The sequence below is a fragment of the Zootoca vivipara genome, chromosome 1 (assembly GCF_963506605.1).
Source record: "Zootoca vivipara chromosome 1, rZooViv1.1, whole genome shotgun sequence".
Classification (NCBI taxonomy): Eukaryota; Metazoa; Chordata; class Lepidosauria; order Squamata; family Lacertidae; genus Zootoca; species Zootoca vivipara.
In genome coordinates, this window is record NC_083276.1 from 121,430,980 (window position 1) to 121,575,158 (window position 144,179).

Consider the following 144,179-nt stretch of genomic DNA (forward strand, 5'->3'; position numbering starts at 1 on the left):
AGCTACGAACAGCTGGAAAAACGGGTATTTCCCAGGGGAAACGGGAGACTTGGCAGCTATGACTATGCCTAGATTCAGGTAGATGTTGGTCTGATGCAGTTGAAATAAAATAAAAAATAAAAATTGTCCAGTAGCACCTTAGTAGAACCAAACTCAGTTGGTCTCTAAGGTGCTACTGGACTTTTTTTTAAAAAATTAAAATTTATTTTAACAATGCCTAGTTGATCTATGAAACTCACTACCACAAGACGTGGTGACAACAAATGATTATAGGATAAGACTATGCTGCTATGAACTCAAAACAAAATTTAAAAAATCCTTCCAGTAGTACCTTAGAGACCAGCAAAGTTTGCAATTGGTATGAGGATTCGTGTTTCAGATATCCAGTATCAGAGAGATATTCTTCTGAATACGTGAGAGGGGAGTGTGCTACTGGATTCATGTTCTGCTTTTGGACTTCCCAGGGGGCTTCCAGTATGATATTGTGGGAAATTGAATGGCCTATGGCCTGATACAATAGGGTTCAGCTTTATGTCCTTATGATTCATTACAAAAAACATATTTTGAAACAAAAGCAAGGGGAACGTATGAGCGAGCCACATTCTAGCCATAAAAATAAATTGCTTCCACCTAAAATTGATGTGAACTTGATGGAGTAGTTAATGTGGTCCAAGGTTTCAGCTGCACTATCTTCTGTTTCAGTGTCTAGGCAACACAGTTCCGGTGAGTATCTAGGTATCTGAAGAATCATAGAATCATAGAGTTGGAAGAGACCACAAGGACCATCCAGTCCAACCCCCTGCCAAGCAGGAAACACCATCAAAGCATTCCTGACAGATGGCTGTCAAGCCTCTGCTTAAAGACCTCCAAAGAAAGAGACTCCACCACACTCCTTGGCAGCAAATTCCACTGCCGAACAGCTCTTACTGTCAGGAAGTTCTTCCTAATGTTTAGGTGGAATCTTCTTTCTTGTAGCTTGAATCCATTGCGCCGTGTCCGCTTCTCTGGAGCAGCAGAAAACAACCTTTCACCCTCTTCTATATGACATCCTTTTATATATTTGAACATGGCTATCATATCACCCCTTAACCTTCTCTTCTCCAGGCTTACATACCCAGCTCCCTAAGCCGTTCCTCATAAGGCATCGTTTCCAAACCTTTGACCATTTTGGTTGCCCTCCTCTGGACATGTTCCAGCTTGTCAGTATCCTTCTTGAACTGTGGTGCCCAGAACTGGACACAGTACTCCAGGTGAGGTCTGACCAGAGCAGAATACAGTGGTACTATTACTTCCCTTGATCTAGATGCTATACTCCTATTGATGCAGCCCAGAACTGCATTGGCTTTTTTAGCTGCTGCATCACACTGTTGAATCATGTGTGCATGCACACATGAAAGCTCATACCAATTACAAACTTAGTTGGTCTCTAAGGTGCTACTGGAAGGAATTTTTCTATTTTATTTTATTTTATTTTTATTTTGTTTCGACGGCAGCCCAACACGGCTACCTACCTAGTGTGTGCAATTGCTGCCCATTAATATATATATATATAATACCCCTGCTCGGTGCAATATGGCTGGTTGTGTGGGTTTGTCGTCTGTGGTGGGCAGAATGTATTAATTCATTTATTTTATCATGCCACTTTTTTTTTTTTACAAAGTAATTCAAAGCAACTTAAATTAAATCAAAATAAAAAACAGCCATAAAAATCTAAAAGCCCAGTTATACAAATAAAAGGGTTTTTTAATTTAAAAAAACACAGCTAAAGGAACAGGCAGTACCCTACTAAAATGGAGTGCCACGATGCCACCATTAAAATTAATGGCCAAACGCCCGGGAAAAGGGGGTGGGGAGACTCTGCTTGCTGCCTAAAGGTGGATAAATATGCTATCAGACAAAGGCATTTTCCATACCAAAAACTAGGCTTAGATCCCAGTTGAAATCAGAATCATAGGGTCATCTAGTTCTACCCCCTTCAATGCAAGAATTTCAACGCACAGTTCCCCACCCAGTTTGAAACCACACCAGACCCTGCTTAGCTTTTGCAAATGTGCAAACAGTTTTTATTGCTGCACCACGCAAGGGTCTGAGAATTCTGTTCCATCCAAAAGTGCCTGGATCTGGCTCACAGCCACCCACTCAAGAACTTGTCCCAGGAAGGGGAGTTTAGTGACCAGTCATTACTGCCTTGGTTGCAACTGAATAGGCTTAATCGTGAGCCAGAATTTGATTTTATGCACCAGGAGTTTATCTGCAGTTGCATTCCACGTCTCTCCCCTCCCCCCCCCATTGTCCTCTGCATATCACGGGCTCTACAAAGCAGGAGAGGGCACTCAATGGTCCAAGCCACTCGTCTACTTCACAAATCACCCAGGGCTTCAACAGGAGCACCAGTCATATTAACCATATATTGTTAAGTCATATTAAGTCATATATTGTGTGGGCAATAAGCTGTAACCCAGGCATCCCCAAACTGTGGCCCTCCAGATGTTTTGGCCTACAACTCCCATGATCCCTAGCTAACAGGACCAGTGGTCAGGAATGATGGGGATTGTAGTCCAAAACATCTGGAGGGCTTAAGTTTGGGGGTGCCTGCTGTAACCCATCACTCTGTCTCGAACACCTCGTTTTTCATTGCAGAGAATAGCAGGACTGCTATTCTCTGCATATCCATTGGTACCCACCAGTCAGCATGTAGTAGAAAAAGAACTGCCCACTCATCCATTCCCATACAGAGGCTGTGAAAGAAGAACTTTTAGGCAGACACTAATCTTGAAGTAAGGGAGAAATGGTTTGGAATTACCTCATGTCACAGCATTAAAGACTTTTGCACGTCTTTAATATCATAAACACATCCCGCAGTGTGCTTCCACTTACTCGGCAGATGATGTAGTACTGCATGTCTTGTCTGATACATGAGTGATAGATTGACAATACACATCCTCGCTTTTCATTACATCACCCTGTTCTCATGAGGCAAGCCACTACAGCATCTTCCTGTTATTTCCTAATGCATGAGGTTTTGTCTCTTATCTTTTCCCCATAGACACATAGATGACAGATAGGTGGATATATCTATCTCCTCTCCTCTCCTCTCCCGCAGAATCATCAGCATGACCTGATGGCTTTACTGTGCCATTTACTGAGGTAAAACCAACTATTCCTTTGTTTACTGGACAGCAGCCTAGATCAACATTCAGACATGAAATTCAATAGAAACTCAATAAGCATTTAGCTGAGACAAGTCCTATTGATTTTAAAGGAGCTAAACGAGAGCGTATATTCCCCTATGTGCAGCTTGCCTTACGTTACGTTCAAATTATGCCCTGGATGTAGCTATTTGTTTCTTAATAGTCTGCTAATTAAAATAATTTTATTGCACTTACCCCAGCCTGATTCTCTGAATTTTTTAAACCAAAGCAAGCCTCACTGAATTAACAGGGACTCTGTGCTCAGAACTTTCATTTATGAACAGAGGAAAGATGCTGAAAATAATATTCTTATGAAAAGTTTACTTTATTTATTCATTGTGAGTAGGGATTGAGAACCTACAACCCTCCAGATGTTGCTGGGTGACAACTCCCACCATCCCTGGTCATTGTCCATGCTGTCTGGGGCATATGGGAGCTGGAGGGCCACAAGATCTGGAGGGCCACATAAACCTAAAAATGAGCATTGAAATGCCAAGAACAGCAAAACATGTTGGAGATATGGAATAGGATATCCCTATTTTCATCAGAAAAATGTTGGAAGCTATGACCTGTCCTCTAGAATAACAGAGAATAAGTCTGATCCATCTGTAGCAGGACTAAGATATTTCAATACCATTATCGTGCATGCTCACAATCTTATCTTCTCCAGGCTAAACATATTCAACTCTTTCAATTGGTCTTCATTAGTCTTGATTTTTTTTAAAAAAAACTCACCATCCTAGTCGCTCAAATTTGTTGATCCCTTGCTTAGTATGTGGTGCTGAACACTAGACCAAGCACTCTAGATGTGGTTTGACTAATGCAGCCTAAGTTTGAATTCGCCTTTTAAGCAAGTCATATCACTGCTGGCTCATGTTCAGCTGATGACCAACAAAGATATCTAGATCCTATTCACACAATCCAGTAGGCACATAAGCTTCCCTAGTTGGCTAGTGAGTTATGTTCTGCTTTTTGAGTCACAAGTTAGGAAATCAAATAATGGAGGGAAATATAATGCATTTTCCCCCTGGCAAACTGAATAGGGTTCAGCAAGACATGATGGAATTGGCTTCTGCTGCCAAAAAAAAAGGTCAAACGCTGTGGGACATCTACTGCCAACTTTGAGTCCACAGAAAGGAAATTGGTAGGTACCCTGCAGCTCATATATGATGACTGTACAATATAAGAAGATGCTCTCCTATACTGCACACCAGAGTAAACCGCTGAAGAATGCAGGCCAAATAAATTCCTATGGGAGCCCATTGTTTTATTACTCTAAAATTACAGTTCTGTTGAAGTCTATCTAAAGTTTGTCCAGAGTTGAAGATTGGTGTGTGTGTTTGTGTCTATTCTACTGTGGTCACATTTTCCTTGAAGAAGAGCCTACGCTTGAAACATATCACAAACTTCTGTAATAAAACACCAAATGCCTGGAGGAATTCATTGTTTTGTGTTTCTTACCCAAACTTCAGGGTTGGGGAACATGAGACCTGCCAGATGTTATTAAACTACAACTCCCAACAGCCCCAGTCACCATAATGAGGAGCTAGGCTGGCGGGGGCTGATGGGCATTGTAGTTCAGTAACATCTGGAGGGCCACACATTCCCTGCTTCTGCCCATAGCAGTGCATATGCTACACATTTTAACCAACCAACACACACACACACACACACACACACACACACACACTTGTATAAAGAAAGATAAAATGATATTCATTAAAGATGGTTCTGGTCTTTTTAAGTATAAAGGATGTATCTGTGAACCTACCTTGGATCATTAGCGCTGAATTAAATATGCCACATTCATTCATTTAATGGAGAAAATGAACTATAGAAAGCCAGTAATTTTGAGTAGATGGGTAGATTTTAGAATCCTTGTTTAAGAGAAAGTACCTTTTAACTTTCAGCCACCTTGTAGAAACATAAATTCCTTTCCTGTTCTTCCTTGCTCTTTTCATGGCATATTTTCATTTGTTGTAAAATGAATGGCAAAGAAGGGGCTTTAATTGTCATTTAATTGCTCATAATTTAACAATAATTTGAACTTCTGATGGTGAAGTCTTTTCTGCACCTTCCATGTGTCCTGTCAAAATGCATTGCCATTAAGTTTTGTGTCTGAGATAACCATGAGACCCACATTTTTTTTGTCAAATCAACAGGAAAAAGAAGTTTATTATTGTTATTGTTATTGTTAATACTCCGCTCATCTGGCTGAGTTTCCCTAGCCATTCTGGGTGGCTTACAGAATATATAAAACATTATAAAGCATCAAACATTAGAACCATGATGCATTGCAAATATCAGAGCATATGTTCTGTTCATAAGGCATAACAAGGCATATAATTGTTTGGTTCTCTGTTTTTTCATTATCAAACAACAAAAATTCTACTGAGCGTGCGAGTACCAAACATGGGAACATGCACAAGTCATGCTCCCAGTATCATTGTTTGTGCTAACTCTCTACTCACTCTGCAAGCAGACCTATGCTGCGTGATGAACCTGTACATGGGAATTCTATTTGAGCATGAGTACAACTCTTGTGCAATTGTGGACATTGGTAAAGAAGGGTCTCCTATCACATGAAGTTTTCTAGTAGAATCACTATGCAGAACTTCCCTGAACAACAACATCTATTGAATTCAGTGGGATCCAAGCTGAGCTAAGAGATAGATCCAAACAAACTTGGATCCCGTTGAATTCAATAGAAGTGGGTCATGGCTTTAAGCTACTGTACTGATTTGATGTGAACAAGGGGTCAACTAACTTAGTCCGAATCCAACCCAATATATTTATCCATACTGTTGTTGTTGTTTAGTCGTTTGGCGTGTCCAACTCTTTGTGACCCCATGGACCATAGCACGCCAGGCATTCCTGTCTTCCACTGCCTCCCGCAATTTGGTCAGACTCATGTTAGTAGCTTCAAGAACACTGTCCAACCATCTCGTCCTCTGTCGTCCCCTTCTTCTTGTGCCCTCAATCTTTCCCAGCATTAGGGTCTTTTCCAGGGAGTCTTCTCTTCTCATGAGGTGGCCAAAGTATTGGAGCCTCAGCTTCAGGATCTAACCTTCCATGCTGGTAAAGGGTAAAGGTAAAGGGACCCCTGACCATTAGGTCCAGTCGTGACCGACTCTGGGGTTGCGTGCTCATCTCACATTATTGGCCGAGGGAGCCGGCGTATAGCTTCCAGGTCATGTGGCCAGCATGCCTAAGCCGCTTCTGGCAAAACCAGAGCAGCACATGGAAACGCTGTTTACCTTCCCGCTGTAGCGGTCCCTATTTATCTACTTGCACTTTGATGTGCTTTCGAACTGCTAGGTGGGCAGGAGCTGGGACCGAGCAACGGGAGCTCACCCCGTCACAGGGATTCGAACCGCCGACCTTCTGATCGGCAAGCCCTAGGCTCAGTGGTTTAACCCACAGCACCACCTGGGTCCCCGTCCACCTGGGTTCCATACTGGAGCACCCCCTAATTTCCTGCCTTATTGTATTTCAAGTCAAACTAAGAAGGATTTAGTGACAGTGATTTTTTAAAGAACACTCACACACAAACCACCTTCTGGTTTCAATAGAGAGCTGAAAAGGCATACACAGCCACACACCAGCAGATTATCAATACATGTAACAATCACGGAGCTCTGATAAATTGTGTGTTTGCTTTCAGCTGAGCCTGACATAGCATTTCCTTTCCTGCTCTTTTCCTTGTGGTGCTTTAATCATTTCTCCATTGTACAAGTAGTGGGCTTCTCCTGGGATCTCCTGGGGCCAAACATTTAAACTTTTGAAGATTTGCTGCTTTAAAATACGTGGCAGCCGCATTACCAGCTAGGCAACTGCCGGAGTCCCTGGTGCTTTCAGACAGCAATCTAACAGGAAAGGCTGTCAATTCCACTAGGCTCCCTCAAAAACACAGGTCAGCTTTTCTCCGGGGCAAATCTTCAACGCTAGCATCCAGCCAAGCCCTTTACAGAGATTCACTTTTGATGCGTAGCCAATTGAGAGTAGAGGTTCCGAGTTCAGTAAAGCTCATTGTAAACATTAGCGGTTTTAGATCCAGAAAGAAAGCAAAAAGTGACAGCAAAATAAATCAAGATATCACCTTTGAAGGCGTACTGGTGGGAGACTACTAACAATGATAACAACCAAACCAAAACAATCATCAACATTTTCTTTACTTGAGAGGGGGAAAGTCACAGCCTTGAAACCTAATTTATCACTAGAAGAACATGCCTCCTCTGGAGGATTGCCCACCCATCCTTCTATTTACAAAAGAATGTGTGGTTGGAGGGCAGGATCATGCCCACTAGCCTTGACCTTGACCTCCATGCAGTCATCTCAAGATGTGACCAGGCTGGTCCATTGGGGCAAATAGGGCACTGTGGTCTTAACCACTGAGCCTCTTGGGCTTGCTGGTCGGCAGTTCAAATCTGCACAATGGGGGGAGATCCCATTGCTCTGTCCCAGCTCCTGCCAACTTAGCAGTCTGAAAGCATGCCAGTGTGAGTAGATAAATAGGTACCACTGCGGCTGGAAGGTAAATGGTGTTTCTATGTGTTCTGGTTTCCGTCCTAGTGTTCCGTTGCACCTGAAGCGGTTTAGTCATGCTGGCCACATGACCCGGAAAGCTGTCTGTCGGCAAACATCAGCTTCATCAGCCTGAAGCGAGATGAGCACTGCACCCATAGTTGCCTTTGACTGGACTTAACTGTCCAGGGGTCCTTTACCTTACCTTTACCTTTTACCTGCCCCATCAACCTTCATGTGCCTTCAGCCTGCTTGCTTGCATTCTTACTTACAACCAGTCCTGGGGTGGCCTTGACTGTCAACTTCCTCCTCCTTAACCTTTAATGTTGCCCTTAAAGAATTCAAAAGGGAGGAGGAGGAGGAGGAGGAGGAGGAGGAGGAGGAGGACAAAACTAGTATTAGTTGGGTTTGCCTGTCATGGGGTATTGCTCTGCTGACTCTTTTGCCTCCCTGCCTTCTACTGTACTAGTCCCAAAAGGTACCGGCCTCCACTGGGTAAGCACTTACTAATGGTATCCTTGGCTGCATCAACAGAAGTATAGAGTCCGGATCTAGCAAAGCAATAGCATCACTTTCTTCTGGCTTGGTCAGACCCCGCTTGGAATACTGTGTCCAGTTCTGGATACTACAATATAAGAAGGATATCAACAAGCTGCAATGCATGCAGTGGAAAGCGGTGAATGCCCTGTGTGAGTATCTGGAGGTGGTTGGAGGATGGATGGCGACTAACAGATTGAGGTTGAATCCTGACAAGACAGAAATACTGTTTTTTTGGGGGGACAGGGGTCGGGTGGGTGTGGGAGACTCCCTGGTCTTGAATGGGGTAACTGTGCCCCTGAAGGACCAGGTGCAGAGCCTGGGGGTCGTTTTGGACTCACAGCTTTCCATGGAGGCGCAGGTCAATTCTGTGTCCAGGGCGGCTGTCTACCAACTCCATCTGGTATGCAGGCTGAGACCCTACCTCCCTGCGGACAGTCTTGCCAGAGTGGTGCATGCTCTGGTTATCTCCCGCTTGGAGTGCTGTATGTGGGGCTACCTTTGAAGGTAACCCAGAAACTGCAGTTAATCCAGAATGTGGCAGCTAGACTGGTGATTATGAGCGGCCGCCCAGACCATATAACACCGGTCCTGAGAGATCTGCATTGGCTCCCAGTATGTTTCTGAGCACAATCCAAAATGTTGGTGCTGAATTTTAAAGCCCTAAACGGCCTTAGTCCTGTATACCTGAAGGAGCATCTCCACCCCCATCATTCAGCCCAGACATTGAGATTCAGCGCCGAGGGCCTTCTGGCGGTTCCCTCATTGGGAGAAGTGAAGTTACAGGGAACCAGACAGAGGGCCTTCTCAGTAGTGGCGTCCGCCCCGTGGAATGCCCTCCCATCAGATGTCAAGGAAATAAGCAGCTATCCTATTTTTAAAAGACATCTGAAGGCAGCCCTGTTTAGGGAAGTTTTTGATATTTAATGCTGTATTGTTTTCAACACTTGATTGGGAGCTGACTAGAGTTGCTGGGGAAAACTCAGCCAGATGAGCGGGGTATAAATAATAAATTATTATTATATATAAGGTGAACCAAGGGTCTGGAAACCAAACCTTATGAAGAACAGTTGAGGGAGTTGTTTAATGCTTGGCCTGGTAAAGAGGAGATATGATAGCCAACTTCAGGTATCTCAAGGGTTGTCACACGGGAGATGGATCAGGCTTGCTTGCTTCTGCTCCAGAGGGACTGAACCAATGGCTTGAACTTACAAGTTACTTCTCATTGTTGGCTCAAGGAGCTGCGGGAAGGGTGCGGCCCTTGAGAGGTGAAGATTTTTTTTGCCACAGAATGCTGACCAGCATGGATGGTGCCGAGAGCCCCATGCCCCCTCTGCTCACCTTTATGGTAAGCGGTCAATGAAAGGCATCGATTGGTTCTTGTTGCCCAAGCAAGCTGGAGGGAGTCTCTTCCTATTCCTTCCTTTTGCGTGATACATTTGCTGATCGAATATTCCCAATTATTTACCTAATCTACTAGCCCTTTGGATAGAAGAACCCGATTCCTTTCCTTCACATGTCATAAATTTGTAGTTGCATCCAATGTTCTATATTTTACCTTGCAGTAGCCACCCAGCATTTTCACCACCAGTGAGTTCATCATCATGCACTTATACCTCCTTGGCAATGAATCTCATTTTATGCTTCCTTTATCATCTCAAAGCATTAAGAAGATTTAATAGTCCATACATACAAATGAACGAACACTGTTAGCACATACTATGCTGCTAATGTTAAGGTGTCAGCATTCTTCTTACTTAAAATTACATTTTTGTCTTGCACCTTTTTTTAATGAAACTATGGTGCCTCATTCCCATATGGTTAAGGTGAGTAGCAGATACAAAGTCCCACCATTATGACTCTCGACATACCATAATTCATTAAAATGGCACCTGTTTAGCCAATAGCTCAACAAGGTCTACAAATGTGCCAAATTTTGAACAGATCTGATACGAGCTATCACAGGTACATCAAGTTTAAAATATACAGAAAACTGACCCCATTTTCTCACATTTTTCTCCAGGCATAGCGTAGATTTATTTCCAACTTTTAGTGAAAACTGCTGAACAGGCTCTTGTCAAGGAGCACATACTTTCTTTGGGATGATTAAGTTCTGAGCAGAGGATCTTCTTCTTCTTCTTCTTCTTCTTCTTCTTCTTCTTCTTCTTCTTCTTCTTCTTCTTCTTCTTCTTCTTCTTCTTCTTCTTCCTTTCCAAGAACTTTTTCAGAACATTTGAGAAGTAGAAAGGCCCCAGTGAATTAAATAGGACATACTTCTGAAGAAGAAGAGTTTGGATTTGATATCCCTCTTTATCACTACCCTAAGGAGTCTCAAAGCGGCTAACATTCTCCTTTTCCTTCCTCTCCCACAACAAACACTCTGTAAGGTGAGTGGGGCTGAGAGACTTCAGAGAAGCGTGACTAGCCCAAGGTCACCCAGCAGCTGCATGTGGAGGAGCGGAGACACGAACCCAGTTCCCCAGATAACGAGTCTACCGCTCTTAACCACTACACCACACTGGCTCTCTTCTGAGGAAACATGATTAGGATTGTGCCGTCACTTCTGACCTTCACGTTATTCTGTGCTGACCAGACAATTGCATACTCTTCTGTGCTCCTTGTAATAAGCTTAATCGTGCAACAACGAGTAAAGCAGTTGCTCCAACGTTTTGCATACATGAAAACATCTAGAAACTTGTTGCTTTATTTGGATGAGGTTTATAAAAAAAGAGATTTTTCCGGCGTGCCCCTGAAAGGATTTTGCTATATTTAAAAACTTTTCCAGTCACACGTTCACAACCAACTTTTGCTCCAACCTGCTTCCTTATGTTGGAGTTGAACAGAAGTTGAACTTGCCAATTGGGGCAAAGCCACAGCAGTAGCTTCCTGGCACGGGGGCAAGACCACCAGCCCTGACATCCTCAACATCTTGTCTTTCCTGGTGAGGGGGGACTTGGACTTTCAAAAAGCTTTTGGTACAGTTACTTACGAAAGACTCCTGAGTAAACTTAGCAGTTGGGGGAATAAGGGGAGTAGCCTGCCAGCAGGTCTGAAACTGGTTAAAGAAAGAAAAGCAGAGTGCTAATCAATAGACAGTTCCCCAAAAGAAGAGCTATAAGAAGTTGGTTCCCCAAAAGATCTGTATTGGGGCAAGTTCTTTTAAACTCGTCACTAAATAATCAGGAGTTGAGATGTGAACAAGTTTGCTAATGACACCATATTATTCAAAGTAGTTAAATAAAAAAGGAACTGAGGCATTTTTTTAAAAAAACCCTATCCAAATAGGGTGAATGGGCATTAAAGTGATAATAATAATAATAATAATAATAATAATAATATATTATTTATACCCCGCCCATCTGGCTGGGTTTCCCCAGCCACTCTGGGCGGCTTCCAACAGAAAAATAAAACACAATAATCTATTAAACATTAAAAGCCTCCCTGAACAGGGCTGCCTTCAGATGTCTTCTAAAAGTCTGGTAGTTGTTTTCCTTTTTGACATCTGTTGGGAGGGCGTTCCACAGGGTAGGCACCACCACCGAGAAGGCCCTCTGCCTAGTTCCCTGCAACTTGGCTTCTCGCAACGAGGGAACCGCCAGAAGGCCCTCAGTGCTGGACCTCAGTGTCTGGGCAGAATGATGGAGGTGGAGACACTCCTTCAGGTATACTGGACCGAGGCCATTTAGGGCTTTAAAGGTAAGCACCAACACTTTGAATTGTGCTCGGAAACGTACTGGGAGCCAATGTAGATCTTTCAAGACTGGTGTTATGTGGTCTCGGCGGCCGCTCCCAGTCACCAGTCTAGCTGCCACATTCTGGATTAGTTGTAGTTTCCAAGTCACCTTCAAGGGTAGCCCCACGTAGAGCGCATAGCAGTAGTCCAAGCGGGAGATAACTAGAGCATGCACCACTCTTGCTAGACAGTCCACAGGCAGGTAGGGTCTCAGCCTGTGTACCAGATAGAGCTGATAGACAGCTGCCCTGGACACAGAATTGACCTGCACCTCCATGGACAGCTGTGAGTCCAAAATGACTCCCAGGCTGCACACCTGGACCTTCAGGGGCACAGTTACCCCATTCAGAACCAGGGAGTCCTCCACACCTGCCTGCCTCCTGTCCCCCATGAACAGTACTTCTGTCTTGTCAGGATTCAAGTGACAAATGCATTTCAACATAAGTCAGTGTAGAATACCCCTCTCCCCCAGTCCTGAAACATATCTACTGATAAGGTTTGAACCGGACCAGGAAATGAATCTTTGGTTCATAAAGGATTGTTGGCTTAAAATATATAATCTATTGGGCAGCAGCAGCTGTGAAAAAGGTGGATTCCATGCTAGGGATTATTAGAAAAAGGATTGAAAATAAAACTGCCACTATCGTAATGCTGTTCTACAAATCTGTGGTGCAGCTAGCCTTGTGATACAGTTATGGTTGCTGCACTTCTAAAAGGATATTGCAGAGCTGGAAAAAAAGTTCAGCAAAAGGCAGTGAAAAGGATCAAGGACTGGAGCATCTCACCTGTGATGAAACGTTACATCATTTAGGACATTTTATTTTATTTTATTTAAAAAAGTGAGCCAGGGGTGTGTGATAGGGGTCTATAAAATAATGTATGGCACGGAGAGAGAGAGAATGTTTTTCTCTCTCCTTTGTAATACTAGAATCATAGCTGTCAAGTCCTCCCTTTTTAAAAGGGAAATTCCCTTATGCTGAATAGGCTTCCTCGCGAGAAAAGGGAAAACTTGACAGCTATGACTAGAACCTGAGCCATCCAATGAAGCTGGATATTGGAAGAATCAGGAGGTTTCAAAAAATGCTAAGGGTATGTAGAGATGGATGAATCATGCCTTCATAAGCAAGGTACCTCCTGATACACATTCAAAGTGCCCAGTATTTCAGATGGCAAGTTATTTTTCCCAAAGCTTCTTTTATAGTCTACAGTAGAACTCTATTGATCCTTGATCACTGCAGATGGTGACAGCAGTCACGAAATTAAAAGACGCCTGCTTCTTGGGAGAAAAGCAATGACAAACCTAGACAGCATCTTAAAAAGCAGAGACATCACCTTGCCAACAAAGGTCTGTATAGTTAAAGCTATGGTTTTCCCAGTAGTGATGTATGGAAGTGAAAGCTGGACCATAAAGAAGGCTGATCGTCGAAGAATTGATGCTTTTGAATTATGGTGCTGGAGGAGACTCTTGAGAGTCCCATGGACTGCAAGAAGATCAAACCTATCCATTCTGAAGGAAATCAGCCCTGAGTGCTCATTGGAAGTACAGATCCTGAAGCTGAGGCTCCAGTACTTTGGCCACCTCATGAGAAGAGAAGACTCCCTGGAAAAGACCCTGATGTTGGGAAAGATGTAGGGCACAAGGAGAAGGGGACGACAGAGGACAAGATGGCTGGACAGTGTTCTTGAAGCTACAAACATGAGTTTGACCAAACTGAGAGGCAAGCCAGCCCCTGTTTGCCAGTAAGCTATATCAGTTAAACATTGCTCATATGTCCCTATGTACCATTTCACCTTTTATTTTACTGCATTCTAACTCCACCCCACCCCCCAATGGTATTTGAGGGGTGGCGAAAGGCAGACATGCTCAGATAACAAAGGACACGGAGGGAGGAAGAAAGAATTAAAATGTGACACCCAAGGGTGGAGCTGAGCAACCAGCAACCAGCTGCAGGGGAAGAAATAGCACTTTGGAAAATGGTGTGGCTAGGAATTACTTACATTTGATGGGAAAAACCAAGGTAAAAAAACATTTTAATTACAAGTATGCCCTGTGACGTTTTAAAACAACATATCTACTATTGTTCTAATAGGGGAAATAACATTAAACAGGTCAGTGTAGATCCAGCCAAAGTCAGGGCCAGAATGAGGATTTTCAAGGTATGAGCAGTAGTGGTATCAGAAGCAGAGACTACTACAGGTACAGAGAGGCCTCTGTCTCTGTTAAGAAGACCAAGTGTGAACCAGCTCTTACTATCATCCGATTGCCCTTCTAGCTGAACAATGATGCAGCTGGATTTGTTTTCACAAAGGATCACAATGCACTGTTTGACAGTCTGATGTTTTGTCTCCATTTAAAGGGTTTTCTTTAATCGGAGCTATTTAAAGTTTGGAAATGAATAATAGGGTATTTATTATTGTTGCACAGTTCACATAGCAACTGTTTTAATATCAGGTCTAACATATATAAAGGGCAGGATAATGGATGATAAGTAGGAGTACATTTGTTATCAGATTTTTGTTTTTTGTTTTGTTTAAAAAGCCACATAACTCAATTCCAAAGAAAAATGGAACGGTATTAAGGTTTCCAGGCCTACCTTTGCAAATGGAAGAATTCACAAGCATACTACAAACAATTTATCAGAGATGTGCAATAATAGGAAACAATGGCAAGAGAAAACTATTACATTTAGAGTGCTGTGTAGAGGTTTATTATATTGATCTTAAAGATTTGGAACAACGTATTTTAAATCCTGATCTGATGTTTTTGTTGTTGTTTCTGCAAATATATTGTAAAGGGTTGCCATTCTTTTTCAAAATCACTATTGTCCTTTTCATGCAGTTTGTCCGTTAACTTTGCTAACTCTGAATAGCTCATCAACTTTTCTTGCCATTGTTCTTTTGATGGTACTGTTCCAGTCTTCCAGTTTTGTGCTATTAAAATTCTTGCTGCTGTGGTAGCATACATAAATGTCCATTTTGTCTTCCAGCAAGTGTGATCATCTTTAGAATGGTCCTGCTTGCGGTCAGGACCTCAACCCAGTCCCCCCCCCCCCAGTTCCTTTTCTCCCAAGAAGCAGGCTTCTTTTAATTTCGTGACTGCTGTCACCACCTGCAGTGATCAAGGAGCCGAAGAAAGTAAAATCTCTCACTGCCTCCATGAACAACGCAGGTGACTAACGTCTCCCTCTTTGTCCGGCAGCGCGAAGCAGGTACTCAGCACACATCGTGCTGCCGCTTTTAAACTCCCACAATCATCCAGCTCAAAATTGATCGGCCAAATAGGCCTGGGGTGATTGTGGTGCCACCCTGGCATGGAGGCTTTTACTCCGACTCTTGAGAGTCCCATGGACTGCAAGAAGGTCAAACCTATCCATTCTGAAGGAAATCAGCCCTGAGTGCTCACTGGAAGGACAGATCGTGAAGCTGAGGCTCCAGTACTTTGGCCACCTCTTGAGAAGAGAAGACTCCCTGGAAAAGACCCTGATGTTGGGAAAGATGGAGGGCACAAGGAAAAGGGGACGACAGAGGACGAGATGGTTGGATAGTGTTCTCGAAGCTACAAACATGAGTTTGACCAAACTGCAGGAGGCAGTGGAAGACAGGAGTGCCTGGCGTGCTCTGGTCCATGGGGTCACGAAGAGTCGGACACGACTAAACGACTAAACAACAAAATAATTTCTACTGTCATTTGTCGTTTAATTTTCACCCTCAGCCCCCCCCTTCCCAGTAGCTTTCCTTTCTCCAATAACCTTAAACTAAAATTCTGTGTCTGTGTGAATTATTTTAATAAGGGGGGCTGGTCTGGGGCCTTGCCACACAACTCTTATCCTAAAATACCTAACGAAAAATCTTCTGGTTTTTTAACAAATGTTATTTTAAACATTTTTTTCCAATTCATTGTATATTATTTCCCAAAATTATTTCCCAAATGGACGGACTTCCTTTCCTCTCCCCAAATGCTCCCAATTCTCTTCTGGGGGTTCCCCAATCTTTTGGAGCATATCGGGGAATGAGGGGCATGCGCGGGTAAGAGTGCATAGGCTTGCAGCAAATCTGCCTTGTTTTAAAAGATTTCTTATTTTAAAAGAACTCACAAAGTTATGTGCTATATCTGCATCCCTACAATGATTGTCTTTAATGCTCTTCATTATGTATTATTGAGTGCCATTGTGTTGTCCTTGCTGTAATTGTTCCACTGCTAATTATGATGCATACCGTGTTTCTCATATTATAAGACACGTCTTATATTTATTTTTTCCTCAAAAAAACACACTATGGCTTATTTTCAAGGGATGTCTTATTTTTCCCCTCCTCCTCCTGCCATGGCCGGCATCGCTGCTGCGCCTATCACTATGTCTTATTTTCGGGGTATGGCTTATATTCCTTGAATGCTTAAAAATCCTGCTATGGCTTATTTTATGGGTATGTCTTAAAATATGAGAAACAGGGTATATTTTCTAACTGACACTAGCAATGTAAAAGTTAGCCAACAATTTTATAATATACAAATAAATGCCATGATTGCAGTAAACGGAAACACATGGACAGGATGTATTTGCAGGGGATAGCCAGCAGAGAACGTTAACTTTTCCGGTGCTACTGAGTTTTCCCTGAAGGTGCCCACCCCGTGCCCACAGCAATGGTTTTCCCAGCTGGAGACTGGCTGCATTAAAAACAAGAGGGGAGATGGAAGGAAAATACAAAGAAGCATTTGCAGGGACTGGAGGGGAAGAGTTAAGCCAGGCTTCCTCAACCTCGGGCCTCCAGATGTTTTTGGCCTACAACTCCCATGATCCCCAGCTAGCAGGACCAGTGGTCAGGGATGATGGGAATTGTAGTCTCAAAACATCTGGAGGGCTGAGGTTGAGGAAGCCTGAGTTAAGCCCTACTTTGTCTTGGTGATTCAACATTGCAAATTCACCCCACCCTCATAGTGGTGCTCTTATGGGAACATGGGGTTTGGAATCCTGTGTTTTCCTAAAAACATGTAGTCAGACTCTTAACTGTTTACAGTTGCTTAACAAATGTATTACTTACCGGTAATCTGTAGAAGCCGCCTCGGTGAGAAGACAGTAAGGTCTGAGGCAAATTTAATTAATTACAGAACATATTGCCTGAAATTTGTACTGAAATATGTTTACAACATGAAGGAATGGAAAATCAATGCCAATATCGAAGGCATGCAAATCACCCAAAAGCACCTTGGGCAATGGAAAAGTCCTCCAGTATCTGGAATAAATATTTTTATTTATAGGTAGTCACATTGTGAATCTATTTCTTCATACATAGAAGCAAAGGTAAGTGGACATCCATGCCTTTTCTTCTCACATCTCAGAATGAACATGCAAGACAGGAAGGGAACTCAAGGCCAAAATTGTATTAATGTCAAAGATCTGCAAGGAATTAAACCAGCAGACAGGGACATGTGGGCCTACCTAACTTGGTGAAAGTGCTAGGAGGGCTTCACACACTTTCACTTAGAACATCCAAACGTTATCTTTTCTTTCCATTTATTTTTTGCCTGTTCACTATAAAAGCATACTCCTCAAAACAATGAGGCAACACTACCGTATCTGAACCACATTATGATATGAAAGCATTCTCTGGGCTAAAGTAAAACAAATAAATATAAAATGAGCATCACAAAATGAGCATTGCAAACACAGTGTAAAAGCAGAACACAATCCATAGCACAGTGGTACCTTGGTTGTCAAACGGCTTGGCTCCCGAACAACGCCGCAAACCTGGAAGTAAGTGTTCCGGTTTGCGAATGTTTTTTTGGAAGTCGAACATCCAACGCGGCTTCTGTGGCTTCCGATTGAGTGCAGGAAGCTCCTGCAGCCAATCGGAAGCCCCGCCTCAGTTTTTGAACGGTTCTGAGAGTCAAACGGACTTCCAGAATGGATTAAGTCCGACAACCAAGGTACCAATGTACAGTGGTACCTTGGGTTACAGATACTTCAGGTTACAGGCGCTTCAGGTTACAGATTCCGCTAACCCAGAAATAGTACCTCGGGTTGAGAACTTTGCTTCAGGATGAGAACAGAAATCGTGTGGCGGCGGGGCAGCGGCAGCGGGAGGCCCCATTAGCTAAAGTGGTACCTCAGGTTAAGGACAGTTTCAGGTTAAGAACTGACCTCCAGAACGAATTAAGTTCTTAACCAGAGGTGCCACTGTAGAGGCAAAGAAAAACCCACCACCCAGAGGAAGCAGAAAATTAAAAACAATTGGATTGTCTAAACAGCTTTTGTCAGAAGGGGCTACTTGAATCACTCCTGTTGAACTTTCCATAGAATCATAGAGTTGGAAGAGACCACAAGGGCCATCCAGTCCAACCCCCTGCCAAGCAGGAAACACCATCAAAGCATTCTTGACATATGCCTGTCAAGCAGTGTCTAACAAATTATACAACTCAATCCATGTATTATTTAAAAATACAGTGGAACCTCGGTTTATGAACACCTCGGTTTATGAATTTTCAGTTTATGAACGCCGCGGACCCATCTGGAACGGATTAATTCATTTTCCATTACTTTCAATGGGAAAGTTCGCTTCAGTTTATGAACGCTTCAGTTTATGAACAGACTTCCAGAACCAATTACACCCATGCTTCAGTTTATGAACGCTTCAGTTTAAGTACTCTGCGGACCCGTCTGGAACGGATTAATCCACTTTCCATTACTTTCAATGGGAAAGTTCGCTTCAGTTTATGAACGCTTCAGTTTAAGTACTCCGCGGACTATCTGGAACAGATTAATCCACTTTCCATTACTTTCAATGGGAAAGTTTGCTTCAGTTTATGAACGCTTCAGTTTATGAACAGACTTCCGGAACCAATTGTGTTCATAAACCGAGGTACCACTGTAAAGGTAATATAAGAATATATCATCTATGAATCAGGCTTGCACTCAAATTAGTATGAACTGGATTGCAGTTTTACATCAGATTCCTATTCCTATTTGCTTGGAAGTAATTCCTATTGGAGATCTATCTCCAAGTAAACATGCATAAAATTGGGTGGTGTATCTGATTCCCTATAACCTCTTCAAACGCCCCACATAAAAAAGGTTAGAAAGGTTTTCTCAGTCAAATGTTTAATGGAAACAGGAGCATGTTGTTACCACATGCACTTGATGCTGTATACACAGTATATACATATACTGCTGATATCTTTTCATTTATTGGTTTTTGGAGACACAATACCAGACTGGATAGCCTTCTGGTCTAACCACATATGGTGGTTCTTATATTACCAAAGGCCAATGGGCATTCTGAAAAAGGCCATGAATGAAAAATCTTGCTTCAACAAAACCTAATAAAGGTTGTGTCAACACACAGCATCCACATTATAATTTGTTACTGGTGTATTCCTCAGTGGATAGGATTTTCTTCCCCAGATGACTGCTGCTATCTGTGAGGACCAAAGAGCAATATATTTTTGTTTGCTGTGTCACAGGTAATGAGAAAGCGAGATAGACTTTTAAATAGGACATCCATCCTGGTATCAGCTGCTACCTCTGTGATCATCTGACCTCAATGATACCAAAAGAGCATCCCTAAAAATAAAGAAATAAATGGATCCTTCATACAGCAAGTTAGCAAGGGCCAGAAATTGCACACTATACGGAGGGGGTGGCGCATTATATTTGTAGATGGATATCAACCCAGCTATTCAGAAATGGTTGAGTATCTTACAGCTGTTGTTATCTGTGTTCAAAGGTAATTTAAAGAAAAAGACCTGGATGATTCACGATAGCAACCATGGGAAGCAGAGCTTGAATTCTGAACGGATGAAAAAAACAATTTAAGAAGTTGCAGAAATTCATCATCAGAGACACTGTGATGAGGGATGGGCAAGAAATCTAGTCTCATTCACAAGCCTTCCCAAACTGCACTTTCCGAAACACTACACAAACCAAAACACCACTAACCTTTGAAATTCGCACTTCTCTGAATTTTGCAAGCAAAAATATTTTGTACAAAAATAATGTACAAAAATGGATGCATTACTTTATTTAATTATGCATGTTTGCAACTCCCCCTTCCTCAGTGAAGAAAGAAATGATGCTATAGAACCAAAATAGGAACAAAAAACGACAAAAAATGAGCTATACACAAACAAAATGTAGCCATTTACCGGTAATTAAGCAAACACATGCAATGTTTGTGTCATGTGACACCCCCCCCCCCAGCTAACCAGGCCTTAGGCCTTCAACTATCTGTGGTCTTTTAGAAGTGGGTAGGATGCTTTTAATGTATTTCTCTGTCCTCTTGGTATTAATGCATCTTTGTTTGTTTGTTTGTTTGTTGCTTTGGGATGTCCTGGGCAATATGAAGTGAAACAACAACAACAACAACAACAACAACGCATTACTGATGAGGAACTTATCACTTATTTATCAAACATGGGCAAATAAAAATGTTTTCACTTGGCACGTGAAACTTGATAATGTGGAAGAAGACAGGCACACCTCTAAAGGGATATTATTTCCGAGTTGGGTTCTACCCAGTGCTATTTTTTAGTTCTGGTGAGTGCTGGCTGAAAAAAGCCCTGGTCCTACCACAGAATAGTCCTTTCCACACGTGTTATCACATGACATTTAATTCCTCCTATAGCCTCCTCTTTCTTCCCCTGAAGCTCACCCCGATATGTCTAAGTCATTGCTGAGTTTTTCTGCCCATCAGTGTTCAGACTACCTTCTTCTTTCTCTAGATAATGCCCTGAACAAGCTCACAACTCTAGTGAGATGTTGGGTCCATCCATGTGCATCTCAGGCTTTTTACTTGTTATGCAAGTGTTAAAATGTTTAGAGAGGGGAGAGAACAAGCTACTGGGTTTCTAGGATTGCACTTGCCTGACCCAGATACAAAATAATGAATTTTCTTTGCAAATGAGAAACTGGGAAAGGGTGATGAGAATTTTTTTTCTCTGTATATATTTATTTTGACACTTCCTATGCCATTCTGCCAGCTCTTCTGCATCACTCATCAAATGTGAAGGATCAAAATAACTTCTTAAAAGGACAGATGGAAATAGAATTTGAAACACTGCTTAAAGGAGAAACAGTTGAACCCATTTAGAATGGACTTCCTTTTTGATCACTTTTTTTTAAAAAAAGAATCTCTCCCAGCTGATTAAACAACAGAGAGAAAACATTTCCCACTGTGCCTACTATACTTGTTTTACTTATAAAATTGACATATAATTTACTTATGATGTTACCCTGGACAACACAGTATCTGCTGACTTTAGTGAATGGCGAAGGATGCGTCACTATTCTCCAGGCATTCTCTAAATTCTTAGACAATTCTAAATTCTTAAACAAACACCCCTCCTCCCACATACAAAGACACATATTAATTTTGTCTACGTGTGGTGATCTGAGGTGAGATCATGGAATCTATGTGACAATGGGGAAAACTGGGCAAAGGAAGGCACATCAAACACAATATGGTGGCGAAATGAAAAGTAGGTAACACAACAAAGCTTTGTGGGATTACGTTACACCTAGGAAACAACCACAATAAATTCTGAAGGGCACATAACTGTAAGAACAATAAGTTGGTAAGAAGAAGTTACAACAGAATCCATAAAATATTATTAGAATTGTGAGGTTCTGAACAGCTGACAAATATCATTACACATGCAAATAGTACATTTCACCAAGGCTTACATAACACCATGTAGCACAAAAATTATTGCTATCGTATGGAAAAATGCTGGTCACCTCTCTGTAGTTTAGGGCCCGTGCAGTGGCACTATCACCTTGGAACTGAGTACGGGTAATAATAATAATAATAATATGTATATGCTGCTCATCTGACTGGGTTGTCCAACAAAATATTAAAAACACAATAAAACCTCAGACATTAAAAACTTCCCTGTACCTTCGTTGCTGAATGCCTTGTAACTCATATGTTTCAGCTCCCAGGCAATCGAAATTCGGAAGTGAGTGTTTCGGTTTTCAAATGATTTTCAGAAGCCAAATGTCTGGCGTGGCTTCTGATTGGCTGCAGGATGCTCCTGCAGCCAACTGGAAGCTGTGCCTTGATTTTCAAACAGTTCCGGGAGTCAAACGGTCTCCCGGAACGCATTCTGTTCTAGAACCATGGGCGTAGGCAGGGGGCAGGGGGGCAATTGCCCCCAGAAGCAAAAGGCTGAAGGGCACAGCATGGCGGCCCCAGGCTCCCACTCCCGGTGTGAAGCTCCAGAGGCACACAGGGAGCATAAGCGGAGGAGCGTGAGCGCGGGGAGCGGAAGCGGAAGAGGCAGCCACAGGCTCGCGTTCCTCGTGCGCCTCTGGAGCTTCGCGCCGGGAGCGGGAGCCTGGGGCCGCCTCCTCGGAAGACCTGGGAGGCGCGGAGGAGGCAGCCACAAGCTCGCATTCCCCGCGCGCCTCTGGAGCTTCGCGCCAGGAGCGGGAGCCTGGGGCCGCCTCCTCGGAAGAGCTGGGAGGCGCGGAGGAGGTAGCCACAGGCTCGCGTTCCCTGCGCGCCTCTGGAGCTTTGCGCCGGGAGCGGGAGCCTGGGGCCGCCTCCTCGGAAGAGCTGGGAGGCGCAGTCCACGTAGCCCCGCCCACATTCCCACTGTGGCCCATCCCCTCCCGCCCCTTGCCCCCGCCCCTTGCCCCCTAATTTTGATCCTGGGTATGCCCCTGCCTAGAACCAAGGTACAACTGTATAGAGCTGCCTTCAGTTGTCTTCTTAAAGTAATATAGTTGATTATCTGTTTAACTTTTGCTGGGAGAACATTCCACAGGGCAGACAAGACTACTATGAAGGTCCTCTGCCAGATTCCCTTTGAAGAGATAGACTTTCCTGAAGGCCTCTCATTTGTAAAAACAGCCATCAGGGCCTTGAAACACTTTTGAGGTTTCATCGTCGTTTGAGTCCAATACCCAACCCAACCTGTAGGTTGGATTACTGAAACCTCTGAAGATGGTTTGGAAACATCATCTGGTGCCAAATTCAGCAGCGAGGTTGCTCACTGGGGCGAGATGGTTTGAGCATATAACGCCAATCTGGGCGCAACTACACTGGGTGCCAATTAGTTTCTGGGTCCAATACAAAGTGCTGGTTTTGATGCATAAAACCTTAAATGGCTCCGGACCACAATACAGTTGTATCTTGGATCCTGAATGCCCTTGAACTCGGACGTTTTGGCTCCCAAACACTGAAACCCGGAAGTGATTGTTCCGGTTTGAGTATGTTCCTTTGGAAAACCCGAACGTCCGACGGGGCTTCCGCGGCTTCCCATTGGCTGCAGGAGCTTCCTTCAGCCAATCAGAAGCCGTGATTTTGTTTTCGAACATTTTTGAATGTCGAACAGACTTCCGGACCGGATTCTGTTCGACTTCCAATGTATGACTGTACCTCAAAGACTGCCTCTCCCCATATGAACCAATGCAAACCTTGCAAACATCATCTGAGGCCCTTCTTCATGTGCCTCCCTCATGAGATGTCTGGAGGATGGCAACACAAGAGTGGATTTTTCCCCCTGTGGTAGCTCATCTGGCACCTTCATTACATATCATTAGGGGCCAGGAAAAACATTTATCTTCTCCCAGGCCTTTGGCTAATTAAACAATCTATGGCCTTTTAAACTGGGGGAAAGTATTGCTTTAGTTTGTTACTATGTCATGCATTTGTGTTTTTTTATATATTTTAAACCACTCTGTGATCCTCAGATGAAGGGTATTATAGAGACTTAATAGACAAGAACGATAATAACCATACATAACACATTTTCATTACAAAAAAGAGAAAAGAACAGGAACTTTTTTTCCTCCACATTTATGACTTTGCAGTAAATGTTTTTCTCATCATGACTTCCATATCTTAATAGAGGCCTTGCTGAGGTTCATTTTTCCCTGGTTATCTTCAGATGAGAGCCTGGGGATCAAAATTAAGATTGTCTGCCTTTGTTTTTCCTTGTTTTACGCACCACTAGGATCAACAAGAATCAAACACGAAAGAAAGATCTAAGCTTTTATAGAGCACAAACCAAGTATGTACTGAGAACTACAGCTGTTAAACCATTCCCACTTATAAAGCCTAACTTAATGTAGTGCTTCTAGGCTGCCAGGAAGATATTGCTCTCAGATACTTACCACCTATGGCTAAAATGCTTCATTTTTATACTCCTATAAAACATTGCCTCCTCCTCCAATATGACAAGCAATAAGAACCTGAGAAGGAAACAAAAATAGACACCTGCGCTGAACCCAACTCATACTGTATTGTGAATCTAGGATACAGTTGTGCTTACTGAAAAATCTATATATATGTATATACTATAGGCTAGGGCCTGTGTGTGTGTGTGTGTGTGTGTGTGTGTGTGTGTGTAAAAAACAGGTAATAACTTTAATTCCCACTGATTTGAGGGGGGAGAGAGAATTTTACAATATAGAAATATGGAGGTTTTCAAAGGTTGTTAGGGGCCGGGTTGCTGCAACCTTTGAAAAACCTCCTCCTAACGACAAAGGGACACGGCAGAGGGACGGTATCCGCAATATATAAAATACTGCTCCAAAATCCCAGAAACCCCCTAGACACAATAAAAAGACAATGGGAAGACAACATAAACTATGAGATTAACCCCACCCAATGGACCAGAATGTGGTCTAAACTCCCCTTTCAATCCATATCAGCAAAAAGGAAAGAACTCATTCTGAAAATCATCTACAGGTGGTACCTAACACCGCGGAAACTAGCGATAATACGCCCAGGAACCTCATCAAAATGCTGGAGAGGATGCACCCTACAGGCACATATTTCCACATGTGGTGGGAGTGCCCCAAAATCCAACTATTCTGGACAACAACCATAAGAGAAATAGGTAAAATAACCCAACAAACGTTAGAATTTACCCCAGAATTGGCCTTGCTAAACATCTTCCAGGACAATAATGCCCACCTGCATCACAAAGAACTCATAACCCACTTACTCTCAGCAACCAGAAGCACCATAACCAGACACTGGAAAGACCTGTCAGGAGTAAGCATGGACCAATGGTACCAAATAGTATGGGAAACAGCCCTACTAGAAAAATTAACCAAAAAGTTGAAACTGACACGGGGACAAATCGAAGACGGCGGCTTCACCCCGGTATGGTTCCCCTTTATCACATACACAGCCCAACAAGACAATGACAAAAATCCACCAGCAGCATACGAATCAATAATGGTTAACCTGACCCAAAACACTCACCCACCCCACTCACCCACAAAACAAAGACCACCACAGCCAACTACAAAGGAACAACCATATCCTAGGCCAACCCCAACATCTCTCACCATCAAAGGAACACAAGTGAACAGCAGAGAACCTACACAAGCGACGCTGACAACCCCCACACACTTATTAAGCAAAATAGAAACATTATCACCCCACCCCACCCCCATCTACTTTCCTTCCCCTCTCCTCACCAATGTCTCAACAAATGAAACTGATTTGTAAAAATGCTAAGAGAGACATTGCACATATCTTTGTAAACCAAGCAAACCCTTAATAAAATTTAAAATAATAATAATAATAATATAGAAATATGGATATTGTTCTCCTTACTTCTGTATGTGCAGTAGAAGAAAAATGAAGAAAATGTATCTTGCTTGGTGATTCATACAAACCACATGCAGACCTGCATGTGATGAACCTTGCTGGATTTCATCAAGTTATCCACACCATAGCAGATATTAGGTCCATTTAGCTTTCATGATGCCAATCATTTCCCCCCAGAAGTGTTAGAGAGACTGAATACTCTAACACTTGAAACCCAGCTCCCTAAGCCTGGAAACGATGCCTTATGAGGCACGGCTTAGGGAGCTGGGTGTGTTTAGCCTGGAGAAGAGAAGGTTAAGGGGACACGGAGCAATGGATTCAAACTTCAAGAAAGAAGATTCCACCTAAACATTAGGAAGAACTTCCTGACAGTAAGAGCTGTTCGGCAGTGGAATTTGCTACCAAGGAGTGTGGTGGAGTCTCCTTCTTTGGAGGTCTTTAAGCAGAGGCTAGACAGGCATATGTCAAGAATGATTTGATGGTGTTTCCTGCTTGGCAGGGGGTTGGACTGGATGGCCCTTGTGGTCTCTTCCAACTCTATGATTCTATGAATACAGATTTCTCCTTCACACAAAGAGGTGATCTGATGTCACCACTGACTTCACTCACCATCTGTTTGGCAGGTATTCCCAGGTATGTACGGAGCAGTATGCGTGTAGCCAACTATTGCAAGTGAGCATTTTTAAATATGGTCTGCTTATTCTTAAAAAAAGGGGGGGGGGGGTGACTAGTAAAAAGGAAATTGAAAGAGAACATTACAATGGTGAAATCTCTCCAGAATGCTTGGGTGAGGGAGGTGGTAGGCAAAACTGCAATAACAGAAGCTGAGCTAGAATACACACACAGAGAGAGACACACACACACATGGCCAAAATTGTGGAAACCTTTTGGGGAAAGTGTATTTCCGAGGTTTGATGGCTCATAACACCACTTTTTGGGGACTAGTAATACCAATATATATATATATATCAATGGAAAGATGAATACAAAGTTTGGGGGGGGGGATAATGCAAGCAAACAAGAAGGGATAAAAGAGAGAAGGAAAATATTATGAGGGACATATCACTAAAAAAGTTAAGACAAACTAAAAAGAAATATAGAACTGCATCAGGATCAGGAAAAGGGTTAGGAAAGCAGTTAGACTTTAAGATGATGAGGAAGCTAAAGCTGTACTAAGGGAGGATAAGGAGATTGCAGAAAAGGTGAATGAATTATTTGCATCTGTCTTCACTGCAGAAGATCTAGGACAGATAGCAATGCCTGAACAGACTTTACAGGAGGGGAGTCCGAAAAAAATGAGGCAAATAGTGATAAGAGGTAATTTTTAATTTGCACATAACAGCCAGGAGCTTAACAAAATCATTGGGTCCAGATTGTATCTACCTGAGAGTTCTTACAGAACCATGATGTGAAATCGCTGATACTCTAACAGAAATATGTAACTTTGTCCCTAAAATCACCCTTAATACCAGAGGGCAGGAAACGAGTCAATGTAACGCCATTAAAAGGAAAGAAAGAAAAGAAAAGAAAGAAATTACAGACTAGTTATCTTAAAGTCACTCTCAGGCAGGTTGGTGAAAAGCACTATTAAAGATAAAGTCATTATGTATATGGAATAACGAACCTTCTTGAAGAAGTATCAAAATGACTTCCAGAAAGGTAAATCCTGTCTCACTAACTTTTTAGAGTTCCTTGAAAGTATCGGCAAACATGTTGGTAGGTGTGATCCAATAAGACATTGTGTGGTTATACTTTCAAAAGCTTTTTGATGATGCCCCTCACCAAAGGCTGTCATAGTTGCTGCACACTCAGTTGATGTTTTCATCAAGCTGTCAGCCACTATCTTTTTCTAGTCAGCCATTGCTCCTCAGAAGCCATCAGTGTGGATACTTGTTTGATGTGTAAAAGTGAATGAATGAATGAATGAATGAATAAAAGCCATCAGTGTACATGCAAAGGCTCTTTTGAACCGCAAATGCCATTTTTTACTGCACTTTCACCCAAACTGGAGAGATTCCTCTGGAGGGCCTCACAATCCCTTTTTGGTTTTTATCACCCTAAATAAATTTGATAGCATCAGCAAACTTTGTCCCCTCACTGATCAGCCCGAACCCCAGGTACTTTATTAACAAGGATAAAAAGCATGCTGTCCAACAAATATCTTGAGAGGACTCCACTCTTTACATCTCTCGATTGTGAGAAAAGCTTAATAATAATAATAATAATAATAATAATAATAATAATAATAATAATAATTTATTTATACCCCGCCCATCTGGCTGGGTTTCCCCAGCCACTCTGGGCGGCTTCCAACAGAAAAATAAAATAAAACAATTAAACATTAAAAGCCTCCCTAAACAGGGCTGCCTTCAGATGTCTTCTAAAAATCTGGTAGCTGTTTTTCTCTTTGACATCTGATGGGAGGGTGTTCCACAGGGCAGGCACCACCACCGAGAAGGCCCTCTGCCTAGTTCCCTGCAACTTGGCTTCTCGCAACAAGGGAATCGTCAGAAGGCCCTCGGTACTGGACCTCAATGTCCGGGCAGAACGATGGGGGTGGAGAGGCTCCTTCAGGTATACTGGACCGAGGCCATTTAGGGCTTTAAATGATTCCTTCTCTTTACTCCCTATTTGTTATCCAGTTACTGATCCACAATAAAACTTGTTCTGTTTACCCAATGGTGGGGAACATTCAGCCTTTGGATCAAAAGTAGGCCCTGCAGTGGTCTTCATTTGACCTTTTCTCAAGAGGCCTTGGAGCAAAAGAACGTAGCTTTGCAGATACACTGGTGGCTTCTGAGGAGCAGTGGCTGTCTAGAAAAAAAGGGATTTTGGTAGGTAGCTTGATGAAAACATCAGTGTGCAGCAACTATGGGGAAAAAGTGAACTCCATGTTAGAAACCAGTGGAAAGTACTGATTTGTAATCAGCAGATTTCCACAATAACGGATACCTGTTCTACATTCCCCTGAGACTAAGTGTGTACACAGATATGCACAGTATTTTGGTTCCTTAACTTGACTGTTACAAACAACATAGCAAAAAATATTATGTCCATGACATAGAGGCTCAGAAGATGATGAAAAGACCCTTTCCTCAGTTTCTCCAAAGGCAATGAGCAAATAACTTCAGAGGAGGCAGGAAGTTGCAATTTCTTCATGTTCAAAGCTGTTACTCACCACCTGCGGGGGCTTTAGCTAAAAATTATCCTCTCTTCCCCACATCTCCCCATCTCCCCACATCTCCCATCAGGAAATGATTCAGGCTCCCCAGGGCCCTAGAGTCCTGTCTTATTTCTTCTTTTTCTGACGGTCGAACATGGCCTCCTGACCAGATAATCAGCTAGAAGATATCCAACAAATGTCTGACACAGCCATTGTGAACAGGTGTGAGTATTTTGTTAATCTGTGTTATCTGGTTCATTTTTGTGTGGACGTGCTTTTTGGAGGAAAGTTCTTGTTATCAGGGTTGTATGCCATAGAAACCACCAGCTGTTAGCAGGCAGGTGGGGGAGATGAGAACTGTGGTCTAACATCTAAGACCCTCTCACCTCTTCATTTCCAGGTATTGATCACACCAAGCTCTCCACACAACGAAGTCCCAACAGAGGCCTGCCCGAAACTTGGAGAAACTTCTTTTGATTGTGTAGAAGTTACAGGAATGGGCCTCTGCAGTCATCAGAATACTAACTGTATATTTCATGAAGGTTCTGAAATTGACTTCAATTAAAAATACATAGAATAAATTAGCCAAGCCAGCTGCAGCAGGAGCAATAAAAACTGCAAAGGAGAAATCTACAACAGCTATGAAACTGGATCTGAGATTTCTATTCACTTGCCCATTTTTAAAGAATGTATCTTCATGATGGTTTTCATTGTTTACATCACTTTAGGATCCCATCTTGGCTCAAAAGTGGAGTATAAAATAAACAAACCCCCCCAAAACCCCAAATGGAATATATGTCTAGAACTCACAAATGGATGAAGGATCTATCTCTGCTTTTCACCAGGCTTTTAATTAATCAGGTCCTGCTTGCTTGGTCTTGGTTTCTAAGGGTGCTCTCCAAGTGTCTGATACGTCCCTGGAATTGCTGTGCAGATATACTAAAAGCTTATTGATCCTCGCGATAGGTGAAGAGTTTGATTGCCAATAGGAATCATCGAAAGCAAAAGAAAGAGAGGGATCAATATCACTTAGCTGTACCAAAAAAAAAAAAAAGTGCTAGAGCTGTTAAATGAGTAACTCAGAACTGAAATTGTAACCACAAATGGTACCTCCTTTCGACCTCTAAGCTGGACCAGCTGAGCAGCCATCCATTTTAGCAGTCCCCCGAGGAGCTGAATAGCAGATTCGGCTTTTTAGAGTTACCCATCTTGTTTTTAATCAGACACAATCTACTATTATCACACAGTGTTTAGTACCCTGCGCTAAAGAACTGCCATTTCTATGACCAGAAAATTTGCATCAGAAAAAAAAATGAAGCCTTCACACATTTGCTTAATTGCAGCATATTATTCTGATTACTTTTTTTTGTGGGTCAAATATGGGTTGTTTCTCCAGGGGCAGGGGGAATGGGAATCACATAGGGAAATAGTTTGAAGAGGAAAGATTGATACAGCTCAAGAAGCCCCATCTGTCAAGCACAATGGTATCATCACTTTGAACAGCTGTAATCTCTAAATTTAACAACCCCATACTAAACACACTTCCTATCCACTGACTCCTTGAATGCTGGAGATGTTCTGATATGCGCACAGAATTTCAATGCACAAAGAGGTTCTCTGTTCATTGTGATAGTCAGGGGCAGCTCTATTCATGTATCCTCTGCTGTTGTGGCACCAGAACCAAGCAGCAATAAAAAAACAGAGTTGGAGACCACAGAGTTACCAGTTACCAAGAAGCCAGAAAGGGTTATTTGACTCTGATGTTGATTGACCAGCAGGCAACTAAGCCCAAGGCTGGTGGGCAGAGCACCCTGGACCAGATCTCCACAGTACCAGGATCCATAGAGCCACAGCTGTGACCCTCACAGGAATCTTTCCCTTGGCCTGCCTCTGAACCTTCCTTGCTAGCCCACCAGCATGAAAACACACCAGGCAGTGTTAGGAATGAGCCAGCTCCAAGCAAAGGTTTGCAGCCAACTGCAGAAAGCAGCCAGGAACAGAGAGGCTTAGATGTTAGTCAGGCAGGGGAGAGCTGGCAGCTGCAGACTTCGGCTCTTCCTGATCTTGACGGGCCGACTGATAAGGCAGTAGCTGAGAGCAGGCAAGAACACAGTCAAAGCTTGCCGGGAGCACAAACAGACACAAACAGGCACACAGATAGTATGTCAGAACAGGAAGAGGTTGGAGCTAAGCCAATAAGTCCGAGGAGTCAGCGAATCGGAGGGCTGCTAGTTTGGAAGCAAAACAAGAGATGCAAAGGGTGATGGTTCAATTTATTCTGTAGACACCAGAAGGAATCTTCAGAAGGGTCGTCTTGAGTGATGATGCCGGAGGCTTTGTTAGAGTCGTCTGGAGCTATCTGTTTGTTTTTGCAATAAATCCTCCTTTTTAATTACCTACGCTTACTGTGCAGCCACAGGAGTCTTCTTGTTAAGAAGATGAGACTTTGGTATTGCCCAGTTTTACCTCAAAAACAATGCTATTCACATGTCCATCTGCCAACCGGCAAAAGTTGATTGAAAGGTAAAGGTAAAGGACCCCTGACAGTTAAGTCCAGTCACAGATGACTCTGGGGTTGTGGCACTCATCTCGCTTTACAGGCCAAGGGAGCTGGCGTTTGTCCGCAGACAGTTTTTTGCAGGTCATGTGGCCAGCATGACGAAGCCACTTCTGGTGCAACAGAACGCCAAAACCAGAGCCATTTACCTTCCCACTGGAGTGGTACCTATTTATCTACTTGCACTTTTTGGTGTGCTTTCGAACTGCTAGGTGGGCAGTAGCTGGGACTGAGCAACGGGAGCTCATCTTGTCATGGGGATTCAAATTGCTGACCTTCTGATCGGCAAGCCCAAGAGGCTCCGTGGTTTAGAAGACAGCACCACCCGTGCCCCTAAAAGTTGATTAAACAAGTCCTAAATATAATCAACTGATGTCCATATATGGGTGAACCAGTCTTATGTACATACCACAATTTGGGAACGATAGTGGTGGGATCAAAAGCAAGAGCAATATGCAGAAGGAGATGTGAAATTCCAGCTTTCCCCACAAAATAGTTTTAAAAGGGAGTTATTGTTTGTGAACAGAAGAAGCCATTATTTGGTTTGGCTCTGTGCTTTTGCATACAGCCCTTTTTCTTAATGTAATAGCTGCAGGAAGCAGAGCAGGGAATAATAATAATCGCTGCCATTTATATCGCTATTTTCATCCTCAAACATCCTTTAGTTCTTTATAGACTTTCCCAGGTGAAGCGAGCATTTGTCTGAAAGGGGAGAAGAAATGGACTAATCAAAATGCAAATGACATATAAGAGGGATGTACAGAAAGTGAGGGAAGTTGGTTCCTGCCTTTTTTTGAAATGGTACCAGATGGCCCAGTACTGGAATAAAGCTGTGTTAATTAAATCACAAAACTATCACTAATTCTCTTATTTGCTAATTCAACCCATTGGTTTTTTTTTTCTTTTTTGGCGCAATACAGCACATTTTAATTAACTCCCGTAAAGCCGATTGTATCAATAATGAATAGGGAAAGGCAAATAATATTATGCTTTGTTGCTCAGAGTACTAGCAAAATGAGGGTGTGCCGGCATTTTTGAACACTGCCACTTCATCATGGCAAGAGGAGGGAGGGAGGAATGTGAAGCAGTCAGAGCTGGAATGCTCTTCGCAAAGATCACATGATTATGTGAACATATCCAAAGGGAGACCCTATGCAAGGAATAGATATCCGTGCAGCTTTTCTGGAGCTAGCTGTGTTCTGTACCTCTCTGACCATCTGTGATCTTGCTGAGAGATCTGGAAAACATTGTAGTCTCCAGGTACGATTTCCCCTTAGATACATTCACAAGGTTCACAAGGTTGAACCAATTGTTCAGTAGAGGTGTTCAGAATGGCAGCTCAAGAACACCTCTCCTTTTAATGTCAAGGAGACATGCATCCATTTCTTCTTTCATATAGGAAGAGGCATACCCAATGCCGGAATTGATGGTGTGTTGTGGGCAGTGCTTTTTTTCTGGGGGTACGCAGGAGTACGGGTACCCCTAAACATGTTGTGTTGCCCCGACCAGCTGACCGATGGACAGACTGACATGACAGCTGTCTCCGCAGCAGCAGCGCGGACTCGAGCTCCGTTATTCTCACCACCGAAGCCCAAGGAGGGGAGTCTGAGGTGATGACCCTCCTCCTCCTCCTCCTCCTCCTCCTCCTCCTCCTCCTCCTCCTCCTCCTGGGCTAGAGCCAGCCGGTGAGCGCTTGCCACTACTCACTCAAGCTGACTCCATTGCCACCATTGCGGGGGGGGGGGCTTCTCATCCTCTCAGCGCCTCCGCCTCGAGTCCAGGGGTTGGGGGGAGGGGGGAGGGGGAGCAGCCAAAATGAGAATACCCCTAAACATCTTTTTAAGAAAAAAAAGCACTGGTTGTAGGAAGCACTTTCAGGTAACAGAGAATGCAGGCACCCTTTTCCCCCAAGGTGGGGCTCAAACCCACAACCCTGAGATCAATAGTCTCCTGCTCTATGAGTGTTTCTGTTACTTTATGTCCTACCTTTCCTCATCCTGTTTCGTCATGGAACTCCGAAGTCCAGGCGCCAGACAGAAAAGTCCTGCAGTTGTTTACACTATCACTATTGCAGAACGGAAGGTGAGTCAAAAAGATTCTGTAAGGGTTCGTTCTGTCTCTTTTCCTCTTGCTTCAACCTCAGACTCACCCCTGTGTTACGTAAACAGATGAGAGCTGGAAGGCCCAAAGTCAATTTGACCTAGGATGGAGTCTGAAACGACCCAGGCAGTAGCTAGAATTTTAACCAATTGAAAAAGCACAAAAAAGAGAGACTCACATCCTAAGGGAATGTTTTCCCCTGTTTAAGTTTAACCTGGCAATTAAGCTTTGTATCTGCATTACAATTACACTCCTCCACTCCCTCAAGGGGGTCTTTAATTAAATGCTTATGAAAATATTACTTTTTCTCTTATTGTTGTGCTACGCTAATCTATAAACTTCTTCATGCAATTTTTCCCCTGCCCTTCAGAAATACATCCTTATGTGTGGTTACAGATCTCTTTAGAAAAGATGCAGCACGGCTTTCTGTGTTTTTGCTTGGAAGTAAATCTCATTATATACAATGTGTAGACAACTACCGGTAGTGTGGTGTAGCAGTTATAGAGTGTTGTGCTACCACCTGAGAGACCAGGGTTCAAATCCCCACTCAGTCATGGAGGCGTGGCGCTGTCCACCATCCTATTTGCACCCCCCTTGCAAATGGGATGGACACAGGGAGGTCTTTAAAACATGGGGTATTTCTGAATGTGTAGTTTGGCCCTTGCTTTAACCTGCCCATATGTCAATCTAGTACACTGGTACCTCTCCTTACGAATAACTCTACTTACAAATGGAGCTCCGTCTGCCATCTTGGATGTGGTTTAGATAGGCTTTTTTTCTACTTACAAATTTTTAGATAGGGTTGCTCCGACTTACAATTTTTTTCGTCTTATGAATGTGCATTCAGAAGGCATTAAATTCATAAGTAGAGGTACCACTGTACCTCTCAAACTAAATCTGTTCCGGAAGTCCGTTCCAAAACCAAAGCATTCCAAAACCAAGGCACGCTTTCCCATAGAAAGTAACGTGAAATGGATCAATCCATTCCAGACTTTTAAAAAGCAATTGAACATTAATTTTACTATCTAACGAGACCGTTGATCCATAAAATGAAAGCAATAAACAATGTACTGCAGTCACACACACAAACAATCATTCAATAGCTGAACTGGGTTCCCCACAACCACAAAAAAGGTGCAAAAACCATAGCTGTCGATTTCTCCCATTTTTTAAGGGAAATTCCATTATGCTGAATAGGCTTCCTCGCGAGAAAAGGGAAAACTTGACAGCTATGGCAAAAACCACAACACAAAATAAATAGCAAAACCAGACAGACCCCAGCGTAACACTCAAAACGGAAGTGTGGTCCTCAAAACGGAAGCGTGGCACTCAAATCGGAAGCATAACACTTAAAACAGAGCACGTTCGGCTTCCGGGAAAAAAAGCTTACAAACCGGAACACTTACTTCCGGGTTTGCAGTGTTTGGTTTCCAGGTTGTTTGAGTACCAAGGCGTTCGAGAACCAAGGTACCACTGTAAATTGGTTCTTACAAGCTTAGCTCTGAGTGTGGCAACTTTTAGGAATGGTATCGTAGATCTCGTATCCTGGGTTGGATAGAAGGAACTCGCTTACTTTTTATTATTGCACAATAAAAAACCCCAGCCATGGAATAAACAGACAATAGCTGTATGTAAAAGCCATAACCAAAAGCTAGTGAGCTACGTCTTCCACTAGCCTGCATGTAGCCATAAACATGTTCTAGTATTAAGGCCTATGGCTGTTGGGCTTTTTATTGTAATGTAAGGAAATCACACATGAAGTCCCGCCCCCTTTTTTTTAAAAAAAAAAACAAACTACTGCCAGCTGCCTCTAGCTGTTCTACTTGGAAAGCGGGATATAATATCCTAGTACCCAAAAGACTGTTATTTCATTTCCCCACTGTTCATAGGCACCCTGACTGATTCTCAGTTGAATAGGTACAGAAATTAGAAACCTAACTAAATTATTTAAATCATATGATTTAAATGTCTGAAACTTCTAGTTTCTCAGAGATTGAAGATCCATAATAGTAATAAGCAATAAATGTGTCTTAATCATAACAAGGGCTACAGTCTCGATTTGACATTTTCTGCTGTCTCTACCATATAATTTGTGCAAGGCATAATTATGTTTTTGGTGCTTTTATCAGAAAACCGATAATATTTTAAGAGTCTCCTGCTAAGGATGGCAGTTGAATGCTGTCAAGTCTGTGGACCCAGAGAATTGTGGGCAACGCCGTAGCTTGTTCTTGAAGAAATCCTGTTTCCATTTATTTGCAAGCTTCTTGGCATCCAGTACTAAAAATACACATTATAATTAACATAATTTCTCAGACTCACTGCTTTTGATTATGTTGTACCCATTTGCATATTAGTCTCTGATCCCGTAAGCCAGAATGTCACCTGTTAAATTAGCTGACTTCTGTATCTTGCCAATCTGATTGTTTTATCCATATACTTGCCTTTGTTTTTCAGTGCAGTTCAAAATGGATACTTCAGAAACTCCGACAAAAGAGTTGAGAACATGTCAAAAATAGATTAAGTGTAAATCTGAATTATTCATTGTACTCATGGCTTCTGTGTCAATGAAAACGGAGTCAACATAATTAATTTCACTTGTCAGAAACAATGGAGTGTAATATATCTGTTAACAGACTTTTTTTTAAAAAAAATGCAGAACTAATATTACAAAGCTCAATATATTTTACCATAAACAACTTCTTATGCTGGCAGTTAGACTAGATGTTCCTTGGGGTCTTTTCAGCTGCACAATTCTGTGATTTTATGCATGCCAAACAGCAATTAAAAGAAGCTTCCACCTTACTTTTCATAGAATTGTCTCCAAAACTTGGGTCTCCAGCTTTTTTTGGACTACAACTCCCATCATCCCTAGCTAACAGGACCAGAGGACAGGGGTGATGGGAATTGTAGTCCAAAAACAGCCGGAGCTTGGGAAACACTGTTCTAGATTCTAGATTCCAACAAAGTCCAGCATTTTAGCTTGGGTAAGATGCAGAAAACATGTTTCTCCTTAGTTTCCGTAGTCAGGGATTTAGCCCATTCTGTTATCTGATGCCATGAGTATAGTGGTAATAAATGTCACAAGAAATATAAAACAATGATTATCCTGAGGTAAATACATAGCAATGGTGCCAAGCTTCTCCCCTGCGCCGCACCTAGCTTTTATTTTTGAAAAGGTGTTTATAAATCATGCATCCTTGCATTCAATATTGGAGGAGCTGAAGATTAGAGCACACTAATTCAGAACAGACTTTTGCTATACATATTTGGGAATATTGAAGGGTCAGATGGGGGGGGGACTTCAATCAGAGATCATGCCTTAGGATGAACAAACTGTCATAAACCCAGGTAACTTTTTCTTAATTAATTGGTTCAGTGATCAAGCTTTAATAAACTCACCTATCTTCTGCAATGATACCCAGTAATTTCTAAATGCTTATCTTTTTTTGCATTTGAATTTACATTGCTAAATGGGATTTGTCAACAGGTTGTGACTCCAATGTTGCTATATTGCTTTGCATTTGCACCCACCCAGCATCGCCTTTGGAAGATATCTGGCGCGTACCCTAGTATTTTAATTCACTGTATTTCAGGAAAGTTAAAATACCAGAAATAACTTTTCAAGAAGAAGCATTAGCTTTTTTGTTTATTGATAAGTCTTGAAATAAAAGAACAAGAGGAAGTCCACTTTTTCAGGATTATATTTGTATGGATGCAGCTGGGTTTAAATACAGGGACATTACCCTATTTTTGGATCTCATGAAGGTGAGTCTAAACAGGGATTGCTTGTGCAAACTGATGCCTAGTCGTGTTATATAGGTCTCTGCCAAATAGGCTTCCATTTAAATTTTTGAACATAAATTAAATATCTGAAGAGGGCTATGTTTCTTAAAAAACGTGTCAGGCTTCAGGGAATTGCCTTCCTCCCCCTGTGGCAGTAGATAAACAAAACAAAGGAATAGGAGTCTTCTTACCAGTTAGAAATTTTATAATCACAGTGAGAGAACAAAGAACCCATCTCCTAGGAATGGCTGTGCTCCCAATTAAGTTCACTACCTGCTCCATCCCTATTACTTTATGTCACATCTACGTCTTGTAATCTGAGTTTGTAACATCTGGGCTTTTTGTTCTGACATTTTCTGAGCTCTTCCTGATTTTGCGGAAGGGAGGTGGATACTATCCAGAGACTGTGAATCTGTTAACTCTCTCTCTTCCAGTGTTTCTTCTCCTAGCTGTTCCCCATCCAGTATTTCCCAGCTTCTGCCTTCTGAACTATGCCCCTCTGCAAACCACTGTTCCAAATCTACACTGTCCTCCTCCTCCTGGGAAGATTCAGGATCAGGAGGGGTGGGGTGGTTCCCACCATTCTTCCTCAGTCCAGCCCTCCTCAGCACAGTCCCTGACAAAATGTTTAATGCAGAAATAGTAATCTTTTCCCAGTCCTCTTAGGAACTGAAGCTTTGGGGGCATTTTCTTTCCTGGTTAAGGCCTCTTTCCCTTATCTTCTTTACTCCAATAGGACCTTTCTCCCCATGGAAAACTAAAGGTATGAGCGGCCTGATCCAGAATGGGCTGAAAGCAGGAGAGCATGACGGAGCTAAAGCCCCCTTTCTTCCACCAAGTTCTTGATCTAGATTGAACCTTCTGTTGTGGCCTTTTTTTGCAATAAAAAACATGCATTCAGTGGCAAACCCAAGATGATAAGCATCTCATGGAGTATGGCCCTAAGAGAGTTGTTGGTCTTTTTGAAAGTATTTTATCAGTTCCCACAAAGCCTCTGAGATATTTAGGCTCTAAAAATCCTTTAATCACAAGAAGGGGGGGCATCTTTTCCAGAATCAATCAGCAGTATTTATATCACTCCTTCCCGCATTTCTGGGAAATAATAAGAAGCCTCTTTGAGTCACCGATAGCTATTGTCTTGTATCTCAAATAAATGGTTACCACCAGCTTTGAAAACAAAAGGGGGGAGGAGCAATTAACTGCTCTAAAATATCTGACCATGATTCCTCCACTGGCATAAGTAGCTAGACTGATTCTATTGCTACAATTTCATTGCATTACTATCTTTAATCCTGACAGATAAAGATCAAATGAATTAAAGGTTCTTCCCATGTCATGGTCTTTTAATTAAACTTTTAAAGATGGTATATATACCCACATTTCAGTGAATTTACAGAGCTCTTAGAAAAGAAAGTGACAGTGGAAGTGGTTCTTTAAACAGTTGCGTGTGTAGACCCTTTAACCACCCCCTAAATAAATTCAGAAAAGACTCAAATTTTTGGTTTAGCTTTTGGCAGAATTTAGGCCACAACTTTATTGATTGCAATCAAGTGAGTGGTTGCATAGGCTCTGGTTTGACTAGCTCCCTGCACCGTTGCAGGTAGTGCTGACCCAGGGCACCAGCATAGGTCAGCCTTGAGTAAAGATGTGGCACAGTGGAAGGCGGGGTCATGGCAGTCCACCAGCCAGATGTCACCCTGGACACTCAGGACACAACCACTCTCAGGGTTGACCAACCAAAGAGTCCCTGGATTCCTTTAACGGAATACCTCTTTGCATAGGGATGGCTAGAGCGTTCTGCCACCCCTATCACCTGAACCAGAGCCTATCCGCAACCTTACAAGTTGTGACGATTTGCTATGCGGCAGGCAAAACCCAAATGGCACCAGCCAATCAGCCAAGTGGGGGGAATTCCTGCCATGCCCCTGTCCCAATGACAGCTGACACACACAAGGTCATGTGTGCAAGCCCTAACTATAGGGAGAGGTGGGCGGGTGTTCCGATGCAATTCCCCCAAAGAGGAAGCTCAGGGACATGTGCATGGGCTCATATAGAAGGTCCCTCGATAGAATTTAGCTGGCATCCCATTGGTCTAATTGCACCCAGCATCGAGGGACCTGCAATAGCCATCCAAATGTTCCCACCCATAACACAGAGTTTGGTTGCCAGGTCACACCGCAACACGTGCGCTCTTGTTAGGGAGGACCTGATTTATAAGATCTTTAATGCAGGAATTCAAACATCTCAGAATCGTATGGCTTCTCTTTAAGAAAGAAATTGGTGGGAAGGATATTTGCCTTTCTTCAGAAAAAGCAACTTGTCCAGTAGTCTCTTGGTCAGCTGGCCTGAAGTAGAGACGAGACATTCAGCTGCCAATTAAATTAGAAAGGATTGTCATGTTTTGCTGCATCCAGTCACAGGTGGAATTGTTCAATGTGCTAAATGAGTGATCAAACAAGGTAGCTTCCTCAGTACAGTCCCTGAGAATTCGCCAGCTTGGGGGACAGTGTCTCCTTTTGATGCCTCTTTTTTTTTTTTAGCCAGCTCAGAGCTGGCTGGAGATAACATTTGTTGTTCTGAGACCCCTCTGCACACTTTCAGGGTGTTTCAGCTGGGAGGACCCTCACAGCTATTCTGAGGCTCAGAGCTTGATCAGAGTTGCCCATGGAGCTACGAATTTACAGAGACACTATTCAAACCTGTCTTCGTCACAGTCAACACTGTTTCCATTCTGCTGTAGCGGGAAGTTTAAGAGCTATTGGATCAAAGCAATGGTTTTGGATTGCAGACTTTTGGATCACAGGTATAAGAGAGAACTCTCACACTTAGATCTCGTGGCCAGGATCCAAAGCACAAGAGGTTTTGTAATTTTAACAGCAACCCTCCCGCCCGCAATGCCACATGTCAAACTGATGAGGGTCCAACTGTTCAAAGGGGGAAAAGGTTAACAATTCTACTAGGATAGCATGAACCAAAGAAAGAACGAGCAAATCTGTCAGTTTTGGTTCCTCTCAATTTCACATTTTTTTCCAATCTTAAGTATACTTCTCCACATTTTCACATCAGCTTGGGGTTTTTTTGTTTTTGTTTTCATGAAGATTCATCCACATTTTACACTAATTTTATCCCAAGATGCAGATGTTAGCATGCAATTTTGCCTAGTATGATGTGTTTTGTATATTTGCACCAGTATATACATCCCATGCATACTTTGACTCAATAAATGCATTTTTGTACACATTACTTGGGTGGGGAATGGCACTGCAAAATTCGGAGATAGCTGTGTTTCAGTCTCATGTTGTTTTGCAAAGAGCAAATCAGGTAGGTTGGCCTTTAAATGCAAATTGGATTGATTCCCCCCCCTCCTATCCCTAAATCTAACCATCTCTTCGGCTCCCAACTATTGGGTTTTACGAGACTTTATGGTCTCCATTCCTAGGCGCACTGAGTAGAGGTTGCATCCAATTGAGCTCAGTGGGACTAATTTCTATGTAAATATGCTTAGTAATCTACAGCACATCTCTTGGTTTCCGGAATTTGCTCAAATAACTCAGGAAGGTGCTCTGAGATTACCATCTCAGTTAACATGATCATGTAAACAAGCTTTGCCTCCAGGATGCAAGAGGAATCAAGATGGAAATGTCTCCAGAGTGGTTATGACATTGGCAGCCCATCTTTTGAGTCACTCCACTGTAGACTGTTCCTTCGATTTGTCCTTGTCATTTATGCTTCCAATCAAAGGGGGAAGGGAATAGCACAGACCTACCCAAATATTTGTCGAAATCTCTGTGCTCTCCTAATATAATCAGATTCCTAATAAAATAAGCACAGGATCCAAGATACCCAATAATAACCGTGCACCTTAAATAATCCTTTTTAGATATGAGGGGGGGGGAATTATATATGTCTGTGCAGTTACATTATCTTCCTATTACATTTTTTTGATATAATGAGTAAATAATCCTTTCATCATTTCCTCTGGATTTGGTTAGTATATAACATGCATCAACTTGCTGAAATGAAATCCATATTGTGCTCCTTATAAAGAACAAAATTGCACAGAACAGGTTTATTAAAAGTCACAGCATACTTTGTGACTTTTAATAAACCTGCTCTGTGCAATTTCGTACTCATATTCCTGGACAAAGTGTAGATTGTTGTTGTTGTTGTTGTTAGGGTTTATTTCTTTGTGTATCTCTTAGGGGAAAAAACCTCACACAGTTGGTTTAAACCCAAAGAGGAAAAGAGCCCCTTGAGTGGGGGAAAATATTGCTAGACCTGCTTATATATTGACACTTCCCACTATGAAAAACTTCAAACTTAACTTTTTCATTTATTCATTTAGTTTTTGCTTTCTCCTTTCTTCCATACTAGTAATAAAAACAATCACTGTGCAGGTCTATTAAATCTGAAGCATCTGTGGTACACTCCTATATGTGTTTAAAGGTAAAGGTACCCCTGACTGTTAGGTCCAATCGCGGATGACTCTGGGGTTGCGCACTCATCTCACTCCATTGAAAGCAACGGAAGCTTGTCAGTATCTGCACACTGCTATCCATTTTGATATGCTTTTAAACAATAGGTATGTCAACCTGTTTCTACACACCTAGCTCCTTGGTTGCCTCAGCTTGCATGTGTTGACTGGGAGATATAGTTCCAGCTGTTGCAGGTTGGGAAGACCAGGTAAGCAAGCCTCCTTGCCTTGGCAAGAGATCAACGTGGTCCCGTGAATGATTGTAGGACCAGTTGTGCTTCGCTCTTGGGGGGGGGGGAGGGAGAGGAGGAGAACCAACATAAGGGAATGGGGTTCAGGAAGTGCAAAAATGTTCACTAACTTCAGCCCCTTCCCTTATCTTCCAAATACCATTTGGTGAAAACCAACCACATTGGCATCTGGTTGGCCACTGTGAGAACAGGATGCTAGACTAGATGGGTCATTGGCTTGATCCTGCAGGCTATTCTTATGTTCTTATTTCTATTATATAGTGTGTGTGTGTGTGTGTGTGTGTGTGTGTGTGTGTGTGAGAGAGAGAGAGAGAGAGAGAGAGAGAGAGAGAGAGAGAGAGAGAGAGAGAGAGAGAGAGAGAGAGAGAGATAGGCAGTTTAACCTTGTAGGTTAAACTGTACCATACTTAATAAAAAATATGACATCCCCTGAAAATAAGCCATAGTGTTTTGTTTTGTTTTGAGGAAAAATAAATATAAGACAGTGTCTTATTTTTGGAGAAATACGGTACTTCAAACTTTCCCCTACCTTGTAGCCATTTGGCTTTAACCCTAACACTTTTGCAAAGAGTTGCAAGTATACGAAATGCTTATGTACCAGTCAGACTCCTCTCTATTATGAGTGCATTTTGTCATGTTTCTGCAAGGCTTGGCACTTCAAACACTTGGTTGTCGTTCGTGTTCTCCCTCCTTTCAGAACATGGCTCCCTTCAGAACTCTTCCTTCCGGGAACATGGCTTCTCCTCTACTCATCCAAACCCGACTATTTTAAATCCCAAGAAACTCATTGTGATTCCTAATCCCCACATGAACCTTACATTTCGGAGAAGCATACACTAGCTATAGCCATTGTTCATCCTGAAATAGTTTGCATAGAAGCACTTTGTTAGCCCTAGAGACAGATTTATTGACTTCAGCTAAACCGGAGACCATTAAAACCCGAAAACATTAATCCTTTTGATTCAGCGGTGACTTTGGAAGGTAACATAAATAGATACCTGAGCAGAAAAGATGATACAGTTTGCAGACTCCTCGAGCACAACAAAGCCCATTGAAAATCATTAAAGCGCTGGCTTTAAAACCCAGAGTGAATTCACTTTTATTTACTCACTTTGTTGTACGCAGGCAGTATAGTTGCCAAAATATTCCGAGATGAATGGGTATGTCGAGGCCCTCCTAAGAAAGGTAAATGAGATCATACAATATTTAGGCACAATATACACAAACCTTCAGAACCGTAGTTGCAGAGCTGCTTTCTAAAATGAACTGTGCAATGTTTTATAATAGGGATGGTGAGAAAGCAGAGGGTTTCCTGGAGGAGAAAAAGCACAGTCATAGACATTTTATTTGTATGCCAGTTTCGGTAGATTTGTACTCAAAAAGGTTTATGAAGAAACACCTTCCCTCAGAAAACAAACTTCAGTCTACATACAAGAACATGATCGTTATAACCTATGGTTGAAATCATATCACTGCAGCGCTAAACACTTAAGCAATTAACAACCCCCTCAACCTTCTCCCATTGCCCATGTAAACCAACTCCTCAAAAGATTCCATCAATGGTGTCTCCAAAAATTTTTACACATCACTTGGGAAAGCAGGTGAACTAATACCAGTGTACTGGAAGAGCAAAGATCACCAGTGTTGAAGCAATGATTCTTCAACATCAACTTCGTTGGACTGCTCATGTTGTGCGGCTGCCTGATGATCGTCTTCCAAAGCAACTCCTCTATTCCGAACTTAAAAATGGAAAGCGTAACGCTGGTGGTCAACAAAAGAGGTTTAAAAACTGTCTCAAGGCAAATCTTTAAAAATGTAGTATAAACACTGAGAAGTGGGAAACACTGGCCTGTGAGCGCTCCAATCGGAGAACAGCCTTTACCAAAGGTGCCATGGGCTGTGAAGACGCTAGAACTCAGAATGAAAGGGAGAAACGCGCTAAGAGGAAGGCATGCTTGGCAAACCCCCATAGCTGCCAAGTTCAGGCCTGAGAAATAAGGGACTGGACCGGAAGTAGCAGACCGGAAGTAGTGCTGCCGCCATTTTGGAACTGGGCAGAGCATGCTCAGAAGCTACTTTTGATGCTGCTCTGCCCTGTTCCAAAATGGCCGCCACACCAGAAGTCACACTGCAGCCATTTTGGAACTGGGCAATGCAGCATCAAAAGTCACTTCTGAGCATGCTCCGCCCAGTTCCAAAATGGCCGCCGCGCCAGAATAAATCGGGGAAAAACAAAAAAAAATCCATTTTTTCGGCTGGGGACAGCTGGAAAAATGGGGGTTTCCCGGGTAATACGGGAGACTTGGCAGCTATGCAAACCCCTCACCATGATCAACTCCTGCCCGGAAAACAATGTCCCCACTGTGGAAGGACATGTGGATCCAGAATTGGCCTCCACACTTACTTACAGACTCACTGTTAAGACCATGTTTATGGAAGGCAATCTTACTTGGCTACGAGTGATAGAAGAAGAAGAAGAAGAAGAAGAAGAAGAAGAAGAAGAAGAAGAAGAAGAAGAAGAAGAAGAAGAAGAAGAAAGAGACCTACTCCAATGGAGCTGACATAAAAACCTCACACATATACCAAGTTGGAAAAATGAAAAAATAGTTTATCACCCACCCTCCCCCCTCTACTCTCCCCCCGCCACCTCTGGATACCATATTGTCTTAAATTGAATGTATACAAAATACTTTATAATCTGAACAATGAAAAGAGAGAGAGAGAGAGAGAGAGAGAGAGAGAGAGAGAGAGAGAGAGATTGCACAATCTTTTGTAATTCATGAAAATCTTATTTTTCATAAATAAATAAATACACAATATATCTTTAAACAATGCATGTGAATAGAAAGTAAATAATATCACAAAGTAATGTTCAAGTTAATGACAAGTTAAGAATGGCTTCTTCACACATTACACTGGTTTGACCCATCTCAACGCCTGTATAAGTGTTTGTGTGAAAGAGCATATACACAGTAATTTGTACAGTTCATCTGCTGTGTACAGAAGGTGGTATTCAACCAAGCACACCCACAGTAATTAATGGATCTAACTTAGCTGAGTAAGACTTAGCTGAGTACCACCCACAGGATGGGCCAGATTCAACTAAACAGTTGTGCTAGTGGGAGTCAGCACACGGCATCCCATTAGTGCAACAAGGTTTCCCCCTGCTTTCCCCCCTCCCGACAATCAGCTCAGGGGAGGTGTGAAAGTTTCCCAGAACAGCACACAAGGAAAAGAAAGGGGAGACTTTTCTGTCTGGCAAAGACGGGATGATCATAATAGTGCAAGGTTGAATTCTTCCCTCTGCACACTAACTGAACTTTATATGTGAATATTTATGAGTGTGTAGGATAATAGGTAATTTAAATGATTTTCAAATTTAACAATGGACATGTAGTATGTTGATAAACAATGGAACCAAGGAAGGGACTAGGAGGAAGTCCATTTGTTTTGTTTTGTTTTGTTTTTGTACTGTTGTTGTTGTTGTTTTGAAAATTAATAAAATCTATATATATAAAAATGTAAAAATCTTGAAATTGACGGCCGCTATGTTCTCCGTAACCGCTTGACCGATCGTCCTGAAATTTTGACACAGCGATCCAGGCCACTCCCCGAGGGTTGTAGGGGACATGAAAAACCTCAAATCACACACCTCGGCAGGATTTGACCCGCTTTTCCACCAAGTCAAACAGTGCCCTCAAGTGGAATTCATCCCACAGTACACCCCCTCCCTTCCTGAGAAATCTAAGCCACACCCACAAACCAAATGACATCATCATCAACCAAGCAACTTAAACCACACAGGCGACCATTAAGGATGAAACCTGCCCTCTCCACAATATCTCACCTCGGCTTTGCAGACTAGGCCGCTTTCCAGACTAGGCCAAGTGGAGGTAAGGGGGGGCAATAGAGGGCAGGGATACGTAATGGGTCAGAACAGGGGGGGGGGAGACACAGGGATGAAACCTGCCCTCTCCACAGGGGGCTCAGGGGGACTCTGAGGCTCAGGGGGATCTGAAGGGGGGCTATTACCCTCCATTTCACAGACTAACACACAGCAACGCGTGCAGGGCCAGCTAGTGTTATATAAAAAAAGAGTGTGTAGCTCACTTGTCAAATGCAATGTGTGAAAAGCCCTAGGGGATTATTTTTTAAAAAAATTTCTTGACGAAAACCAAAGCCAATCTTGATAACCGAGAAGATGGATAGTAACATATTGCATCATCGAATAAGTCCAGTGGATCAATTCAATAATTCCAATGAAGGGCGGTATATAAATCTCATAAATAAATAAAAATAAGAAGATAATAAGATAGGGAAAAAAATAAAAAAATAGAAATGGAGGGATGTAGCCATTCTTATTCTATGAGATGCTTTCAGCCCTTTTAACATCTAGCTGTGCCAACAGATCCTTGAACGAGGGTCTCAGACCTATTGTTGTTGTTTAGTCGTTTAGTCGTGTCTGACTCTTCGTGACCCCATGGACCATAGCACGCCAGGCACTCCTGTCTTGCTCAGACCTATTAGGACAAACTTTTAAACGAAAGAAAGAAGAGTTGTAGACTTGTCTCCGATTTATAGCGTTTAGCAAGAGAACGAGGTTTCTAATTTCCCCTGGATCTATAGGAGTTTGAGTTAATTAGGAGTCAATGATCCACAAAAATCATTTGAGTCCTAACGCCAGATCAGTTGTGTCTTCAGTCTCATCTCTCAGCAGCAGGGCTTGTGAGCTGGCAAAACCATTGTAATGTGTCTATGGGTTCCTATCGATTCCTGGTAACAGGTTATTTCATGTAGGGTTTTTTAAATATTGTTTGTTTGTTTTAGGTAAACATTTCTGAACCTTGTGGGTTGGCATATAATGCCACAGAACAAAATATTAGAGTGACTTAAGGTAGGGAGGCAGTGCAAGACAGGAGTGCCTGGCGTGCTATGGTCCATGGGGTCACGAAGAGTCGGACACGACTAAACGACTAAACAACAACAACAAGGTAGGGATGGGGGAGAAATTTGGATTTTAATTCTAACCTATGTAATTTGCAGCTCCCAAACAAATAAGCAAAGTGAAAAATGTAGCCGCCTTTCAACATTTATAGTTCTCTGAATTTTGCAACTCAGTGCTCAAGTAGAAAATGAAAAGAAGGAAGTGTCCCAAATTTTGCAAATTTGGGAAATGTTAATACAAGAATGTAAATGCACAATATATGCATTTGTGGTAACAGTGAATGCATTTGTGAAAACTACAGAAAGAGAGTACAAAAATTCATCATAATAGAGGGAAATGCTTAGAAAAAATGTGTATAGTTGGAGAACATTAATCCCAAAATGGAAGCTGTATACTTCTGCACCTTTTGACTTCATCACTTTTTGAAAAAAGATATAGGGAAGGGGCAAGGAGAAGGGTGAATGCATTTGTGGGGGGGGGTGCCTCATGACTGTGCAAGGAGGGGAAAGTGAGGAAGAAGATAAGGAGAATAGATACCTTCTGGGCCACCTTAAACATAAAGGTAACAAAGGTAAAGGACCCCTGGATGGTTCAGTCCAGTCAAAAGCGACTATGGGGTTGCGGTGCTCATCTCGCTTTCAGGCCGAGGGAGCTGGCATCTGTCCACAGACAGCTTTCCAGGTCATGTGGCCAGCATGACTAAACCGCTTCTGGTGCAACAGGACACTGTGACAGAAACCAGAGTGCATGGAAACACCATTTACCTTCCCGCCACAGCGGTGCCTATTTATCTACTTGCATGGGTGTGCTTTCGAACTGCTAGGTTGGCAGGAACTGGGACAGAGCAACGGAAGCTCACCCTCATCATGGGGATTCGAACCTCCAACCTTCCGATTCGCGAGCCCAAGGAGCTCAGTGGTTTAGACAACAATGCCACCCGCGTCCCGCCTTAAACATAACCTGGAGCCTGTACTGTTGAGCAGCTTCAATTCTGACATGGCCCTGGTGTCTCAGAGCAGAAGCTTGTCCCTGTTACCAGGGGCCGGAGAGAGGACTAGGGATGGGCAGGCTGGAATATATTTCCTGTGAACGTCTCAAGGGAGGAAAGGAGAAGTTTCATGTTGAGGGTTCAGTCCTCGCTGCCCGTGGATTCCTTACCACACATAACAGATCAGTGGCCAGGTAGGTTGCAGCAGCTCAGCACAAGATGCCGGGCCCTCTGTGTTTACCAGGTCCAGTACAGATGGTGCAGCTGTGTTCCCCTCTCAGTGGTCCTGGCCACATTCTCTATCGTGTGATGAACTGGTGCCTTACCCTACAGCTCAGTGATAGAACATATGCCTTACATACTGTCTGAAAGTTCTTGGTTCAATCTCCAGCAACTATGGTTAGGCAGGTGATGGGAAAGTCCTCTCCCTGAGACTCTAGCGGGTTGCTTCCAGTAGGAGGAGGTCATGGCTGTCTGGTGGAAAAGCAGAAGTCAGCATTTTCACTGCTAATTAAAATCAAGTAAAAAAAGGTGAATGACCCCTGGACAGTTAAGTCCAGTCAAAGGATACTATGGGGTTGTGGCGCTCATCTCGCTTTCAGGCCGAGGGAACCGGCATTTGTCCACAGACAGCTTCCGGGTCATGTGGCCAACGTGACTAAACCACTTCTGGTGCAACAGGACACTGTGACAGAAACCAGAGTGCATGGAAACACCATTTACCTTCCTGCCACAGCGGTGCCTATTTATCTACTTGCATGGGTGTGCTTTCGAACTGCTAGGTTGGCAGGAACTGGGACAGAGCAACGGAAGTTCACCCTCATCATAGGGATTCGAACCACCAACCTTCCGATCGGCGAGCCTAAGAGGCCCAGTGGTTTAGACATCAACGCCACCCAAATCAATGCTGTAGTCTTTGCTTTTGAACAGCTAGGTTGGCTCCAAAACAATATTTAGGGTGTGATACTGAGAAATGAAGCCTTTTAAATTTCCATTGGTTTCAGCTGGAGATAATCTGAACACACGTTTTATTATTGCACTTATATAACGGGAATGAAAGGTGCTTAACAGTACAAATAGTGTCTACTTGCTCAATAGTTTGCAATAGTCAGAGCAGTTGTGATAGTCAGTGAACTTCCTATTTATTTAATAATAATAATAATAATAATAATAATAATAATAATAATAATTTATTATTTATACCCCGCCCATCTGGCCGGGTTCTCCCAGCCACTCTGGGCGGCTTCCAACAAAACACCAAAATACAGAAATCCATCAAACATTAAAAGCTTTCCTAATTTATTATTTTAAGAAAAAGAAAGTTCAAAAATATGCAACCTTTAATGTTGCCGGAGCACGGGGGAAAGAAATATAAGAGCATAACTTTCCTATTGCAGTGTGTGTGTGTGTGTGTGTGTGTGTGTGTGTGTGTGTGTGATTTGGGTTGGTTTGATTTCTGCATGATTTAAAAACAAACCAAAAACAAAACACACAATATGAATCCAAATTAAAATGATGTAAATAGAAGTTAATGAACTCTATTGCCCAAGTTATTAGAACTTTCTGCATGAAAACATTTAATCCAATCTACCCATATTTAGCACTGCCGGCAGCACTGTTGCATGCAGTTCAATAGTTCAGATTTTCCCCGTTTCCTAATTGCTTGCAGCAGACCTTAAAAAAGCATTTATGTTTCGGGATACAGCTAAATGGAATAAATTACCTGCAATCACTTCAAATGCAAACAGAAAAGTGATTATTGTATGCTGGGGCAGAGGGCGTTTCTCCCCCTTTGAGGAGCATGAGGAAGAATTAAAAAGTGTAGTTAACGAAGAAGTGAAACAAACCTCTCTGATCTAAGCATTAGGAAATCCAGGCATATTCAGCTTAACTTAATTGTTACATTTAAGGGGGGGAAATGTCAGACTGACATTTCTATTCATTTATCTTGACAGCAACTAATTCACTGAACGGTGGCAGTCTAAATAATTCATAAATAATAAAGTGTGTTCATAATTTTGTTTTGTATAGTAACACGGAGTATTTGCACACCTGCAGAGAATGACAGGAGGATGCTTCCTACATTAAGTTCTCAACCAAGTGTTTAACTAGGTTGAAACAGGCATATGCTGAATTTTAGAATTCTCTCTCCCACAACTGGATGGTGTATGCGGAGTGCTTGAACTATAGAAGCCGCAGAACACTTGAACCATAGAAATGTTGAGTACTGATGATGGTTATGCCCTCCTAGCCCCAATCCCTCCCTTTCTCCTTGACTTATTTTAGCTCAGTAGGTTTCTGTGAGGCAGGCTTGAATACACCCAACAGGAAAGGGAACAGCCAGCAGTAATTGCTGGCATCCGTCTGTTTTGAGGGACAATGGAAGAGTCCATCATTGGGGGGGGGGGTTAAAGTCAAACCATTGGAGAGTTACAGCGCCTGCTGTGGCTGTAGAGACCAATATTGCAAAGACATGTTTTATTGCAGCTGGGGCAGATGAAGATGTCCTGTTTTGCTTATGGCGTTTCTTCTCTCTGCTCTCCTCCCAGCAGACATCTCTCCTCTGGTTGCTGCTGTGGATACATAACCTGGCTGTCTCCATCCACTTCGGCCAGCAATCAAACACTTCAATAAATCAGATTTTGTGTGTGGCTACTGGCTTCTCTGTCTCTACAACTGGATTAATGCTTGTGGAAGGGGAGGGGAATTCCACTTATAACTTGTGCTACTGCATCAGTGTCATAAAAGCCCAAAGCTAAGCTTCCCAAGGGAGAGGCCTCAGGAGTCATCTAGAAAAGAATACAATCCTAACTAAGCTTACTGTGCCCCTTACTGTCCAGACACCCAAATAACAGTAGCTCTTGAAAAAGAGAGCAAAGGGATTTTTCACTTAGCAAACAAGTGGCAAATGAGTCCAAGGAGATGAGCGAAGTTACTTTAGAACCTGAATGGTCAAACAGGGATGTGGGAGGCAAAAAACGCAGAGGGAAATCTCAAGGGTGATTGAAATGCACTGGGACTATTTTTATACACATCTGCCGAGAGGATCATTGGCAGTGTCCCATCCCCCCTCCCCCCGGTCTCCTAGGAAGCATTCTGCAACAAGCAATCACAGTTTAAGAAGCCATAATGGCTTCAACAAACTGATGCTATGAACTTGGACTCCGGACACAGCGGGAATTTTCAGGAGTGCTCTTTTGCTCACTCCCCCTTCAGTGTGACCCCTCCCTCCTGCTTCCCTCCTTACTGTTGAAAAATCACAGGAAAGGAGGAGATGTGTGTTGTAGACACTTTTCTGCAGCCCCCAAAGTCCTGAAAACCCAAGGCACGATCTCTATCCTCATGTTTTGGGCATCTAGTTCAAGTTCACAGCTTTAACCTCCATTGCAAATGTTCTTGTTCAGAACTCAGACTCTGTGTTTCTAAAGCCCACTTTGGGTTTCTGGGTACATAGTGTACAGCCCTCCCAAGATTTCACCATAGCAGAATGCATGTGGGGGACTGATTCCATGTTTGAATACTTACTGTATCAAAAATTCCAGTGTTACCAATGGATAGTTATAAAGTTGGAAGGAAAACTGATCGCCTAGCTATCATTCGGATAGGCAGGATTTCTTTGTGACCTGGGAAAGTATCCAATTGCATTTCCTTAAGCTTAATTCTGAAATGAAACAGCCCCAGAAGGCCACCTGGGTAGCTCAATTGGTTAGAGCATGATTCTGATAATTTCAAGATTGCAGGTTTGATCCCCCTAAGGGACAGCTCAGGGTCCCTTCCAAATCTATGAGTCTATGATTCTATGACTATTGAAAATACTTACATGGCCTGACCAATGAGCTGTTCCTGAACTTGTTCAAAGAGATTGTGTGCTAGTGGCATTATAGAGTTCAATCACATGGTGTATCTTAGTTGTATCTATGACTTAAAGGTAGGTAAAGGACTCCTGGACTGTTAAGTCCAGTCAAAGGCGACTATGGGGTTGCGGCACTCATCCAGCTTTCAGGGAACCAGAGTTTGCCCACAGACAGCTTCCAGGGTCATGTGGTCAGCATGAGTAAACCGCTTCTGGTGCAACGGAACACCGTAACGGAAGCCAGAGTGCACGGAAACACCATTGGGACGTGGGTGGTGCTGTGGTATAAACCACTGAGGCTTTTGGGCTTCCCGATCAGAAGGTAGGCGGTTCAAATCCCCACGACAGGGTGAGCTCCTGTTGCTCTGTCCCAGCTCCTGCCAACCTAGCAGTTCAAAAGCACGTCAAAGTGCAAGTAGATAAATAGGTACTGCTGCGGTGGGAAGGTAAACAGCATTTCCTTGCGCTCTGGTTTCCATCACGGTGTCCCTTTCCACCAGAAGCGGTTTAGTCATGCTGGCCACATGACCCAGAAAACTGTCTGTGGACAAACGCTGTCTCCCTTGGCCTGAAAGCGAGATGAGTGCCACAACCCCAGAGTCACCTTTGACTGGATTGAACCATCTAGGGGTCATTTACCGTTACCTTTTTGAATTCGACTTACGAATTTAATCTGTTCCAAACGGACCTTCGTAAGTTGACAAAACGTAAGTAGAAGCCAATGGGGGGGGGAATTCGGAAGTCAAAAAAATCCTATCTAAACCGCATCCAAAATGGTGGACGGAACTCTCTTCGTACGTCGAGTCATTCGTACTTAGTTGTATCTAGGTAGAGTCAGCCAGTTTCCTTTGGGTGTTCTGGTCCTGTTGCAGATAGACAGTCAAGCATATCTTCCTGACTGGCGTGTTATCTAAACCTTCCATGACAGGAGGGCTGTCTTATCTCCATGGGCACTTTTATTTCAGACAGTTTTATGACACAAGGAGTCTCAATTATTCAAAGATACTGATTTTTTATGACACCATCTCCAATATAAAGTTCATTATTCCTCCCGATACAAGTATATGAACACCGTGAACATTGTATCTGTTTTTTGTCACCCACAGGCCGTTATGTAACAATGTGACATCTCTGATAGCACCGGACATGTCGAATCGTTATAATGATGCCCCAAAGTGAACAACTCACATTCACGGTGGGAATATATCCTCTGCAAAATGGATTGGAATAATGATCTGGTTTCTAAAGAGAAGTGCAACATGCTTCCAAGCAGGTTACTCTCTGGGCAAAATGTTACTGGTGTGTGTAAAATTCTTCTCAACATTTGTGACAGAGTTGTCCAGAAGTTAAAACAATATGGTGATCACTGATGATAAGGTTTAGGTCTCACGCAGAGAGGCCTTTCTTAGCCCTTTTGTATTCACAGACTATGCAGCTTAGTGGCAAAGTACAAGCTTTGTGTGTAGACCAGGGATGGAGAACCAGCAGCCTCCCACTGCCAGGGACTGGGCAGAAGAGGAGGAATAGTGGAGACCGCTTCCCCATCCTGACCCTTCCAGGGAGGAGGAAGAGGACGACAGTATAGATTTACAACAGGGGGTTGAGGGAGGTCACAGCTCAGAGGCAGATGAGGGGAAAAGCTGGAAAATAATGGGAGAGGAGGAGGCAGGACCAGATTGGCAGCTGGATGACACTGTGTCTTTACAGGTAGGTAGCCGTGTTGGTCTGGGTCGAAGCAAAATAAAAAAATTCCTTCAGTAGCACCTTAAAGACCAACTAAGTTTTTATTTTGGTATGAGCTTTCGTGTGCATGCACACTTCTTCAGAGAACTTCTGGTATCTGAAGAAGTGTGCATGCACACGAAAGCTCATACCAAAATAAAAACTTAGTTGGTCTTTAAGGTGCTACTGAAGGGATTTTTTTTATTTTACTGTGTCTTTAGAAAGCATTTCAGACCCCTCCATCTCCCAGAACCCGGCGAGCCTTAAAAGTGGGAGAGCAAAGAGCTTGAAGACAGAGGGCACTTAGCGTCACCTGTAGAGGAGGTGATGATGACAACAAATGAGGAAGTGGGAGAGACGGGGGAGTGGAGATTCACTCGGGACAATGCCATTATCCATGAGGCTGAGTTCTATAGCCTCTCTCTGTAAAGTTTGAAATAAAAGAGGACGGTAAGAAACTTTCCCTTGTCTTTATACTTTCCTGGGCAACCAGCCAGGAGTCACTGACAGCCTGACACAATGGGACTCAGTCCCACAGTAGTTGGTTAGGACCACAAATTCGGATGGCTTTAAGAGAGAATTGGACAAATTTATGGAGTATAAGGCTGTTCTTGGTCAGCCACTGTGAGAACAGGATGCTGGACAAGTTGAGCCATGGACCCAATCCAGCAAGTTCTTATTATGTTCTTATGTTCTTAAATACTAGTAATTATTGAGATCTGTGTGTTGGGAAATCATGGGAGAGCCAGAGCAACACCTGGCTGACACAGTGTCTTTAGAAAGCATTCCAGACCCACCATCTCCCAGAACCCGGTGAGTCTTAGAAGTAGGAGAGCAGAAAGCTCCAAGACAGAGGCACTTAGTGGAACCCACAAAGGAGATGAGGAGGAGGAGGAGGAGGATGAATGAGGAAGTGGGAGAGATGGGGGTGGGGTGGAGATTCACTTGGGACAGTGCCATTATTCAAGAGACTGGGCTCTATAGCCTCTCTGTGTAAAGATTGAAATAAAAAGAAACTGTAAGAAACTTTCCTTGTCTTTATAATTTCCTGGGCAACCACCCAGGAGCTGCTGACAGCGTCCTGACACCCACATGTTATTGGACTCCAGTTGCCATCACCCCTACTCATTGGACTGAAGCTCAATGTTTCTGTGTAGATAACAAAAGTTTTGATAATGGAGTGTGTGAAAGACAGCAAGAACAGCTGCGCCAAATTAATTAGCCTTCAGAAACCAAGATATTCCCATGACTGCTGGTTCAGCTTCTCTTGCATCAACCGGGCACCTTTGCAGTGTTGGAAACAGAAAGTTGTGTTGAGGGGAGAATCATCTCAATTATTGTTATTCATTTGCATTGCAGCTAAATATATGAGCCCGATTCCAGCTTTGCTTGCAGGAAACGAGTAGAGGAGGACAACTTGCAGCCTTGTATAGAGATACAACCATGAGGTCGCAGCTTCCAGAGAGCCAAATCAGTCCTAGAGCCTACATGAAATGAAGGACATCCTGGACGCTGCATTGAATAGGGTTATGAGGCTCAAATCCCCTACTACTGCTAAAGGTCATTAGGGAGGGGCCTGGTGGTTGTTCCAGAGAGAGGGGCCAACCCAAAAAGACCTTACTCCTTTTTACCTTTGGTCTTACATACTTCAGAAGGTGGGGCAGTGCCTCTGAGGGTGATCTTTATTTTTATTTTTTCTGTTGCTCATAGTTCAAATCCTGCTTGTGTATTCATCATATAATACAATTTCCTTAAATATTCCGAAAAAGGCTTCAATTCTTCCACAAACCTTCGCCATTAGGTTCTCTTATTTTGGTTGTTTCCTTTGCCAGTCCCATCATTTATCCATTCTTCTTTAGTGAGAACTTCTGGTTTATTCCATTTTTGTGCGTAAAGAATCCTAGCAACCTAGATTCTCCTTAAAGAATACCTGCAAAACTGTAAACCTGAACATAGCTGCCAAGTTCTCCCTTTTTTTAAGGGAAATTCCATTATGCTGAATAGGCTTCCTCACGAGAAAAGGGAAAACTTGGCAGCTATGAACCTGAACCTCGTGTCTACTCAGATCTAAGCCTCGTTGACTTCATTAGGACTGACTCCCAGATAAATGAGTCTAGATTTGCAAACAAAACACTTCTAAGGGTCACAATAATCGGTGAATACACAATCCCTCAAAATATGCTCATGAAACCCCATTCCCAAAGCTCAGAGTTGAGACACAATAAAAAAGGAGCCACACAAAATTCTACATATGTGCCTCTTTCAATAACTCTCCTCATGTCAAAAGCTGACCAGGTACTCTTATAATGAAATGATGGCTTCAGCTAAGAAAGCACCTATACTTTTGTCGTATAGACGACAGTATTTCAGCAGAGAAATCTTTTTTATATACAGTTGCATTTCTAAGTCAAGCTGCAGCTTGTGACATTCTGCCTTCTGTGCAACCCTTTCAAGCACATAAACTACCTAAGATTTTCCAGCAGGGCACTTTGCAAGTTTTTATATCCAGGCCACCAGCATTCCTTGCTTTTTCTTTTTTTTCTTTTTTTTTGCTGTTGTTGTTTCTTGTTTACATAGGGAAGAATGTTATTGCTCAGTGTTTCCGGGAAGAAGGATAACCCTTGCATTTCTAGACCGGGATGCTCATTCAAACAAAACCGCTCAGCGAGAAGGAGAAGAAACAGCAGATGAATATGTCAAGCAGAACGCAGGCTGCATATATCTGGTATGGCTGAACAGTGATAGTACCAGCAAGGGACCATCTACAGATGAACAAAAAGGTCACAAATCTACCCAAAATGTCAAAAGAAATTGGGAGTGTGAAGATAGTCGAGATATACTGGCACTTTGGAGATGGAAAGCAGATTCATTGTGAATATCATAAATTACAGTTAGATTAAGTACTAGTCCTTTATCAGAAAGAAACACAAAGTTGCTCTTTTTTTCTTATTGTTCCATGCCGTAAGAAATAGTTGAATGGTTGCCTTACAGCAGCTTTGATCTGTGTGCGGATGCGAGGGAGCATCACAATGAAAACCTGCCCTTCAACTGTCTCTTGGGCCCTACCAAACTGGCTGGATGCATCTTTCAATGAGAGGGATCTGCATCTCTGTCAGGGGCTATCAGTTCTGATGCACATCTGGAGTTGCATCCAGGTCTCTCTGTCCAACTACTTTGGGAATAGGAATGATAGATGAAAGCCAGCAAGGGAAATCAAATCATGTACGCAGCTTCACTGTGCATTGCTCACTTTAAGCTTATTTCACCTGGGTGCATGGCCCTGGGTAACAGGCTGGCTAGGCTGCCTTGCTGATTGTCACAGCTAGCATGGACCATGTCAGGAATGAGCCAGCACCAAGCAAAGGTTTGCAGCCAACTGCAGAAAGCAGCCAGGAACAGAAAGGCTTAGATGTTAGTCAGGCAGGGGAGAGCTGGCAGCTGCAGACTTTGGCTCTTCCTGATCTTGACGCACCGACTGATAAGGCAGTAGCTGAGAATGGGCTGGAACACAGCCAAAGTTTGCAGGAAGCACAAATAGGCACAAATAGACTCAGCCTCTCAGAATAGAAAGGACTCAGCCTCTCAGAACAGAACCCACTAAGTCCGACGAGTCGGCGAATGGGAGGGCTGCTAGATAGGAAGCAAAACAAGAGCTACCTTTTTGTTTTTGCAATAAATCCTCCTTTTTAATTACCTATGCTTACTGTGTTATTAAGCTGGGAACCTGGACTCCTGACACACCATGTGGGTTGAAAGGGGAAAGAGGGAGTACTTTGGCTATCATGAATAAGACAGTAAGATCAGATGAAACACCCATGCAGATCAGTGTCTTGGTTACCACACAGGAAGCTGCCTTATACCAAGTTGTGACCATCTAGTTCAGTATTGCCCAAACTGAATTTACAGGACAATTTACCAGCTCCACCCATAGGTGTCTGGGATTGGATCTTGGACCTTTGCATGCACAACTGATGCTCTGCCACTGAGCCTGTCTAAAAAAGAAGCCGATCAGATGCTATGGGAAAGCAGCATTCTTCCCACTTGCAAATCATGTGATGGAGGCTTCCTCAAGCCAATCCTGCCAGGTTGGTTGGTGGGAGAAGCACCTGGCTGGCTCACCATCACCTGAGCTTGAGCAGTGACAAAGCCAGCCTCTCCCCCACATAATGTTAAGCATGTGTGAGCAAGGATGAGACAGTAATATGGAGACTAGCTTTGGTCTTTGAACCAGGGTGGCTCAGTATACATGTCTGTGCATGTTCATTTAAATGTGTGCTTTCTCTCAAAACAAGTACGTTAATTTGCATTGCCTCAAGAAATGCATATTATATGCATGTTTTGATAGGTTTGAACTGGCAAAAGAGTGGTACAACTTTAAGAGAATCTGAAATCCTATTGATAGATGTGTTCTGATGTGCACCTTAGTAAAGGCAAAGGCAAAGAGATAGAGATGTGGGTGCTGCTGTGGTCTAAACCACTGAGCCTCTTGGGCCTGTTGATCTTAAATAGGTGGTTCGAATCCCCATGACGGGGTGAGCTCCCGTTGCTCTGTCCCAGCTCCTGCCAACCTAGCAGCTCGAAAGCATGCCAGTGCAAGTAGATAAATAGGTACCGCTGTGGCAGGAAGGTAAACGGAGTTCCGGCACACTCTGGCACTTGTCACAATGTCCCATTGTGCCAGAAGCAGTTTAGTCATGCTGGCCACATGACCCAGAAAAGCTGTCTGTGGACAAACGCCGGCTCCCTCAGCCTAAAAGCGAGATGAGCGCCGCAACCCCATAGTCACCTTTGACTGGACTTAAGCATCCAGGAGCCCTTTACCTTTACCTTACCTTAGTTCCAGATAGGGTTGCCAGACTCAATGGAGGACAGGACTTCTGTGCCTTTAATTGCCCTGCTCTCTTTTGAGTCTGGAAACCTTAAAGAGAAACCAGCAGACCCTTTGCTTGGAAATTAAACAAAGGGTCTGCTGGTTTCCAGACTCAAAAGAGAGCAGGGCAGTTTCCAGACTCAAAAGAGAGCAAGGCAATTAAAGGCACAGAAGTCCTGTCCTCTATTGAGTCTGGCAACCCAAGTTCCAGAGGTTTTGAATGGTGTTGCTGTGGATTTAATTTGTGACTTCCTTTATGCAGATCATTTCCTCTTCTAGAAAGCTGTGGTCTTAGCATATGGCCTGAATTGGAGAACCAAGAGCAGGAAATTACTTCCTAAACTGGAGCTATGGTATTGTGGAGGGTTGGGCTGTTGTTTTTTGCATTGGCAAGACCTGTAGCTCAGGCTGTCCTGATCTCAGCAATTTGACTTTTAAAGTATCTCAGGACTGGAACATTCTGGTTATAGATTCTCTTAATCCATTCAGACCTTTGCAAAAGTCAACTGCATGCATCTAAATATTTTCAAGCACCGCTCAGTACCTTTATCACACTCTCAGTGAAGGTCTGAATGCCTCCCACCCAGCTTGTGTTAAGCGCCAGGGATTTGACAATTCAAAAACCTCCAGGAAATCTTTTTCATTTGCATCCAGCTTGCCCATGAACATCAGCATTGCTGGTCTTATTCAGGTTAGTCCCACTGGCTGGAAAAAAAAAATCTCATTTCATTTCTTTTCCTTTCTAATTTTTATCCTACGAGTTTTGACAGATGGCAAGCAATCTTATCTACTTGCTTTTCCTTATTTCCATTTCTGCGAGTCTCTAAATCCTCAGGGTCTGATTCCATATCGGCTTGACATGTAGCTCTTCCATTAAAATCTTCTACTAGCTGAAAAAAACATTGTAGGCTAATGATTTCTTTCAGTTTGTGATGCACCCATCTGCATACAAGGCAAATCACTGAATCTCATGTCACCTCATTTGGGAGCAACTTTTTTTTCTTAACCCAAACAAATGTTCAATAGTAGTTCCCAAAATTAATCCTCAGTGCTGAGGGGTTGTAGTTTCAAATAAACCTGGGCGAAAAGTAGTGGCTGTTTTCAGAAAAGCAGGGGCTTTTTGCAACCTGAGGTGAAACAGGAATTACTGCTTCCTGTCCCCTCCACCGCCATACCACTCTCGATCGCCATGTTTGAGTTTTTGATGGGAATTGGGGCACTGCTCCAAGTGTTGCCAATCAGCTTCCCCCAGGGGTGAGCGGAGAGCCGATCGGCAACTTGGCACACAGGAACACCTTGGCTCTCATCAAACTTGGTAGGAGCCAAGGTGCTCCTCCAAGTATTGTTGCTTGGCTTCTCCCTGGGGATGAAGAAGATAAGCGGCAATGCACCAGAACACCTCCTTCCCACAGGTGGTGGAAGTGGTGGAGTGGGCACAACATCACTTCTTGCTGGATCTCTCAGTGGCCTTTGATACAATTGACCATAACATCCTTCTGGACTGTCTAGAGGGGTTGGGAGCTGGGGGGGACTGTCATACAATGGTTCCACTCCTTCCTCCTGGGCCGTGTTCAGAAAGTGGTGGTGGGGGATGAGCGCTCAGACCCCTGGGCTCCCACTTGTGGGGTGCCTCAGGGTTCTGTCCTCTCCCCCATGCTTTTTAACATCTATATGAAGCCGCTGGGAGAGATCATCAGGGGGTTTGGGCTGGGTGTTCATCAGTATGTGGATGACACCCAACTCTATCTTTCTTTTAAATCAGAACTACTGAAGGCAGTGAATGTCCTGTGTGAGTGTCTGGAGGCAGTTGGAGGATGGATGGCGGCTAACAGCTTGAGGTTGAATCCTGACAAGACAGAAGTACTGTTTTGGGGGGACAGGGGGTGGGCGGGGGGGGGACTCCCTGGTCCTGAATGGGATAACTGCCCTTGAAGGACCAGGTGCACAGCCTGGGAGTCATTTTGGACTCACAGCTGTCCATGGAAGCACAGGTTAATTCTGTGTCCAGGGCGGCTGTCTACCAGCTCCATCTGGTATGCAGGCTGAGACCCTACCTGCCCACAGACTGTCTCACCAGAGTGGTGCATGCTCTAGTTATCTCCCGCTTGGACTACTGCAATGCGCTCTACGTGGGGCTACCTTTGAAGGTGACCCAGAAACTACAACTAATCCAGAATGCAGCAGCCAGACTGGTGACTAAGAGACCTTCATTGGCTCCCAGTACGTTTCCGAGCACAATTCGAAGTTTTGGTGCTGACCTTTAAAGCCCTAAATGGCCTCGGTCCTATATACCTGAAGGAGTGTCTCCACGCCCATCGTTCAGCCCGGACACTGAGATCCAGCGCCGAAGGCCTTCTGGCGGTTCCCTCACTGCGAAAAGCAAAGCTGCAGGGAACCAGGCAGAGGGCCTTCTCGGTAGTGGCGCCCGCCCTGTGGAATGCCCTTCCATCGGAGGTCAAGGAGATAAACAACTACCTGACATTTAGAAAACACCTAAAGGCAGCCCTGTTTAGGGAAGTTTTTAATCTGTGATGTTTTAATGTATTTTGGTATTTGCTGGAAGCCACCCAGAGTGGTTGGGGAAACCCAGTCAGATGGGCGGGGTATAATAATAATAATAATAATAATAATAATAATAATAATAATAATTGCAATTCTGCCACCTGAGATGGGCACTGCAACCTGCCTTGTGGGTGAGGCTGCTCTGTAAAAATCACTGGACATTGGTTGTTGGTTTTGTCCCAGAATAGGAGTGTGTGTGTGTTACACGTATGGCCAGAGCTTATATTTCTACAATGTGTAACCGGAAAGTTCAGGGAATGGTCACAGAAACCAGACAGCGAGAAATATTCAAACATACAGTTGGCATTGCAAACCCACAAAATGCTTACAATTGTGTACGGAGATGAAGCTGTAACTCAAAAGACAGTGTATGAGTGGTTTAAGCATTTCCATGAAGGGCAGCAAACCATCGAAGATGACCCTCAGTGTGGCAGACCATCAACGAGCAGAACGGCGGCAAATGTTGAGAGAGTTTGTGAGTTATTGATGCGGGATCGACGTCTGCCCATCCGAATGATGGCAAAAGATTGGCATATTCCGCGTGAAATTGTTACACCTAGTAACAATCCAATCAAAGACAAAAAAACGTAAAAAAGCCATAACTTTCAAATAAGCATCTTATATCAAATAAAGCAATGTTCAATATTAGAATATGATAGTAAACAGCAAATTAAATACCAGCAAATAACAATTAAACAGTTTACACTCAACAATTACAATATAGAATGACTAAACCATAATCAATACAGATAAGAGCCAGTCACAATACATAGAATACAACAAAACATACGAAACCATGTAAAAGGATCAAACTGAAAAACAGAACACACAACACAACACACAACACACACACACACAACACATACACACACACTCCCTGAACTCCTCTTCCTAGCCGCCACTACTGTTCTTAATGTCAGGGGTAGAATCTAGACACATATAAAAATGCTGTGAAAGTGTGTGTGTGTGTGTGTTTGCCATAAGCTCACCATCGCCATCTAATGTCTTATTTGTATAATGCACTTAAAACACACTTGAAACGTTATATTTGCAGCTGTGTAGCTAAGTCCATGATCTGAGAAAGGTTCCAAGAGCTGGAGGGTGGGGCAAGGCAGGTGGGGAAAGCAGTAGGAACAATGACTTCAGTTATTAAAGTTTGGGGAAAGAGTTCTAAAAGTTTTGGTCACTTCCATCTAGGATGGCGTATATATGGAAGATGTTACTTGGAAGTAAAGGAGCACAGGATAACTATATATCTATAATCATATGCAGTAACAAACGGGACCTATTAAAAGTCATTTCCTTTTTTCCTGTAGTGAAGCCTGTATTTTGTTTTGGTGTTAACATTACCCAGAGCTGGCAATTACTGCCTCTGAGAATGTTACCTGCATTGGCAAATTGTCTTAAACATGGTGATGGATGACAAAGGGAGAGGAAAAAATTGGAAGTGTCATATTCCCACAATCATGTGTCGGGTAAATCATTTTCAATGTAACTGCAAGTCTGTCATGAGTGATCACAGGAGCAACTGATGAGACTTCCTGTACCGGTAGCAGCAATGACTAACAGGGCCAGGTTGCCATATAAATAACCAGCTATGACAATGAGCTTTCACCTCTGACAACTGGCACTAAACTTTAAGTGGGGACTATAATGAGGCATTCCTTTTGAGGATTTAGAAAGCAGAGGGGGTTGGGGAGTGACAGTCTCAGAGACTTGTCAGCTGCAGGGAATAAGCTACTTGGCAGAAAAGAAACTCTACAGCTTAACTCCCCATCAGTCAGATGATGCTTCAAAACTCAGTATCAAAAAAAGGGGAGAGAAAGGGTTTAGAGTAAATTAACTTGCTTCCAAATGCTCTCTTCTCTTACAAGGGTACCAACTACATAGGATAACAAAGCTGTCTGGCAATTGGGCTTTGGGATAAAATCAATGTTGTCAATTACCAGTGTCCAGTGTTTTAATTCGTGTGGGGGAAAAAAAATCTATTCCTCGTGTTCCATTGTATTTTTATATAATATTTGTTTGTGTGTTTTGTTTTGTTTTTATATATATTAAAAAGTGTGTCTTCTGGACAGTACTATTTTTCTAGAAAAAGACATGCTGGGAATCGTTTTGTTTTCTTTAAATGGCAATGCTGCCCACCTGAGAGGAGTTCCAGTGAGTTCCGACTGAAAAAGGTCCCACTTCTGGACATTTCCATGGTAATCTATGTGAAGTAATTTATTTGTCTTTGTACATTATAATTCTGTCATAACGTGCAGGGAGGGGGGGAATCAATAAAGGTTTTAATCAGAATATCATATTTCCAAAGGGATGGTGGACTTGAGTGTGCAGGTTCCCCTAAGCCTACTAACAACAATGGAGAGAGAGAGAGAGAGAGAGAGAGAGAGAGAGAGAGAGAGAGAGAGAGAGAGAGAGAGAGAGAGAGAGAAGGAATTTCAAAGTTCAAACTTTGGAACAAATGAACCTCAGGGCAGTAGAAATGCACCAGTCTACCATCTTTCATGGTTCTGTCAAGGAGTAATTGTAACTGGCAGGGCCGGATTTAGGTCTGATGAGGCCCTAAACTACTGAAGGTAATGGGGTCCTTTATATGTCCAGCTCTCCTTTGTCAACAACAAATCGTCACTGTTTTTTTGTGTTGAATATATGCTATATGGTAATTTATGGACCTGATAGGTATCTAAAGTCATTTGCACATGCAGAATGTAGGCACCCTATATATAGAAATGAGCAAACCAGTGAGATTTTAGGGAGCAGGCTAGCAGGCAGGGCCCATGACTTACATCATAGGAGCCTACACAACACAAAACACTGTTGCTGTATGTAGGTTTTATTTTATTTGTTTTTTATCTTATATTTTGGAAATGTACATCCAGTGTTTTTTTTTCCTTTAAATTTTTTGGGGGGCCCCAAGAGAGTGGGGCCCTAAGCTTGTTTAGCTTATACGTAAATCCAGCACCGGTAACTGGTAGGGAGGGGAATGGAGAGGTATGGAGGGGAATTGAGTGATTGTTTCCTCAGCGCATCCACCTTTTGTGGAAAAGAGAATTTCAAAAACCAGATGGGGGGGGGGTCAGGAGTATGGGCAGGAGCCAGGCTCTGGGGCCTGTAGTGCTTTGCAGGACTGGGGCCTTCCTCAGCTTGTTCTGGAGAAGCAAGGCCTGGCCGCTCAGGTGAAGCTCAGCATTTCGCTTCAGCTCTTTGCCACAGCAACGCGATCCCTGCCTTGTTACATCCGGCCTCTTGCTCCTTGTTCCTCAGCCCTTGGAGCTCTGCCTCGCCTTGCTCCTCGACCTTCCGACCTTTGCCTCACCTTGCTCCTCGACCCGTGGACTTTCGCCCTTGTGACACCCTGTTCCCCGGCCTTCGATTCCTCAACCCGTGCAGTTCCTGCAGCTTGACCTTCAACCCCGCACCACCTGGACTTTCGTTCCAGCTTCCTCACCGCCATCTTGCCCCCGCCCTGACATCCCTAGTCGGGTCTGCGACCTCCTGCAGACCAGACCGTGACAGGGGGGGTGGCGAGGGATTGCTTCCCCTCAACTCGAAATTCTGTCCTGCTACTGTGCAGTCAACAAGGCTTTAAAAGTTTTGGGTCTTCTTCCTCTGGTTCCTCCCCATTCCAATAACATTGCTTTGTAAAAGTGCAAATAAGGACATAAGCATGGGGGGAGTGGAATCCAAGGAGTCGTTAAATTAAGAAGTCAAGGCACAAGACAAATGGTTGGGACATTTCAGCTGTGGGAGACTGATTAAATAAATCCATCTGCATCTTTGTTCCAGCGGACTTTGATTTGTCCTGCTTAAGTTTTTCAAATGGTGTCTGCTCTGTTCTCAGAACTCTCATTGGTGGACTATAATTGCCTTCCCAGCTTTGAACATGACTGCTGTGTGCCAAGAGACAGAGCATCCATAACTGGTTTATATAAAAGCATCACCAGTGACAATTCTGTAAACTGGCAGGGTTGCCCCAACGCTGCTTGCAAAGGGCAAGCCAACAAGATGCCGAATGGCACATAGAAATTTTGCAGGATGCTTTTGAAGTGAGCGTTATCATCCATTACCACTGATATGCTGGGTGGTGGGTGGAGATTCACCTTTAATTCCCTGAAGAGCAATTGAACTGAAAAGTAATATCTGAAGAGGCCAGAGATTGCATGTGTGGTTCATTGGAAATATTTGACAAGTGAGCAGAATGATAAGGTAGGAAAGAACCACACCAGGAATGATTTCCTTTGAAACTACAGGCTTTCCACTTTTGGACAAAACAGCTCATTGTGCAGTGAAACCTTTCCTGAATTGCGTATTTGAATAATGCCCCCAAAAGGGGGTGGAAAGTCCTAGCTATAGAATATTAGCATGCCAGGGAGAAGTCCAGGATAGAACTATGATGCATTACATTTTAATTCTGCTCATCTGCCAATAAACTTGAGTCAGGGAGCTTCCAAATTCAAGTTAATTGAGCATTCATCCTGATTTGTTTGCAGGGCGATATAGACAATGCTGATTATTTAAGTGGGATCATTCTGAGTTGCTTGAAGGGAAGTTAGATGGTGTTTCAACAAAGCAAGTGTTATCCCACCCTTTCCAGCACATTTTACTCTCTTTTTGCCTCATCACAAAAAGTCTGATCTTTTGAGGAAGCACATTTGTTGCCCAAGACAGTGGCGGAGCTTCATGCTCCAGCACCGGGGGGGGGGGGGCGGAGAACAGGTGGGGGCGGGGCTGGCACACATCCTGGGGGTGGGGCATGCCACCCGCAGGGGCATGGCATGCTGCCCATAGGGGCATGGCGCCCAGCGCAGGCAGGGCAACCGTGTTGGCACCTCACTGGGATTGTGCTGCCGGGGGTGGTGTGTTCCCCCCTGTGCTCCTCTTCCTCCGCCAGTGGTCCAAGACATCCCAATCTGCTCTAATTCCACAACCTGAATTTGCTAGTATGTAACTGAATCCCACCTGAAAATAGCTAAAGTTTGTAGGCCACAGAGTAAATGTTTCTGTATTCTAGAGATCTGAGGTGGTGGCAATATCAATTCCATCCTCTGTTCATCACAACCAGCACTGTGTCTATTCTGCTACAGTTCGGCTTCCACTAAAACCTGCATGATTTACCTTGCTATCCGCTATGGCTGGAGCAAACATAATTAGCTATGCAGATAATTTCAATGCCATTCAAAGAAAGGGAAATGTTGAAAACAATGGAGAAAATATAATTTGCATATACAATATCAAATACCACTTGAATAGGCATGTTTGATTTTCATTCATAACTTAGACAAACATGTGAATTGCGGGAATTTTCCTATCCAATTATTACTTGAATTCTCTGACATCCCTACCCACCTCTAGGCAAACATTATACCTTAACATCAATCCTATGAGACAGTTTTTGGCCATGATGATGCTGTGGACTTCATGGCTGAATGCCGTAACCCCCCTCCCCACATCCAAGACAGATATCCTATTCAGGGGCGTCTCACCCATAGAGGCTCATGGCACAGGGCGCCAAGTTCTGGAGGGCGCCAGGGAAGAGGCGGAGGCTGCACATGGCACCTCCCGGCATCAGCTCACTGCCCTTATCCGCCTCTGCCATGCCGCGCCAAAGCAGCGCCACGCTCGGAGCCTCCACCTGCCATGGCCACCACAGCACAGAGCGGACAGCTGAGCCAGGAGCCACCACGGCCATCCTCTGTCTCTTCCCCACCGGAGGAGTTGTCCTCCAGACGCTGCCCGCCTCCTCCATTCCCACAAAGCTGGGCGCGTTGCCAGCAGTGCCGCCCTCCCTAAAAAATGTTGGCAACTCTGGGAAACTGGGGCGGGGGGGGGGGGGCGCCGGAGGGATCTTTGCACCACGGTGCCAGATATGCTTAAGACGGCCCTGATACTATTCAACAAACCACACTACCTTTCTCTCTGATATCTAGATCTGAATCGAAGATCTGCAACCAGCTAGCATTAGCAATAAAGTCATACCTCAGTTTAAGTACGCTTCAGTTTGAGTACTTTCAGTTTAAGCACTCCACGGACCCATCTGGAACGGATTAATCCACTTTCCATAACTTTCAATGGGAAAGTTCGCTTCAGGTTAAGTACGCTTCAGGTTAAGTACGGACTTCCAGAACAAATTACACTCATATTTCGGGTTAAGTACGCTTCAGGTTGAGTACTCCACGGACCCATCGGGAATGGATTAATCCACTTTCCATTACTTTCAATGGGAAAGTTTGCTTCAGGTTAAGTACGCTTCAGTTTAAGTACTCCACGGACCGCCTGGAATAGATTAATCCACTTTCCATTACTTTCAGTGGGAAAGTTCAGGTTAAGTACGCTTCAGGAGCAGACTCTGGAGAGTCCCATGGACTGCAAGAAGATCAAACCTATCCATTCTGAAGGAAATCAGCCCTGGGTGCCCACTGGAAGGACAGATCGTGAAGCTGAGGCTCCAATACTTTGGCCACCTCATGAGAAGAGAAGACTCCCTGGAAAAGACCCTGATGCTGGGAAAGATGGAGGGCACAAGGAGAAGGGGACGGCAGAGGACGAGATGGTTGGACAGTGTTCTCGAAGCTACGAACATGAGTTTGACCAAATTGCGGGAGGCAGTGCAAGACAGGAGTGCCTGGCGTGCTCTGGTCCATGGGGTCACGAAGAGTCAGACACAACTAAACGACTAAACAACAACAACCACTGCATATTCATATCATTGTAAAAAAACAACCACAATAGCAGCTGGCAAGGTAAAGGTAAGGCGAATTCACATTGGTTCATGTTGGTGGATTGTATGCAGAGCCGGCCTGCACTGCAACTGTCCCGCTACTTCCATCACTGAGATGGAGGCATCTCAGCACATGACATTGCCACTTATCTTCTCCACCCCCAGGTGAAGAAGCTGAGCAAACAGCAACACTTTGAGGAGCACCCCAGCTCCTGCCAAGTTCTGTGAGAGCCAGGTTGCAGCGGCTTAAGTGGGGTGTGGCAGGCCAGGGGGTGGCAATTCCCATTTTGGCTCAGGCGGTGAGATGGGACAGGCTGCCCCCGATTGCTTGTGACAGTGTAGTGGAACTCATAGATTTTATAGGTCAATCAACTACACATTCAGAGCTCCACACAGCTGCTTGCTACTGGTATGTGTTGGGCCTCGGAATTACGGCTAAGAAAGCTTTGGACATGCCAGTGCTTGTCTTAATTAACAGCTTTCCCCGTGCAACTGCATATTTCTTTCTGGTTGTCATTTTAAATTTGGAACATCATTCACCACCAGAGTTTCCTTCTTCTCTCTTCTCTGCTACAGATCACATCTTTCAACATATGTAATGTACTATAACATAACATCAAGTAGGAACAGTCATAAGATGTACACACTGACGGGAGCTTTTCTTTCTCTGTACAGAAGCACCCCTTAAATACCAATTAAAAGCTCTTTATGTCTCGGTTAATGTAGCGTTCCAGTAAAGTATAATTTTGTTATGGTTTACAATAATAGAACTTTGAAATTATGAAGAACTGGGAAGATGCCTTTTCATAACTGAATGGATATTATGCTGCTTTTTAAGAACTCTCAATGAAGTTCTCCCATTTATTTTGCAAAGTTATCATGATCAAAAGTGATGAGAGAGAGAGAGAGAGAGAGAGAGAGAGAGAGAGAGAGAGAGAGAGAGAGAACCAGGTTATGTGAATTATAGGATGTCCAGATGATCTTAGACTTCTTCTTGAGGAAGAATTACCTGTTTAATAGAAAAGAAGCAGCTCTCTCCTCCATCCCCCAAGTCATGAGGAGGGAGACTTCATTACAAGTTAGAAGCACCAAGGTTTTAGCTAGTTGTGTGTAGTTACATATCCATTACATACAATACACTGTTACTTCCCATTCAATCCAGGGCCATTATTTGAAAAATACAGCTTAATATCCAGGGAATGTAGACTGACAAAAATTGTTTAATGTGAGACACACCCTCCCCCCCCCCCCAAAAAAAGCAACAAACAGTTGTACGGAGGCAGTCCTGAGGCATAATAATTCCAAGCTGGGCAGGACAGAGGCCTGTTTTGGTAGTCTCCTGGAAAAAAAAATGGGTTCATTCATCTGAGATAAAAGGACATCCATTAATTACATGTAGTGGTACCTTGGTTTGCAACCGCTTTGGATTACATCCACATCAAACCCAGAAGTGTGTGTCCCTTGTTTGGATTACAACCCTTTTTTTATTATTACAGCCCATGGGGGGGGGGTGTCTCATTGGCGAAAATGCACCTTGGGATACAACCTGTTTTGGTTATACAACTGGACCACAGGAATGGATTATGGTTGTAAACCAAGGTACCACTGTAATGTTGTCCTAAGTAGGATTACCATAATAAAGGACAAAAGTGGTAAGGACCTAACAGAAGCCGAAGACATCAAGAAGAGGTGGCAAGAATACACAGAGGACCTATACTAGAAAAATATGGAGGTCTTGTACACCCCAGGTGGTGTGGTTGCTGACCTTGAGCCAGACATCCTGGAGAGTGAAGTCAAACGGGCCTTAGAAAGCACTGCTAATAACAAGGCCAGTGGAAATGACAATATTCCAGCTGAACTATTTAAAATTTTAAAAGATGATGCTGTTAAGGTGCTACACTCAATATGCCAGCAAGTTTGGAAAACTCAGCAGTGGCCAGAGGATTGGAGAAGATCAGTCTACATCCCAATCCCAAAGAAGGGCAGTGCCAAAGAATGCTCCAACTACCTCACAATTGCGCTCATTTCACACACTAGCAAGGTTATGCTTAAAATTCTACAAGGCAGGCTTAAGCAGTATGTGGACCGAGAACTCCCAGAAGTGCAAGCTGGATTTTGAAGGGACAGAGGAACCAGAGACCCAATTGCAAACATGCGCTGGATTATGGAGAAAGCTAGAGAGTTCCAGAAAAACATCTACTTCTGCTTCATTGACTACGCAAAAGCATTTGACTGTGTCGACCACAGCAAACTATGGAAAGTTCTTAAAGAAATGGGAGTGCCTGATCACCTCATCTGTCTCCTGAGAAATCTTTATGTGGGACAAGAAGCTACAGTTAGAACTGGATATGGAATAACTGATTGGCTCAAAATTGGGAAAAGAGTACGACAAGGCTGTATATGCACTGCTCTGGTTTTGCAGAAGTGGCTTAGTCATGTTGGCCACATGACCCAGAAAAACTATCTGCAGACAAATGCCAGCTCCCTTGGCTAGTAAAGCGAGATGAGCGCTGCAATCCCATAGTCGTTCGCCACTGGACTTAACTGTTAGGGGTCCTTTAACTTTACCTTCCTTTAAAAAGGGAAAATATTCAGGCATAATCAGTAAGCTTTTTGTATTGATTTCTACATTAGTTGAACTTTTAAAGGTCACTTCTAATAATATTTATAAGGTTTTAAAATTGGATAGTTAAGTGTATAAGATTCTGTGGACGTGTATAAATAAGTAAAAAAAATGGAACTAGAAGGGGGAGTTGGAGGGAAGTCAATTAGGATGTATGATTTTATTGTGATGGTTATTTTAATTGGTTTTATATCATAAAATTAAGAAATTGTATCAAAAAATAGTTGGGCCCTTACTTCTAAGTAAATGAAATTACATAAGAACAGGCTATAAAAGGGAAAAGGGAATGGCTATAAGAGCATTAGATTTTGCTTTGGCTAGAAAACATAAATGTTGGGAGCAGTGAGTGATAGCAGCACCATCAGTAGCAGATTCATTGCAAACAACAAAAAGCTCGTGAGCTAACAACTCCCACAGTTCACATGTTAAAGACATTAACCCAGGTGGCAAACTATAAACTCAGTAATCACTTTCACATGTTACGTTACAATAAGTTTAAAAGTCAACAACTTTCATTGACTTCTTAAATGGTTCGCAGGCTGTACAGAAACAAAAATATAGCTCAGGAAAAGCAATCTTCCCCTTTTCTCTGCATTCCACCACCCTACCCTTCCCGCAACATAACAATTTAACATGTGTCAATGTCCGTATGAATGAGCCACACATTTTCAGGTTGCCTCCACCACACAAATGAAACAATAGGCACTTTCCGTAAGTTTTGTGCGAAAATTCGAGGAAGGATTTGCTGCACTGAAACTTGTTGAACTAGTTACTTCCTCCTGTGGGCCGTGATTCAGTGATGGTGGCCAAAAGATCTCCCACAACCTAAGGCCTGATTTAGCTCAACTCGAATGAGGCTTGAAGAATAAACAATCGCTGGTGGGTAGGGGTTCTTAAACCAACAGAGCATTTAATCGCTGATCCCAAAGGGAACTGAAGGCAAACCAAAGGTTAACAGATGGAAAAATTCTGAACTTAATCTCACACTGGATAAACTCGGAGCACAGCATTAGAAAGCAATGTCTTGCTTCACCAGATTCTTCATCAATGTTCTAAAATCCACTTTTAAGATCAAAATATTAAAATACTAGAAACACTAAAGTTTGGTGTTTGTTTTTTTTAAAAAATATATTTATACTTTTCAAATTTATACATTTCATTAATTTTACAATCATTTTAACATTTCAAGGTTTGACTTCCTTCCCCTTTTTTTCTGCAGTTCCTTAAATTATTTTTCTTATATCTTCTGCATATCCAAATTCATTTAATTTGATCATTTAATTATCTACTTTAAATATAGGCTCTTATGAAACTGTGCCGCTCTGGGCTCCGTGCTTGGCCTCCTCCCAATGATGCAACATTGTCTGCACATTATGCGCATGACATCACACATTTGTGATGTGCACCAGCCCCCTCAATCTTAGGCACAAGATGGCGCCTCTGGCCATTATCCCAGCATAACCAAAAACACACCTGGATAAAGCAGCAGCGTTTTTAAATATTTCAGTTTCAATTCTGGTTTGCCACATGTTGGCCATATAAGCAGCTATAATGACAACTCCCAAGAACCCACTAATATTGCATATGGTTTTTGTCCGATATGAGCATAAAATTTTGCCATGCCCTGCTCTTCAGCTCCATAAAATCTTCTTTTATGATAAAGAAAACAGGATGACACCCGCTGGTTGCCATCCTGCGACCAGTTGCACAAGCACAAATTAAGCCTTTTCAGTGGGGACCTGAATATACAAGCTGAGCATATAATTACATTTTAAAACAGCAGGTTTCCCCAGACTGCTTCTAAGCTTGAGACTGTCTTGAAAAACCAATCCTTTTATTTTCTTTGCGTATGTTAAATTGAGCATCGCTAGGACCATCTCATCTTTTGCTAGCAGATATGTTAATCATAAGATAATCCACTGGAAGTTTATATATTGAGGCCGATGCAATCCATAGCATTAAGACAAAGCTCTACAGTCACTGATTTCTATTTCTTCCTTTCTAATCATACAAGATTAATAAAGAATTGGGAGACTGAATTAACTACGTGGTGCACATAGCCAGTTTTGCAGGCCAGAAAAGAAAGGTTGGTGAAATAATACAAAATGCTTGGCTGCTACATTTGCTTTCTTTTATACTTAAGGAATCGTGTTTTTCCTTTACCCTGGGAAAAACACGGGGGCAGATTCTGTCCTGCTAGAATAACAAGACTGTTGAAGTTGTAGGGTTGCCACACAGACTGAAGAAACTTCGTCACGCAGCAATAGAGAAAAGGAAAGTAAATTTTATTGTTTGCTGACAGCAAGCAAGGGCTCAGAGGATATTTCCTAATGCCAAGTCCAGAACAATGGGTGTCTCAAACATTTATACCATTGGGCAGACATACATTATAGAACAATAAATCAGATTGGCTCATTTAGAACAAATAACTACCAATCGGTGAAGGCAAGGCCCATTCCGTTTACCATTTGTGAATTTCATCTCCTCCTTCTTAGAAGAGCTCATCCCCCACCATATTTGGGACATCCGGGATTACCCCGTATTGGAAGAGCTCATCCCAACCTTATTTGGGAACATCTGGGGTTACTGTGACCCCCTAAGTTACCTCTGTCCCGGACATTCTATAACCAGGTGGCTTTATGTAAACACTAGTGTCATTCAGCCCATTAAGTAAACAGGCACTAGAACATCTGTGAGAGGAGTGGCGGGGCCGCGGCCTTCCCTCCCTCTCTGCGCTCGGCTGCGGGGCGCGCCAGGAACACAAGTAAACAAAGTCGCTCTCCTGTCGTGCCCCGTGGCCGAGTGCAGAGAGGAAGGGAAGGCCGCGGCCCCGCCGCTCCTCTCACGGGCTCCTCCTCCGCTGCTCCGCCTCCTCCGCTGCCGCGGTCCATGCCTAGGCAGGGGAGGGGGGAAGGTAGGGGCGGCCAGGGCCCTCTTTCCTTCCTGCCCTCCCCCTGGGCTCGAGCCCCCTCCTTGTCTGCCGCCGCTGCCTGAGGAACGCGAGGGAAACGGTAGGCAGAGGGGTGGGGGGGAGCGCACGTGTGTGTGTGCGTCCAGTCTCTGCGTCCAATCCCTGTGTCCATGGGGCACATGCGCAGTAGCACGGACACAGGGACTGGACGCAGATATGGATGCATATTATTATATAGGATAGGCAATGATGACTGTCATAGGGACAGTATCTTAGTAGGGCAAAGGGAGACAGAATATAGGATTTTTCAGAAAGGAAAATGGCTTATATTCCTGAAGTTATTGTTGTGACGTGGGGTTTGTGATTTCAGCTCTCTTGACAAAACATGCTGGAGACAGTTCTCTAGTAACAGCTCTTTATTAAAGTGAACAAGACTGAAGACTGAGGAGAGGAAAGCTACATTTATAGGGACAGGGGACTAGCTAGGAAGGGATACATTTTGGAGGGAACAATATCACGCAATCACAGTGCTGCCTTTTGGAGGAAACCAATAAGACAGAGGATCCAAATACAGCAGCTTAAATGAACCAATAGTAGCTGTACCCTCTGGGACCAAAAGGCAGTTACTTTATCCTAATGCAAATACAGACAATAATAATACAGATATAAAATCCTTTGACTCAATACACAACACCCCTCCCTCCCTAGTGAGCACAGCAGACGTAATCCCTCAGGTACTGTGGGGTCCTACAACTTCTACCTGATCTCCTGACAACAGGTGTTGCAGGTTCTGGATTGGGTGTTACCTGTGGTGGAGGGGCTGCTATAGGGGTTTCATCAGGAACAGAGGGAGTCCCAGACATCTCAGGGTCCCCGACCTGTACCTCGTCATCATGAGGACTAGCAGACCCTGGTTCATTTGCTGAAGCCCCTGGTGACTGCACCTCTGGACCATTTTCACTCTGGTCTCGCAGCTGTGCGTCATTAGCCAGGGATGAATTATCTGACTCCTCCCTGCTGAGCGCCCGGCGCCTCAGCTGATCTATATGTCTCTTCCAAACTTGCCCATTTTCCAAGGTCACATAATAGGACACAGGTCCACTAGCCCGGGTGATCACACCAGCCACCCACCGCGGACCTCGTGAATAGTTCCTCACCCAGACCAGATCTTCAGGGGCGAGATACCTTGTTGTGTCAGTCTCAGCCTGGGGGGTTGCTCTTGAATTACGGTTTGGCATTTTATCTGGGTGGACATAATCCAGCACCGTTACCAGTCTTCTACCTAAGAGCAGCTCGGCTGGCGACTTGCCCGTCGCAGTACACGGCGTCGCATGCTGCAAAAATAACATTCGCGCAATGCGAGCCGACCAGTTACCCTCCATTAAGCGTGCAATGGATTCTTTGGCTGTTCTTACCATGCGCTCAGCCTGCCCATTGGAGGATGGGTGAAAGGGCGCAGATGTGACCCCTCTTATAAAGTTATCAGCCAAGAATGCCCTGAATTCTTGGGATACAAAAGCTGCCCCATTATCTGATACAATGGTCTCAGGTAACCCGTGGGTAGCAAACAGCTGCCTCAACACCTTGATTACGGCAGCTGATGCCATGCTAGGGACCATCGCCACTTCTAACCATTTGGAATATGCATCAACGATAACCAAAAAGACCTTCCCTTGGAATGGCCCAGCAAAATCTATGTGCAGCCGGCTCCAGGGAGTCCTGGACTGCTCCCACCAGTGGACTGGTGCTCTGGCCACTTCTGGCCGCACCTCTTGGCATGCCTTGCATGTTCGTACCCATTGTTCTATGTTCTGGTCCATTCCAGGCCACCACACATAACATCGGGCTAGCGACTTCATCCTGACCATTCCCGGGTGTCCCATGTGAAGCGTCTCAAGAACCCTGTTTCTCAGTGGTGCTGGGATTATCACCCTATCTCCCCATAGGAGACAACCCTTATGCATGGACAATTCGTGCTGCCTTGTCGCATAAGGCCTGAATTTTTCTTCATGCGGACCACCTGGCCACCCCCTCCCCACCCAAGTGAGCACACGGGAGAGAACAGCATCTTTCCTAGTTTTCTCAGCTATATCCGTAGCTGTTACAGGAGCCCCCGGAAGTGTTTCTAGCATCATAATGTGCTCCGCCGGAGCAGGATCCTCATTGCTCCCGCCAGGAAGGGGCAATCGACTCAGCGCATCAGCATGGCACAACTGTTTCCCCGGCACATGGGTCAAGGTGTACTGGAACCCATTCAGGAATATTGACCAACGCAACATTCTGGGGGAGAGAATTTGTGGAGTTTGTTTGTTTGGGTTGAACAACCCTAACAGTGGTTTGTGGTCCGTTTCAATGGAGAAGTGGCGACCGTACAAATAATCATAGAACCTTTTGATTCCGGACACAATAGCCAGCGCCTCTTTATCAATTTGAGCATAGTTGCGCTCTGTGGGCGACAACGTACGGGAATAGAAAGAGATGGGCTTTTCCGACCCATCCGGTTCCCTATGACTCAGCACAGCCCCCAGACCGTATTGAGAGGCATCACATGCCAGGACCAGCGGCTTTGACTCATCATAATGAGCAAGGACGCTCCCGCTACTCAGCATTCCTCGCAAGGAGTCAAAAGCCTTCTGCTGCTCCCGCCCCCATCGCCACACAATCTTTTTCTGCAATAGTCTATGTAATGGTTCAGCTACCGAAGCTTTCTGGGGTAAGAACGAATGATAAAAGTTAATAAGTCCCAGGAATGACTGCAACTCCGTCTTGTTCTGTGGTCGTGGTGCCTCGATGATGGCCTTAATCTTAGCATCTGTGGGGTGGATGCCTGATGCATCAATTTTAAACCCCAAGAAATCCACAGTTGGCACCCCAAAACTGCATTTTTCTTTTTTCATTTGCAACCCCACCTCCTTGAACTTGAGCAACACTGCACGGACACGCGCAACCAGTTCCTGTGGGTCATTTCCAGCAATCAAAACATCATCAAAAAATGGCAAGACCCCCGGCAGACCTCTTAACAGGCGTTCCATGAGCCCTTGAAAAATCCCTGGGGCCACACAAACTCCGAACTGTAATCTGTTAACTCTGAACGCCCCTTTATGTGTGACAATAGTCTGTGCTTCCGCTGATTGTGGGGTTACTGGCAGCTGTTGGTAAGCTTGTGCCAGGTCAATTTTGGCGAACACCTTGCCCCCAGCCAGTTTAGCCAACAGATGTGATACGACTGGAATGGGGTATGAGTTTCCCCTGAGTGCCTTATTGATAGTACATTTGTAATCTGCACATATCCTGACTTCCCCATTTGCTTTAAGGGGTGTGACGATTGGAGTTTCCCACTTAGCAGAGTCCACGGGTGAGAGAACTCCCTGCTTGACCAATTTATCCAGCTCTGCCTCGATCTTGGGTTGCAGTGCAAATGGCACTCGCCTTGGTTTGAGTCGGATTGGGGCCACACCGGGGTCCAACTCGAAGTCAACTGGGGGCCCTTTATAACAACCCAGTTTTCCATTAAAGAGACCAGCAAATTCCTTGCATAATGCCTCACTCATCTCAGGGCAGGTTTGGATTGAATTAAGCCCTGAGATACTCAGTCCCAGGGCGGGGAACCAGTCAGTGCCCAGGAGACTGGGGCGACTGCCCTTCGCAATCACCAGTTTGAGTACAGCCTGTTTGTCCCGGAACTGTACTCTCACGGCACACATTCCCATAACATGGATGCGGCCTGCTGAGTACGACTGCAAGGTTGCCGGGAAGGGCTCCAGAGGGGGCAACTTACCCCTGGGGAAGAATGTCTTCGCGGTCTGGTCCGACACGATGGTGAATGCAGATCCGGAGTCCACCTCCATGTCGCACTGCTGACCCTCAATCTTCACCTTGACGTGTGCCTTGCCTTGCGCTGGAAACTGCACGGCCCTCCCGTTGATCTCCGTTACGTAGTGGCAGTCCTTTAGAAAACGAGTTGCTGTGGGCGGTCTGCGATGCTCCAGTCTAGGTGCTCCTGTTGCTCCCGACACCGCCGATCTACAGACCCTGGCGATGTGACCCGTCTTTCCGCACGTCCGGCACATAGCATCCCTGAAACGACAACTCTTCCGCTCATGGTTTCCGCCACAACCTGGGCAATTGCCTCGGCGATCTTTGTGCACTGTGCAGGCCTGACGCACCAACTCGACCCCACGGACTGGGCTCTGGCTCGGAGTAGCCTCTAGCTCGTCCATGGCATGCGCAACTTCTATCTGTGGCTTAGTGGCCTTGCGACTGGCAACAAGCTCCTCTCTTTCATAATTCTCCGTGGCGGTGGCCTCTTTCAAGGCTGAAGCAAGGGTAACCTCTTCTTTAGCCACGATGCGTCTTCTGGCTTTCTTGCTGCTCAGACCACCAATAAACCGATCCAGGAGAGTCTCTTCCAGATTTTGGAAGCCGCAGTGCTGAGCGAGCTTCCGGAGTTCAGCCAGAAATGTGGATACAGACTCCCCAGCATGCTGCTGCCTCTTATGGAACTCCATCCGCCGGGCCATCTTGGTCTCAGTAGGCGCCAAGTGGCTTGTTAGGCAGGCAAGAATATCTTTGAGAGATGTCTCACTCAGCTTCGCTGGAGCAAGTAATGCCTTGGCCAGCTTGAAGGTCTCGGGCCCACAGTAGCTCAGGAATGTGGCCCTTCTTTTGCTGGCATCGGTGATCCCTTGAGCCACTGCAAAGAACTCGAAGCGTTCGACGTAGTCTTCCCAGGTGTGGGGCTCTGATGGCTGGAAGGGCTCCAATACCCTTGGACTCTCCATTGTCCTAGCGGGCAGGGTCGTCTTCTCAGCTGGCCAGTGAGTCTTGTTCTCAGCTGCAATCCGGACTCTGAGGCAGGGTTGTGTTTAACCGCTCCTCAGCATTCCGGATCCCATCCTCGTCGCCAGTTGTTGTGACGTGGGGTTTGTGATTTCAGCTCTCTTGACAAAACATGCTGGAGACAGTTCTCTAGTAACAGCTCTTTATTAAAGTGAACAAGACTGAAGACTGAGGAGAGGAAAGCTACATTTATAGGGACAGGGGACTAGCTAGGAAGGGATACATTTTGGAGGGAACAATATCACGCAATCACAGTGCTGCCTTTTGGAGGAAACCAATAAGACAGAGGATCCAAATACAGCAGCTTAAATGAACCAATAGTAGCTGTACCCTCTGGGACCAAAAGGCAGTTACTTTATCCTAATGCAAATACAGACAATAATAATACAGATATAAAATCCTTTGACTCAATACACAACAGTTATATACATGAGTAGTATATGCCCATTTCATGTACCCGTGGCCTATGCCCAGTCACTTCATAGTCAGAGTAGCAAAAACGCAGCTAAGAAGCTCATATCGTATACAGTCGAATGGAAGTCGAACATCTCAGCTCTTTCTGCCTTTGAAGCAAAATTCAATAGCCACCCGTTTTCACCCTCTCTCCACAACAAGCTGAAATGTGTTACGTTTTAAAAGTAGGGAAGGAGAGAAAGCGAGTCAGGTGAGGCTCAGCAGATCATCCCCAGCTCTTAGCAAGCCATCAGTTTAATGAAGGATTGTCTCCCAGAAGTTCTAACAATATTTATGCATGTTGCAGCCTCAGATGTTACTATTCAAATTGCTATGGGGCGGGTTCAACAAATGGGTTGTTGAGCGTGCAAGTATCACTTGCATGAAAACCGCCCATAGCACGGGGAAGATGTTGTCAAAAGACCCCAAAAGATGAGATCCAACTCCTTTTAAATGGGGATGCAGATGCAGCCTGGCAAACGCTGGCCTCTGATCAGTTGTGGGTATAGCTTCTTTCTACCTCTGGCTCTTTTTATCAGTTTCATTTGTAAGCTTCCTTTTTCTGTGTACTGCATGGTCCTATCTGATGGCATGATATATATTGATTTACTTTTAAGCCTGAATAGCCTTTTCCACTGTGAATGGTGCCTGGAGGTAAACAGAAAATATCCACCGGTTGTCTGGTTAAGAAAACAGGAAAGACATGTAATGAGATTTGGGGGAAGAAATAAAAACCGTGTGCACTGCTTTTGAAAATGTTTTTTTAAATGCTAATCCATATCCCTTTCTTTTATAACTTAATATATTTCCCTTTTTACCTATCAAGCCCAGCTCCTACCCCATTTGAACATTTTACAACTATGAATACTCATGAGTAAGAACAGGGCCAGATTTAGGTTTCATGAGGCCCTAAGCTACTGAAGGTAATGGGGCCCTTTATATGTCCAGCTGTCCTTTGTCAACAACAAATTGTCACTGTTTTTTGTGTGTGTTGAATATATGCTATATCAGTGTTTCTCAACCAGTGTGCCTCCAGATGTTTTGGGACTACAACTCCCATCATTCCTGACCACTGGTCTTGCTAGCTAGGGATGATGGGAGTTGTAGTCCCAAAACATCTGGAGGCACACTGGTTGAGAAACACTGTGCTATATGGTAATTTATGGACCTGATAGGTATCTAAAGCCATTTGCACATAACAAAATATGTATTTTATCAAAGTAATTGTTGAACTGAAATACGATTAAGAAGTATATTAATAGTGATTTTTTTGGGGGGGGGGGGCAAGAGAGTGGGGCCGCTAAGCTATAGCTTGTTTAGCTTATATGTAAATCCGGCACTGAGTAAGACTGAGATAAATGGGCTTGAATTTCTTGTTCTTATTTCAGATGTCAGTGCAAAGGCATAGTTCTCACTGAGGAGGTAAAACTATGTTTCCAGACTGTACTACTTCAGATATCCTCCATACAAAATATTTTCATGGAAGCTTTTTCATAATAACAGGAGAGGGCCTTCTCAGTAGTGGCGCCCGCCCTGTGGAACGCCCTCCCACCAGATAATAAGGAAATAAACAACTGTCTGATTTTTAGAAGGCATCTGAAGGCAACCCTGTTCAGGGAAGTTTTGAATGTTTCTTATTTTATTGTGTTTTTAGTATTCTGTTGGGAGCTGTCCAGACTGGCTGGGGAAACCCAGCCAAATGGGCGGGGTATAAATAATAATATTTATTTATTTATTTATTTATTAAAACTAAATTTGAATTACAAATCAATCCAATACAAATCAATACAAATCATAAATTTCTGAAATGAAAAATATATCCGAATGATGTTATATAACATTATTAATCCCACCACCTCCCCTCCACCCTTTACACCACCCTTCCCTCCACCCCTGCTAGATTTCCTTATTTTTAACTGAACATATATTTCGTTCCTTGCATTCCTTGCATCATCATCATCATCATCATCATCATCATCATTCTACAATATAATAAAAAAACAAACTCATTTAAATGAAAAGAAAGAAAGAAAGGAAATGCAAAGTCCTCTCTCAAAGGTAGCCCTTTATTCTTGTCTCACACAGTAAGAGGTGGACCCTCCCAGCTCTCACCTGGGAGCATCCCTTTCAAATTCCAGCCTCCCACCTTGAGAGCATTTCCCTTCTTTGCCTCTCGCACAGGGTCCTTCATCAACCACCCATCAACTTCATGAGTATATACTCCAAATAGTGACCCTAATCCTAATAGTGATCTTCACTTTTGCCATTGCTTCCATGCTCAACAAGGCCAGGTGAAACGCAGGTAGAAGTGTTTCCACCCCCCATCGTTCAGCCCAGACACTGAGGTCCAGCTCTGAGGGCCTTCTAGCGGTTCCCTCACTGCGAGAGGTGAGGTTACAGGGAACCTGGCACAGGGCCTTTTCGGTGGTGGCGCCTGCCCTATGGAATGCCCTCCCATCAGATAATAAGGAAATAAATAACTATCTGACTTTTAGAAGACATCTGAAGGCAGCCCTGTTTAGGGGAGTTTTTAATGTTTGATGTTTTATCCTGTTTTTAATATTCTGTTGGGAGCCACCAGTTGGAAGCCAGATGGGTGGGGTATAAATAAATAAATTGTTGTTGTTGTTGTTAGCAAATAATAATAATGAAAGGCAGCGTGAGGCCCAGCCATGAACTCTGAACAGGACAAGAGTCCAATCTGAATCACTGACCATCTGCATCGAAACATTTTGCAAAATGTCAAATAATTCAGTTTACAACCACCTGCAAATGTCTGTCTCACTTTTGTTCTCCTTTGGTGGGGGCTAGATGGCTCTCTCAGTACTGTACAGTATTCTTTATGTGTGATTCCATTGTAGAGGCTTGCAAGACTGAATAGCTTGCGGGCTCACGCCCCGCTTTCAAGCAATAAGGAATTCAATACTTTCAAAAGGAAACTCCGCTATAACTGGAGCAAGCCATTGTGTTTTTCCTCTCCATCATTTTTATGGAAAAATGTATTTTCTACACAATGGGCAATTTATAGATTCAGTGAGCACATTCCAGATTTGAGTCTGGGGTCTGTTAACTAAAGAAAAGCATGAGCAGAAGAAAGATTGAGAGTGCTATAAAAAGGAGGAGGAGGCATGTCTGAGGGATATAAATGGAATATATATATATGGATCCGAGCCGAAAACAAGTATGGGGAACAAATCAGTCTTCAGAAAGTGGGGGCAGGGAAATTATACACACACACACACACACACACACACACACACGTGTGTGTGTGTGTGTGTGTGTGTGTAATTGCTCCAACTGAGAAGCAGCTACGAAGCTTGCAGCTGGAGATGTTATGTCCTATTAATTATATCTTTCGCAAGAGCAGCTGTAAAGTGGGAGGCATCTTTTAATTTCTGCAGATATTGCTGATATTAACACCCACAAAAATCCTTAGGGCTATATTTATAAGTTATTAATAATTGAAACGATGCTTTCAGCTGTTTTGAAATTTGTACGGATGAAGTGAAAAATTGCTGGTGATTTTTCCTCATCGTTTATAATACTAATGTGTAGCCTGTACGCCCTTCCTCATTCAGCCCCTCCCAATACATCTAGTTGGTTTCTCCCCCCCCCCCAAAAAAAGCAACAGTAACATTAATAACAACAGCAATAACAATCCCCCCCAATGAAATATATATCCCACCCGTCTAGTGTCTATACACCAGTTAGGGTAGCCAAGCATCAAAGGCAACCATAAAATGCAATAACATTCCAAAATCACCCCCAAAGGTAAATATATATACAGTGGAACCTCGGTTTATGAACACCTCGGGTTATGAATTTTCAGTTTACGAATGCCGCGGACCCATCTGGAACGGATTAATCCACTTTCCATTACTTTCAATGGGAAAGTTCGCTTCAGTTTATGAACGCTTCAGTTTAAGTACTCCGCGGACCGTCTGGAACAGATTAATCCACTTTCCATTACTTTCAATGGGAAAGTTCACTTCAGTTTATGAACACTTCAGTTTAAGTACTCCGCGGACCGTCTGGGACAGATTAATCCACTTTCCATTACTTTCGATGGGAAAGTTCGCTTCAGGTTAAGTACGCTAAACTGAAGTGAAATCACAATGGTTTGCATGTGGATAATTCACTGCATGTTTTAGGGTGTTGGCATGACATGGAACAAGCTGTAAGAATTTCACTGGCTTCATTTCAAACATTTGTATATAGCATTTAAAATGCAAGCCCAAAGCATATTATGAACTCAAGGTATTTGTTCTTTTAAGATATCTAATGGCACATGCTTAAGAAGGCAAAAAAAAAAAAATTGCAATAAGTGCATCTAATGACATTGCTGAATAAAGATTTAAAATCAAGTAATAATGTCCTTCATTCTCCAGTAAATTGAACTGGCTAAAATATTGCCAAAATATTCCTTTTTCTAACCCATTTAAATCGAAAAGATTCTGTAATTATCAAATTGCTTAGAAATTGACCAATTTAGTACTTAAGCGTGATTTTCATTTGTAAACGTCTTTTCTTTCCTAAGACAATTTTAGAAAGATAACATAACTCTGCCATTTAAAATGGCACAGGACCCATGGTAAGTTAAAGCATATGATAAAAGGGAAACATTGTTCTAAACAAAACAGTCTTTGAGGCATGGATAAGGTATCCCTGGTCCTCCAGATGTTGTCGAACGCCAATATTCATCAGACCAAGCCAACATGGCTGATGGCCAAGGATGATTGGAGCTAGAGTCAAACAGCATGTTGGGGGGGGGCACAGGTTCCCCATCCCTGTTTTATGATGGTGGTTGTATATCAAATTGCAGCCATTTAAAATAGTCTGTGATGACCTGGCTACTATAATGTTAAACATTCCACTTGTGACATGTTTTGTAAATCAGGTTCAGGGAGAATACAAGTTTGCAAAGAACACAGCCGATCCCACGGCAAGCGTGGGAATGATTGTGGAACATGGATATAAAATTTACTACATGTTATGGCTTAAGAGAAAATTATATGATATACTTTCCCATTGAAGGTAATGGAAAGTGGATTAATCCGTTCCAGACGGGTCCGTGGAGTACTCAACCTGAAGCGTACTTAACCCGAAGTATGAGTGTAATTGGTTCTGGAAGTCTGTACTTAAACTGAAGTGTACTTAACCTGGAGCGAACTTTCCCATTGAAAGTAATGGAAAGTGAATTAATCCGTTCCAGATGGGTCCGCGGTGTTTGTAAACCGAGGTGGTTGTAAACCGAGGTATGACTGTAAAAAACAAACAAATAAAACCTATACAGCAACAGTGGTTTGTGTTGGCTCCACCTGCTAACGTGCTCCTTAAAATATCACTGGTTTGCTCATATATAGGGTGCCTACATTCTGCATGTGCAAATGGCTTTAGATACCTACCGTGTTTCTCATATTTTAAGGCATCCCTAAAAAATAAGGCATGGCAGGATTTTCCAGACCTGGCGAAATATAAGGCATACCCCGAAAATAAGACATGCTGGTATGGTATGGCAGGGCACGCCGCGCCAAGTCCCGACCCAGCGGGACCCAGCAAGGGCAGCAGTGCGCGCTTTGCCGAGCCCCGACTGAGCGGGAGCTGGCAAAGGCAGCAGCCTGCCGCCGGCTTGGAGCTCGAGCCAGCAAAGGCAGCAGCGGCGCTTTGCCGAGCTCCACCGAATCGGGTGAGAATTGCACTCGTACCCCTGCCTTGCAGCCTCCGACCCTTCACCCAGGGCGTTCACACGTGCATCCCCACCCCCGACCCGCGTCCTCGTCTACCGGTACCTGAAAGCTGCGCACGCGGCATTCCAGCACAAAGCCGCCAGCCAGCGTCGGAAGAGGAGAAGGAGGTGCCGCCGAGAAACCCAGAAAGGGGAGGCGCAGCGGGAAGGAGGAGGAGACCGGCGGGGAGGGATCCGGAAAGTTGCGAGCGACTTCCTGCTCCCCCCCCCCAACGGAGCGAAAACCAGCAAAGGCAGCAGCCTTTATGGTATTAGGTCCATAAAAAGCATATATTCAGCACAAAACAGCAACAATATATTGTTGACAAAGGACCGCTGGAGATATAAAGGACCCCATTACCTTCAGTAGATTAGGGCCTCATCAAACCTAAATCCAGCCCTGGGAGAAACGAACAGAATAAGCACAGAGAGGAAGGGGGGTAGGGGTCGTTCTACCTGGCCAGGTTGAAATGGGTACACAGACAGAAGGACTGGGAGAGTGTGATTTTGAATGACACCCTAGAATTTTTAATAGTTCTGTGCCTACTATTAAGGACCAAATTAGGAAAAGGGAGAGTAGGGGCAATTTTGACGGGGGGGGGGAATCTCTGGAGGGTTAAGCAACACTCCCCCTCCCTATTTCAATGCTCAAACTGGCAACCTCCCATGGCTGTTTTTCATGAATGAAGCATGTCTCAAGTTTTGTCCTCAGAGGCAGAATGAAATGAAAGTATACCAGACCAAGCCACTGCATGCCATTTCATAAAGGTAAAGGGACCCCTGACCATTAGCTCCAGTCGTGACCGACTCTGGGGTTGCGCGCTCATCTCGCATTATTGGCCGAGGGAGCCGGCGCATAGCTTCCAGGTCATGTGGCCAGCATGACAAAGCCACTTCTGGCAAACCAGAGCAGCACATGGAAACACCGTTTACCTTCCCGCTGTAGCAGTTCCTATTTATCTACTTGCATTTTGATGTGCTTTCGAACTGCTAGGTTGGAACTGCTAGGTTGCCATTTCATACCTTGGTACAATACACCCAAAACAATCAGATTGTTCGTTCCTGCAATGCTCAAGCTAATCACAAAATCTGGCATTGTACAAAGGTCCATTGGAAGCTATCTAAGCCTTTTCCTCCCTCCGTGATAAAGAAATCAAGGTTTTGTCTCGCTGGAGCTAAAGAAAGGAGGTATGCTTTTTGTTTGCCTTGGTCTCACATGCTATTTTCTGTTTGCTCTGCTGTGCCATCTCCTATCTTCAGAGAGCTACCAGTTGGAGATCTGGAATTCACAGTATTAGCAGGAGATTGAAATGGTTCATTCTATTCTCTCTAGTGGACTCGATAGCTTCAATTGATACACGGCGATAGCCCATCTTTCATACAAAAACAATATAGGTGCTGCACATATGGAAAAGAAAAACACATTGACAAGGCGAATGAACTCCGAAGGCACACTACAGTTCTCGAGATTTGATTTTCTGCAAGCCCAATCATGGGCTTGCTGTGTCAATATATAAAACCCATTGAATTTTGTGCTGCATCAGTTGTGGCCTGCCGCAACCTGTACACAAGGTCTGGGAAGTCAGTTGGGATACCATGGCAGCCTTCCAGAGAAAGTCCCACTAAGTCTCTGAAGGCAAAGGAGGATGGGCAGAAGGCTTGCCTCAATCTTCGTTGAAATGCAAATAAACTAGTTTCCCAAGGCCTTGTTCCTGGGGAAATGTGTTCCTAGTTGACACAACTGCTACAAACGATGTACAAACGATGTACTGTACTTTTTCATGGAATTCTTCCCAAGTCTGTGAATCTCTCTCTCTCTCTCTCTCTCTCTCTCTCTCTCTCTCACACACACACACACACACAGCTCACTTTCATACTATCTAGCTCACTCTAAGTCAGGGGTCCCCAGATTATGGCCCCCAAGGCTCTTTTATTGCGGCCCCCGGGGACCCCCGCTGCCCACTGCCGCTGCCCACTCTTACCGGCGTGGTGCAGCGTGGCTGCCGACTTCCAACCCGGAAAAGCGACGGAAATAGCTTGTGCACACGCGCAAGTGTCATTTCCGGTGTACTTCCGGGTTGGAGGAGGCTTCTGCACATGCGCACTAGCTATTTCCGGCGCTTTCCAGGTCGGGAGTGTGCCAGAAATAGCGTTTGCACATGGGAGCGCACAGCCACACGCTCCCCCACCCCCCGGCCCACCACGCAAACAGCTCCAAGTGATCAAGAAGTTGGAACGTACTCAATATTTGTAAAACTCATTTAACTTTTCTGGTTGCGGCTGTGACACCCTCAAGCTCTGAAATAATATTTCCCCCTAATATTTTATCTCTTAGGAACATAGGACGGAATACTGGACTGGACCAAAGTTCATGTCGCAGAGCCAACAGGCAGAGCAGGTCATTCACTGGTGTGTGTGTGTGTGAGAGAGAGAGAGAGAGAGAGAGAGAGAGAGAGAGAGAGAGAGAGAGACCCAAGACTATCTTGCAGTTAGTTTATTTATTAAGGAAGGCTTATAAAGGCTTATAAAGGCAAACCCCTCAAATGCTGCCGTTGTTTGAACTGGTGTGCCTCTGGCCTTCTGAGTCTGGGCCCTTCTCTCTGTGTTCGTCTGCTATGGCAAGTCCTATCACATGCTCCCACTTTGGGGACTCATTGTTACCACCTTCCTGCGGGGCCCTACCCAGTGATACTTGCTCACGGGATCACTCTTTCATGACAGAAGCAAGTGGGGCCAGAGAGCTGCCAGTAGAGAAGTTGTCAGAGTGCATATGTGGAAGGGCTGTGGGTCCTGATTCATCTCTGTCAGCGCTTGCATCCAAACTGGACACTTCCTCACCCTGCCCTGTGCTGGGTCACCTGCCTGCTTCTGCCTCGTCGCTATCCCTCAACCTCCCTGATTCTAGTACCTCCCAGCTCATCCCCTCCTCTAAGGTGTGACCGGTGTCCCACCACCAGGATCCGAGATCTAAGTCATCTTCTTTTGTGCCTTCCCTGGGGGAGCTCTTTCTCGTCTGACAGTCCATCTTGTTCCCACAGTGGTGAATCAGGTGCCACCTGAAGACAGTAGCCAACTTCTGTGGCTGTTGCACACTGATCACACCAGCAATAGAGTCATTCCAAGCCCCCACGCCCCGGGAACAGTCTCATGGGAGGACTGAGGTCATCACAATACATCAATGGAAGAAGTAAGCTTCTCTGGACCCCTCCTGAGGCCATCCAAGCTCCCTATTGGAAACCAATAGATTACAGCAGCTTCAATTCATTCCATGCGTCTCAACTCTGCATATCACAGCTCATTCCATGGTTTGGATTTCCCCACCTGCCCTCAACACTACCCCACACTTGGATGCCTTCAGTGACCTCCAAAACCTTGCTCATCCACGTGCTGAGCCATCACACCAGACCCTCCAAGTGGCCCAATATTCCAGGGGCAATCCCAGATTTACAGAAGCTGTCCTGGTTTCTGATATGATCCCAGAATGTCCCACTTTTCCTTAGGACTTCCCTATTTCCATCAGAGAAACGTTGGAGCATATGGAGCTATAGAACTCCCAACCCCAAGAGATAAGTAACTATATGACTTGTAGAAGACATGTGAAGGCACCCCTGTAACTAACCCATTAACCAGAGGCCTTGGAAAAGGTGAGAAAGTGGTGATGGAGAGTGGAATGGTCCTGACCTAACTACCAGAGGCCTTGGAAAAGACACCATCTATGCACTAACTCTTACAATTCTACTAGGTCTCTACTTCACAGTACTTCAAGCTACTGAATACAGTCATACCTTGACTTTTGAAGGCTTCAAATTCCGAAGAATCGACTTCCGAAGTCAAAGCCTCCAGAAGTCTTTTCGGCGCATGGGGTTTGCGCATGCAGAGAAGTGCAAAAGCACGCTTCTCACATGCGCTGTAGCGGCGCTTTGACCTACAAAAACCTAGACTTACGAAGAAGACCGCGGAACAGATCATCTTTGTAAGTCGAGGTACCACTGTACAACGAAACCTCATTCACCATCTCAGACAGTTTCTATGGTGCTACCTTTTTTTGTGGCCACGGGATTCCATGGCAATTATGTTTTTATATAGGTTGGAAGCAACCCAGTTGCTGGGGCAACCCAGTCAGATGGCATTGTGGTACAAGAAGAAGAAGAAGAAGAAGAAGAAGAAGAAGAAGAAGAAGAAGAAGAAGAAGAAGAAGAAGAAGAAGAAGAAGGCCCCTATTTTCATTAAATAAATGTTGGGAGGGTATGTCACAAATATATTGTTGCCTGCAGAGCGCCACCATGTGGTTGAACCTTTTATCGCTCTCTTTAAAATGCAGCCTCATCTCATGCACCTGCCTTGCCTCTGGCCCGTCCTGTTAACTAGCAACTAGCAAAGAGACCCACATGCACATAAACTGGATCTCACTACTTGTCATCACTCTGCAAGTACTAGGGCACAAGCGCAGTGCAGCTGCCAAGGTTTCCCTTTCCTCCGTTTCAGTCATCTGCAGCTGGCACGGATGTGGCTGTCCTCATGTGCTGCGGAGAGCAGATGGAACGAATTACATATTTCAACAGCCCTTGACATAGCATCAAACACCTTGGCTTTTAGCTCAGAAAGAGAAGCTCCTGGGACGCCAGGCTTTTATGCTCCCCACCTCTCCGCTGCTTCTTCAGCTCCGGCTTCCGCTTCCAAATAAAAGTCATATGCCATTATTTCCCTTCTTTATAGGCCAATAGAGCAGAGCCATATGCTGTACAGTTGCAAGCCTTGCATAACAAAAGAGTACAACAGCCGCAAAGGGAAGGCAGGCCCTGCATTAGACTCTCAGTTCATCGTAGTGCAACTCTACAGACACGGCTGTGCAGCAATTTTTGTGTGCTTTAAACCCTGGTTTCCACTGGTGCCGGTGGGGTTCTAAATGCAAAATGTAGCTCCTACATTGGCTCCCAGTATGTTTTCGAGCACAATTCAAAGTGTTGGTGTTGACCTTTAAAGCCCTAAACGGCCTCGGTCCAGTATACCTGAAGGAGCGTCTCCACCTCCATCCTTCTGCCCGGACACTGAGGTCCAGCGCCGAGGGCCTTCTGGCGGTTCCCTCGCTACGAGAAGCCAAGTTCAGGCCCGTCCTAGTCATAGAGGCTAGTGGCGCGGAGAACCACAGCACCGGGCGCTGGAGGGCGCTGGAAGGGCGCCAAGTGAGCGCAGGGTTCCGGCGATCTGGCCAGGACTGCGCTCCTTCTCCAAGGACTCTGCGCTGTGCCTCCTTCTGGTTTCCCCAGTGCTGGGTTCCGCTCAGTCGAGCTTCGCCACCAGCGTGCGCACAGCGCCCAAGCAGCCCTTGCTGGTCCTGCAGTGCGCGCGCTGGTGGCGAAGCTTGACTGAGTGGAACCCAGAGCTGGGGAAACGAGAAGGAGGTGCAGCGCGGAGTCCTTGGAGGTGGCCTCCCGCTGCTGCCGCGGTCCGCTTGGCACTCCCGGGCCCTTGGAGAGGCTCTGGAGGGGGGCGCTGGAGGGACCTAGCGCCAGGGTGCTGGATGAGCTTAAGACGGCCCTGGCCAAGTTACAGGGAACCAGACAGAGGGCCTTCTCAGTAGTGGCACCCACCCTGTGGAATGCCCTCCCACCAGAGGTCAAAGAGAACAACAATTACCAGACCTTTAGAAGGCATCTCAAGGCAGCCCTGTTTAGGGAAGCTTTTAATGTTTGATTTCTGTATTTTAATGTTTTGTTGGAAGCTGCCCAGAGTGTCTGGGGGAACCCGGCCAGATGGGTGGGGTATAAATAATAAATTATTATTATTATTATTATTATTATTATTATTATTATTATTATTATTGCTACGCCGAATAAAAACACTCTGTTTTTATTCCAAAGCTGGTCCTTGAATTTTGCTAGTGTTAATTTCTAATATGAAAGGAAAGTAGGGGAGGGAGGAATCCAAACAAAATTGGAGCTCAGCAAAAGGTTTGCATTGGTGAAGGAGAGAGAGAGAGAGAGAGAGAGAGAGAGAGAGAGAGAGAGAGAGAGAGAGAGAGAGAGACTGCACCACTCACTTACCCCATGCCCTCTGCATTGCCGTCTTTTGTTTCCTGCTCATTTTGTGGCCTTTTCAGGAAGCACAGAGATTATAAAAATATAATTATGGATATTACTCAGTGTCTCCAAATCAAATATCCTCCTGACACCCCACAGCTGAGAGACAAAAGGCTTTTCATAAAAGATTCTCCCAGCGCTTCCTGCCAGATGCTCATTTCTTCCACATCCCAAAGGTCTCAAAGAACAAACGGCCACAAAACATCGCTCAGGAGCCAAGGGAAAGAAAGTCTTTCAGGGAAGAGGAACAGAGAAAGCGGCCTTCTTTCTGGCCAGACTATTTGTCCCGCTAGCACAGTCTTGTCTGCTCTGATTGGCAGCGGCTCCCCAGAGTCCCAGGCAGAGAGGCTTGCCACCTGATCTTTTTACCTGGAGATGCCAGGGTTCAAACCTGGGACCTTCTGCATAAAACTGACATTGGCAGGGAAATTCAGATGGCAAACCCAACACCAAACACCCCAATCCGCCCAAAGCCTTGCTGCTATTTTCTCACAGCCTCCATTTTCTATAAAACAATCAGCAGTCAAAAAAAGAAAAGGAAAAAAAAAAGAACATGATGTTGTCTGCGTGCAACCAAATAGTTTTGTTCACTTCTTGGAACTCCGAGCAAATCCATTCTAAGGTTGTCGGGAACATGACATTGAGCTTTTACCTCCCTATCTTTGTTTGTTTGTTAAATTCATATACCGCCCTTCACCTGAAGATCATGGGGAAGTTTACAAATGAGGTTGCAAGTCGAGGAAGTGACGCAGTGACTCGGGGGGAAGTAGGTGGAAACCTTAATTGGGAGCACATTTACTCCGAGAATGGACTCTTTGTTATTTCGCTGTGATCATTAAAATCTCTTTAAAAGGTAAGAGACTCTTTCCACTTTGTTCTGCTTATCCATGGCCAAAGGGAGGGAGGGAGCAACTTCTCTGAAGCCTGGCATCTGCACACACAGCCTATGTCTTACCACTGGGCTAAAGTCCTTTATGAATTACAGTATCTTTGTGTAGTCTCTGGTGCCCTGCCCCTACAAACTTACATGGGTTTATCTGCATAAAACATCACCATTTCTGTCATGTGCAGTATGGATTGATAATAATCCATTGTGCAGTCAGACTCAGGGAAGTCCTTGTGTCAACCGCAGTGTCAACTGTGACCTGTCTGGAATACACGTTTCCCTCCTGAGAAGTCAAGTGAGAATATCCATTTACTTGTTTGCCATTGATCAACAAAGACTACAGCATAGACGTGGGTGGCACTGTGGTCTAAACCACTGAGCCTCTTGGGCTTGCTGATCGGAAGGTCGGCGGTTCGAATCCCCACGATGGGGTGAGCTCCCGTTACTCTGTCCTAGCTCCTGCCAACCTAGCAGTTTGAAAGCATGTCAGTGCAAGTAGATAAATAGGTACCGCTCCAGTGGGAAGGTAAATGGTGTTTCTGTGCACTCTGGTTTCTGTCACGGTGTCCCTTGTGCCAGAAGCAGTTTAGTCATGCTGGCCACATAACCCAGAAAGCTGTCTGTGGACAAACGTCGGCTCCCTTGGTGTGAAAGAAAGATGAGCGCCACAACCCCATAGTCGCCTTTGACTGGACTTAATCCGTCCAGGGGTCCTTTACCTTTTTACAGTTAATAGCACAGAATACTATTAACCTTGAGCAATATATATATACTTTTCCAAAACCCCAACAGAATGGGAATCACTCATCTATTTATTTAAAGCACAAATGCTAACAGTGTGTCTATGTGCCTTTGTGCTTAGCGCTCCCGAAACTTGCTGAGAGTTCAGTACACCTTCATTATGCACAATGCTTTGCAGTTCCTGTCAGGAGTCAAGGAGAAATTTTGCCCGGCTAATGACTGAAGGATCAAACTCTGCGAGTAAAGTGGAGCTTAGCTTTGAAATCCTGCTAAATGCTGAAACAAACAAGCCGTGACTTTTACTTCACTCCTGGCAAGTTTCACAGTCATCTTGGCCCAGAGGGCCCAGAGGGCTGATGAAATGGGCATAGGTCCACACAAGCAAGTAGAGGCTCTCCAGCTTGTTGGAATGTCATTCCCAGTCAACTGTGAGATTTATTTGGGACAGCATGCTCCCCCACAAAAAATACCCCCAAAGTTTGAAACTTCTCCAGATCAGGCCCACTGTTCATTCTGGCCTCTTTTAACTTACCCAGATACAGGGGCGTACCCAGGATCAAAACTAGGGGGGGGGGAAGCCACGGTCATTCAGGTTGTGACATTTCAGCATGGAAAAGGCAAATGAAACCAAAATTTTAAGAAAACTATATATAATTGTAGCAGTGCTTTATTGCGGTTGTTATTACAATTATTTGCTTGAACAATTTTTTTTTATTATTCTAGTTACATGTCTTATACTAATATAATTTTTCTTGGGTTCGAAGAAAACTTGTTCAAAACTTTCGTTTCAATCTAGTCCTGATTTTCCTTGAAGAATTTCCAATGGACGCTCATCAAATGCAACCCAGTCAGTCTGTCCTCTCCCATTGCACTTCTGAGCCAGGTCTTTACCCTTTAAAATTTAATTTTCTACAGAAATTACTTAACTTACCTTTTTGGAACCAGTTTCTTATATCCATTTAGGATATTTACATGTCTTCTAAATGTAAATAAGAAGGTAAAGTAACAGCGGGCAGCTCAGTTTAGCGGCAGGCGGCTCAGTTTAGTGACGCAGAACTCATTCGACCCCTCTAGAAGATTCCCTCTTCTCTCTGCTAGAGCCCGCTAGAGACCTCTCCCTCCCTTGAATCCCAATGGCTGGCTGACATAGATTCCTCTACCAGTCGCTAGGTGGCTCTAGATACTTCTCGGTTTTTACACCATTTCAGTGTGGTAAACAACTGATTATTTGCCATCGCCCTACCTAATTTTGTTTCGTTTCATCACTTTATAACCATTTAATATTTTTTTGCTTCTGGGGGGGCAGCTGCCCCCCTGCCCCTCACTGGGTACGCCTATGCCCAGATATGCTACTTTTAGGCAAGGGTGCCAACTTGAATAAAATTGGGGGGGGGGGAGTAAGTCCTGCCCCACATAATTGATCACAAGATGTGATACATGCCCAGCATTTGAATGGCAATCCCCATCAACCTTTTGGCGGACAGCCCTCTCAAATATTTTATTGGGGGGCGAAGGGACCTTGGGCCCTAGGGGTTGGCTCCTTTTGAGGACTCTTTCCTAGGGATGAGAGGACCTCCCCCTTTCTGTGCCTTTTATTGTTCCATGGGTTCTCTCTGTCCATCCATCCTTCTCCTCCAGGTAAACTCGGGGAATTTCAGAAATTAATTCTGGAATTGAAGCATGCCTACTTTTGCTGGCTCATTTCGGTCTTCTGCATTACCAGCATCAACTGGTCTATACAATGATCAATTGCTGCATTGTATAGTTTTTTTTTTTTTTAAAAGAGATAAAGGTACAGGACCCCTGGACGGTTAAGTCCAGTCAAAGGCAACTATGGGGTTGTGGGGCTCATCTTGCTTTCAGGCCGAGGGAGACGGCATTTGTCCACAGACAGCTTTCTGCGTCATGTGACCAGCATAACTAAACTGCTTCTGGCGCAACAGAACACCGTGACAGAAGCCATTTACCTTCCTGCCACAGCAGTACCTATTTATCTACTTGTGCTGGTGTGCTTTCGAACTGCTAGGTTGGCAGAAGCTGGGACAGAGCAAAGGGAGCTCACAGAGGACAGAGGATGAGATGGTTGGACAGTGTTCTCGAAGCTACCAACATGAGTCTGACCAAACTGCGGGAGACAGTGCAAGACAGGAGTGCCTGGCGTGCTCTGGTCCATGGGGTCACGAAGAGTTGGACACGACTAAACGACTAAACAACAACAATATTACAAATTGCCCTGTGATCCTCAAATGAAGGGCAGCATAGAAATTAAATGAATACATAAACAAGAAAGTAAAAACTCGTTTACCCTGTTTCACTTATCAATTCCGACTCGTCAATAAAATGCCACACAAAAATAATCATGAAATGGACAGTTGTGTCCTGCTTTGCCTACCCTTGGTTCGAGATGCCAATTTTTGAAGGAATAACCCATAGTTCTCAGAAGGAGCAGGTGCTTTTGATGCAAAAAGTCACACTCTCTGGCATCCTCACATTAGGGGGAAGATCCCTGCATAAAACCTTGGAGACTTGCTGGTATTTAAAGGATGCAAAAGCAGTCTAGATAGACCATAGATGGCCTTCCTTCATATTAGGCAGCTTTGTATGTTCATGATTTGCAGTTATGCAGCGGTGACACAGAACAGCTGGAAGCTGTTAACTGTCAAACAAGCTAATTGGTGATAAACACCAAATGATGGAGCAAAGCTGTTTAACAATACCTGTCAGTATTGCTACCAATCACAACCACGGCTACAGCTATACACAATATGAGGAGGAATGGTGAGAAGTGAATGCTTCTGCAATTTCCCACTTCCCAATGGTTCCCTGGGTTGTGGAATTCCTAAATTATCTGATGGAGTTGGTGCAACAGGAATTCTCCTTTCATTGATATTTTTCTTGGTCTAAATTTTGTACAGAGTGCTGTGCATGCCCAGGGCCGTCTCAAGCAGGTCGGGCGCCCTGGTGCCCTGGTGCGGAGATCGCTCCGGCGCCCCTGCCTTGGTGGGCGGACGCAGCGCGCAGCACGGCTTCCACGCGGCTCTGCCGCGCAGCACCCCCCTGCCAGCCCCAGCGCCCTGGTGCCCCGTGCCACCGGGACTACCCCTAGAGCTGGGCCTGTGCATGCCCAATGGATTTTTTTGATTATTTCAGTAAATGTGCACATTTCTAACTCTCTACACAAAGAATGTCTGTGTGCATTTCTTCATCATCACCTGTGGTGCCTATAGTTGTATCTGTTTCACCTTTCAACAATATGTTCATTTTGGTGGAAACTATTTCTTCTGGAACAGACGCAGGTGGCACTGTGGGTTAGAGCCTAGGATTTGCCGATCAGAAAGTCGGCGGTTCGAATCCCTGCGACAGGGTGAGCTCCCGTCCCAGCTCCTGCCAACCTAGCAGTTCGAAAGCACCTCAAAGTGCAAGCAGATAAATAGGTACTGCTCCGTCGGGAAGGTAAACGGCGTTTCCATGTGCTGCTCTGGTTTTCCAGAAGCGGCTTTGTAATGCTGGCCACATCACCTGGAAGCTGTACACCAGCTCCCTTGGCTAATAATGTGAGATGAGCACCGCAACCCCAGAGTCGGTCACGGCTGGACCTAATGGTCAGGAGACCCTTTACCTTTACCTTTATTCCTTCTGAAATTCCCTTTAGCATTTCAGTTTGGCAGGAAAGTACCAAACTGGATGCAGATAGAAGCTCATGTATAGATGGACTGCGTGTGCTCCATATTTTGGGTTTGTTAGCCGCTACAATGTATAATTCTGGGGCTAATCTGCTAAGAGCATTATCCAGTGACTTAAGTACATTTACAGCTCGATGCTGACCACAATTATTCTGCAAACAGAGAGCCCATCTTTTCTGCTTTCCCCAAATTATGTTTCTCAAACTTGGGTCCCCAACCGATTGGCCAGCCACTCCTGAATGTTACTTTATTGGGGCCTGTACACTCACTAGAGTTGTGAAACCTGCCCCCTCATATTCAGTCGATGTGTTAGGGCAGCATTTCTCAAACATGGGTCCCCAACTGTTGTTGGACTATAACTCTCATCATCCCAGATCACTGGCCCTGCTCGCTAGGGGTGATGGGAGTTGTAGTCTAACAACAGCTGGGGACCCATGTTTGAGAAATGTTGACCTAACACATCGACTGAATATGAGGGGGCAGGTTTCACAACTCCTCTAGTGAGGGTACAGGCCCCAATAAAGTAACATTCAGGAGTGGCTGGCCAAACATTTCCAAATAAATGTTTATAAATGTTTATTTCTTTGACATCTGATGGGAGGGCGTTCTACAGGGCCCTCTGCCTCGTCCCCTGTAACTTCCCTTCTCGCAGTGAGGGAACTACCAGAAGGCCCTCAGAGCTGGACCTCAGTGTCTGGGCTGAATGATGTGGGTGGAGACACTCCTTCAGGTATACTGGGCCAAGGCCATATCATGGTAGCTCCACCCCAACCAGGTGCAACAGCTGGAGAAATGATTGAAAATGCTCATCAATACTCTGCTAGAATCATAAAGTCAATGCTAAGGTGTGCCCATATGTAAGGTTCCCATTAACATAGCATTCATATTTTTCCTCTCTGCAGTTTGATGAGCATATTAGGTTTTGCCAAATCCGTTCACCTTGAAAAATGTCCACAGCCTTATTTCCCCCCCACTCCTTTAGTCCCGATGATTAGCAGTTTTGGAAAGTTGGGCATCTAGGGAGACAACACAGACCTTCTAACATCTGTTGCAGAAATGTTGCAGCCTCTTTGACATTTTCATTATGACGGTTGCCGCAGCCAAGGGTTACTGTAAATTGATGATTTAGCCGGATTAGTCGCTAATATGCGGTTTGGTATATATTATTCATGAGAGTGAGTCACAGGCCTAATTAGAGGCATGACATGAAAAGCTTCCCAGCCCACAATCTGGATTCCTCCCCAACATGAAAGATTCGACATGCAAATAAATTTCCACTTACTGCGAATGACCTTTTACATCCAGATCCGGAGTGCTAAGTCAGACATTCCTGGGCTGTTCGTTTCTGAAAGCTGAGGGAGAGAGGGACACAGCGCAGGCACTAAATTTGATTTAACCCTAATAGAAGTCCTTCAGAATTGTAAAGTGTTCCTTTCCTTCCTCCTCGCCCCCCCCCCCGCAAACAATCTATCTATTAAACCCAGTTCCTGTCGACTGGAAGGAAAGCAGTTGACGGGTCTGTCCAAGGCTGAGTGCTTTGTTCATCACCTTTCCAGCTTTAAAAATATATTAAGTTTCAGTAAGAGGGCATCTGGGATCAGTCAATAGAATTCAGCCGAGTGTCTAGTGAATGACCTTGCTCCCAGTAGATATGAGTGACACCATAATATTATGGGCTTGTAAGAAAAGTGACAATTGGAACTATTCCTCAGTGGGCTCAACCGATTTAGCCATTAGAAGATGAGGACAGCTGATGCATTATTTAGCAAAGTGTGCGTACAAACAGGCGCGCGCGCACACACACACACACACGACCAGAGTGACCCTCTTTCTGTGTTCAAAAGAACAAGCTGTTCACTCAAGTCCTATGATGCTTACATTTGTCCTTGTAAAACCTGGTTGTTGGTTTTTTAAGGGGGGGGGGAATGAAAAAGTCTAGAGAATGTTTTCAATTTTCTCAGCTTAATTGATGATTAAACTAATCTTAGTGCTCCATTAGTTAACATTTGGCCAGGAGTACTGTATTAGCAGAATTAGCAACACTAAGTTCAAACAACAGCAGAAGGGAGACTCCATTCAATTAATGATGATGGCAAAATAATAGTAGTGGTCAATATATTTAACGGCGAAGGCATTAGCGAAGTCTCATGTAAGGGGACTGCTTGGTGCATTAGGTTAATGCGCCAGACATTTATTTATTGAGGCGTAGGTCCAAAAGGCAATGCGGTATAGATTCAAAGCGAAACAAGTAGGATAAATATTTGGCTTTATCAAACATTCCTTTGCTCAAGTGGATGGAATGGAAAGCAAAAGGCAGAGTCGTTTTCTGCTCAGAGACATTGAAATTGCAAGGGGTGGGGTGGATCATTGAGTTTCCTAAGGTTTATTACATCCTATGCCCTTTTAAAATGTGTTTTTTGGGGGGGGGGCTATTGGGTTGTTTTTTATTTATTTTTATTATGTATTTTGTGATTTTTTTTAAATCTTGATTTTTATCTGTGATCCGCCCTAACACCTCCAGGTATAGAGCGGTATATAAATTCAATTATTCATCATCATCATCCAATTTAGTACCTAGTTCTTGTGCTCCACATTTCTAGACAATACTGTAAAGGCACTTATTTCATCTGCCACCGTTGTCATGCCTTTCCACCACTGCAATGTGTTCCTAGATATAGTTTTGTAGGTGAAAGCAGTGTTTTGTTTTTTTCTGGGGATACACAGGGGTATGCATATCCCTAAAATTTTTGTGAAACTAAGTTTCATCTTATTGATGAGATGATTTCAATATGAGTAGGAAAATGAGAGTACCCCTAAACATTTTTTTAAAGGGGGAAAAAGCACTGGATGGAAAAATCAGGCTATGAGATCTTCTCAATTTGCTTCCCTCCCTTCTTGATCACCATAAATCTGGTGATGGGAAGGCAGCTGCAGACATTATATGCCCCACAGAGGAACACATACAGGCCTTCCTTTCCTGAGCTGCAACATGGCTACTTGAACAACTCGGCTACTTCTGAGTACAAGTGAATTCAGAAAATGCAAAACACTCCAGACCTTCCCACTTCCTTGTGTCGTTGTTCTTTTGAAGGCAAACATACTTGGTACACTCTGACCATTAAAACATTGTTGATGAAGAATTGTCGAAACAGGGTAATGTCCTGGGATTTTTTCCACTGGAATTTATTTTTATTTGCCTCACTATCATACTGGAATTGAGTCCTATTTGAATTCATCATTACATAAATAAAACCTTTTGAAGACTTACTTGAAATTCATCTTCCTCCTGGCCCGAGTTCTTGCAATTTACTGTTATTCTTTTGAGGTCTTTTCTTTTTTAAAAATGTGGGCATTCAAACTACTCAGAGACATGGTAATAATATGTGCAGAGTTTTTAATACAGCCGTACCTTGGTAGTCGAACGGAATCTGTTCCGGAAGTCTGTTTGACTTCCAAAATGTCTGGAAACCAAATCGTGACTTCTGATTGGCTGCAGGGAGCTCCTGCAGCCAATCGGAAGCCCCATTGGACGTTCCAAATAGCATTTACAAACCGGAACACTCACTTCCAGGTTTGCGACATTCGTGAGCCAAAACGTCCGAGCACCAAGGCATTTGGGATCCAAGGTACAACTGTAATAATAACTATAACAATACCAGTGTTTTAAATAAGAAGATTAAAATTAATAATGCTATTCTTTTTTCCTAATTTCACTTCTCAGATTTTAGAAGGGTGGGGTCCACGCTTAGCATTGTACACTGTGTTGTAAGTTCATTGTTTGTTTTAGAAAAACCCTTTCCCCCTGTGCAAAGGAATTAATCTACGTTCAGTTTACTGTATCGTCAAAACGGCAACTTATGTTTTTAAGCATCCTCACAGGTATTACCCAAGTATTTATGTAAAACAATGTTCCACTCGGGAGCCTTAAAAGGGTACCTGAAGAGACAATAATAAAAAGTGGCATTGAAACGTTTTGTAAAGGGGTAATGGATGTGGCCTCCCATGCATTGAAAACAATGCTAAACATTCATTTTAAAATTCAGCTTACACACACAAACACACACACACACACACACACACACACACACACACAGAGAGAGAGAGAGAGAGAGAGAGAGAGGGAGAGGGAGAGGGAGAGGGAGAAAGAAAGAAACCACAATGCCGCATTAGAAAATTACAAGTAGTTTCAGAGCATAAATAAGGAAGTGGGCAAATTGGGGCTTTGAAATAAGGGTAAGATGGGCATGGGTGATGGAGATGTAAAAATAAAGGTAAAGGACCTGGTAAGTCCGGTCAAAGGCAACTATGGGGTTGCAGTGCTCATCTCGCTTTCAGGCCAAGGGAGCCGGCGTTTGTCCACAGACAGCTTTCCGGGTCAAGGGGCAGGACACTGTGATGGAAACCTGAGTGCATGGAAACACCATTTACCTTCCTGCTACAGAGGTTTCTATTTATCTACTTGCACTGGTGTGCTTTCAAACTGCTGGTTTGGCAGGAGCTGAGACAGGCAGTGGTCTATGGTTTAGACCACAGCGCCACCCGCGTCCCCACAAAAACACATTGTGAAAGGTTGGAGACTAGAGACAATGCAGAAAAATCACAGCCTGAACGATCTCATTGAACATCACGAGCAGTCAGGAATACTGTTAGGACCTGCCTGCACCTGCTGCCTGGGGGTCCTCCATTTCCCCTCAACTGCTGGGCCTGTAGCCTCTACTGGATCTCCAGACCAGGACCTGCCTCCAGCTCCAAATGAAAATGATTTCATTTCAGTGCCTTTATAGTTTCACATCAAAGAACCTATGGGATAAGAGCATTGGAATGGACTGTCCTTGCTTAACATGAACTGAACATAACTGAACAGAAGTGATATTCTTCTTAGCGAAATTGAACAGAAAAAGACTGGAAAAGCATTTGTTTAATAAACATAAGATCAAATCTCTCCTTTTTGGTGTCTTTTTTGTATGTGTGCTGCTATTATTTGTTTCCACATTCTGTCATCTCTATATCTAGCTTTATATCTATACTGTGTCTATATCCTCTATATCTATATCCTCTATCTATCTATCTATCTATCTATCTATCTATCTAATGACTAGTGGACTCAAAAGCTAGAAGCAGCCTCGGTACCTCTTGACTTTTGAGAGAGCTTGTCTACGGTCCTAAAACGTGAGTGTCTGTTGCTGGGGGATGGAGAAGATGAAAAACAATTTGTTGCAGTCAATTCTCATTTCTTCTACAGAAGCATCACCTATCCATTTCACCGTGATCCACCTAGGAAATACCTGCCAAGTCTCCTGCAGAAAAATACGGGATCAGCAGCAGCGGCACCGGAAGTTGCACCGGAAGTTGTCCAGTGGCCATCTTGGGGGTGGCCGCATGTCGGTGGCCATCTTAGGGGTGGCCATGCGGCCACCTCCAAGATGGCCGCCGCCATGTGACCAGCCCTAAGATGGCTGCTGGGCATGCGTAGAAGCTATTTTCGGTGCCAGCAGCGGGCCATTTTCTGGTGCCCATAGACGGGCAAACCGACACCAGAAAAATGGCTGCTGGCAGGAGCAGATTTAAGGGAGATTTACGGGGAAAGAGCTCAAACGGGAGACAGCCGGGAAATGGTAAGGAAAAAATGGGGGTTTCCCGGGGAATACGGGGTACTTGGCAGCTATGACCTAGGAATGATGCTGCTGTGCCAAGTATAGAACAATGCATCCAGCCATTGTCAATAATGTGAGCAGGGGCGGAGGAAGGGGGGTGCAGTGCGTGCAGGCCGCCCCGTGTGTCACCCCTGAAGGGGGTGACAAAATGCCAGGCGCCACTCAACGTGGTGCCTGCAGCACGCCTGAGCCACGTGTCTCTCCTGGGAGTGACACGGTGGCTTGGACACGTGCAGACTCTGCGCTGCCCAAATGGTCCACTTGCTGCCACCCCCCAGCTGTAGGGCGGCTGTAACCCGAGGTACCACTGTCTACAGAAATGAGCAACCCAGTGATATTTCAGGGAGCAGGCTAGCAGGCAGGGCCCATTACTTACATCATAGGAGCCTACACAACACAAAACACTGTTGCTGTATGTAGGTTTTATTCTATTTGTTTTGTATCTTATATTTTCGAAATGTACATCCGGTGGTTTTTTCCTTTAAATTTTTTTGGGATCCCCAAGAGAGTGGGCTGGAGAAAGAAATGGCAAACCACTCCAGTATATTGCCCAGAAAACTTTATGGACATAAAAAAAGGAGAAGCTTTGAGAAGAAAGTGAGTGTTTCCAAGGCATGCTCTGGTTCATGGGGTCACGGAGAGTTGAACACGACTAAGACGACTGAACAACAAAGAGAGTGGGGCCTTAAGTTATAGCTTGTTTAGCTTATACGTAAATCCGGCACTGCATACGAATGGTGTGATGTTGTGCTTAGAGGTTCATTTTTTTAAAAATATATTTTTATTAATTTTCCAATTAAAACCAATTATATCACATTCATTATTTCAAATTATACACATATATATATCAATCAAACCGAATGTTATGCCAAATCGTCTAGAAAGTTTTTTATTTGGGTTCCCATGCTTCAAGAAATTGGGGATTCCTCGCAACCGTCCACTGCCGTCTTTTTTCTAAAGTTCAAATCGTCCTCCAAGTTCATAATAATCCAGATCTTCCCCTTACAGTCACATAGATGTTTTCCACTTTCAACCGATTGTTTCCCAGCTGCTGAGATAAATATCAAACAAGGTTTCACAGATGTTCTTTCTCCTGTGTGGGTTAATCAGTCCAGCCTCCCCATAAATCTTCTTGGTCTGGAGCTCCCTGTTGCGTCGACTCTCAACACGAAGCAGCGCCATCTTAAAAAAACTCAAATCACTTTCGTTTTCTCTCATAGCCATGAAGATTAACGATCTTTATAGAATTTACAGCTTTTCCAGGCAGAAGACCCAAACATCAAACCATAAACTCTTGGTAAATTAATGGATCTCCTTGCCCTATAGCTGAACTTAGCTTCAGGTCGCTGCTCCAATTCAAAGTGCGTCACAGCTCATAAATCCTCCGAACGCGTCCAGGACTCCTTCCATCCGACTAGGGGGGGGGGGGGCTTTTCTCATAGGCAACTCCACATCTTTAAAAAATATGCTCAGTAACAACAGTTTATACAGTTCAACTCACACAGTCTTTTGCTTCTCTTTCACTCCAAACAAGCCAGGACATCGCGTCTGGGAAGGTACGAAGTATGAAGAAAAATTTAAAAAAAACTCAATTCCCTTATCGCTCCGTCCCCATCAATCCTTCTTCCAGATGATATACAGCCTTTGACTCCTCTCCCTCAGCAGCATAAATTTCTCAGCAGTAAACAGCGCTTCTTCCCCTCCTTCTGAAGTATGTCCATAGTTTTAAGCCTAATTATCTTCTTTAACCATGGAAATCCCCGCCATGCAGATTAGCGTCCGGGAGTCCTGGCCCTCGTAAGTGCTTTTCAGCCCAAGCTCCCCCCACTCCATAAACAGTCGGAGTGGGTCTGGGGGCATCGCGGGCCAGCGGCCCCTCTCCGTAACCCCCGGAGAGGGTAGGGGGTTGCCATTTACTCCCCTAGCAACCGCCAAATTCCTTACGAAGGTCAGAGGGATGGAAAACAGGTCCGCCATTCCTGCCGGCGGAAATCGGAACCCGTTGTGCTTAGAGGTTCAGACTCAGACCCGTGAGAGCAGGGTTCAAGTCCCCACTCAGCCATGAAACTCACTGGGCGAGATTGGGCCATTCACTGCCTCTCAGCCTAACCTACCTCACAGGGTTGTTGTGAAGATGAAGAAGTGAGAGCTCCTAGGAGGAAAAGATGGGATATAAATGCAATACAGTGCAATGCAATGCAATAAATGAAATAAACCTAATTCCCTGCTAAATTGCAGGGAGACAAGCTTTCGCCACCCTGGGCTGTTACATGACATTAATTACACTGCTCATCATCATATCAAATTTTAAACAAATGCATCCAATTTCTTGGCTTCACTACTTTTTTTTTTTAATGAGAGAGAGAGAGAGAGAAAAAAAATATGGAGAAATTTTATCTCCATCAGTGATTGCTGTAATGTAAAAAGGCTGTTCATTTCACTCTTCATTTTAATTATCCAGTGTCGTTCAACTTCATTCACTGAAATGAAGGCATAATTTGGGGGAGAGGCAGGGAAGATAGCAAAGCCAAGACGAAGCCGAAATCACCTGTCTAACTTACAAAAAAAGTATTAAAACTAAAAATTAAAAATTTGGGTTGCAAATCATCTTTCAAACGGGCAGGAATAATGTTGATAGATCTTCATTCATCATGCTAGAAGCTTTTCCTGTGCTCTACTCCCGGGGCTGCTGAGCAGTGATCAATATGGTTCTCAGTACTAATTCAGCTAATCGTTAGGAAGTGCCTGTCAGCTGTGAAAACAATCAGTGTCGAGATTTGCGTGATTCAGCCAACTGTAACATTTTATCACCTCTAATAAGGAAAGTGAGTCCCATCTTATATAAAACTTAGAACTGCTGCATATTTAAGTGTTCTGTGGGGGCACGGGGGGGGGGAGAGCGCCAAGTTTTTAAATGACAGATTGTGAGCAAAGATTGTCCAAAGACAATACTGATATTTGTAATTTATATTTATTTAACAGAATTTATAAGGTGCTTATTTGTAGCAAAAACCACAAACCTAACTGATATGAGCTAGATTATCTCAGGATAAAAGATACAGGTAAACATGTTAAGCAAGGAAGCAACCCTCTTGCTCCCAGAAGATTGGACTACATAAAACTTCTTCTTTTTAAAAATAAATTTATAAAGAGAAATACAAAGATTATTGTCAAATATATTTTGTTGTTGTCCGCACTGAAACATTATTCCAGTGGCAAAACAGGGAGAGGAGAGAGAAAAGGAAAAAGGAAAGAGGAAAGAGAGAGAACAGAATAAAAGAAGAATTAAAAGAGATAAAGAGACAAAAAGAGAGAGAGAAAGGGAAAGGTGCAGAGAGGGAGGAGGAGGAGGAGGAGGAGGAGGAGGAGATCACTTTCCAGTTCTTTGTCTGTCTGCTATATAGAAACATCATTCCCTTCATCCACTTCAGAATAACACCCAATAGTCACTTTCTATAAACCATTATCCTCAATCCTCAAATCCAAATGCTGTTATTTCTTTTTCCTTTTCACGCAAAAAGTCTATTAGAGGTTTCCAATCTTTAGTAAATGTTAACAATGACTTTTCTCTGATTAAACATGTCAGTTTCACCAATTTCACCATCTCAGCAAAGTCCATTAATTTTAACAACCACCCCTCCATTGTTGGATTACATCAAATAACAGCACAATCCTCTGCATACCCAGTTTCTCATATTTTAAGACATACCCATAAAATAAGCCATAGCAGGATTTTTAAGCATTCAAGGAATATAAGCCATACTCCGAAAATAAGACATAGTGCTAGGCGCAGCAGCAATGCCGGCCGCGGCAGGAGGAGGAGGAAAAAAATAAGACATCCCTTGAAAATAAGCCATAGTGTGTGTTTTTAAGGGAAAAAAAATATAAGACGTATCTTATAATATGAGAAACACGGTATCTACTGACAGGTAAATAGCCGTGTCAGTATCTACTGAGCAGTAAGACCAGAATGAGCACATTGAGGCTTACTCCCATGTAGGGATGGGAGACAAATATGATTCAGTTCACATTTAAAGATGAAACTCCCTAATCTGCACTTTCTGGAACCATGCAAGAACCAAAACAATTCTCTGAATTTTGCAATACACTTTTCCAACCGAACCACGTTTACCAAAGTCCATATATTAGAGGATGGTGTGTATTAAAATGCATCTATTAGTGATAGTAATATACAAAAAGTGTGCTTATTTGTAGAATTCTGCACAAAAATGCTAATTTTCACGAGGATTTAAAAAGAAAATGCTGCAGAAAGAGGGAGAACTGAATTTAAGATTTTTTTTGGGGGGGGAAGAGAAACTAAGAGTACCAGATTTCCCCATCCCTACTACCCTTGTGTGAAGTGTGTACAACATTGCAGTCCAATTCTGTTTTCGGGTCATTTAACTTAACGCAAGGGTTAAATAACAACAAAAATAAATATTTCCGTTCGCTCTGCACCACATTAAACAATTAACTGATGCACATCCATGATTCTTTGATATTTTAATACCAGTTCCTCTTAAGTCCTCCTGCAAAGACTCTGCCGAGGTACACTTTGTCCCATAGTTTCATCCATATTTAAAGAGCATTTAATTATTTCTGTTGCTAAATGGAGCCAAGACCCTCAAGTGCTGAATTTCATTTAAAAACATTTACTGAAAGTATTAATGAAGGCATCAGTACAGTATCTGTCCAAGGTTGTACTGTGAGCATTTTCTGTAAAACATTTTGGTACTTCAGAGTGGGCGGAAATGGTTTCACTTATCTGATCCCACCCTTCTTGTAAGGAGCTCAAGGAAGCAGTCTGTTCTTTGGTGCAGGCGGAACTTTTATTTGGGCAGACAAGTTGTAAAAAAAGATAAAAAGGTAAAGGACCCCTGGACGGTTGAGTCCAGTCAAAAGTGACTATGGGTTGCGGCGCTCATCTGACTTTCAGGGCAAGGGAGCCGGCGTTTGTCCACAGACAGCTATCCGGATCGTGTGACCAACACGACTAAACCTGCTTGGCAGGGGGTTGGACTGGATGGCCCTTGTGGTCTCTTCCAACTCTATGATTCTATGATTCTACTTCTGGCACAATAGAACACGGAAGCCAGAGTGCACGGAAACGCTGTTTACCTTCCCGCTGCAGCGATACCTATTTATCTACTTGCATTGGCGTGCTTTCGAACTGCTAGGTTGGCAGGAGCTGGGACAGAGCGACGGGCGCTCACTCCATCACGGGGATTCGAACCGCCAACCTTCTGATCAGCAAGCCCAAGAGGCTCGTGGTTTAGACCACAGTGCCACCCGCATCCCTAGAAAAGGTGTAACCTCAACAGGGATCATGAGTTTGATTTGAGAAAGGCTGGGCATAGTGTGTTTCCACCTCATCATCCTAGGATGAAGTTCACTCAGGATCTATATCTTCAAACATTACATCTCCCATGAAAACCAGTGCTTGGATATCCATGAGACAAAACCCACTTATTTGGGTAAGTGTCTTGATGCCCTGGTGTGCCCCCTGTGGGGACTTCAAACTATCCAAACCTGCTCCCTTTGTTTTCTCACAAGCTGCTGCTTGCTCTCAAGCTGAGGAAGAGAGTGTGGCGAGTACAAAAGTTTTGTCGTGGTTGCAACTAGCACAGTGGGAGGCTTGAGCAATTGTCTCCTTGGAGAGGCTCAATTTGCCAGCTTCAGAACCCCTACCAAAGAAGAAAAGAGACTATGATCATCTTGATTATACCAGGCCACATGCAGGGAACGGAACAGAAAACTCCTAGAGCCTTTGCTTTTGTCAAGACACTCCTGGGGGGAAATAAAGTCGCCATCATTACTTGATTTAAACCGTGCAGCTAACCAATCATGGCATGAGAATGCCCCCATTTCTTAAAGGCATATACAACAATGGAACTCTATAGGGCTGTATCCAGAGCTGCAGGGTTATGCTTGTGCAAAGGGACTTCTCCTGACTCTCTTCTCCTCACACGTCTCCAAACCTGCTCTGGAGCACATTTTTGAGATCCGGGGAGGGCAGCAGAGGACGAAAAGAGAGAGGAGGGGGGAAGAAAGGAGTGGGGAGTTTCATTGTGCAATCTAAAGTCTGCAGTAATAAAATAATATTTATTATTATTATTTATGCCCCACCCATCTGGCTGGGTTTCCCCAGCCACTCGGGGGGCTTCCAACAAAATATTAAAAATAGTAAATCGTCAAACATTAAAAACTTCAACGAACAGGGCTTCCTTCAGGTGTCTTCTAAAAGTCAGATACCGGTAGTTGTTTATTTCCTTAACATCTGATGGTAGAGCGTTCTATGGGGCGGCACTACTACCGAGTAGGCCTTCTGTCTGGTTCCCTTTAACTTCGCTTCTCACAGTGAGGGAACCACCAGAAGTGGGCCTCAGAGCTGGGCCTCAGGGTCCAGGCAGAACGATGGGGGTGGAGATGCTCCTTCAGCTATACTGGCAATGGAAGCAGAACAGCCACATTGGATACACTTAAGCCCCTTCCTTTACCAAACTTCCAAAGCTCATGCATGCCATCCCCTTACTCAAACCACCACAAGCTTGCTGTCTTAGTTATTCAGTTCCCCACGTGGGGCCAGTGTACCCCTCCTGCTTGACCTGCCCCACTGCCACAAGTCTAACTCATGTGCCCATGCCACTTCTCCACACCTCTTGTTCAACCCAGCTCACTCGCCTGCTTCCAACCACTGCTCTTCTTGCTTGCCCGCTCTGCCCCTCTTGCTCACTTGCTCTGCCCCATCCAGAGGTGTCTTTGCCATAGGGCCTAGTGGCGCGTTGCGCCAGGGCTCCAGCCTCTGGGGAGCGCTGGCGGGGCGCAACCAGCCACTAAGCCCTATGCGGGTCCCGCCGCCGTGCTGCGCCTCCTTCTCATTTTCTCCGCGCTGTGTGTGCACTGGTGGCGAAGCCTCTCTGGAGGCCGCACTCTCCCCTTCCTGGCCCTGCGGCTCTCCGCACGGTGATGGCTCAGCTGAGGCGGAGCATTGAGGCCTCTCGGCGAGGGGGAGGCGGCGAGCACGGCGGGCCTGTTGTTGGACGTGGCGGAGGACGAGGCACCATGGTCGGGGCCTGGCGGGAAGGCACATCGCGCTCCCCAGAAGGCATCGGTGCCAAGGCAGCCGCTGAGGAAAGTGTGGGCGAGACGGCAGCCGTGCATGTGGGAGGGTGGGGGGGTGGGGGACCCCGGGGGCGCCCTAAGGATCCCAGCACCAGGGCGCAAGGCAAGCTTAAGACGCTACTGGCCCCATCACTCCTCTTGTTTGTCTGGTTCACCCTCTTGCTTGCTCCACCTCTGCAAGCCCCCCACTCACTCACTCTGCCGTCACCCTCACTCTCTCCCTGCCTGTCTCCAATGCTTCATTCACCCTGGAGCATGCACAGTTCTTCACTAGCACAATTACAGACTAGCAGAAATATAGTACAGTGGTACCTCATTTTGCGTAACTTCCAGGTTACGGAATCTTTGGGTTACAGCTGCAGCAAACACAGACGTGTATACTTCTGGGTTTCATCGCTTGCACATGTGCAGAAGCTTTCTGTGCACCACATGTGTGCACAGAAGTGCTCTATCGTGCTGTATGTGTGCCCAGAAACTGCGCCTCTAGTTATGGATTTTTTGGGGTGCGCACAACACCCCAAAACGGATTAAATCCATAACCAGAGATACCACTGTATAGAGAGATCATTCCTCCAATTCATTGGGTGGACCTCAGGTAAGCTGGAGAAGTATGGAACTGGTTTAAGTCTGTAACATAGATATCACCATATGCACTATAAGTCAGGAACCAGTGGAAGTTGCAGCATGCAGGGGCTCTGTATACACAATAGGGTCTCACGGAATTTGGACTGGGCTACTGGAAGGACAGATCCTGAAGCTGAGGCTCCAATACTTTGGCCACGTCATGAGAAGAGAAGACTCCCTGGAAAAGACCCTGATGTTGGGAAAGATGGAGGGCACAAGGAGAAGGGGACGACAGAGGATGAGATGGTTGGACAGTGTTCTTGAAGCTATGAACATGAGTTTGACCAAACTGCGGGAGGCAGTGGAAGACAGGAGTGTCTGGCGTGCTCTGGTCCATGGGGTCATGAAGACCGAGGAAAGTAACTCCCCAACCGAGTCAAGTAACTCCTGCATTTACATGTCCAGAGGTCTCGTTTGTGGAAGAGGGCTGACTTCCTAGTGTATACCGAGAAGGAAATGCCTTCTGTTATACTTAATTATATGATTTAAATATTTTGGGAAGCATATATATTCCCTTACAGATTCCCTTGCCATATTTCAATTTACATTTACTTTCATAATCATCATAATTTTATGTTGATATTTTTATTCTGATTCAGTGGCACACATTTATAACCCCACACATTCATGGGTAATAGATCCTGGCAAGAACTTTTTGGTAAAGCAACACAATCTGTCAATTCAACTGGCAGTAGGTAACATTTCACAGATAATGGGCCAACAGTTAGCAGATTGATGGAGAAAGTCTATTATTTCCCCGCTTGTTGCAAACAAATGTGGTTTGTTTTAGAATCTTTTGCTAACTTCATATGTTCCTCCTTGGCTTCGGCAGTTGTCACAATGCTTCTAAAGTTGGGTGAGATTCTGGTCAAAGTTGCTTTCAACTTCTGGTCCAACTGCTTTCAGACCCTTTGCCACAGCTGTAGTTTGATTCCGTAGAGGAAGCCTATTTATTTGAGGGCTGCGGGGGTCAATCTTCAAGGGAGGAGAACCCTTATGCCTCTATCCTTTGGCATGTGATGGAGATGAAAGCACTCACCGGTGGTTTTGGATGTGCTCCTAGGTGAGAGACTGGAGCAGCTCGAGAGGAATGTGGGATTTACCTGTCTTCCCCATGATAGGTGGAATGCTGGAGAGCTGAGTCTGTGCTGAGAGCATGAATGCAACCCACAAAAACTTATCCAGTATGAATGGCTGGTATTTTGTGATTTTGATATTTTAAGTGCCTAAGAAGTCAGACCACTGGTCTATCTGCCTCAGTGTTAGAGAAAAATTTAATTTCTGATGTTTGATCGTGTTTTTAATATTCTGTTGTGAGCCACCCAGAGTGACTGGGGAAACCCAGCCAGATGGGTGGGGTATAAATAACAAATTATTATTATTATTATTATTATTATTATTATTATTAAGTACACTGAGTAGCAGCAGCTCTCCATGGTATAAAGCATAGTTCTTTTCCAGACCACCACTAGTAGATATGTGGGCTCCTGTAAGTCACAAGCTGACCAGGTTTATCTGATATTTTATGCATCATGAATCATTCACACATGCATGTCATCATTTAACGGCAGTAATCAAGTCATGAGCATGCATGTATGAACCCTCCCTAAGTAAAATGGTGAAAGTACAGGGTCTGTATTTATAAATAATAAATTATTATTATTATTATTATTATTATTATTATTATTATTATTATTATTATTTCTTCCCACATCTCCACCCATTGTATGTATCCTTCACCACATGTGTTTTTTTTTGTGTGTGTGTGTTCTGCAACACCCTCCTCTAGAGTTTCATATTTAGGGAAAAGTGGAGCCACCCAGTTCTGTTCCACATAATTCTGAAGGACTGCGGAATGAAAGCATTCTACAGGGTTGCAGAAGACAAAGTAGTTTACACAATTGGCTGAAGTGATGCAATGGGGAATACCACCCCCTTGCTAGATCAGAGGTGCATTGATAGGTCCAGTGTAAGACTATGCTTGAGCGCAATTTTGAATTCCAATGCATTTCCAGAAAAGGAACCGTTGCTACATTGATTTGGAGACATTTGGGGTGCTAGGCCCCTGATACAGCTTGAGGAGCTGTTCCACATTCCTAGTATTCTTCAGGAATACTTCTGCCCTTGGCAGAAGTTGTAGCTCTGCCCCAGATCCTGGAGTGAGCAGAATTGTCCTTTCTGCTTCATCTTTGATCTCAGGGGATGGAATGTCGCCTATGTGCTTTTCACCTGCCTTGAGTAAGAGGTTTACTTTTGAAAGAAAGGAAAAAAGAGTGCAGGCTATCCCAGCAACATCACCTTTCTCCCTAAGGCTTTAAGCCTGACCTGCAGTTGTACAAGAATATGAATGCAGAGAGAGAGAGAGAGAGAGAGAGAGAGAGAGAGAGAGAGAGAGAGAGAGAGAGAGAGAGAGAGAGAGAGAGAGAGAGAGAGAGAGAGAGCACTTGAAAGGCTTTTTAGCAATTTGGCAATGGATCAACACGTAGCCAGCTTCAAAGGGAAGAGGAGAACCTTCAAACAATAATTTAAAAGCTGTTGAAAATGCCTCCCAAATGATAGCCTCACCTCAAACACATTACCGAAGTGCTACATCTGGTATCAGTCACTTGCCAAAAAGACTTTATGGCTGTGGATGGTCCACTAGGCATCTCACACAGCTGAGGCAGGTTAAAATAAAAGCCCCCAGAAACCAGCTCCCGTGTGACTGACACAAAACACTTCTCCGCCGAGGTTGCCCAATGCAGTAGCTTGGATGGGCTGAACAAGGGGTAGGGGAGAGAAAGAAAATAACTGGCTCTCCCTGTAAAAGTCTCTCCCGCTGCCCCCCCCCCTTGTCAGTTTTTATTGCTGCTGATGTTGGTCCTGTTGCAAAGGTAGCCAAGTTCAGCTGAATTCTGTGAGCATATCTGTCGATCCATCGCTTTTGGAATTGCATTCTGTAGCATCTATTGGGGGGGGCAGAAAATGGAAACTCTTCAGGCTGGGCAAGTTGAATGAGTAAGCATTTGCTTGCATCTGGTCTAGGGAAATGAAGAAACAACCTGGGAATGTGTGATTATTTCTTTATTGTTACATTTAAAAAAACAACCAAACAAGAACATCAAATAATGGAGAAAAGACTATGACTGTACAGTGGGACCTCGACTTACGAGCTCCTCGACATCCGATGTTTTCGACTTACAAGCGGAAAAAGTGGCTGCATGCTTACGATTTTGAACGGAAAACCTGTTCGCGGCTAGATGCGGTTTCCTCGACTTACGAGTTTTTAGATGCGGTTTCCTCGACATGAATTTTTTCGTTTCCAGTGCATTCCTATGGGAAACCGCTTTTCCTATGGGAAACTCGTTACGAAGTTTCCGACCTATTCGGACCGGATTAAATTCGTACGTTGAGGGCTCCACTGTATTCCAATCAGGGTTAGTCTCAGGCTTCATGAGCCTGTGGAAAAATCCTGATGATGGGCCCCCTATCTTCCAAAACCCACCCCCAGCCTGTGTGTGCATAGTCTTATTTCAACCTATGAAAATAGAGAATCTTATAGGTTTCATCTTGGCTGATTTAAAATGGCAGGCAGGTACTGCAGTTGGAATCTGAGCTTGGCTCCCATTCAAAAATAACTCCACCTTCCTCCATTGACTAGCATTCAGGGATTCATCATGGAGGTTGGTGAATGAAAATGTGGCCAGTTCAGACTGGTAGAGAGGCCCTTTCAAGTTCCCGGGGCTCCCAACAAGTGCTCATCTGGTGGCACAGCACCTGGTTCGAATGAAGAGGCCTTACTAAGGTGTACAACGTCAAAGGAACAGACAGCCTATATCCTTAACAGGTGCTCCTTGCCATGAAGGAAGTGAAACAAGTTGTATTAACAGATCCTTGCTCCACATTAGCTATTATTCATGTCCTGCTTCTCTTTCACACAACTGTAGGCAGGCATGGATGGTTTGCATCTGCTTTGGTAAGAATCTAAAGAAAGGGATAAGAGCTGAAAGCATGGTGGTCCCCAAGTTTCTAAACCTAATTATGGTATTTGCCTGCTACAGAAAACCACTCACGCCTGTAATCCTTGCAATACGAAAACCCACAGTTTATTCCCAAGCACCCACAGCAACACTTCTATTATTTTTATTTATGAGTTGGCACACTCCTGCATGTGTGACAGCAACCTTATGAGTGGAGCAAAGCACATAGGTCCTCTTGCCCACTTGATAGGAAATCTTTCCACCCAGTGTCCTCGGTTTGTACTGCATTTGTTAGAAAATGTATTTTACAAAGAATAAATTGTACTAGGAAAAAGAGAACCTATGTCAGGGTTTCCCAAACTTGGGTCTCCAGCTGTTTTTGGACGACAACCCCCACCATCCCTAGATAGTAGGACCAGTGGTCAGGGATGGTGGGTATTGTAGTCCAAAAACAGCTAGAGACCCAAGTTTGGGAAACACTGACCATTGGAATGCAATGTAATGTGACAGCTGAAAATATTGTGACTCCAGTTCAGGTCACAGAAACACTGAATCATTGCTTTCTTAATTGGTTAACTCCCTTTAAAAGTGAGCATGTGTGTGTCTTAGGTAGTTATAGAAGGGGAGGGAGCAGGGCCGTCTTACCCATAGGCACCAGGGGTTCGGGGCACCCGGGTGCCGGGCTCTCAGGGGCGCCAGGCCGCGAGTCCGGGGCATGAGAGTTGGGTCAGGGGAAGGCCGCCGCCCCCCCCTCCTCAGGTGCCGGCGATCACAGACAGCCTGCTGCGGCCGACAGCGCCACCTCCACCTCCAACGCTGCCTTGGTCATATCTGGAAAGTGCCAAGTGCCAAGCGGTGTCCCGTAGAGCGCGGCAGAGCCACAAGCGAGCTGCCTCCTCGGCGGGCCTTCCCTGCCTCTCTTTCAGCTTGGGCAGCATCCCTTCACTCCTTCTCCGATGCTGGAAGCGGCAGCAGCAGGCAAACAGCCCTTCCTCATGGTGCCGTGGGTGGCGGAAGGGACAGGCAGGCCAAATGGTCTCCTCCGCTCACCTTTCCCACGCATTTCTCCAATTCAGATCGACTTTGGGACTCAAAGCGCACCGGCTGCAGCTCCCTGGGGAGAGAGAAAGAGAGCAAGCGGCTTTGCCTCTTTTCGCCAACCAGGCGCCCGACAACTCTGGGGAACCTTTCCTTTAAAAAGGTAAACAACTTTGGGGTCCTCCCCACCTAAGAAAAGGCCGACAACTCTGGGCAACTCTGGGTGGAGTTTGAGATTGGCTGGTTGTTTCGCCATTATTTTGGTGAGGACAGACTGATAATAATTTATGGACTGCTTTGAAGGAGTTTTGGAAGCAAGAAGCAAGAAGACCCTCTCATGGGCTCAAGAGAGTGAAATGCATTGCATTGGACTTAGTATATGTGATACTGCTTGTAACAGTTGCCATTCTGCGAGTAAAGATTCATCTTCAAAATCTTGTGGGTGGAATCTACTTCATCACTATGGCTTTGAGGGTGAAACTGCTGTATCACTCTGCATGACTCAGACATATAGCCAACAGGTTCTTCTGTTGGTGTCTGGCTATAGATCACATATCTGCTACATAGCCAGGGCCGTCTTAAGGGTATCCAGCACCGTGGTGCAAAATCCCTCCAGCGCCCCCCCCCGCTTGCTAGGCGCCATTGAAACGGCGGCTAGCAAGCCTGCTGTTGCGAGGGGAAGTGACGGGAACAGTGCACTGAAAGTAGCCCTTTCGGGCGCCGCTCCCGCCCCCCCTCGCCTGGGCGGGCTTGCTAGGCGCCGTTGGAACAGCGGCTAGCAAGCCTGCTGTTACAAGGGGACGTGGCGGGAACAGCGCACCGAAAGGAGCCCTTTCAGGCGCTGCTCCTGCCGCCCCGAACATGAGCAATGTGCAGGGCTGCTGGGCGCCCCAGCCCAGCGCCCCTGATGGGGAGGTGCCCTGGCGCACCGCACCACTAAGCCAAATGGAAAGGACGGCCCTGTATATAGCTTAGTCAACCAAGAACAGACAGAAGAGAAATGTTTTGAAAGATGGAACCTACATGCAATTTCACAGTTTTGTTTTAAAGCTTCTCACAATCCAGCTGCTCAGGTTAAAATCCAAAGCTGCTTCCCCCTGCCCCCCTCTAATAGGGAAGAGAGGAAATACCCATGCTGCTACAAGATTTAATCTCTGCAACAAAAACAAAAAACCCTACACATGCACTATATAAAACCCTACTCAACAGGAAGAAATATTCTTTAGAATATGATAGACAAAAATGGAGTGAAGAGTTAGGGGTACAGGTGACAAATGATATATGGGAGTCAAGTATAAAATCAGCAGAAATAGCCTCTATGGATCTAAGACTAAGACCTATTCAACAGAAAAAAATATTCAGAGTCCACTGCACTCCAGCAAAACTCTACCAGAAGAAAATAACAAGTGCAGACAACTGCTGGAGATGTGGGAGTAAAAATGCGAACTTAGTACATATGTTGATTAACTGCCCGATGATAAGATCATTCTGGTGCGAGTTGACAATATTTATAGCAAGAGTAATAAAAAGAAATGGTTTTTTAGGGGATCTGAATTTAATTCTAAATTATAGTCCGGAAACGTTGGAGATTTCAAGGGGTAAAAAATAATAATAATGGATGTACCGTGCTATATTAGAAGCAAAAAAAAAAACTTGCTTTGATGAATTGGAAGAGCCGCAAAAAGATTCCATTGAGCACATGGATTAATAATATGGACAGATGAGCTACATACAAACAAATTGCATGTCAACGCAAAATAAGAATGGATAAATATGAAGAAATCTGGAACGAATATTTAAGTGATAAGGCGGATAGCGGTGGGAAGTAGGAGAAGGAGAGAGAGGTGGGAAAATATTGTTTAAAAGGTGTAGTCATAGGTATAGCAGTGTATTCAAATCTGAATTGTCAAATTGTGTTATTATTGTTGTTATGGTTTTTGTTGTATGTGTCTTTTGCGGTTGTTGTTTGTATTGAAAAAATGATTAAATAATTTTTTTAAAAAAAATAGGGAAGAGAGGGAGATACTGGTATTTTATTTTTCCTAGAGAAGATAAAATCAATTGTGGGGTAGAATTTTTCATCAGGGAAAGCTCCTGGCTGGCAGCGGGTAGGGAAGGCATAGGACTTGGGGAAATGTGGAAAATTACAGGATTACAATGTGATTATAAATAGAGGGGAAATTGTCAGACAAAATAACCACAAACTACTAAACAGATACTTCTGTACAATATTCCCCACCCTGGGAACTGGAAAGCTGAGTAAGACACTTTTAATGAACTCCTTAGCTTTCCTTCAGATGGTTTCTTCCTACACAGCTTGAAGTAACTGGCTTGCCGGTTGCCTTAAGGCAATGCAGTGCTTCTCAATTTTCCCCTTAGGTTCCTATTTTATGTATTTTAAAAGGATTAACTATCAATGCACATTTGCAAAATGGTCTGAAATTTTATTGCAGAAAGGGGGTCCTGCAATGTTGTTGTTGCTGTTTAATCCGGGTTTGTTTATATTTTTTTGTCTTGGCACAAACTCGTATAAAGTGTCTCCAAAATTACACTGATGGCCCCAAGCCCTTTTATTGCTGGTATCAAATTTCCTATTTTCTTTTTCAGCTAATAAGCTAAGAAACAAATTAGCTTCCTCTTTCTTTCCCGTTTCCAATTTTCTGATTGTCTCAGATCTTCCTGAAAGGCTGACGGGAGCGGAGCCGTTTTGAAAATGCTGCCAGGCGTAATCCTTTTGACTTCGCTCTCCTTTTGATCCAGGGGGTGTCTTGTGAAACTCTCCATTTATTACACGCTTCTGGCATCATATGATAAAGCAGAAGGCACATTGTTAAGCCAGAGAATTGAGCCTCCTACCTCGGACTTTACAAACAGGTGTGAATTTCATAGTGCAGCTATCATACCCATTTTCAATTTTACTAACCACAGTCGGGAGTTAAAATCTGGCCTCAGATGGCACAGTTATTGGGTTCACCTCATAAAACAAACAGCTCTCTCCCTCTGGCCCTGTACACACCACACAGTTAAAGTAGCATTGTGCCACTTTAAAGAGCTATGGTCCCCCCCCTCCCAAAATAATCCTGGGAAATATGTTTATTAAAGGTGCTGAGAGTTGTTATGAATCACAGAATCATAGAGCTGGAAAGGACCACGAGGGTCATCTAGTTCAACCCCCTGCAATGCCCAGTTCTCTCTCTTCCCTTAACCCTTATGTGGCCTTGCCGCTCAGGGATTCCTGCCTGGGAGGAAACTGCATAAGGCTCTGGGAAGGATCCGGATTCCGCCATGGGATCTCGCTAGATTCAGTACTTGACCTGGCTAGGCTCCCATGCTGGGAAAGGGGCACACATAGGGGCCAGATCCTAGGGGTAAACTCCTAAGGGCCCAGCTCCCTTGTGGGGGGTGATGACATATCGGAGGGGTGCTAGGTGGGATAGCTCAGTGGGACAAGAGGCGGAGCTAGCTGCACCGGCACCCATATCAGTGCACATTTTGTGCACCCATGGCGAGCGTCCCAGGGGGCAGTGTGGTGATGTCACCCCCCTCAGGGATGACACTTGGGGCACCCCCACCACACACCCCTTCCTCCACCAGTGCGTGAGATTAAGAGTGTCATGTTCTACCAACTGTGCTATCCTTCATAGAATCATAGAATCATAGAGTTGGAAGAGACCACAAGGGCCATCCAGTCCAACCCCCTGCCAAGCAGGAAACACCATCAAAGCATTCTTGACATATGCCTGTCAAGCCTCTGCTTAAAGACCTCCAAAGAAGGAGACTCCACCACACTCCTTGGTAGCAAATTCCACTGTCGAACAGCTCTTACTGTCAGGAAGCTCTTCCTAATGTTTAGGTGGAATCTTCTTTCTTGTAGTTTGAATCCATTGCTCCGTGTCCACTTCTCTGGAGCAGCAGAAAACAATCTTTCTCCCTCCTCCATATGACATCCTTTCATATATTTGAACATGGCTATCATATCACCCCTTAACCTTCTCTTCTCCTTCATGAGATCCCCACTACAACCAACGCCTCTTCCTAGGGAACTCCGGGAATTGTAGCTGCGAGGGGAAGAGGGGTATCCTAACAACTCTCAGCACCCTTAATGAACTGCAATTCCCAAGATGCTTTGGGGGAAGCCATGACCGTTTAAAGTGGCATACTGTTTTAAATATGTAGCACGGATGGGGCTTCTCTCTCTTTTAGCGTTATGAAGTTTTCATGTTATCCTCGCTAATGGTATTTTCTTCCTGTCTGTCATAACGATTTAAGCTGCGAGACATTCTAAAACCATTCTGCCAGCAACAAGCCAGTTTTTCCCCATCCCTGCCTAGCTTGATTTACTTATATTTACCAGTGGCTTCATCAAAGCATTGATAAATCTTCTAAATGGGCAAAAATGTGCAATAGGCAGAGTTTCGTGTGGATACACAGAAACCGGAGGGCTGCATTTAGTAGGGCACCTCATGCCCTCTACTCAGGAATGACGCAAGCACAAAGAGGAACATGTCTTTGCATCCTGAACCAAGAGTCCGGGTACACAACATAGCCCTTTCTAGCATGGGGGTTTATTTATTTATTTAAATCATTCAGAACCACTTAATATTGGGGGCCGGGGGCGGAGAGGAATCTCTAAGCAGTGTATGACATGGAAACAGTCACCCGTGTCATTGAAACATGAATACAACATGCAGTAAGGCAGGACTATAAAAGCTTGCTGATCGGAAGGTCAGCGGTTCGAATCCCCACGACGGAGTGAGCTCCCGTTGCTCTGTCCCAGCTCCTGCCAACCTAGCATTTTGAAAGCATACCAGTGCAAGGAGATAAATAGGTACCACTGTGGCGGGAAGCTAAACTGCATTTCTGTGCGCTCTGGTTTCCGTCATGCAGTTCCATTCTGCCAGAAGTGGTTTAGTCCTGCTGGCCACATGACCCGGAAAGCCGTCTGTGGACAAACACCAGCTCCCTCAGCCTGAAAGCAAGATAAGTACCGCACCCCATAGTTGCCTTTGACTGGACATAACCATCCAGGGATCATTTACTTGTTACCTTTTTTTAAAAAAAACCAACAACTATAAAAGCATATAAAACCAGGACTTTATAGCATATAAAACCAGGGAATTTATACCAATAAAAACAGGGTCCAATCTTATGTGTCAGGGAAAACCAGGACAACAATAAATAAATGATGCATTTACAATTCTTGTGAGTCAAAAGCTGGTTTTGCTGCAGTATGTGGCAGAGGGACGGGCATTTTTGAACACAATTTGTTTTTGTTTTTTCTTTGACTGATGAGAGAGTAGTCAGGGGGTGAGGGAGTGGGAGTTTTTTTTAGCACAGTAGCTACTTCCCACCTCTCTTTTATTTTAAACTGCATCAACTTGAAAGTGCATTTTATTCCAGAAATTGGCATGCAGTTCATTGTTTCCATTGACTGAACACGTGAGCGTATCATGAAGGGTGTTTGTGCGGGTCGTGGGGAGGAAGCATAGCAAAACTACAGCCCATGGCTCTGAATGAATGCAGCCAGATTACTGCTTGAATGTTTTGTGTTTAGGAAAGACTGAGTAACTAAATAAATATTGAAGCCTAATTGACTTTTTGCAAGTCACTTCAGACTGGATTTTTGCCTTGACAGTCGTCAATGCGACATGGCTGAATAGCTTATTGAGTCTGGAGAAAGCAAGTCACTCACATTCTGGGCAGAGATTACATTTTTCAAGTACTAGGGAAACAGCTGCATTAAAAAAAATAATCCATCAAATGATGCCTGGCAGGGAAAGGATTTATATACATGACAGTAGAAATGGCCACTACTGCTCTCATTTTATTTCTATTGCTAAGAGAAGGCAGGGAGTTCTGTTTTCATGAGGAAACACAGAAATTTTTGAGGATCTAGTTATTCATACTCAACGTAGGTCAAGTGTAAAAATCAGGATGCTGGACTAGAAGGGCCTTTGGCCGGATTTGGCAGAATTCTTATATTCTTATGAATATAAGGCAGTGAGTAGCTTGCCTTACAGCCTTTATCACCTGGGACCATCTGCACCCATAGACCCTCTGAGTGTCCCTATTTTCCAGGGACAGTCCCAGATTTATAGAAGCCGTCCTGATTTCTGATTTGATCCCAGAATGTCCTGCTTTTCCTTAGGACGCCTCTCTATTTTCTTTGGAGAAATGTTGAAGGGTATGAAGTTATGCAACCTCCAAGCCAAGGAGATAAGTAACTATACAACCTTCAGAAGCATACCTGCCAAGTTCCTGCTGGAAAAATAAGGTATCGGCAGACCGGAAGTAGGAAGTAGCGCTGCCGCCATGTTGGAACTGGGTAGAGCAGCACCGGAAGTCGCTTCTGAGCATGCTCCGCCCAGTTCCAAAATGGCTGCCGCGCCAGAAATCGCTTCTGCGCATGTCCAAAGACTCCAGACATGCACAGAAGGAGCCTCCCCCGGCCGGCAAGTAAACTTGGGGGGGGGAATCCATTTTTCCAGCTGGGAACGGCTGGAAAAACGGGGGTTTCCCGGGGAATACAGGAGACTAGGCAGCTATGTTCAGAAGACATCTGCAGGCAGCCCTGTATAGGGAAGTTGTTGGCCCCCCTCCCGAATGTTTAATGTTTTTTTATGTTTTTACTTATGTTGGAAGCCACCCAGAGTGGCTGGGGCAACCCAGTCAGGTGGGCAGGGTATAAATATTAATGTTGTTGTTGTTGTTGTTGTTGTTGTTGTTGTTGTTGTTGTTGTTACGGATTGGATTAGGACACCCCTATTTTTATCAGATAAATATTGGGGGGTATGCAGCCATATTCTTTCAGCCATCTTGCTTTTTATCTATGCCATACATATGCTTATGTCCAGGGGCGTACAGAGGGGGGTTGGAGTGGGCGGGTCACCCAGGGTACCACTCGGGAGGGGGGGTGACAAGATGGCCCACTGCCTCCCCCCAGCTCTAGAGCGGCCAAAGGCACAGTCAGTATGGGCTGCCTCTCACACGGCGACCATACAGGCTGCCACGCATGCGCAGTCTGTACGGGATGCCACACATGTGCAGTCCGTACAAATGTCGTGTGTGCTCCCCCAGGCGGTTCACCCCGCCCCTTGGCGTCCCGCTCCAGGTGCTGGAGAGGGTTTCCCCACCACTGCTTATGTCTTGCATTGGCCCCACCATTGTCCACACATAACTGCATTGTATTGTGACCTGCCAGATACTTGACATGCCCTAGAATCATAGAATCATAGAGTTGGAAGAGACCACAAGGGCCATCCAGTCCAACCCCCTGCCAAGCAGGAAGCACCATCAAAGCATTCCTGACATATGGCCGTCAAGCCTCCGCTTAAAGACCTCCAAAGTAGGAGACTCCACCACACTCCTTGGCAGCAAATTCCACTGCCGAACAGCTCTTACTGTCAGGAAGTTCTTCCTAATGTTTAGGTGGAATCTTCTTTCTTGTAGTTTGAATCCATTGCTCCGTGTCCACTTCTCCGGAGCAGCAGAAAACAACCTTTCTCCCTCCTCTATATGACATCCTTTTATATATTTGAACATGGCTATCATATCACCCCTTAACCTTCTCTTCTCCAGGCTAAACATACCCAGCTCCCTAAGCCGTTCCTCATAAGGCATCGTTTCCTGGCCTTTGACCATTTTGGTTGCCCTCCTCTGGACATGTTCCAGCTTGCCAGTATCCTTCTTTGCCAAAAGTTTCATGCATGGAGTAAAAATAGGAAGGTGTTTATTGAGTCCCCGATGGGCTGAAATACAAGGATTGCTAAACGGCCTTCAGCTTAGTGGGTCGCAAATTCCGCCACGGTTAAAGGAAACTAACTGAAATGTCTCTTTGGCCCTCCCTAGGCTCTATAATGATTAAAGTGTTCTATTCTCTGCTTTGGTTTGCTATACGTTATTCTGGCCTTGCTTTAATCCATCTTGCGATATTCTGCTGTGTTTCTGTTTACCCTGGTTCAAAATGATGTGGTGTTTCTTTTTGAAGTTCACAGGCTTTTTCTGTTTTCTCTTTTGCTCCTTTGGTCCGGAAGCGGTTTCCCTATATTTCATTCAAAAAAGCAGATGCTGTTCCTCACTCAAAGCGACATAAATCATGGCAGAGCTGGCTGGCGACATCGACCCTAGTTCACATCAGATACCCAGTTGGGTTGTTTCTTTTCAAACAAACTTGCCTACGCCGTGTGTGCGCGGATTTGTGCCTTGTTTGCAACAGCTTAATTCCCCAGGCTTGGCAATCCTGCTGAAGAAGATGATACACATCAGAGAGCCCTTTATCTTTTCATGATATACATCTTTGATATGTATTATTAAGGCATATGACAGGGCTAACTGCAGTGTTGTCATGCATATAAAACACATGTCACCAGTCACTGAAAAATGGGCCTGAGGGTATTTAAGGCTGAGTGGGTGGGTAACTTATTTGTAACAGTAATGTGACAACTCCTTTAATCTCGGAAGTGAAAGCCAGTAAATGTTTCCCCACAGCTAATGAAGTATTTCATCTGCCCCCCCCCCAAAAAAGGAAGAGCGTTTGACATATCCCTTGTTTGTCAGAATTATGCTGCATTTCTTCCTAACCCATATGAAAGGTTTCACAAGACACAATGGATTTAAAACTCTCCCTCCCTCCTTCTCTCTCTCTCTCTCTCTCTCTGTCTCTCTCTCCTTCTCCTTCTCTCCCTCCCTCTCTCTCTCTCTCTCTCTCTCTCTCTCTCTCTCTCTCTCTCTCTCTCTCTCTCTCTCTGTGTGTGTGTGTGTGTGTGTGTTTGTGTGTTCGTGTCCCTGTGATCTCTCTTCGGTTTGGGATTTTGTTTTCACTGGGTATCAGTCAGTCTAGTAAACTAATTGTGCAGCTAGGTCAAGTATTTATTTATTTGTTTAATTGGTCTAAATGGATGCAGGACTTCAAGGTCCTGTAATAATACTGTTTTGGATTTGTTTGTTTTTAAATCATTTTTATTAGTTTTACAAATAAAGTAAAGGTAAAGGACCCCTGACAGTTAAGTCCAACCGCAAACAACTCTGGGGCCGCAGCGCTCATCTTGCTTTACTGGCCGAGGGAGCCAGCATTTGTGTGCAGACAGTTTTTCTGGGTCATGTGGCTAGCATGACTAAGACGCCGATTACCTTCCCACCGGAGCAGTACCTATTTATCTACTTCCACTTTGACGTGCTTTCGAACTGCTAGGTTGGCAGGAGAACAGAGAATCGAAAACTATATCCATACAAAGAGATTCCTCCGAATCTCAGGACTTCCCCCCATCCCCTCCATAGGGTCCCATTATAAACATTTAATACTACATATTCTTCCACACTCCAATTTTTATATCAAACCATATTATCCATGGTAATTGTTAAGCCACAAGTGAGATCAAAATCCTGCTAATGTTTCCATCTACTTACAGTGGTCTCCTAAATAACTTATACATTTCCCCCATTCTTTTATAAAGTTTTTATCCTCTTGGTTTCTGAGTTTTCCAGTCAGTTTTGCTATCTCTGCATAGTCCAACAGCTTGGTTTTCTACTCCTCTCTGGTAGGGACTTTGTCTTCTTTCCATCTCTGGACACCTGTAATGATACTGTTAACCCACGATCATATCCCTCTGTTAAAAGAAGAAGAAGAAAATTCTCCTTGCTCTGCATTAGCCTGGTTGTCACCAGCACAGAAGGTAAATAGAGAGGACAGAGGAATTAGTTTGGTCTGCAGTGAGCCAACTCAATCCAGAGGCGTAACGCTGGTTCTCTCCATGACCACTGCCACCAGCCTCCTTCCTTGGGCAGCTCGTAGTGGTTGCTGGAGAGGAGGCAAGGTGGAGGGGAGGCTTCCACAATCGCCAAGGCTCAGCCTTGTGTGACACACCTGCTCTGAGGTACAGGCAGAGAGAAGGGTGGTGGAAATGCTCAGGGGGTGTGGGACAGGACCAAAAGGGGTGGATGGGGTCAGTTGGGGAGAGTAAGAAATGTCTCTATTTTTCATCTGAAGAATGTTGGGGGGTATGGAAGCCATATCCTCACTTCCAGTTGGAATCTTCTATTTAGACTCCAGGGAATAATCGCAGTACCCTTTTTCTTTCTCTTGGGGCGTAACCCAGCAAAAAAGAAGAAGTATTTTTTAAGGCCCGTTGATTTCTGCTGAAGAGAGTGCTTAATTCTCTTCTTGGAATCAATGGGACTTAGCAGAGCTTAGTTTGGGTTAGGTCGCACTCTTTGCGTCATCTTTTTAAAGCACTTTCTTCCAAGCTTAGCTTTGTGATTCTTGAGATTTATTGTCATGACTGGCATTCTGGCTTCTCCAAAGGACTTAGGATATAACAGAACAAACCCCTGTCCTGAAAGAACTCACAACATATAAAAAGAGCAGACAAGGTCTGCAGCACTTCTCTATTTAAAGATAAAGGGACCCCTGACCGTTAGGTCCAGTCGCGAACGACTCTGGGGTTGCGGCGCTTGCGACTGGACCTAACGGGTTTCTGAGGTAAATCAAACCTCCCACTTATCCCTCTAGCCTTTCTTTAAACCCTCTAGCACTTGTGGGTTTTCAAAAATAAAAGAGAGTCCTCTTCCAGCCTAAACGTGACCAGGTACCTATATAGACTTGGGGCTATAAATAAGACTGTTCCTATGTGCGCTCAGATAAGGGTTTCCCTTCACTAGAACCTCCCTTACTGTAAAGCTAGCCTCCTTCCTGAGGTAACTTTATTATCACTCAGAACCTGTCTCCTCCTTTAGCCCCCCCCCCTTTCTTGGTGCACTCTCAGCCACAAACTAACCTTTCTCCTCTAAAAGGCAGTTTTGACAGTTTAAAAGAGTTCCCCACCACCTGGGTTCCTGGGTACCTTAGCTGGAAAATGAAATAGACGATTACTAATGTGACACTTTAAAGATGGATATTTATTGGCTTGAATCTTAATGGTTGCTTTCTGGTAACATTGGTACAAACTTAACTTCACAGATAATGTTCTTGGTAATCAAATAACAGAATACCTATCCACTACTTCATCTACTCTAAATTCTACCTTCTCCACAACCACCCAAGCTCCCACACAAAAAAACCCCAACCGCCAACTCCCATAACTCTTCCCCTTTCCATTTCAAACCCCCATGCAGGCCACGCCTCCCATGGAATGTTGCTGTCAGTTAACCAGGAATCTGGGTTAACCCTTCGATAGGTTGGTTGTGAAACAAAACCATGACATAACAGTTTCAAATTCGTCACATATCTCCCTACCTCCGAGAAATTGCATAGGCACTTACTTACTCCTGTTCAGTAGTGCCGGTGCAATGGATCAGGGTTCCTTCTTATACCCACACCTCTAATCTGTTTTACATAACATTGAAAAATTTCAACAATACATATTGTCAATATACAAAAACAGTCGATACAAACATCTGCTATCAACATTACTTTCTATGACATCTAAGAAAAAGAAATCCTTTTCCCAACTGTCAATAACGATTGAATAAATAAGATCCATCAAGTGAAGTAGAGAAAAGTCTCGAGTTGAACTTTGTTGTTGTACTTTTGCCGACTCTGCATTGGAAATACCTTGCTGTACTTCACTATGCTCCTTTTCCTCCTCCTGCCGCGTCACTCTTCCTTCATTGCGCTGCACTGGCCACGCGCTGAGTAGATCTTCTGTCTCGAACTGGCGACTCTGCAGACAGTTTCAGATGGTACTGATGCCTTCATAGGAGATTTTACAAAAAGTTCCTCTCCTCCATTTTTTTTTTTTTGTATTTACACTTGACGCAGTCCTTGTTTGGATGCTCACGGGACAATCCTGTTCCACTCGAAAAGCACCTGCTTGCACTGCCATGTTTACTCTCCTGTTGCAGTTTGTACTTTGGTACTGGAACATGCCTCTCGGCGCAACAGTCCGGCGCAAGCAAATCTCAAGCCGCTTTCGCTTTCGGGCAATCATCTTCCTGTGGGCCTCGCGCTGTTTCCGAATCCTAGCTGGAACATACTCAGCCTCAGCAGGACCACAAGTTGACGAATGAGGAGCATGTTTGCATATTCGAGCTGCTCCTTTGCCACACTCGGGATTCCCATTCATAATCAGGTATACAACCCCTGATGTCGAACATTGCTGTGCCCTTTGCACCCGGCCACCAGCTTGCCTTTTAGTCTCTGGCCTATAGTGTTGCAGCTCCAGGATGCTAGATACAACCAAAGGATGTACCACACTCTCTTCCTCCTTCCATTCAGGCTGTAATAGTTGTAAAAGTGAACTGGTTTGCATCCTCTCAGTTGTCGTCTCAAAATTCTTCGGCCCACAAATTGTTAAAATCTCTTTCATAGTCTTTAACGTTACAGCATTTCCCGGGTTGGTTATAGTCTCCTTAGAAAAGACCATCCCACTTTGGGAACAACCCTCATCAATAATCTCGAATACATAGGGATCCTCTATATTCCTCTGTGTATCAATCAATTGGTCTTTTTCCCCACATTCTGTTGATGTTATATCCCCTTTATGCTCCTCCAAGAACTGACTGCTGTGTTCTTGAGCAATGGGTAGATCATATCGTGAGGCACTTTCATCAGCAACTGAAGGTGGGTCAAGAGTGGCTGGTGGGTGATTCTCCATCTCCTGAGCTTGCGCTTGGGTAATGACCTTAACCTGTTGTTTTGGCTTGGTTAAGTCATTCCCTTTTACAAATTCTGGGAATCTCTTCCAACTAATGGAGGTACTATCATTAGTAACTGGGTTCTGAGCTAATCTTGCCCTTAATTTCATCTCTTCGAGCCTCATCTTGCGTATTTGTACTTCTTTTTCCATGGCCACTTGCTCCTGCTCTAATTTTAATTTTTCAGACTGCATTCTCTCTTCAGCAGCAGCCCTTTCTCTCTCAGCTTCCACTTTGGCTAATAGCACTCTCTCCTCAGAAGCTATTCTCTCTTTCTCTTTCTCTTTCTCTGCCTCTACTTGGGCCATCTGTAATTTAATTTTCCATAACTCTAGTTCTGCATTAGGGTCCTCTCTTGGCTCACTCTCCTCAGTTCTCTCATCCCCTTTAGCTTCCCTAGCCTTCCTCAAATGTGCCATCTTTCTGTCAGAAAAATTAAAATCGTCTGTTTCCCAAATAAATAGGCGTGTGGGTGTTGAATTCGGATCACGGCGCTGCCACCAAAATGCGTCGAAAGTCCCTCTCACTTTCCGTCTTATAACTCTGACCTCTCAATTATTAAAAGCACTAGCAGAGATTTCTGAGGTAAATCAAACCTCCCACTTATCCCTCTAGCCTTTCTTTAAACCCTCTAGCACTTGTGGGTTTTCAAAAATAAAAGAGAGTCCTCTTCCAGCCTAAACGTGACCAGGTACCTATATAGACTTGGGGCTATAAATAAGACTGTTCCTATGTGCGCTCAGATAAGGGTTTCCCTTCACTAGAACCTCCCTTACTGTAAAGCTAGCCTCCTTCCTGAGGTAACTTTATTATCACTCAGAACCTGTCTCCTCCTTTAGCCCCCCCCCTTTCTTGGTGCACTCTCAGCCACAAACTAACCTTTCTCCTCTAAAAGGCAGTTTTGACAGTTTAAAAGAGTTCCCCACCACCTGGGTTCCTGGGTACCTTAGCTGGAAAATGAAATAGACGATTACTAATGTGACACTTTAAAGATGGATATTTATTGGCTTGAATCTTAATGGTTGCTTTCTGGTAACATTGGTACAAACTTAACTTCACAGATAATGTTCTTGGTAATCAAATAACAGAATACCTATCCACTACTTCATCTACTCTAAATTCTACCTTCTCCACAACCACCCAAGCTCCCACACAAAAAAACCCCAACCGCCAACTCCCATAACTCTTCCCCTTTCCATTTCAAACCCCCATGCAGGCCACGCCTCCCATGGAATGTTGCTGTCAGTTAACCAGGAATCTGGGTTAACCCTTCGATAGGTTGGTTGTGAAACAAAACCATGACATAACAGTTTCAAATTCGTCACAGCGCTCATCTCGCTTTACTGGCCGAGGGAGCCGGCATACAGCTTCCGGGTCATGTGGCCAGCATGACTAAGCCACTTCTGGTGAAGCAGAGCAGCGCACAGAAATGCCATTTACCTTCCCGCCGGAGCGGTACCTGTTTATCTACTTGCACTTTGATGTGCCTTTGAACTGCTAGGTTGGCAGGAGCTGGGACTGAGCAACAGGAGCTCACCCCATTGCGGGGATTCGAACCGCCGACCTTCCGATCGGCAAGCCCTCGGCTCTGTGGTTTAACCCACAGTGCCACCTGTGCCCCTACTTCTCTGTTTAGGAGGTGCTTAAAGTGATGAAACTGTGCTTGCCGTGTTTGTTAAACACACGTAACTACAATGGTTTTGTGTATTGATGTAACTTGTTACAATCACACAAACGGCGTTTCCTAGGAGATCTGAACGATATTGCTGGTTCCTCTGTAGAAAAGCACGGCAACCTCTTTCTGCTAGTCCTGTTTTGTTTGATAGCATTTTACAACCTGCAAGACTGCCTGCTCTTCCAAGCCGTTTTAAGATCCAATTCTACAGCCCCAAAGTGCCATAATTATATACATCCTCATAAGAAAGGTTTAGAATAAAATGTACAAATTGAGGGCTGTTAGAATTGTTGCCTTTTCCTTTGTTGTTTTGTTTTTGGCAGGCTTCAAAGCCAAAATCTCAAAAGCCAGCAATTGTCAACTGGTTACTTAGATTCCACATTTTCTACCACACTGTGTTAGTTATAAAATACTTACTGGCAGACACAATATGTTCCTGGTTTTCAAGTTATCTTCCAGGGATCCCTAGATAACTTGGAAGGAGGTCATCTTTTTCAGTCCACACTGACCATGCCTCAGAATCATTTGCAATGTGAAAAGGTCTTGTGGTGGGAAGATTGAGGTTCCTGAGCAGATGTCTATGTGGCAAGCAATTCTTGGGGGAAAGTTTGGAAACCACGGCCATGTACCACTGAGTGCCAACTATCCATGCTGTCAATTGCTAAATACCACTTCATGTTAACTATCGAAAGCTGCAAAACATTAACTTTCAAATGTGGAATACTGGAATCAAATATAGTTGTGCATCAAACAAAGATGTCAATCAGTCAGAGAACATTTGAAATCTATTCTGGTTTTAAATAATCCTATTAGAGGATATTTAAAGTCAAAAAATTGCAAAGGAGACTTTTGAAGTTTTCGTTCTATAACAACAACGGTAACATATTTTATTTATTTTCAATCCCTCCTTTCCCCCAGAGCCTGGGACATGAGTTAAGCTGTCTTGCCAAAATTAAAACAAATACAGATAAAACACATATAGCTAAAAGGTAATTAAACTATCTATGGAATCAAAACAATGTAAAAAAAATACCCATTGCCTGTGAGGAGTTCAGACCTGTTGCCTGTCCAGGATGGGATAGGATTCTTTGGCAATGGAAAAGACAATTTTTAAAAAATAATAATAAAAAGTTATTAAAGGTTTTCAATATATAATACAATAAAAACCAAGCATAGCTCTAAAGAGAGCAAGATAATAAAAAGGAAAGAGAGAAAACGAAACAAAAAATAAACACACTCGCACAAACACAAAACTTTATATTCTACCAACCTTCTATCTTGATCTTCAGTTCACAGAGATCTGCGTCTTACAAGCTCCTACCTTGGACAGCTCCCATCTTTCTCAGCCTCACACCCTGAGAAAAAAACACTCTATTCTGAAAAGACCATAAAATGATATCTGCTGCTTCTTGCTTTGTGCTTTGTGTTTCCTCATCCTTTAAACCTGTTAAAGAGCAAATTAGGTGATCTTCACTGACTATCTGAATCTCAAAGAACCACTATTATGTTCAAACATCCATCATTAAAATACTTAGTACAGTGGAACCTCAGTTTTCAAGTGACTAAGAAGCCGAACAATTCAGAACCCAAACGCCGAAAACCCGGAAGTAATTACTTCAATTTTTGAATGTGCCTCGGAAGTAGAATGTTTCTCCATTTTGTCAATTGATTTTGCCAACCGCCCATTGATCCTCGGTTTTCAAACGTTTTGGAAGTCTAACTGTCTTCCGGAATGGATTACCGAGGTTTCAGTGTAAAGCCACCACACCAGACCATTAGCATATAACCATTCACCATTAAAATATGCAATAATTTATTTATTACATTTATATACCACTTTCCTCCAAGGTGGCATACATGTTTCACTCTATCCCTATTTTATCCTTGCAACAATCATGTGAGAAACAGTGGCTAGCCCAACATTGGTGAGATTTATAGTTGAGTGGGACTCCCACGTTTCAGTACAATGGTGTCACCTTTATTCCACACTACATTAAAACAACCCACTGTCTCTTGGGAGAGACTTTTTGTGGGGTTACAAGTGGTATCAGGGGAAAAGAGGACAAGAAGACTTTCCTTCCATGAACTTCAATAAGCTAGCTCCCCTGAGGATCTAGGCTACTGCTTTCAAAGGGTTTAAGCATTCTTTAGACTTCAGAAATCCTATGAAGTTACTTTAACTATTTGGTACTTCCTTAAGATCTCCATGTTAAGCCATGACAGCTGTAATTTCACTGATATTTCATAAAATATCATCCACAGCGCAGCTCATAGCCACATAATAAGGCTGTTTCTTTCCTGAAACTCAAGAAAATGGGGCATTTTAGAGCTAAATGCTATTATTATTCATATACCCAGAGAATGATTTCCTCCCACCAATCAAGATGCAGTCTCTGAAAAGGGCTCCACATTTCAGGTGTGATGAGTACCTTTGAAGCAATCTGAATGCTAAAGAATGTTCCTCAATTTCCATTTCTTCCTGTCCTCCCTTTGGCATTACTTCGGGCTCCTTACCTATGGGGCTGGGTCTGAATTATTGTTATCAGCAAAGAAAATATATTTTCACAATGCTGCAGAAAGCACCTGTATCCTGAATACATCATTGATCTGGCGAGTCTAAGCATTTTGCTTGAGAAGTTCCAAAGATCTGCCATTTAAGAAAGACCTATCCCCCGTTCTACCTATTTTTTTCCCTCTCCTTTTTAAGAGCAGTTCCTTCTGAAGAGCCCCCACCTTCAGTATCTACAGCAATCCAATGTTCTCCTTCGGAACATTGAGCTCTTGGGTAAAAACACAATTGTAGAACTGATGGATCTTCTGCACCATTTAGCATCTTCTTCAACAGAATGCACGAGTAACATTAAAAAAAAGAAAAAGAAATTGGTTCCTTTAAAGCAGACATCCCCAAACTGCAGCCCTCCAAATGTTCTGGCCTACAACTCCCATGATCCCTAGCTAACAGGACCAGTGGTCGGGGAAGATGAGAGTTGTAGTCCAACAACATCTGACATTGGCAAAGGGTTTGTTTGTTTTTTTAAAAAAGAGAGACTTTAGTATAAGAGCTGAGATTTCATTGGATAGCAAATTAAATCCATAACAATCTGTTCTCAATTTGCAAACACACACACACTACAGATTTTCCACACACTACAGGTCTTCCACAGTGGGGAGGAAAACACTGGTGGAACTTCATCCCTCTTGTTCATAATCTCCATTATGTTTCAACTCCCAAAAGTGGCATAACTAAATGTTCCCCCTGCTCAGACAGATGTTAGCTCCATACTAGCAAAATCAATACAAAGCTATTCCATCCATCTGGGTCTGGAACTACAGGCTTTTAAGCCTGAGTCTTCTGAGCCCTACCCAGAGTACAGCCACAAGCCATACACTTTAACTGTGGATTTGGTTTACTCCTGAGAAACCGCTCGTTCATGAGTATCCCTTTACTCCTAATGAGTTCTTGTACCTCAGGTGGGCCCTCTGATGTCTGGCAGCTGACTGAGTCTGTAATATTCCAGGAAGTGCAGGAGCCTGACATTACAGACTCGGTCAGCTGCCAGACATCAGAGGTACAAGAGTTCATTAGGAGTAAAGGGATACTCCTCAAAGTTCACATTTGTTTCCATGAAGGGGCGATTTCTGCCTTGAGAAGGATTTTGGGTTGTCATGTTCTCTGAGGGACCTAGATTCCCGTGCTCTGCCTCTCGGCACCTTGACGCTGCTCTTCCATGATTTTTACTTCCAGGGTGGGGGAGGGTTTCCAGATCCCTCCTCTGGCAGGGGCATGATGAGGACCACAGTGTTGCACATGCCAATAAAAGCTGTGAAGGGCTGTGTGTGTGTGTGTGTGTGTGTGTGTGTGTACGTGGGTGTGTATTTCTTGTGTTTGAAGTGGGGAATAGTTTAGGTAGTGATTTTTTTGCAAACCTTTTGTCACATGTCATTGGTGGGTGTAGCCAAAATTGGGTGGTCCACCGCACAATCTCGCATGCACACAAATCCAACCCCCCCCCCCACACCCCTGCTCTCAGCTGATCCATGCAGAAGTTCAGCCAAGGAGGGAGAGAATGTTGATAAACAGGGAAGAGGTAATTTGCATCCCAGTCAAGGTGCTGGGCTCAATGGAGAGGTTTAAACTGTGGCCCTACAAGGGGCAAAGGGACGCGGGTAGCGCTGTGGTCTAAACTACTGAGCCTAGGGCTTGCTGATCAGAAGGTCAGCAGTTCGAATCCCTGCGACGGGGTGAGCTCCCGCTGCTCAGTCCCAGCTCCTGCAAACCTAGCAGTTTGAAAGCACGTCAAAGTGCAAGTAGATAAATAGGTACCGCTCCAGCAGGAAGGTAAACAGCGTTTCCGTGCACTGCTCTGGTTTGCCAGAAGTGGCTTAGTCATGCTAGCCACATGACCCGGAAGCTGTCTGCGGACAAAGGCCGGCTCCCTCAGTATATAGAGCGAGATGAGCGCCACAACCCCAGAGTCATCCGCGACTGGTCCTAGCAGTCAGGGGTACCTTTACCTTTACCTACGAGGGGCAGAAAAGACACTTCAGGCAGGAAAGGGTCTTGTGGCATCCCTGTTGAGCAGATACTCTCCAAAGTGACCTTGATTCCCCCCCCCCTGTAGATAGTGTTGCTTCTATGCAATTTATTATGCACAAAAACAGCAGGCTAATTCTGAAAAAAGCCTCAACGTATTGCTTGATTACATTAAAAAAATGATTTTATTGGCCTCTCTCTGACATTTCTCCAGTGGTTCCATTGTGTAAGAAATTGCAATGCTAGTTAGAATTTGATCTCCCTCCCTCGTTCTCTCTGAACCCAAGTTGCCTCTTACATGCCACCAGCTCTTTTCAGCTTCTTCTGCATCTTCACTGAAACACAAAATTGAGATGGTCTCTCGTGCCATTATTCTCAGAGGCCCTGACTCTCAAAGACAGTATGTCGGGGAATGACAGTTCACAGGCTCAGCACTAAAAAAAATGCTGATTTGCAAGAGTTTTTTTTAAAAAAAAAATCACTCCTTTTAATGTTGGTTCCTGACATATTCTTGTGGAAATATACTCTCGCTGTGTCATGTACCATAAAGAAACAATGGCTGCATATTAAAACCCTGCCACTACCATTCATACGTTCCAAAGCCACTGGATTGGCTGAAAGGATAGCTAAAGCCCACTAGAGTGCAATTAAGGTAAAGGGTAAAGGGACCCCTGACCATTAGGTCCAGTCGTGACCGACTCTGGGGTTGCGCGCTCATCTCGCATTATTGGCCGAGGGAGCCGGCGTATAGCTTCCAGGTCATGTGGCCAGCATGACAAAGCCACTTCTCGCAAACCAGAGCAGCACACGGAAACGCCGTTTACCTTCCCGCTGTAGCGGTTCCTATTTATCTACTGGCATTTTGACGTGCTTTCGAACTGCTAGGTTGGCAGGAGCTGGGACAGAGCAACGGGAGCTCACCCCGTCACAGGGATTTGAACTGCCGACCTTCTGATCGGCAAGCCCTAGGCTCAGTGGTTTAACCCACAGCACCACCTGGGTCCAGTGTGCAATTAGAACATCATATTTTTTTTTCACATATAAGAACTGTAAGCCTGTGCCCATAAAAGTAGGGAGGAGGTTTCCAGGATGAACAGAGGAAGATTCCACTCTGTCCACTTTTTGCAATGGATTGACCTGATTTGACACTCCAGAATTTTGCTTCCAGATCAGACTGAGACACTTCTCCAGATCTCCTGGTGCACTTTCAGGCCGCAAAAAGTAAACTTAAAAACACATATTTTGCATCTTTAGATTTTCGTCTCTAACTGTGGATTAGGGATGTCAGTGAATTATGACAGAAGCAGAAAGGGGAGTAGAAATTACCACAATTCACAAGTTCACCTGAGATAATGAATGAAAATCACACAAGCGAATACCAACAGTATTTGCTAATGTTTGTTATAGTTCATAAGTGTCACAAAAACAATTCCATTATTTTCTGCATTGTTTTTGAATGTTTCCCTTCTGTTTAAATGCATACCGGTAGAAGTTAATGACAGGATTAATTACATTCATTTTGACCACGACGGATAGCAAAACAAACAAGCTGGAACATGTCCAGAAGAGGGCAACCAAAATGGTCAAAGGCCTGGAAACAATGCCTTATGAGGAACGGCTTAGGGAGCTGGGTATGTTTAGCCTGGAGAAGAGAAGGTTAAGGGGTGATATGATAGCCATGTTCAAATATATGAAAGGATGTCATATGGAGGAGGGAGAAAGATTGTTTTCTGCTGCTCCAGAGAAGTGGACATGGAACAATGGATTCAAACTTCAAGAAAGAAGATTCCACCTAAACATTAGGAAGAACTTCCTGACAGTAAGAGCTGTTCGGCAGTGGAATTTGCTGCCAAGGAGTGTGGTGGAGTCTTCTTCTTTGGAGGTCTTTAAGCAGAGGCTTGACAGGCGTATGTCAAGAATGCTTTGATGGTGTTTCCTGCTTGGCAGGGGGTTGGACTGGATGGCCCTTGTGGTCTCTTCCAACTCTATGATTCTATGGTTTCAGAGGAAGCTGGACTGTAGCGGAAAAAGACACAGTGATGATTGCAAATCAAAACAAGACAGGATGGGAATCTCTATTGTGCATCATTATGCCACTCTGGCAGAAATCAATCATGGTAATTTATTGCAACTAGAATGTTCACTTACATTGTTGGATTTTTCTACCATAATGTGTTTTTTAAAAGCTGGTTTAAAATTCTGGAAGCTAACAGGTCTTGGATGAGTAGGGAAGGTGAGAAGCAGAGCCAATTCTAACAGCTCCGGAGTAGAGGCAGGGCAAAAAAAAATGTTGATCAGGCATCAGGAACTGCGGTTGGAAGTGGAACAACATGAAAGATTCTGGGGTTTTTGGCCTATCAACCTCCAGACATAATATGGTTTACTCAGCAAACTTGCAAGCTGATTCCAGCAGTAGATTGGGTTTGTGTTATACTTCTCCTTGTACTTCCCCCCTATCCAATCTTCTAGGTTTCACTATTGTACCATTTTTCTCAGTAGGTTAAAACATATGTTGCTTTCTATAAATCTTTATGGAATGGCTCAAGGAAATCAGAGGAGAGATCTGGGACACAACACCAGGCTGATTTCATTTCATAAAGCAACCTCTGAAGACTAATGGAGGGGAAAGCTGCAGAAGAAAGTGCTTCCAGAGATTCATATTTGTCTCTTGGACTAGCTTTCATTTTGCAATACAAAAAGGATGTTAACACACTTCATTTTATTTGTCTATCTATCTCTTTAGGGTTTGGTTCTGTTACCCACCTACCTGGATCTGGAGTTCAACAATATCTGGATTACACTGAGTACCAGGGAATAGCGGCTGGAGACCCTGTGACAGGGATTGTTAATGGTTTAATTTCCTAAAATGGGAATGTTTACTTATGTTAAATTTCTGCATATTTTTAACATGAGGTTTTTTTTTCCTTTGACAGTAGTTTTCATGTGATTGGCTGACTGTGAGTCACATGAGAGAGACATTCTATTCTGTTGTGACTGTTATTCAAGTAACTGTCGTTTTTAAGTGTGTCAGCATTTAGTGTGTGTCAGCATTATCTGTCTGAAGTGAAACAGGCAGAGGAACATCACGAAATGTTAATAGGGAGAAACATGTGCAGGAGCTCTCTATAAGGAACAAAGTGAATAAGGATGAGATTGTCAATATATTCTTCTCAGTTATATGTTTATGAAAGTAAACTTCTTTTTGAATATAAAGAGTCTGGACATTACATATCATATATATATATATATATATATATATATATATATATATATATATATATCCCATCAGCATCTGCCAGGACAGCCATCCATCAGAGATTATGAGAGATTATGAGAGCAACAGTCCAACAACACTGCAAGTTCCCCATTGCTGCATTATGAGTTGGATCCAGACTTAGTTGTAGAGAAGAAAAAGACAGTTCAGAATTACAACAGGGGTTTGAGGGAGGTCACAGCTCAGAGGCAGATGAGGGGAAAAGCTGGGAAATAATGGGAGAGGAGGAGGAAGAGGAACCACCAGGAGGGCAACAGCTGATGGGCACAGTGTCTTTAGAAAGCATTCTAGATCCCCTCTCTCCCAGAACTTGGCAAGCCTTGAAAGTAGTAGAGCAAAGGGCTCAGAAGCAAAGAGTAAGGTTACCAGATGTCCCTGTTTCCTGGGGACAGTCCCTGGATTTACAAATCAGTCCCCTGACAAAATCCATCTATTTATCAGGAATTTGAAAAGTGTCCCTAGATTCAGGGGGGGGGGAATGGTGACCTTAGCAAAGAGCCCTCAGTTCTACCCGTAGAGGAAATGGTGATGAATACGGAAGTGGGAGGAAAAGGGGGTGGAGAGCCACTCGGGACAACACCATTATTCTAAGGGGCTGTGTTCCAAGCCTCTCTCTGTAAATCTCTCTCTATAAAAATGTAAACTGGGCATGTGTGTTCGTCTCCAATGTTTAACGAAACCACTTGACCGATTGCGTTCAAATTTTGACACAAAGTCAAATGTGACTAGGAGAGCAAGCCCACACCATTTTCAAAGACAGATGTCACACCTGTGCAACATAAAAACCCCAAAACCCTGTGTTCAAAACCTCCCCACTCAGACGAAAGTGCATGCTAGGAAATAGACCGGAGAAGCAGTGTCTCCATTGGCTGCAGACAATCGGTGACATCACAAAATTCCACGGCAACCAACTGAAAGCAGGCCTTTTGTAGCAACAAGGCCCACCATTGCCCAGCCAACTGAATAGGCCACAGCATTGCCCAGCCAGGAGAACTGACTAGGCCGCAGGCCACAACCAACTGAAATGGGCCTTTTACAGGGTAGGATAAATCAGGGTGGGGCGGGGGCATTTTACAGAGCACGCATGGATAGGGGAGTCAGGGTTGGGACAGGGCAAAATTTTACAGAACACGCGTATTGGGGGGAATGATTGTGTGCAAAATGAAGGGGGACTCTGAAGGTGAGGGGACTCTGAAGGGAGACTCTGAAGGTCTATTTAACATAAAAGGTCCATTTAACACAAAAAGCCACAGCAACGCGTGGCAGGGACAGCTAGTATTGAATAAAAAGCAGATGATAAGGACTTTTCATTGCCTTATCCGTTCCTGGCAATCTGCCATGGTTTTTCCCCCTCTGCCACCTGACATTGTCCCACTGATTTCAGTGAGTCTGTGTCAAACACAACTCAGGGTGGAATCCATTTTGTTCTGTCAGTGCAAGAATTTCCCCTTTCTGCAACTGAACAATTGCTGTAGCACTTCCCCTTGCCCCCATGTACCCCCTGAATCTGTTCTAGGGCTTCCCCAACCCCCTGTAGCACATTTGGGAAAGGTGCAGGGTTCACATTGGGCAGGAAGTTCCATTGTGCCAACAGAAACCATCGTGGTGATGGGACTCATTGGTAGAATTCTGCCCTAAGTCTGGATCCAGCCCTGTGTGTTCCCACATAATTGCAATGCACACACCTCAACAATCCAATCTACATTATATGTGTAGAACTAGATTTTGGGTAATTCAATGGGTCTGCTTTGAGTGTGACAAACTTTGAAGATCACCTTTTATACATAGGCCAATGCAATTGCACAGCCACTTCTATGCATAGTAACCAAGGACTGATAAATAAACCCTCAAATGGCTATTGGTTTGCACCTTTAGGCACCCCCGTGTTGGCTTTTCCTGGGGGCTACTGTCATGATATGTGAAAGTATCCTTAAAATATTTCTACATGGCAATCAGTGTCAGTTCAGCTTATCAAATTCACAAAGTGGCTTATATTGAGACAGACAGTAATTCCCCCAACTGAGCCTTCATCGTGCATGTAGAAAAGAAGATAAATAGCTTCTCATTAACCTAAACCATTCTGCTTTTGTCATTCCACTTCTCCCATCAGGGAGTGCCTATCATCTGCCATATTTGCATGCTCACCTTGGGATTGCTCTGCGTACTTCTGTACCGAGCTGAATTCCAAAATACATTTCCAAAAGGAACGCTGCACAGCAGAACCAGTATAATAAATGGGATTATGTGGGAAATGACTCACAGTAAAGTGAAAAGGCAGAGTTGAGGTAGAACATGTGCCCATCATGTGCCAGTTTTGGAAGGAGAAGTAGCCAGCCATATTTATGTAATAATTGTTATTCAACTTGATGCAGGGCAGGCCAGAAATCTAAAGAGAGCTATGCATTATTTTCCTTTTATTTTTTCAGCATTTTCAAAATTAATTGACAACGTGCTTTTCTATCTTGAAATTTAATAATGCAGAAACAAAAAAAACCCCAATATTTAGGTTTGCCTCCCCACACTGATGCCAAGTCTGGATACCACACTGGATATTGTAAGAGCCCTAGAAAAGCACCCTTACACTACGGTCTATCTATTGCTTCCTCAATTCCAGGGACGCAGGTGATGCTGTGGTCTAAACCACCGAGCCTCTTGGGCTTGCTGATCAGAAGGTTGGCGGTTCGAATCCCCATGACGGGGTGAGCTCCTGTTGCTCTGTCCCAGCTCCTGTCAACCTAGCAGTTCGAAAGCACGCCAGTGCAAGTAGATAAACAGGTACTGCTGCGGCGGGAAGGTAAAGAGCCTTTCTGTGTGCTCTGGTTTCCGTCACGGTGTTCTGTTGCACCAGAAGTGGTATAGTCATGCTGGCCACATGAGCCGGAAATTTGTCTCTGGACAAACGCCGGCTCCCTTGGCCTGAAAGCGAGATGAGCGCTGCAACCCCATAATCACCCTTGACTCAACTTAGCCATCCAGGTGTCCTTTACCTTTTGCCTTTACCTTCCTCAATTCCATACTGACCCAGATGGACTAACAGTTTCAGGCACTATAAAACAGCTGTTTTATACTATAAACACTATATAAATATATTTATATATAAATACTATAACAGTATAAAAGAGTGTTTTGAAAAGCAGCCATCCCCATGGGAGGTTGTCCTGTATTGTTGAGTCAATGTTAAGGGATAGCTCAGTCAGTAGAGCATGAGACTCAATCTCAGGGTCATGGGTTCAAGCCCCACGTTGCGCAAAATATTCCTGCATCACAGAGAGTTGGATTAGATGACCTTCATGGTCTCTTTCAGAGGTGCCATCTTCTTATGAGGATTGAGGGGGGCTGTGCATTATGACATATGACATTATGATGTCATGTGTGGAACAATGCACTACATCATGACGTCATGTCATGTTGCGCAATGCCCAGACATCACACATGTGATGTCGCACAATGCCCTGATGTTGCAATGCCATGAAGAGCCAATTGGCAGAGCTGAATGTCTTCTGGATATCGAGAGGGCTTGGCCCCCTCAAAAAATACTTTGAGGGGGGGGGCTGAAACTAGGAATTGGCACGCCTGTTCCCTTTCAATTCTTTGATTCTGTGATCAAGGCAAAGGACAAGATTACATCCTGCATTCTCATTTCACGTGCAGAAGATGACTGGGTTAGCAGACTAATCTTCAAAACAGCTGCTGTTACCTTTCACCACACCTGAGAATTGCAGACCAGCATTTGGAGTGCAGGGCAGAGGCGACGTGGCACAGATAGCTCTGTTTTGAAACAGTCAATGGTTGGGAAAGGGGCTCAGGAGGTAGTGCCAAGGGGGTTGCCTCCACAAACCCCAGCATCCACCCACTGTGTCCTGAGCACATAAAAGTCACTGCTCACAAACAAAAAAAAATCTATGGAGGACTATGCATCTTCACTTATTTTATATAATTAAGTTCAAAACCACAGCTTCAGAGAAAGAAGAGAGCAAGCAAGCGAGAAAACAAAAGAATGGAAGAAAGGGAGACAAAACCCATGATCAACAATGAAAATGGATGATGCCTCTTTTATCCAATTCTCTTTTATTTATTTAAGCAGAGAAAAATGTGAAGAGACATTCAGATACATTAGGATATTATGATAATTCTGGTGCATTAATAATGCAAATGGTATATGAAGGTTAATTACTTCTAAAAATGAGCAGCTATTGTTCAGAGCATTCCCCCCCCCCCGCCCTCTTCTCCTTAGAAAACCTTCCAACTCTTTTGGAGACAAAGCAATTCCCTCTTTTGTAACCACAGCTCTCCCATCAAAATGCCCCTGTGTATTTTTGATCTGCTGGATGTCAGAAAATTATTAGAACACTGTCATGTGCTCGGGCTTTGCACTCAAGGCTCTGGAACAAACTGTCAATGAAATACTCTGACCTTTTCCAGAAACCAAAGTCTGGCAGGATCCTCTTTGTGAGAAAGAGCCATGTGACTTATAACAGGCCCCAAGGATTTACGCAACCAAGGTCTCGTTCCTTTAGCTAATTGAACTCATTGTCTGTTCAAGTCAACAAAACTTCCACTACCAATGGCACACTAGGCACTTTATCTGCTACTCTGGTTGTAGACAACTGTCCTCATCCTCCATTTATTTATGAAATGCTTCCTCTGAAGAATCCTGAAGTGATTTCACAATATTACACACACACACACACACACACACACACACACACACAAACAAACAAACAAACAAACAAACACAGACACACACAAACGAGAAACTGTTGCATATCCAAAAACAGTTGAAGCAATTCCATATATATAAGCAGCTACTATAAAACAATTCCATATATTAAAAAACATAATAGTTTAAAGAAAATTGAAATTTGTAATTTGGGTGGGTAGTTCTATGCAAAAATACCTCCCCAATTGCCCATGCTATATATATGTGTGTGTGATTTTGTTGAATATTCTGTGCCGAGGGAAGGAGGGGCGGGTCATAAAAGCATTTAGAATCTTTCCAAGTTGGCAATTAATTAAATGGGGATCATAAAAAACCCTGAATGATTAAGGAAGGAAGAAGTGCTGTATAGATTGTGCATCTAAAAAGAACATAGCTATATAATACACCAAGTTCTTCATTGATCTGTTACATTTTTTGTGGTTGCTTTTCATTTCCTTAATTGTTACCATTGATGGAAGGATACGCTGGACCAATTTCATAATGCATTTTTCCCCTGCCTCACTGCTTTACCAAACTGAATGCATTCTACAGCTAAATAAATTTTATTCATTTTTTAAAAAAATTGCATGCTGAGAGTCTCATTTTTAAAAGTAGGTTCAGGCAAAAGTTTCTTACTATTTTTTGAGAAAAGTGAGAGAAAACCCACAGATCTTCCCCACTGCGATACCTACCTTTAAATAATCCTACCTTTAAATAATAGGTAAAGGTAAAGGGACCCCTGACCATTAGGTCCAGTCGTGTCCGACTCTGGGGTTGCGCGCTCATCTCGCATTATTGGCCGAGGGAGCCGGCGTATAGCTTCCAGGTCATGTGGCCAGCATGACAAAGCCGCTTCTGGCAAACCAGAGCAGCACACGGAAACGCCGTTTACCTTCCCGCTGTAGCGGTTCCTATTTATCTACTTGCATTTTGACATGCTTTCGAACTGCTAGGTTGGCAGGAGCTGGGACCAAGCAACGGGAGCTCACCCCGTCACAGGGATTCGAACCGCCAACCTTCTGATCAGCAAGCCCTAGGCTCAGTGGTTTAACCACAGCGCCACCTGGGTCCCTCTACCTTTAAATAATACTAAGGTTTAATTCTGGGTGCAAGTACACCGGCCTAATTGAACTGTTCCTTCATTTATTTTAAATGGATGCTCTATTTCATAGGCTTTTTCAGGAGTATGGGCAGGAGTCAGGCTCTGGGGCCTGTAGTGCTTTGCAGGACTGGGGCCTGCCTCAGCTTGTGCTGGAGAAGCAAGGAGTGGCCACTCAGGTGAGGCCACTTGATACCTCACTGCACCTGGTGGCAGGAGCTGGGAGGGATAAAAGCTCAGCATTTCCCTTCAGCTCTTTGCCACAGCAATGCTATCTCTGCCTGGTTGCATCTGGCCTCTTGCTCCTTGGACCCTTGCCTTGCCGACGCCTTGATCCTTGGACCTTCGCCTTGCCTACGCCTTGCTCCTCGACCCCCCAGACCTTCGCCTCCGCCAGGCTCCTTGACCCTGCAACTGCCTGCTGCTGGACCCCCAGCCCTGCACCTGTTCCTGCTTCTACACCACCATCTTGCCTCTGGTCCTGACGTCCTCAGCCAGGGCTTCAACCGCCCGCCAACCGGACCGTGACAGGCTTCAATTCAATCTAGTGCTATCTGTTCCGTTAGGATAGATGAGTTAGCAGCAGCTGCCTGTATGGATCTCTTCATAAAGTTCGGGGATTCTGCTTGCTTATCTAGATTTCTGTTATTGATTTATGCCTATCTATAAGGCAACATTCCATAATGGATTTCACCCTGTGTTAGCCTTTTTTGTACTGTTTGATGGACCTTGTTGTTGTTTAGTCGTTTAGTCGTGTCCGACTCTTTGTGACCCCATGGACAAGAGCATGCCGAGTGCTCCTGTCTTCCCCTGCCTCCCGGAGCCTACCGGTAGACATATAATGTGCTGCCTTTCAATAAGAAAAAAAACTGTCAGAGCAAAAAGAAAGAAAGATGTAAGTTGAAAATCAGAATTTTGTGCTCACATTGGGGTTGTGTATGAGGATAGTTTCATGGCAATATACATCAAGTATGTGACTCAAGTGATCTCACCACTGTTCAAGGGCACCGGGCAAAACTGACCTCACCACAATTGTCGATTGCCAGAGGTGGAACATTCTGCAATTTATACCTTAAGCTGGTTTAGTCAGGAATCTCCTTTGTGAAAATGAAACAGTGGTAGTGAGGGAAGGCATGTACTCTGCTTTGAGCCACTTGGATAAAGGGCAGAAAGGGTTTCCCCAGCCACTCTCGGCAGCTTCCAACAAAAGATTGAAATACAATAATTCATCAAATATTAAAAGCTTCCCTAAACAGGGCTGCCTTCAGATGTCTTGTAAAAATCAGATAGTTGTTTATTTCTTTGACATCTGGTCAGAGGGCATTCCACAGGGTGGGTGCCACTACCGAGAAGGCCCTCTGCCTGGTTCCCTGTAACTTCCACTTCTCACAGTGAGGGAACCTCCAAAAGGCCCTCAGAGCTGGACCTCAGTATCTTGGCAGAACGATGGGGATGGAGATGCTCCTTCAGGTATACTGGGCCGAGTCTGTTTAGGGCTTTAAAGGTCAGCACCAACACTTTGAATTGTGCCCGGAAACATACTTGGACCAATGTAGGTCTTTCAGGACCGGTGTTATGTGGTCTCGGTGGCCACTCCCAGCCACCAGTCTGGCTGTTGCATTCTGCATTAGTTGTAGTTTCTGGGTCACACTAAAGCAGTATCATAACAATATAAACAGTCACCGCTTCCCCCAAAGACTCCTGGGAAGTGTAATTTGTCAAGAGCGCTGAGAGTTGTTAGGAGAGGAATTGGCCGTTAAACAACTCTGGAAATTGTAGCGCTGGGAGGGGAATAGTAGTCTACTAACAAATCTTAGCACCCTTCACAAACTACAGCTCCCATGATTTTTCGGGGGCAACGGCGATGACATTTTCCTTCTTCTGGCAACAGTTCTTTTCTACTTTCTGGATTAATTTGGCAGTGATCCCAGCCAACTGGGAGATCACATAATGAACGGGATGATGGCATGACTTGATGTAACCCATCAAATTTGGCTATGTGATGATATTAGTGAAAGCCATTAGGATTTAGGACATTTTTTATTATTACTTCTGGCTGCTCAGATAACTGATTCATGCTAATTATGGGTCAAGCAGAGAATGAGATTATGTCATTACGGTCTGTAAGCGGTTGAGTGCCAGCAACTGAAAAGAGGGCACTGTAAATCATAGGTGAGCATTTAGGCAGCCATTGCTGGGGAAAACAATGTTTAAAGAGTGGCTGCAACATTGGCACTACCAAAATGTTTCTTCAAAAGTGAACCAGTTTAGCTCCGCACCTCTGATAATGCGAATTTCATTTATTCTGCTTAAGCAAAATCGGATGTTTCAAACATTTTTTTAAGCACACATACATTTCTCAGGCCTGAAATTCAAACCATAATGGATAACACGCA